Source organism: Excalfactoria chinensis, chromosome 6 (assembly GCF_039878825.1).
Source record: "Excalfactoria chinensis isolate bCotChi1 chromosome 6, bCotChi1.hap2, whole genome shotgun sequence".
Taxonomy (NCBI): Eukaryota; Metazoa; Chordata; class Aves; order Galliformes; family Phasianidae; genus Excalfactoria; species Excalfactoria chinensis.
The window spans coordinates 30,495,303-30,606,479 of NC_092830.1; the positions used below are offsets into that span (position 1 = coordinate 30,495,303).

Sequence of the window (111,177 nt, forward strand, 5' to 3'; positions counted from 1 at the left end):
CACTCACTGCCTTTCAAAGAGCACACTGGTTCATTCCACTATGAAAACACATAGTTGGCTGTGCACATGCCTGTGTAGGACTTCTATGTAGGAAAACCAGGAGGTTATCTAACATGTCTCTCTACTAAGTCCTGCTTTTAAAACTTCTGGCTTCTTTGTAAAGACCTAAAATTGCTGGATATACAATATTGATTTGGATATTTGTTGTTCTGGAAAGAAATTAAAGTCTTCATTGACATGAAAAGAATCTTCAAGATACAAGCAAGAGAAACAGCGTAAGAGGAATTTGTGGTTTGGATATTTAGTGCTAATGAAAATGTCACTAACCACATAATCATTAATGAAACCACACACTTCTGCTTACACAGAGCGCTGTGAAACTATAGAGTGCAGCTGGAGGTGAGATGCTCACTGACAGTGGCTCTTTGTCAATAAAATATTCCTGTGATTTATTTGGTGTCAGTAATGGTACAGCCTCCAGCTAGGGCTCGTGATCCTGTTCTTCTAGGCTGTATGAATATCTTTGGAAATGAAAAGAACTTTCCAATATATTTCCTAAAATTTACTATTTTAGCACTAAAAAGACAGGCAGACCCAGGCAGTCTGTCTTGGCATACAGCATACAGTACTGTATGTACCACAGCACTACATTACACTGAGAACAGGCCATGTACCAAGGCTCTCATCTAGACAAATCTCTGTGGTGTATTTTCATAGCTGTCAATGTGTACCCTATTCCAGTTCCCAGTTTCATGCCTTATCTTTACACTTCTTACTAAATATTTACTTCAGTTTCTGGTGAGGGCTCCTTTTCCTAAACTCAAAGTATAGATTGGATATTAGAAAAGCATCTCTTCTCAGAAAGAAGGTGAGGCATTGGCACAGGCTGCCCAGGGAGGTGGGGGATCACTGTCAGGCAATGCCAGGTGTTCAGGCAATGGGGAGATGCAGTGCTGATGGTCAGTGGGCACAGTGGGGGTGGCTTGGCAGTTGGTCTGTTTGATCCAGAGGTCTTTTCCAGCCTAGATGACTCTATAGTCATGCTTTCTTAACAACCACCTTGCTCAGTAAGAAGTGGGTAACTGATGGCACTTCAGGCTCAAGCAGCCCCAGCATCCTCCTCTCCCTGCATTACATAGGGGAGTCACCTCTAACTCTTGCTGTGAGAGGGCTTGAAGGAAACACAGCATCTGTGCTGCTTTAGGGAACAGACTACTTAAATATAACAGTGCCTACAAGGCTCTAAGTTTTCCAGTGCCGCTTCTGTTACTCTAAGCAAAAAAGAAAACAGAAACCCCATGATCTGCCACTGTGGTCCCAGCAGGTCCCTTTCCATGGGTATCACCCAGCATGGAGAGCAGCAGCCTGTGCCGGAGCTCAGCATGGCCACTGAAATCCTGTAGGTCTCAGGGACTTTGCTACACTCATAATGGTTTCAATACAAATTTTTGGTTATTCCGCAGCCACTGCTACGGAGGAAATCACTCAGAGATGAACTGGCAATTTTATGTGACAGCCCCACGCTTCTCACTGGTGTTAGCCAGTTTTTAGCTAGGGGGCAGTTCTCCAAATAAGCCTTCTGCAACTTGCTCATCTCTCCTACCATAAAACTCAGCTTCCCCTCATGACTCTCTCATAAGATATCCATACAAAAAAATCATGATAATTTCATCTTATTCTAATGTGAATCTTTCATAAAGCCTCCTCCAGCTGTTAAGCCCTCTTATCTGAGCTCAGGCTGAGATTCCTCCTCTCACACCAACTTCTGCTGATTGCAGCTACCTCAATTTCCTTACATCCACTCAGAGTACATCAAAGAAGGTCCATTACTTTCCTCAGTTATACCTCACACATTGAGATGTCTCTGATTTATTTTTACTCTAAAGGAAAGGAAAAAATAAATGCCTGCCTGGGTCATTATAATGCCACTGCTGCTTGGAAAGAGCAGTGCTGTTCCATACAGCAAGGCCCATTGATTTGAATGACCTGAGTTGAGTGCTAAGCATTACTGTCATCTTTGACTAAAAAGGGAAAGGCTTCATGGTGATAACTTCCAGGTGTTCTGGAGCTTTAACTCCATCTGTCCCTCATCTACAATGAGAGATGACAGAATTTACCATTATTGTGAATGTCTCAAAAGTTTCACAAGTCCATTATTAAGAATTAGAGCAATATTCAAGAGGTGTGACTAGGAACAGAAATCATTTCCCATGTAGCTCTGACCAGTATTCAGGAGGAACACAAATCCAACTCCTTACTTGAATGGGCAACAAAACCAGGTTAATATCACTGTGGCCCTTAGAAGAGAAAGGAATCAGCATTTTGATCTCTTAGTAATATTATTAGCAGTTTGTTTGGTTTTTTTTCCTCTAAATAGTGGCAAAAGACCAACATATTCCCCACAAAAAGAAACAAAAACAATAACCGAGTCTCTGAACATGTTCACATAGCACATTTCAGAACAAGACTGCCTATTTCTGATCACCTGTCTTGCAGTCATTTCCTTAAAGATGAAGAAGAATGTAACTTAAGTGCCATTGCCATAAGTATTAAAAAGATATCAATATCATTCTTCCTGAGCCCAGTGAACATTGATCAGAATCTCTTGTGCAAAGCCACGATTACTTCTGTCCATGAGGTCTCTGCAGCCACACTCCCACCCCATGCAGGTCACTTCAGGGCAGAGATTATTTCCCAGCTGTGTATGAGCAAAAATAGTTTCTGCTCTACAAGAGAATTGCATGGCCAGCGTTCCTCTGCTTACTCATCAACTGAATTATTCCTGGCTTATTATTAGTGAAGAGTAAGGTAAGACAGAACAGCTTTGACAGCTGGAAGGCAGTGCAGGTGGACAGGTCAGTGCTAAGCAGGAACAAAAGAAGGGCAACACAACAGCAGTCGTGATACGATGCTGTAATGTTCTGACTCGTGCACAAAGCATCTTGACTATACCCTTCGCTTATGAAACTTGACAATAACAATAGCATCTTAGACACAGTAAATCACCAGATCATTAATACCTTTCACACCATGGAAGAAAAATCCAAACAGAGCTTGGAGCAAAGTTCATTAGTCTGGCAATAATTGTGGGAGCACTAGCCAGGAACTTAAGTCCACAGAGCTTAAACCCAAACTCCAGTGAATTCTGTTTATCTGTGTTACTGCCCAAAATGGTCAGAGATGGAAAACAGCAGTAGGCAGCACTGGGGGTTAAATTTCCCTCTTTTGACTTCCTACTGCGTTTGAATAAATAAACCACACAGGCCAAGTGTCCTGCAAACATAAATGGGTGCTGCTCTAAGCATGCCAGGGGAGCCTCCTCCTTTTGTATGAGTATTTGGCACCACAAGGGCATGTGTGTGCATTGCAAAATGCAAACAGTAGCAACATTTAGCTCATGTTCTGTTTCCTGCAGACACCATAGTAACCCCCCTGTGATGCCCAAGTCCTGTGTCCCCAAAGTACACTACAAGATGCTATAAACAGCTACAAAAAGCAAACAGATAATAGATAAGAAGCTAATAGTTATAAATAGCTGACATTTTTCCTCAACAAGGCAAGGAGACAGTGTTATGGAATTTTACTGTCAAGTCACAGACATCTGCTAACAGTGGCTAAATACTTTTCCCCCCCACTCAAACATCAATTTTATTAAATTCTTATAAGCACTGAGGTGATGTTTCTGTGACAAAAGTGCATCAGGTAATTTTAGTTAACTTATGTAGGAAAGTGCTTTTAAACTCAGATTGCTACAAACATGTTAAAACATACAGGACACAGAGTTGAATCCCTCCCAAGAAAACTGAAGGCATCTTGAATTCCAAGGAGAGGTGCACTAGCTACTGAAGATCTACAGCCACAGCTCTATCAGCAGGGCTCTTGGCTGCTGCTACTGGGCCACAGATAGCAACATGGGCAAGGCAGTGCCAGCTGGGGAGGGGTGGCTTGAGCAAACTGTCCTGGCAGGCAACGCACAGGAGGAACTCCTTATGGTGGACTCAGCAGAGTGTCAGGAGATCTGCCAGAAACGTAAATGTTTGGGGAATTCATCTCCGTTTTGCTTAACTGTCCATGAATAACAAACCACAATAGATGGTGAAAGCTGAATTTTTTCACGTTGGCAATTCCAGCCAGAACATTTAGTTTCCAGTTGGAAATGGCTCCTCATTTAGAAGTTTCATTCCAATTTATTGGAGAAAATAGATGTTAGAACACCGTGCAATGCTCAAATCAGAAATAAAATGTTTTCTTTGCATTGAGTTCCAGAAACCTCCGAAGTAGGGAGCTGGATAGATTTATAATATACTTCTTTTTTCTTTTTTAAATAAACAAAACTATCAATCATTCAAAAACTTTTCTTCCTGGCTCTGTCTGTGTCTACTGGTGGGATTTAGGGTCTCAGTGCTTTTACTAACCCACTGTGTTGCCAGCTTCACTTGGATCTGCATCTATCCCTGTTTGTGTTCTAGCAGTGTGACCTCAGCTGGGCTCCACTCCAACAACTACCGCAATGCTCCTGGGTAGCGGCAACACCATGCAAGAAGGTACCCTTCCCCCTTTCTGTGTCACAGCCCACAGATCCCCTTCTCACATTTTGTCCTCCCAAGGTCTCCAAACTTTGCCGGTTTCTTGGCCTCATAAAAACCATTGACAATCTACAGATAAGGGCCTGTCTGTCTTCAGACACTGCACACCTTCTGCCTCATACCTTGCTCTACTCACTGCTGCTTCTTACACAATGCTACACCAAGAGGGGGAAGGTACTTCCTGCACTGATGGATCAAGTGCTATCTCAGAACATCACAATTACAAATGAGCCAGCCCTGACAGAGCAGAGCTGCCCCCATCCACAGCTCTCATGATAACCACTGCAAGATGAGCCAGGACAGATTGTTCTCAGTGACAGACTAACTTCTGCTATTCTCCAGTGCCAGCAATTACTTTAGCCAGAGCATGACCATATTCACACACAAGATTAGCCTTTTCCATGAATACCAGTACAGTTTTCCCTGTAATCCTCTGGTTTCTTTCTCCCTAAGAGTCCTGAGAAAACTTCTGCTGGCAGAAATTATCCTGACTCTACAGAAACCAGCAGAGCTCTGACCATTTTTACTCCAAGTCAGGTTCTCCTGTCACTTGGCAAGGAGACCCACAGGGCATTAGAGTAACCCGATAGGAGAATTCAGTTCTTTGTCTCCACTCTTGAGCCTGCTTTACTAAGAGGGAAAGTAAAATTAAGGGAGGGAGAGTGAAAGGGCAGTGTGTTGTGTAGCAGGAATGAATGCCATCTTGATATCATCATCTGCAGTTGTGGTAGATCTACCTTAATGGCAGTGAGCTTGGAGTCAGGATTGCATTGACTCAGTTTTCATGACCTCAAGAAAATTCTCATCCAGCCTTCTGCTTGCTTTGAGTCAGAAAGCAAATAGAACACCACTTCATTGGGTGTTTTGGGAAAAGTGATTGATGGCCTAGAAGGACAGTGTTATGGTCTGCTCCCACAGAGAATCTCTGTGCATGATAGAGCAATGCTTTGCATTGCACAAAGCCTTGTCAGAGTAATAGTAAAAAAAATAAAAAATAAAAAATTCAAAGCCACTCTTATGAGCAAAATCAAGATCAGTACTGAGAAGGACAGACACCCTTGGAAGTTATTTCCTTAATATTTGGATATAATCTACCTTTTCCAGGAACGTCTGTCTGCACATATGAGAAACACTTCCATTCCCTGCAGCAGTATTCAAACGTGCATTACCAAGTGTTCTTACTGATCACATACAAATGGAGTTTGTATGTATGCTAAAATCATAATACCTACCCTGGAACAAAAAATGCAAACAGGAAAACAAAATGCACACACGAAAGCCTTCAGCTAACCTGTCCCTCCCCCAAGCTTCCTCAGCCTGCTCTAATACAGCTTTGCTGAAGCTTTATTTTCTGTGGACACTTGAATTCTATTGGGCACCTCTAATAGCTTTGTGTCAGGCCACAATTGTTTCTATTCCTTGATGTTAATGAAGGCTATTAAATCTCAAGCAACAGCCCTTGGGTCTGGGGAGAGGTAGACAGCCTTTGGCTCAGGGCTTAAGCCAAAACAATGGATGGAGCCATTAATTCTATGTCTTCCAGGAATTGTAGATGTCATTTATGCATGTGAGTATCAGTTTATCACATCATACTCGCTATGAATGTCTGTATTTTTCCTCATCATCTACAGGACTCTATGACACACACAGGAGGGAAGCACTTGGTGTAAATCACCCCAGTCTGACTTCAAAGGAAAGAGAGCTGAACAAGATGTGCCAAAGGGTTTAACAGCTGTGTCATTCCTACAGGGCATTGTTTTGTCCTTCATATTTAGTAGGGAGACACCCAGTAGTGTTTTCCACTTTCACTGTGAAAGCAGGAAATGTTTAATTAAAAATCAAGCCTAAACTACTTTGTTTTCTCTTCATGTAGAAGAGACATCAGTTACATAGAGGGAGGATCCACAAGTCTTGGCACCCAAACGTTCTCACCAGGTTGAGGGACAGAGCTGGACAGATTTGTGAAGTTCACATCCAAGTGCCTGGGGTACAGGAACAAATTAGGTCATGAACCAGCAAGGTAGGAACTTGAGAAATTTCAACACCGATAACCACACTAAGCCAGATTCTGCTGTCACTTATAGATAATGCCAGAAAAATACGGATAGCAAGAGATCTGGCCCACCTACCTGCAGTCTTTCTCCCTGAAGAGCCAAAGCAACTTGAGGGTATGAGAGTGAGGGCAGCCCTGGGACTGGCTGCCAGTTCTGTGCTCCAGGATCCTCCCTGAGCCCAGCACATGCTTTAAAGAATTAGATTAAGAAATTTTGCAGTGTCACTGATTTACACCCCCAGTGGATCAGGCCAGAGAAAGGAAATTCCAGCTAACGTGCTATCCAGAAATTGTGTGGCACTTCTCATTTGTTAAGAAAAGCTTTTCAGCCCCCTTTGATTAGTCATATAGTAACATAAGTCTTTGTATTATGCTTTGGTAATGCAGAAAACTCTCCTACCATGATGATTCTGGAAGGAAGTACAGATTTTTTCCATGGAAAACTTAGCTTCCAGTTACATGTTTAAACACCTTTACATCACCAAGGGTGATATGCTCAAGTGCTACTTTGCCATGACACTGCCAATACCAAGAGAGGCAATAGCTCCATTAGGAGGAAAAAAGCCTACTGTGAAAGAGGAAACTTCCACACACAGTTAGGGTTCAAATATCTTCATGGACTCTTCTTGCAGAAGATGAGTAACCATAGCCAAGTAGAAGCAAATTAACATTGGCAATTCCCCCACGTTTCTCAGCCAGGTGTTGACTTCCCTATCTGCAGTAAAGTTTTGTGGTAAGCAGCAAGTGCTGCCTAAAAGCCATTGGGATTGTCACATTTATTAACACTTTTTCCTATCATTTAGATGAGGTCTTCAGTGCTTAGAGGAGGCACAGCCAGAAAAATATAGCACTAGCTATGATCCCATTATCAGAAGACATCTTTGTCCATTGGAACATAATCTCTGGCTCAAATACATAGTAAGTTAGGCCAAAATTGTCTCCTCGGCTGCAGATGGAGAAACTGAGGTTGAGAGAGAAACAAATTACCCAGAAAATAGGATTCCCTCATCCATCAAACTGTAGCATTTTTCAGCAAGGGGACAGCTGAGAGAAGATGGATTTCCTAAACATACCATCATGTTTATGCATCCAAACTGAGAATAGGATGGGTAGATTAGCCCTGCATATCAGTGCAATTAGAAAATGAACCTGGCATAAACTGTGGAAATAACTCAGATGAGAACAAGGATGTAAGGTACTACGGCTCATGGAGCTGAACTACAGCAGTGTTATTTCCTCAGCTTTAGAGGCTATAAAATGGCAAGCAACAAAGCACAGATCTGTTGTCATGACAATGAACACAATAAAAAAAAGTGGGGGGGTTGCTCTTTATGGTTAATGCTTTGAGAGAAAGGTAACCAGGAAAGCAATAAACACTTGATAGATTTCACTGTGTTGGAGAGAAAAGCAGCATGGTATTCAAAACCTAATTAAAGCAGAAACAAGTTATTTGTTATCAATAAAAGGATTCAAATTTTCCTATTTGTATTGGGGGACACTAGTGTTCTAGTGGGCACAAGACAGATGAAATAAGTCTCAGAAAAGGCACTGTGTGGGCAGTTCTCATGGCCCAGCTTAGACCTCACAGACTAATCTAAAGTCCTCCTAAATTAGTAGAGGATCTACAGAAAGTCAAAATCTATTCTACAGGCTCAACTGTAGCCCACAGCATGTAGCATAAAGGTTATTGTGTCACTACCACACGCCCCACCCACAGATGGGATTATTGAGCTTGTAGCATCAGGAGAGGCTCTTGAATGAAAGTGCTTAATTGAAGTATTGTCTAGCTAGGCTTCAATAACACGCAGTCATGTGTCTGTCCAATGATAAGAAGAAGCTGTAACAACCAAACCCAATACCTGCAAACTGACTCTTCCACAAAACTATGGGAAGGAAAGGTACAAGAAGTCCATATATCAGTCCATACAAGTCTAATGCCTTGAAACTGGAAAAGAAGTGGAGAACTGAGAGAAGTAGAAAAACTCAAATGCTACGTGTGAGGCTCTACACAGTATTCCCTACATCTCTCATAAACTCACTACATCATTACCTGTTGAACCACGTTTTCTTTGTAACCTCTCTCCCATTAGAATGGCTATGCTGAAATTCAAGACAAAACGCTTATGTTCAACCACCCCAACATGACAAGCTTAGTTGCCAGCTACTGCAAGATTGCTGTACCTACAAAAAATTCTCAACTGATTTCCCTCTTGAACTATTTTCCTGGTTAATCAGGCCGGTGACAATGGGAACAGCAACAACACAACAATCTGTCTCCAAATATACAGCTCCCTGGATGGAAGATTGCTTTTAAAAACTTTTCTCCTGTGCCCATGAACTATTTACCTCTGAACCTAGGAAGCAGATAATGGTGCTTTTTGAACCAAGTAAAGTTGATAGTAATAGACCTCTTAGGTCAAAGGAGGGTTTCCTTTGTTTTCAAGTCAAAATCCACTTGGCTCAGACCCAAACAGCTGTCTTGAATTTCTGGAATTGGTTCTTGAGCAAGGTTTTAAAGCTACATCCAGCATTGTTTAATTGATGAAGATCATGTTTTGGAGCAGAACAGGGAAGACATACCAAACAATGAAAATTATGGAGGCCAGCTGCTATCCTTAATAAACTGAGTGGATCAACCTTTCCATGGGTCTTTCTTTTTAAACCAGAAAAATCTTACCTAGTATCCCATAATTTCAGGGCTCTTTCTCAAAAGTAGAAAGCTTGTGCTATGTTCAATTCCACAAAATAGGAATAGTCCATATTTTTTTATTATTTATTTATTTTGCCTGAGTTCGGTTCTGCTTTGTAATTATAAGAACTTCTGCTGCTTCTCTGAAACTATTTCACAGTCAACTAGATGATATTAGATATACTAAGGTGTCTCACTCAAAGCCCTTCTTTAGCATATGCCTCTTTGAATTGTAGTGGCTGCTAATGCAAACAACTACCAACAATCACAGTGTTTACCTGAAGAAATAAGGGACTATCTAATTTTGAATAAGAATCTAGGAAGCAAAGGCTGGGTTCTGGAAGGAGAAAGCAAAGCAATATGTAATAAGCATCACCCATAAATTGACCATCTCAGTTTCACTCACCACAACGTCTAAAGTAGGTAACTCTCAGATAGAAAACTATTGATTTATTCACATTTCATCTAGCAAAGATAGATGGTGTATATTCTTTGTAATGAAACTATATTGTGCCTTATCCAGCTCCTACCACCAGTTTCCTGGTATTAAGTGGAAAGAACAACAACAACAAAAACAACCCCACAATCTTGAACCTAAGACACCCCATTTATTAGCACTGCAAAGAAAAACTACTATTCCTCCCTTTGCTATCAGGAAAATGAGGAAATCTCTGAGAAGGTCTTATCTCCTCTAAGAAAATGAAACCATGTTTCCCATTAGTCCAGCTGTCTGGTAAGTACAGAGTTTTAGAAGCTCAGTATTTCCAGACAGCGGGCTGCTGCTCTCACATACAACTTCCCTGGTCAGACATGTCACACAAGAGTTAAGTGATTCAGGCAAGGCTGAGAGCATATAACCAAGTGGGAGTTGTAACTAAGGGACAACCAGGCTCCCTTCCTGTGCAGTCACACTGCTGTCTGGGCTGCAATGATTTCATTCACCAAAACATAGTCATGGACAAAGAACGGGCTCTGCAAAAACAGCCCCTTATCTGCTCCCTGCCTGCCTCTCATCCAAGTAATGTGTGATTAGTTTACTGTCACAAACACCCCTCTGGAGCCAAAGCAGCTGCAGGACCAGGCTATGCTCTGATACAGCTCATGCCTTTACAGCAGCATAGCAGCAGTAGCAATGGTCTAGCCCAGCCCAGGAGTTTCACTGTTTGTAGAGTTGGCAGAAAGAAAAAGGCAGTTTGATTATAAGGTAATAAGTAGACCTGGCTGGGCTGGTGATTAAACAAAAAGTAAACCCTGATTTGTAAAGATAACTGCTGTATGAGATAAAGATTAAGTATAGGGAACAAATGATTCACTCTGATATTGAAAATCATCATATTTAAGATCTCATCCTCTATCAACTTTGGTTGAAACTTGCCAACAGGTAGAAAGACAGATGTACACATCACAGACAGCTGAGTCTGTGTGTGAAGTCATGCTTCCCAGGCTAACAACTTCAGCCTGCTTTGCCTTCATCCTACTAGCATTTATTCCTGCCACTAGCAGGGACTGTGAAAATGCCTTTCATGTTGTTGGCTGCAGCACATGCCACCCACATCACAGCCTCCTGCTATACCACTGAAGAGTCCCACCACCCAGACAGAAGCTGTAGCAGCTTTTTCAATTCAATTTTTTCACAGTATTTTAAATTTCAAGTTCTTATTTTTCAGTCTCAGAGCCAGTGACGTCACAGCATGCCCTTATCTTCTACTTCTTTGTGAGCAAGCAAACATGCCCCAAAAGCTCCAAAAATGAATATATACACACCACCACCACAAACAATAAAGCACATTTAAAACAGACCCCAGACTTGCTACATATACACATTTTCAGGAGCTTCAGGTCAGCATGTTTCTCCTAGGAAGGAGATCTTTGCTCTGCTGCAAAACAGCGCTGTTAACTAGCATAAGACAACCCCCTAAAACTGCCTTAACATATAGTGATGGGGCAACAGACAGACTTCCCTTTAAAGTGCTACAACCCTGATCTGGTAGGACCATCAGACTATTATGATACTGCCAAGGTATTTTTTTTCTAGTTTGTTTTTTTTTTTTAAGTTTTTTTTTGTTTGTTTGTTTTTTTACTAGACTTGCTCATATGTGAAAAATATCCTTGAAAAACCGAGACTAAAGCCTAATTTTGATTTATGTGATAGTTTTAACACACTAAAATGTGACCCATCATATAAAACATTATTCCTTATCAATTGTTTTAAAACAAATTATTTAGATGATGCAGCCTTCCAAACCATGTTTGTATATATAAAGGCAATTCATGAGACAGTCTGATGCAGTAAACAAACCATTAACCTACTTGAACAACAGGAAGTATGTGTTATGCTAAGGCTGTTTGAACTTCCATTAAGCAAAGACTCACTGCTGAACACAGCAAGTAAACTGAAAAGCAACGATGAAAGCAAGAACTGGAAACCATGACACAGAACCCCTGGTTGTAATGATAAGTAACAGAGCATAGGCACAGAGGCCCAGATCTATCTACCTGTCTTTGGCTACTTACACAAACTGGCTAAAGCAGGAAGATGGGTTCCCTCACCAGTTAAAACAGATGGAAAGCACTGCCAGAACTACCAACATCCCTTACTACATGTAATAGAAACATAAACCCTAACATTCAATGATGCTTCTGAACTGAAGAGCTTGTTTAAATACTCAGATTCACTACCAGGCAATCCAGCAACATTTGCTGCAACCTAGATCTCTCTCTACAATATAATTCCATTCCTTCTTTTCCAGCTTCCAGTAGGAAACAGTTTATTCCTCTCTTCTTTACAAGAACATTTTACATAATCATCAAGTGTTCCCTTTACAGTCTCTTTGCAGTAAATAAACCCAGTTCTTTCAGTCTTTCCACTCAGGCCACAGTGTCAGTGCCCCCAGCCATTCTCAATATTTGCTTTTGGCATCACTCCACTGTACTCACATATTTTTAAAAGTCGGCACCCAAATCTGGACACAAGCATCACCAATGCAGTAACAGCCTGCACTTATTTTATGACCTGCTTGTGCTTCAATGGTTACCACTCCTCACTGACCTTAAAGCACACCAGGCTGATTGGACTTTTTCACCTAGAGAGAAGCAAAGTTACCACCCCCTAAGCTCTACTCCCACAGAAAAGTCTTTTCATGATACAGTAAATGGCACCAAGAACAACAAGTGCTGTAAGTAGAAAGTTTTTGGAATCAGCAGGCAATACTCAACATACTATGCTAGATAATCCTTAAGGGCCTTCCCAAGCTAAGCGTATGACAAAAGGAGGCAATGACAGTGCCTTCTAATGGGATACAAACATTACAGAGCAATAGCAGTAAAGAAAAAGCAGCTCACCTCTTCCAGCCAGCAGCAGCTCAAGGGAAACACAGCCTGTATCCAAAAAGATACTGCTTCCTCAGCTGTTAAACCTTAAATGAGGATGAAGGGGGGTGGATCCTGGCTCCACCACTGCTGGTCACTTAGGTGCATCGCTCACACCTGAGCTCCCTGGGTTAGCTATGTTTTCTCACCTGTTGCTTAACCAATGGTTCAGGCCATGACCTGGCAGTTCCAATGCATTCAGGCACAGCTGAAGCCATGCATCTGGTCCTACCATGCACTACCTTCTGGGTGCTAATGAGAAAGCTATTTATGCTGCCCATCCCTCTCTGAACTAGCTAACTTGGTTTGGGTCTGTAGAGGGGTGCCTGTCTTACTTCTATCTCACTTGAACTGCTGACTTCCACTGCACTATAACCAACACTAGAAACTGAACTCAGATTGAGCAAGCAGTGTCACCTGTTTGTTAAATATAGTTTCATTGAATCACTGAGGTTGGAAAAGACCACCAAGATCATCCAGTCTACTTGTCTACCTTCCACCAGTATTTCCCCACTAAACCATGTCCCTTAATACAGAATCTAAACATTTACTGAATACTATGTGATAATGAATCTGTGATGTCAGAACCAGGTGAATGAGAGCTGCAGAGACCTGGAAAATAGGAAGGTACCCAGATGTTCACGTCAGAAGTCTTCCTGTGCCTTCCAGAAATGCCTCCCCTGGGTATGAGCCCCATCAACCGGAGAGCAGTTCCAGCTGATAGAGCCTGCAGAGACCCTTCAGTTCTGTAGGCAGTGCATGAAGAGCAGCAAATACACAAAGCAATTAGAAAGGCAAAGAGATTACAGGGAGCATGTGGCCTGAGAGATGTGTGCATAAACAAACTCCATGAATTATTATGAAATATTGATGTGCAAAAAAGAACCAAAAACTCATTTATGGATAGACATCAGAAAAAAGAGATAGATAAATCATAAGGAACAAGGTGTTTACTGAGTGAGAATACCTAAGCTAACTGTGAGTTTAGCAGCTTCAGATTCTGAGGCTGTGATCAGCAGCATGTGGTTACTCTGAAGAACAGGTAGAACACAGAGAACTCTGAGTACCAGTGCTGCTATGTAAAGTAGTAATATTATTCAGTGTATCGAAGGCCATTCAGATGAGGATTACAAAGTGGTTCACAGCTATTCAGCTTCACAAAAGCCCTGTGAGGAAAGAGACAATATTTATTAGATGCAATTATGGCATTGTCACAAACACCTTACACAATAATTGGCAGATGTAATTTTCTGCCGCTCAGATGTGAGAGAGTTATATGCATTAAGTATAATAGATAACAGAGAAAACTTAGCAAAAAAAGATAAATCTCTTATTGCCCAGAGGCATTGTATACAAACATCAGGTGCACCAAGAGTTTCCTGTGGGCATCTCTTCTGTCACTTGATCATAAATGAATGTAGCTTGAAGCCGCAGTGAGGAATCTGTAGATTATTGATTTAAGAAGAGGAAGAAACGGGAGGTCTAGTTAAGCTGAGTTTAAAATTAGACCCTTACAATGAAAATGGAGATAGAACTCAGGAATGACTCCAGAATGTTTAATCAGGCTGAACAAAACTAGACTGGTTAAGGAGGAAACTGCAGAACTCTGTTGCCAAAGAGAATGCAATCTCTAGAGAAATACATTTTATGCTACTCGGGATGTCTCCATGAAGAGGCGTTGTGTTGAGGAGGTTACTAACAATAACGCTGGATGTTGTTTCCTCCTCTTTCATAACATAAACTAATTTCAGCTTGAGGAGTTCGACAAGAAGACTTTGTAATTTTCAAGGTGGCTGTTCATTGATGGTTTCATCATGCCAGGGGCTATATACACTTCACCACCTGCCAAATTGGGATTATCTGACTGCCAGGCCAGGTCAGAACCTCTCTTCTGCCATCCCTTCAGTTTCAAAACCTTAAAATCACTTCACTGGGGCTGTGACTGGATGTAGGTACTGGTGAGGAAGAACAAGTCTGGGAGGGGCTCCAGACCCATCTCCACCATCAATGGAGAAGCCTTGAAGTCCCCAGCTATGACACCACTTTGTCAGGAAAGGTGGAAATGTGTAGGGATGGAAAGGAGCTGCCAGCACAGGGCTGACATCAGGGTCGTGCTCTGCTGCTCAGGATTTTATGGAGCCTATCACAGAGAGAAAATCAGATCCAGTCTCACAGCAGTCATATTCCAATGCCAACTCAACGCAGAATTTTGAACACTTGACTGTAATTTGGCTCAGAACAGACTTTGGGCCAAGTTATGATGAAAAGAGAAACACTGAGACTAAAGCCAGACCTAGGATTCCTTTAGCTCTATTTCTACTTATATCACTTCATCAAAACATTTAGTTATATAGCTTTAAATTTTGGCCAAATTTTCAGAAGATGTGCATATTTATCCACTTTCTCTCCAGGAAACAGAAATGCTGAGGACTTCAACTTACCATGCCAGGTATCTGCTGTTGGATGCAGACTGAAGAGATGCTTCCCAATGGGTAACACCCAACAGAAGATTTGCCATCATGAACAAGCCACTACCTGCAGAGCCTAGTTATCATAATATAAGTTGCTATTCCAAATAAACAAGCAACCTGGTGAACGGTGAAATAATTTTCACTGTATCAGCATGATTTTATGATAGAGAGAAGAAAAATATTCACTTGTGACAAACAGCATAATCCAAACCAACAGAATCAAGGCCACCTAGAAATGGTCAGCAGAGGTGTCTCAAGCCAATGAGAAGAGTGGCTAGGAGAGGCAGGAGCATTACTTTCATCATTGGCTCTGACCCTTTTCCCAGAGCAGAAGTCAACAATGTGTTTGCAGAAATATTCTGTCTATTTTAATGGCCACTTCAAAGGAGCATTTTGACAAACTGATTTGTCAGTGATGCTCTAACAGCTAATTTTTGACTCTCTTTGTATCCCTGTGAACTAAGACTTTATTAGGCTCTTATTAGTTGATTGAGGTGAAACTTCAAGATGTCTCATCCTTCAGCTTTGGGCCAACACCCGGAGAATGGAATTTTAGTGTCTTCTAGAAATCTGGTGGTTTACTTGGTCACTGGTACAGGCAGGGAGGATACAGACACACTGAGGTCTGCAACTGGTCACAGCTCTCATGAACATGACCAGTCCTGGTGCTCTACCAAAGAGTCCAACCTGTGCTTCAATGTCTAGAGCTTAGCTGAACAGACTTGGCAGTGTGGGGCTTTGATTTTTCACTTAATCCTTGAAGGAGCTAATGCCAGACCTCTTCACAAAAGTAAACACCACTCCAAGTTTACATGAGTCTGCATGGGCCAGACAGAGACAAAGTGCTTGCATTACAGCTGCGTTTTAATGACTATAAAATGATGCTGAACTATGCAAGTCCTTCCCCTCACTTCACATTCAGTTCATTATCACTTGTGTATCTTGTCTGGTTGGATATGAAGCTGGCAGCTGCCGTCTTAATTTTATGGCTCTTTAAACAAAGATAAGGGAAATAACAGCACAAGTCTTCTCCTGTGTGTGTTTGGTAGCAACACAATAAACTAATTTGGGGAAACTGGTGAGCAACAAGCTAAACATGGGAACTGAGAGAATGGCAGTGGTTCAAATGTCTTAATACACAGAACCTATACTTGACCCCCAGGGATGCTGCACACTAAAATCCAACCTGGAGAAGCCTGCATCCCATGAGTGCTCTGCACCCCTCAGAAATGTGAATGTTGGAAGCCTCATTTACACCTAACATCTGCCTTCTGCTCTCACACCTACTGGAGGACTCCAGCATTCTACAAAGCAGCCAGTGCCCTGCATCACTTGGGCACAGGGTACCGTACCTACATCTGAGGTAGGAACCAGCCAGCAGTTTATTCTGTGGCAAGTGGCCTGCAGGAGATTTCACTCTATGCTGTGAATTGACTACATCTAAGATTAATATTAATGATGTCTAAACTTACATAGAAGTTTCCAGAACTAGGTATCTAACACATTTATCAGTGGTCCAAAGCAATGGGTTAGGAATAAGACAGCACAGAATAAGATCAAAGTTGTTCCATAGGTTTCTATACATTTATTTTTCAGCTTTCGGGTTGCCTGGTGTAACATAACATCAACCTCACATAGCTCTGCACGTCGGCCCCCTCACATCGATGCATCCTACTGTTTTCTTTCTCTTTCAGCTAATCCTGTGATTACCTGCACCAAATAAAAGCAGTTGGAGTCCCCACGCTTTTTGGAGGGGTGCATCCCTCATTGCTTTAAAACAGTTTTGATCTATGCAAGGAGAAGTAAAGATAGCATCCACTTGAGCATGTGGCAGGGTGAGTCAATATGTTCTTAAGGGCTTGCTGAGAGGATGCACAGAACTACAAATGGATGCTAACAGGGAGCAATTACTGTTTGAAAAATAAAATCTGCAACTCAGCATCCCCCAAAAGCTTCAAAATGCACCCTTAATGCCACTAAAAGGGAATAACCCTTTCTCAAATGTTACAACACAGTATCAGCTATTCAGAGCTCTTTCCCAGGGCACTGCCTTAAGTTAGCATGAACTGCAATTGACTTTTTCTTTTTTTCTTTTTTTTTGCTTAAAAAAATATTCCAGAGTATATTTTCTCCCAGTGGGAGCTCTAATCCATTTCCCTACAGGATCTAAAGCCTTGGTCCTACATCTAGAGATATTCAGTCAGCAACACGGGGCCGTCCAACTTGAAAGTTGCTCTGAGCCACGGCTGTGCTGCTATATTCAGTCTTCTGCTATCTGGAACACATGCAAATTTTCCAAACATCTGAAAATGCTGGTTCCACCTCACACATCTTTTTGCATGCCCCAGCCACTAGCCTGCATGCTGTAGTCCTCCATGACTAGAAAAAGAAGGAAAAGTTTTCTTAGTGCACACATTTCACCAACTGTGCACTGAAACCATTGTCATGCCTTTCTGTTCCACCTCACATCCACACCTCAACAGGTGCTGGTAAGGATTCGCTTCATGTTCCATTGTCAATGTGAGATGGTATTTCCTAAAGCTTTCATTCTACAGGTGGGTAAGCTCTGATATGTGGAAGTAAATTATCTCCTGAGAATCACAGCCCATTGTGTATTACTTGGAGGTAATTAGTGACTCGGCACTCTTGTAAGTGCTCGGCAAGGCTGGGTTACTGCAGTGGGCTCTCTCCATATCTGCATGTGTTCAGACTAGTTTAGATCTCTTCTCAGTGCTGTACACACTAACCAACCTGGGCACACCAAGACTCAACAGGATCCCCCAAGGCATCCCAATATGCTCTCAGTAACCCAATTCACCCTGCCACACGCGTACCTCATGTCCCCATGGTGTCACACCAATGGAATGGGGCTGGAAAGTACGTCTTCTAGTATTAAATCCACTTGGATTACATTTTCATGGCATTGTTCAACTAAAAGCAATTCTATACTGTGCTTGGAGCACTGTCACATGCAATCAAGAGATAATGCCAATGGAATTGCATGTTGTCACAGGAAAACAGTCTCCTGCTGCCACAGAAATGCCAAATTAAAGCTGAGGCATTTATGGAAAATAAACGTCAAGTCAAAGCCAAGATGTTTATTTTAAAAACAAGAGACATGGATCTCATGGCAATGTTCCATCGTGTCTCTGTTCCTCCAATAACAAATGTCCAATGTGAATGCAGCCAAATGACAGCTTCTTCCTGGGACGGAGCAGCGCGGGCGAAGCCTGATTGCTTCATGTGACGGCCTGCGGAGCTGTGTCTCATTTGCTTGTCTTCAACTCAGGTTTTAGGGAAGCTGTCTGGATAACCAATACAAAACAGTTTCTCTGATGTATGTTAAGTTTACAAAGGGATTTAGGAGGATAGAGAGAAGAAAACATGACAGCGAATGCATTCTTCCTTTGCCTTTACATGGTTCTCCAGAGAAGGAGGAAGGACAGTAACGTGTAACTCACTGAGATCGATGGGAGTCCTTCCAGGCATTTCCGTGGGCTTTGCTTAATGCCTTAAAAGAACAAACAGCTGATATTTAAGCTGATATTATGTTATTAATGACAGTGCAGTAATTCAATTGCAGTGAGGGTGTGACCGGACCAACACAAGGAAGATGCTGTCTGATCCAAAACTGAGATTTTTGAGCTTTATCAAATCTAACCATAAGGGCCTAAGTGGTAAGAGTGGTAAAACTCGAGGTAACCTAATGAGGCTGACATCCTTTCAGTCACTTTTATCATTTTTGCCCTTTCATCATATTACCACTCACTAAATCTCCCTGTATTCACCCATTCCTCTCCTTCCCTAACAATTTTCTCTTCCTCCAGCTACATTATGTCTTCAACAAGCTGAAGTGGTCTCTTCACTCCGCTCCTTTGCCAGCCCCATCATCCTTCACTAAGCTCTCCCCAGACCTCTGCCAGCTCCTCTCTCACCCACCAGCCACCCAGGCCGTACTGTTTGCAACATCAAACCGAGCTGTCCTAATTACTACCAATGCTTTGAGTGGTTTTTTAAAATGACTTCCAAGGGAAAAATAAATTAGGTGTTCATTAAAAACCGTGATCTGGACAGCAAGTACAAACAATTCATTTCAGTTTTTTGAAGTCCCTCTCCTGCGCTGACATCCTTAAGTAATATGCAAACAAAGGTCTGTGTTAAAATCGTACTGAGGAGCAGTGTGAAATTCAAAAAAGCAAGGAAAATTTGACTTCAAGGAGATTTGCAAAAGTAATGCTCTGAAAGGGGTTAAGCCTACAGTCAGTATTTGGCTGCAGGCTGGCAGTAAGGGCCAGAGGGATGTTCTGTACAGAAATCATAAATTTGCTTATTTTTCCCTTTGGAGATGCATTGCTTCCCAAAGACTTTCTGGCTCCAGCTCTGATCTGGCGTTCCACATTGACACTTGTTGAACCAACAGAGATACTGGGAAGCAAGGCGAGATTAGGCTGCTTCTGCTTCGTGGCATCCTCGCTGGCAATTTCCTTTACTCCTGCAGACCTGAAGCTAATCTGCCTGTAGGGCGGGACAGGGTCTGCAGGTGGCTGTCTGACAGGACAGTGCGATGGCAGAGCCGGCATTGTTGGGTGGTGGCTTGTTAACTATGTAAGGATAGTACAGCAATAAGGGATCCGAGCGGATGACAGATGATGCTCCAGGATTAGCACTTCAAACAGCTGCATGGTACCCTCACACTGCTCCCCACTGCCTGTGTGAGCTTGGGAAGTGCAAGACCTTGGAAGTTTATAATCTGTCTGATTTTGTACTAAAACAGAGTATTTGCATTCACAAAACCCATCCAAGCTTCTCAGCTCTCAGAAACACCGCAGAGCTCATCATTGCTTTAGAAATCCCAGCTAGACGGAGGGAAAAATAAATAAATTACGTGTTCCATCCTAAATCTCTACTGCCTTAAACTGATTTCAGATGGCTTTTTGTACATCGGTGTTACAGCTACCGGCGGTGGGCGAACATCCCCAGCCGCTCCAGCGCAAGGTCTCCCGTTGTTCTGCGTAACGCCGTGCGCTGCCCACCGCAGCGGGCTGCACTCCGGGACACGGCACGGCGAGCCACGAAGCGCCACGCGCGGGGCACAACCGCTACGCGCCACCCGAGCGGCGCGGGCAGCGGGCGCGAAACCACGCCCCTCGGCGCCGATTGGCTGCGGGGCGGGGCGGGGCGGGGCGGGCCGGCGGCGCGGCGCGGGGCCATGCGGATCCCGGGCGGCGGCGGCAGCGGCGGCAGCGGCGGCGGCGCCGCCTTCCTGCCTGCCCGCGGCGCGGCGCGGCCGGAGCGCCCCGCAGCCATGGGCGATGGGTGGCTGCCGCCCGACTGCGGCCCCCACAACCGCTCCGGAGGCGGCGGGGCGACGGCGGCGCCGACCGGGAGCCGTCAGGTGTCCGCCGAGCTGCTGTCGCAGCAGTGGGAGGCGGGCATGAGCCTGCTGATGGCCCTGGTGGTGCTGCTCATCGTGGCCGGCAACGTGCTGGTGATCGCGGCCATCGGGCGCACGCAGCGGCTGCAGACGCTCACCAACCTCTTCATCACCTCGCTGGCCTGTGCCGACCTGGTGATGGGGCTGCTGGTGGTGCCCTTCGGGGCCACGCTGGTGGTGCGGGGCACCTGGCTGTGGGGCTCCTTCCTCTGCGAGTGCTGGACATCGATAGATGTGCTCTGCGTGACGGCCAGCATCGAGACCTTGTGCGTCATCGCCATCGACCGCTACCTGGCCATCACCTCGCCTTTCCGCTACCAGAGCCTGATGACCAGGGCTCGGGCCAAGGGCATCATCTGCACCGTCTGGGCCATCTCCGCCCTGGTCTCTTTCCTACCCATCATGATGCACTGGTGGCGGGACGAGGACCCTCAGGCACTCAAGTGCTACCAGGACCCAGGCTGCTGCGACTTCGTCACCAACCGGGCTTATGCCATCGCCTCATCCATTATCTCCTTCTACATCCCCCTCCTCATCATGATCTTTGTGTACCTGCGCGTGTACCGGGAGGCCAAGGAGCAGATCAGGAAGATCGACCGCTGCGAAGGCCGGTTCTATGGCAGCCAGGAGCAGCCGCAGCCACCCCCTCTCCCTCACCACCAACCCATCCTCGGCAACGGCCGCGCCAGCAAGAGGAAGACGTCTCGTGTTATGGCCATGAGGGAGCACAAAGCTCTGAAGACATTGGGTATCATCATGGGGGTGTTCACCCTCTGCTGGCTCCCTTTCTTCTTGGTGAACATTGTCAATGTCTTCAACAGAGACCTGGTGCCAGACTGGCTCTTCGTTTTCTTCAATTGGTTGGGCTACGCCAACTCTGCTTTCAATCCCATCATCTACTGCCGCAGCCCAGACTTCCGTAAGGCCTTCAAGAGGCTGCTCTGCTTCCCCCGTAAAGCCGACAGGCGGCTGCATGCCGGCGGCCAACCCGCCCCGCTGCCTGGGGGCTTCATCAGCACCCTGGGCTCCCCTGAGCACAGCCCAGGGGGAACGTGGTCCGACTGCAACGGGGGCACGCGGGGCGGCAGTGAGTCAAGCCTGGAGGAGAGACATAGCAAAACATCCCGCTCGGAGTCCAAGGTATAGGGGGGTGGGTTTGTGGGGCCGGCCACGGCTGGGGAAACGCAGGCAGTGGATGAGCGGGGAGAGAGCCCGTGTTTACTGATGAATAAAAAAACAGGTGACTTGTATCTGACATACCTCATCTGAACCAAAAGCAAACAGGAAGCCCACTGAGCAGAGAACAGAGCAAATAAACAGCCTGTCCCAAAGCTAACCAGGTTATATTTGGGTCGGAGGGAGGCTTAGCTGCGGCTGGGCTAGAGAAAAGCTTTCACAAGTCCACGAGTTTTCCCCGGACAGTGCCGGTAGCTGCTGGAGCGGTGGGAGCAGCCCTGTGATGCTGTGATTCCATGAGGCTGGGCAGTGGCTGGGGCTGCATCCCGAGGGCAGCAGCAGCTCGAGCTGTGACCCCGAGGGCTCCGGCAGCGGTCCTGCACACACACGGCAACACAGCCGATCCCAGCCGTGAGGCTGGAGCTGCAGGTGCTCTGCGCCTCAGCAGCCTCGAGAGCGGTCCAAAACCCGTGGTCGCTGTGTGTGCTCCCCTCTACTGCCGAGCAGAAGTGATGACAAAGTTAAGAAGCAGGAACACAGATCTGTTTTGAAAGGGAAAAAAAACAAACAAACCCCGAACAACCCGAACTCTTCTGCTTGTTTTTTTTTTTCCCCTCTGCATCAGCAACCAGTGAATTGTTGTGCTTATCTCTTTGGCCAGACAATAGCGGTCAGGCTGGGAAACTTCTACCTCAAACTGTGCATATTGTACAGGGGAATAAATGGGCCGTGTTTATATTAAACAGCGCATTTGCCTACCATTAGGAGTATTTTAAGGGAAAGGGGAGGAGGGGGAGAGGGGAGAGTTAATGAGCCTTCTGCAGCTTGTTTGTTGTAATTACGGATGGACAGGGGGAAAAAAAAAACCCACCCTGGCAACAACAAGATTTTACTGCACATTTTTGGGAAACGGCAACAAAGCTGGGGTTTTTTTTGCACAGTATTAAGGATTGCAAAGTTATTTGAAGATGCTACTTGCACATGTCCACACACGCAAATTAAAGATGAAATGGAGGTTTCGACAACACCGAGCCTGCAAGTGATTTCTGGTTTTGTCTGATCTGTTGTGGTTTTACTGAGAGAGTGACTTTTTATATTATTTTATGAAGGTACTGTAAATAGATCCGTGTTATAAATTAAAATATCAGAAGGGACTTCTATTATTTTTATTTCCAAGTGCCCGCGTGAATCTGCTGTTATTTTAGCACTTGTGTGTCGTTTCCATTCTCCTCTGTGTGTGTGTTTTATAACCTATTTATACTCTGGTGCAATTTACTACTGTGTAAGTAATTAGTCGATGTGCAATAAATGCCATTGCAGCACAAGCAAGCGTGTCTCTATAGGTTTCAAAACAATACCTGCCTATAATGGGAAGAGCAGCGTTTGTTTTTCCCCAGAGATGGCTCAGATTACCAACACAACTTATCTAATGGCTTTCCCTGACACGGGATTGTAAAACTGTGTTTGAAACCCAACTGGCTTGCGTTCCTGTTGCACCAAAGTCTGCCGACTTCCCTTAAAACCAGTGGCTGACGACAAGGTGTTTCCAGCCTGATAATGAGGACGCTCGCTTTCCGTAACTGTGCAGTTTGTGGTTGTACTCGTGGTTTGTTAGGGGTGGGGAGTTGGGGGACTGCAATGCTGTGGGCTCTGTAAGCGAGAGGGGTGTGCGTCTGGGTCCTTGGTGCAGACTGAGAGCAGCGTGGCTGCTCACAGTGCTTTTGTGAAGGGACGCTGCATCAGTGTTTCATTACTGCAATGAATGCAGAATGCACTACTGCAGACAGAGCAACAGAAAGGCAGTGTAGAACACCTCGCGTCAGTGCAGAATGCCGTTTTTTAGCTTTATTAGACTCTGAAGCAGAGTTAAGTTAGAAATCAGCTTCTAGGAAGAGTGCTTCCCAAGGTGAGATCTGTAGGACAGCAGCCAACAGTTTGTTTTGGAAATCATTTGTTCCTTTTTTTTCTTTTGAAGTCAAAGAGTTTGTCTTCAGCAATTCCTAGGGATGTATTTTAAAGAGTAAAAACAATAGGAGAAGTTGTATATTTAATGCAAGAGCAAAATAACAGCACTGGGGAGAAATAATCCTTTTGAGCTGATTTAGCTGGAGTCTGACTGTAAGCTGCAGTTAGTGGTTTCTCCCTTGATAACAGTGGAAAGGGGTCTTTAAAACACTGCAGTGGCAGGTCAGGTGCTGGGTGAGATCTGCTCTGCTACCACAGGTTGGTTTTTTACCCTGCAGACCTGGTTCAGTCTGTGATTCCAGCAAAGTCAGCAGGGTGCTGCAGGTGCAGGGGACAGTGGCATAGAAAAGTGGTGGCTGCGTGCACAGGAGATGGGGCAAGATGGGATGGGATGGGATGGCAGCACCAACCCTTCCTCCCCATTGCTGGGTTTGACAGGGCAGGATCTGGCCCCAGCACACATGTCCTCAGACTTCAGCTGGCAATGAGTGTTTTGGGTCACTGGGGTCTCTAGGTGGGAAATTTAGGGCCAGAACATACTCAGCTCATCCTGCTGAATAGCTGCATTGGGTCATCTCTTGAGAGAGCATAACAGCAGTAAGAAGGATGAAGACAAGGTGAGTGTTGCCCACTGACCACAGTTAGGCCAACTGTGTGAGCACAGCGGTCAGGAGGTTTTCCCAGTGAGGTCTGACCAGTCAAAGACCTGCTGGGAAAGCCTGGAGCCTTCACATTGGACTGGTAATAGCCAGTGAGGAGGACTCAACTGGCAGCAGATGGGTTGTGGGTCTGTCTTGTGGGGGCACCAGGGTGGTTGCATGGTGACCCTGTAGGCACAGAGGGACACATGGCTGGCATGTGTGTAAGCATGGGAAGCTGCTGTTGAGCTCATAGCACAGATTGTGCTTGGGACAGGCTGTGCTTCATGGCTGGAGAAGGAGCAAAACCCACAAAGACTAACAGGATTGCTGAAATGATCTGGAGAAAATGAGTCAAACACTGACAGTGTGTTGGGTTTTTTGAAGAAAGCCAGACATGGATTAACAACTGGAGCTGCGTGTTGGAAAGTATAGGTGGCAGCACACGGCTGCACGTGTATGTGTGCAGAAAAGTCACCACCAGGAGCACAGGCCTGCAGGGAATGGAGAAAGGCAAAACAAATCCCTTCTGGGAAGGCGGTGGGTGTCTATCAAGACCCAAATCATTTGATGTGAGTGCCTGAGATGTGTGTGTGTCAGGGCTGGATCAAAGGCACCAGTGGCTTTCTGGCAGTGTTTGCACAGCAGGATGGAGCAGCAGGCTGCAGCCCTCCAGGTGCCTGGGTGGGAATATGAGGTAGGAAGCCTGGCTTTGCTTCTTGCTGTGCGCAGGGATTGAGGAAGAGTGGAGATGGATGTTTCCAAAGTCTGAATGTACTGAAGTGCCTTTTGAAAACTCACTGCACTTCAAAACTGTGACTCCAGCCATCAACTGACTGTAGATTCACACCAAGCAATAACTGATGAACCAATGAAACTGTGCCCAAAAAATATGACTTAAAATTATGGTCTGAGCAGCACCCACAGTACACACAGGGTTTGACAGCATCAGCCATTGGCTGGTGATGCAGCACGCTCTGCTGCTTCTGCGAGCAGCTGCTTTCCCTTCTGAGCAGGCATGTGTTTTCAAGTAAAGGGACAACTTTTCAGCAGCTCGTTATTTTTTTCTTTGCTAAACCCTATCTGAAGTTGACTTTTATTAATAACTTTTAAGTGGCTATTTTGCAAACCTTCCTTGTGGTGCACGCTTTCCTCATTTATTCTGATTTCCTGTCTACTGGAGTGCGCTTAACTTCCTTTATGTAATATATCAATTGCAGGGTTGGAAACTGTGCAGCTATGAACTACAGGAGCAGGCTTTCTTGAGGCCAAATGCGGTCAGGCATCATTGCCACCGGCAGCAGAATTTGACCTGATAATCTAATCTTCTTGGAGAGACCATCTCCATGAGAGTATTGTTACCAGCAGTAAGTGACCTCTGTTAATGAAGCTGGAGCAATTAGTCCCATTCAGAGCTGTCAAGAAAATGTTAACCGCTAACCAACAGTTAACGCTGCTGGATAGCTTGAATAATAAGTGTTTTGTTTGTCGGTGTGTGTTAGGTGATGTGTTGGGAAATAATTATCCTTTGACTAGCAGCCAGCTTTGTGCTAATCAGAAAGGAGAAGTCATGTTCTGTTTGAAGGATTATACCTAAAAATAGTTCTGCTACAGCCCCATCAACGAGTGAAGTGAAGCAAATTCACCGAGGCGCACACACCTTCCTAATATTTCACCCTGAGTCCTCAAAACCTTTTGTTCAGCTGGAACTTTCTGTTTGATCGTGTCAGGAGCACTAATGTGATCTCCTGGGATCGCTCTCAGCACGCTCTCCCTGAGGAGCATTCCCCTATGCACCACTGACTCGCTTTCACAGCCTGCCAAATTCCTCAACGCCCAGGGAGGAAGCGAGGAGTCCTCCTCTTTGGGTAAACAACCATGCGTAATGTAAGATCAACGCTATTTGTAATCATCGGCTCACGGAAGGAATCAATATGCTTTTTGTTTGCCTGCCTGCTTGGGAGGAACGGCTGCAGTGGGTAGTTTGCCCTCACCAGGGGCTGTCAGACAGGGCTGGGAAAAGCCACAAGATGGGAAAAGGATGATAGAGGTGGTGATGGCAAGAAAACCTGTTTGCAAATGGCAAAACTGGGGGCTATGGAACCATGCTGGAGGTGTTTCCTTCCTCTAGGAAAGCCTCACAACTTCTTAAAGGGGGGCATCGAGCCGACACACACAGCAGAAACGTGATCGAAGAGGTGCCACCTGCTGCCTGGCAGCTGAAATGTGCCCCAGGCACTCCTAAACGTTTTTGACACTTCTTGGGCAGCAGCTGTAAATCAGGCCAAGTCTGAGCAGCCCCCAACAGAACAGACATGCCATGCTGATCCTGGGGAGACTGCATCTCCCCCAGCAGCTGTCCTTCTGCCAAAGCCACCACTGCACACCGAGCTTTGTGACCCAGAGTCCTCCCTGGCCCGGCCTCACACCACATCTGTGGTACCAACAAGGGACAGAAAACGAAAGAGTTTGGGATCATTACATAAACTGGCCTCAGCTTGCAGCGAGCTTGAATTCCCTCCCCATCCCACCGCCATCTTGCCTTGCTGGCAGCTGGCTGCATGCTCCTTCTTGTTGTTGGCTGCTCGCTTTGCCCTGGCACCTAGCAGGGCTCTGCCCAGACAGGAGCTGTGCCCTGTCCTGATGGGCATTGTGCTCAGTGCTGTTAGTGCCAGCTGCAGACACACCGAACAAACAGAAAATACCCTGACCTCAAGGCCAGTAACCTGAAAGGGAAAGCAGAAGTGCACCGAGGATTCTGCCACTGCTGCAGGTAGCGGTGTGTGGTGGGCATGGTGGTGTGCCTTTCCTCTCTGATCCTGTGTAATGCACCGAATCCTGTTACCCTTAATGAGATTAAATGGGGATTTTCTCTTGGTTTGATGCTCCAGCTATCAGCCACTCTTCTACACCTCCAGGCAATGATGCACCTCTCCTTGCCCCATGTCTCTGGAAGCCATGCTATTCAGACTTCTCACCAAAATGGTTTTGATAATTGGTCCTAAACTTGTTGGCACAGGGCTCTGAAAGGCCTTAAGGGAATACAGCAAAGAGGCACTAAGGGGATCAGTATCTCAGCAGCTGCTGGTTGGATAAATACTGAAGCCAGAAGCAATCCATTTTTAAGGGCAAGGTGAATGCTGCGTACGCTTTAAAGGGCTGGCAGTTGTGTTTCCTTCAGGTGGGATTTCAGAATACCCTCAGGTTTCAATGAGAAATTTCCAGGACAACAGAGCAGCTCATGACAAACAATTTTCAATGTGCTGAAAACTTTTAAAGTACTTTGTGGTCAAAATTTCTGGAGTGCTTTTCAAGAGCGAGGGGTTCAGGGAAGCCCCCGACATACTTTCTTAGCAGGGAGTGGAGCAACATTCTGGCTGAAAGTTCCTAAGTGCTCCTCCAATGCCATCCTGCTCTGTGCTGGTCTTTTCCATGCAGCCTGAGGGCTTGAGACTGCTGTTCTCTCCAGGTTCCCCTCATTGCTGCATTCAGTGGGGTGCTCTGCCCATGGTGGAAGTGGGACCTTGGATGTTCCTTCCTTGCCCTGCTCCAGGAAGGCGAGCATGGTGACACATGTGCCAACCTACGCCCCTGCTCAGGATTACCAAACCGACCATTGTGCTGGGGAGGGAGGGGTGCTTCCTCTTGGACAGGAGCAGGTAAATTGGGAGACGTCCATAAAGCCACCATTGTTTAGTGTCCCGGTTGCTGTCTGAGCCCAGCTTTCAAGGAGGGATGTGATGTTTGTCTGCTCTTCCCCTAACTACTCGCTTGGGAGCCTTCAAATAAAGCCTCAATTAGCTCGCTTACGCCACTGAAAGCAGCATGGGATGAGCTGCCTGGCAGGCAGTGCCCTCACAGCTGGGTAGCAGGGAGACCTCATCACAGCCCAGGCTAAAGCATCATGTGTAACCCAACTGGGACAGCCAGAAACCTTGACACAGGGCATTGATCAGCCTGTATGGTGGCTGTTGAACAAGCCAGGCAGCCCACCTGGCTCCAGGGAGGTGGCTGCAGCACATAGAGCTAAGATGGCCACACCAAGGGTCCACTTGCAGCCACTCCTCACTCTTTTCCATGGTCACCACAAAGAGGTGATTGAAAGCAGCACTCTCTAGCTTACAGGAGGTAGGATAATGAAGTGCATTAAAGAGTTCTCAGCACCAACAGACCAATAGGACTGCATAAAATATTCAGGCTTTTTGGAACTTTAACGTAATACTCAGAGTAAGACAGCTGCAGATGCAATAATTGCCAGTAACAACAGGTATTGAAACAGCACTTCATATCATCCCGAGAGCATCCACACGAGAGCTTTTCTTTCTTTTTTGCTGATGGCTGATTGCCAGTGAGCTGGGATCTGGCTGAGCACATCTGCAGTTTTCAGTGCCACTCCAGCCCTATGGCATATCCCTGCCAGCAGAGCCTATGAAGCCATGTGAGCATCAGGCTCATGGGAGGAGAATAGGCCTTCCAGGAAAGGCTTATTTCAGCTGGTCTGCATGGGTTGCAAGAACATGGGCAGCGGCACGAGGGAAATGGGAAGGTGCAGAGTGACAAGGCTGAGATCATCTGTTTTGGTTGCAGCCCAGATTTCAATCTATTGAATGAGATCACAAGCTTTGTGTCTGGTGATGCTGCAGAAGCTGAGATCCATACAAGCACCCTTAGAACTGCTATTTTGCCTTCTCAGGGTATAGTTACATCCCAGGGAAGATCAAGGGACTGACTTGTCAGCCCTTGGCGGAGCCTTGGACTGAGGGCTTTGGATGAGCAGCTCAGGTAGCTGGTGGCAGCACTAATTGGGAACTAAGCTGTCTTCAGCTTCAAGGGGGTGGCATGGCACCAAGCCACAGCCAGTGGATAAATAATTCTCCAGGAGGAGCAGCTCTGTTTGCACAGGGTTCTGACACCGATGGGCACTGTTAGTGACTTAGAGCAATTCACACCATGTGTGTCTTCTGGTGGAAGAAACGTCACTGCTTTTATTCCTGCGCACTCCACTCATGCAGGAGCAAGGAATGCAATGAAAAAAAAAAAAAAAGGCTGGAATAATGTCATGGATGGATTGTTTTCATTAATATATCTCATTATATAATGCTTTCATCACTCTAGAACATCTCAGGTGCCTTTTAGAAACATCTGTATATCACCATAATAAAGAAAGTAACTTCACAGAGCACGCTGGGCATTGATGAGATACTTTTGAATTGCACTGGATGTGCTTATGCTTTTGTATGGTATGGATTTCTTTTCCTTTATGTTACGAGACACTTTATAAATTAAACAGTTGAGGTTGTCAAATGCATGCCATTAACAGCAGGAGCAGATAATGCAGGGTCTGTACTGCGCCTGTCTCCAGATAAAGTCCCTGGAAGGAGAACAATGGCGCACTGAATTCCTTCTGACCTCCACTCTTTAGTGCTGCATCTCAGAAGAGAAAAATTATCATCATTGGCATGGCTCAACCTCTCTTTGAAATGTAGTTATTTTCTACTCATACATTCCAAGTATTTTTTGTATGATATCAGTGAGAAACATGAAACCCCCTTTGAGGAGCAAAAGATTTCCTGCAGCACTACTGTTAAAGAAAATGGATGGATCAAGTAGTAAAGTTCAATGACTTACTTAGCATTAAATAAGAAAGAGAATAATGAATAGGATTTTGTGTGCGTGTTTTTCCTCTGCAGGGAGCAGTCAAGGTAATGGGTTTGTATTGCCTTCTGCTGCTATTCACCCATTTAGGTGAGTTTAAAACACTGTTGCCTTTTAATTTTGCTCTCATTTCCCTACAAACCTGGTACAACTTTTAGTACACAGAGCCTTGCACACAGATGGGTTTGTCACCATTCCAGCCGGTGAGGAAAACACCCCTACATCCCATGAGGGCTCGTGGCCTGCTGCATGGACATCTGTATTTTACACTAGGTAGCTGTAAGTAGGCAATTCGTCGCTTAGGGTGGACAGTTATTTCCTACTATTATAAGTTCAGTCTTTAGCGTCCTTCAGGAGAGACGTTATTTCCTACTGGGTTCACCAATAAGTGTCTGGGTTTCCAATCCCCCACCTTTATTTATGGGCCTTGCCAAGCATGCCGTTTTGATTTTATTGGGGAAGGAAGGGAGGGGGGTGTAGGAGGAAACTATCACAAAGCTATATAACATAAACAACTTTCTAATGTAAACTCCAAGCACTGCTTAGCAAGGAAGAAGTTAACACTTGGGGGAGGATGGGGGAACTCATTAGGACAAAGATATAAATAGCAACCCAGGAAGCTTGGGGAGGGACACAGGGAAGCAATGAGCACTGAACCCAGAGGGTGAGGGTCTCCCTGAAAGCCCTCTGCTGCACTACCCTTGGGGCTGGGATCTGGTCCTTCTTGCAGCATCGCAAGACTAGGGATGCTCCAACAGGATCCCCACATAACTGACTGGTTGGTTAATGGTTAACCCAAAATGCATTTAGGTCACCCAAAGACTTCCTATGGAGACATAAGTCTCGCTGCCCCTGCCTACCCCTGCCTACCCCAAACCTTCCTGAGTCCCACTTGGGAGTTGCTCCGTGTCTGCTCCAATGTTTGGAGCAGGATTTCCATTTTCCCACCAGCCTTCAAGACTCAGGCCTTTTGGATTGTTTTTCATCTGAATGGGAAATGCATAATGAGAAACTTTTTAAACAACTTATAGTACAAGGAAATCTGCTGGGGTAGAACATATTTCATTTCCAAGGAAATGATGCACTCTCCAAAAGCGCTCCTCTCAAGCACTGCAATTTAAAGTTGCAGGATACCTACTGGTCCCTTCAGAGCTTCCTGCAGCCCTGGACCACAGTGACAAAGTGCAGAGTGCCCAAGCACACGCTGCCCTGACCCACAGTTACTTGCACGGGTGGGTCCAAGCATCCTGATGCTGGTGAAGGAAAGCCTTTGAACCATGAAGTGCCAGAGGAAATATCTTGTGCTATTTCCAGCCCTGCATTTTTACATACAAAGAGTTTCAGGTCAGATGCATTTCTGAGGCTTATCTGTGTGAATATTTGACTGCTTGGATATCCAAGCAGAACAAAAGCCTTCAAACCTTCTGAGGTCCATCCATCATGAGCCTTATCTCCCCATGTCGCCACATGGCTCCCGGCCACTAAAAGCCTCCTGCTACCAGTGTTCTCCCACCGTCTCTTCTCTCTGAGTGGATTCACAACATTATTCATGTCTCCTGCTTGGCTTCCTGCCACTCCAGTGACAAGCTCTGTGTGCAGCCAGCCAGCATCCCATCCAGATGCATCCACGATGCTCCATTGCTGCCTATTGCTTCCTTCCCCAACATACATCCTGATGGAGCCAGCAGGTGGGATGCTTAAGATCTTCACACCCCAAAACATCCTGGTACCATTCAGTAGCTAAGCTCAGTGCCTGAGCCTCCAGGATGCACAATGAGGGCTGAGAGAGTACTTGGGGATGATGTTGGTGTTAGTGGCCCCATGGGTGTTCCTGGCCATGTAAGACAGCAGAGTAGATGGTGTTAGGCTGAACTTACACCCTGCATTATTCAGCCTGGTCAGAAGAACCTCACAGTTTGTCATATTGCACTCACAGAGCATTTCTTACTTTGAAGTTGAGCTGGCACAAGAATTCGTCTGCAGTCTGCATTCCTATCAAAGCCATGGCCAAGAACAACAGAGTGAAGAGACTGAAAAGAGCCACCCGTCCACAGCGTATCCCAGCAGGCTGGCTCAGGGCAGAGAGCAACATCTGAGCAGGTTGTAGCTTCAAAGCTGGTATTCAGCAGCAGGGATCAGAAGTCTCTGCTGCTTGGCATCGTTTGGTGCTGGCCAGCTTCTACACAACCTTCGGTGTCAAGGTGGCCTCTTCTGATGGGCACTGCTTTCTCATGCCCCTCTTCACAACACAATCTGTCCTCTGGGCTGCTGTTGCTCTCCTCTCTATGGTTTTAATTTTTTTTCTCTGTTTTGTTGGCAAGGAAGGTAAAACTAATTCCCTCTCATATATGACAATGGCAAGAATATTGTTGACTCAATATTGACTCAATAGTATGAGGATAAATGTATTTTTATACTGTGGTGTATGTTAAGCTATTTATAAATATTGTATCACTTTTGGGTCATCTTCAGGGTTTAAAATAAAGTCCTAATTTAAACATAATTTTTTCAGTGTTGACAGATGTGATAAATACATTTTTGTTCCAGTAAAACCTAATTTCAACAATGTTTTGCAAAATTCATTGCAAGCTAAGGATTATTCCCTGATTTTTTTGTTTTGTTTTGTATTCATCTCCAGTGTTTAGTTTAATGCCACATTCCATCATAGAAAAACCATTTGTGACTGCAGTAATTTGTTCACCAAATCTCTGTTTAAGCAATGGGAGGAGGCTCATGAGAAGAACTGGAGAGAGGAGTTAGCTCATTCCATGGGGATTTGGGGGGCAGTTACAGCATTTTTCTGCACCACAGAAGACTAAAAGACAGTTGCCACCCTTCCTTGAAGGGGCCCAGGACACTTGGCCTTCTGCTAGCACAAATGGAACGCATGTGCTCAGTCACAGCCTGAGACATGGCAGTACTTCATTAATACTGCTTTAGGAAATTGTACATTTGTGCAATGGCTGAAGAAAGAAGACCTGTCCCTGGAGCCCCAGTGGCACACAGGACTTACACACTCAAAGCTCCCCACTTAAATCATTCTCCCCAGTATTAAGATGGTGGCCACTTCCTACACTCCAGAGCAGACTTCTTCTTCCAAAGGCTTCTTCTCAGGCTTTGCAACTAGTCACAGAACCAGCCCTCAGGGAACTGCAACAATACTCAGGAGGCAAATTTTTGGCTGTTGAGCTAACCTTGATATTCAATGTGATGCCAAAAGAAAGACAAAAAAGTGGGAAGAATGGGAGACATTCCCCATCCGAAAGGTGAGGTCAAACAAGTCTATGGGAGGGTTGCATTTCTGTTGCTGAGCTTTCCACCAAAGTCCTAAGTCTCTCCAAAATTTCTCTGGACCTTCTCTGCTTTCCTGTGTAAACAGCTCTGAGGAAATCTCTTTTTCTGGAAAGAAACACTTTTATTCTCCAGTAAAATATCATGCTCTTGCATCAGTTACTATTGATTGTGGATGTAATTGCAGCAAAACAGAGCCTCTACATGTTGTGAAGCGAGCGAGGCAGATCTTGTACTTATACAGCAAAAGTACAAGGAACAATGAGCAGGAAAAACAATTTGTTCTGAAGTACTTTGGTGCTGTTGTCTATCTTCTGAGCCCTGCATCATTCAACCCACACTGCCCACAAGAGACAGTGCTATTTGGAGAGCAGCCATGTATGCTGGAGATGTGCAAGTACTAACACTTGTGTCCGCATGGAATGCCCTCCATCTGCTCAGAGCCTCCAGGTGCCAAGCTGAAATTACCTGGGAAAGGGGCATGCAGAAAGGGAGAGATGTCATCTGGTGGGTTGCCAAGGAGGTTGCTCAGGATGCTTTCATGGAGACACCCAAAGGACAGCATCCTGTGTGACCTGCTATGATAATCTTTTCAATGGGAACATGTACTGGAGGGTAATCTTTCTTTTTCTTTGTTTCTTGGTTGTGGTTCACTTCAGCTATTGAGATGGAGCAAAGAGGATTATTAAAGCAGCAACTTGGGAGGTGAGGTTACTGGAGCTGTGTCCATAGTTCTGTAGGTGTTGGTTCTAAAGGAAGACACCAGCCTTGCTGAGCAGCCAGCCCCAACCAAGGCAGTGGCTGAAGTGCCTGCACCAGAAGATTTCAATGGCGAAATCCTTCCTGACATCCCCTGGGGATGGAGGCTGGATCAAAGATGCAATGCCCTGCTCACATGGAGAGATGCCTCCTACAGCCACTGCCCTTCCGATGTGGGAATAGGTAGGGCAGGTTTGTGGGAACCAGCTCTGTGAAAACACATTGTCTGTCCCTGGGTGCACGAGGCTCATGCCTAGAGCAGGCGGCAATATATCATTGGATTTGGTTTGGCTTTAAATCCCCAAGGTGCTGCACTCGTTGGCTCCCTGCCAGTCCTCTTCCACTGCCCTCAGTGACCAGCATGCACTTTGGTGACCCCTCAGTTCTTGCTTTGCCCTCTTGATTCTGCTGATATCCTTGGGTCCCCAGCCAGCCTTTTTTCCACCAGCGAAAGAGGAAGCATAAGGTTTGCAACACCAGCTTTTGTGCCGTCCCTGGGTACTCCTTTGCTCCAGGACCCATTTGACACCTAATTTCAGAAACAGCAAAACTACTGAGCTTGGCTTCCTACGTACTGCAAAATAAGCATATGTTGCAGAGCTGTAGGAATAGGAACAAACGACACACAGCTCAGCAAGGCTTGGAGCCGTGCTGATAAGACAATTTCCAAGAAAACGCCCAACCCTTAAATTCTACAAACTCTCTCTTCCCAGGTCAACAACCTTTTATGGGCTGAATCTTGCTGTCATCCTATATAAAAACACAGTCAAGGCTGAACTTTCTGCAAGTGATAGCAGAGGAAGGAGAACCTGTGTTCCAAAAAGGGCTTTGAAAACTTTTTAGCATAGAAAACCCAAACACATAAGGAAAGGCAGGTTTGGTAAGAGCTCCCCTGCTCTTCAGCCAGTTTTCTCCTTGCTGGGACGATGTAGCCAGGGCTTGGAGCCCCTCCAGGAACTCACCCCACACCTCCGCCTCTTTCCAACCCCAAACTCAGAGAGAGCCTGGACTTCTTGCAGAGGTTTTGCATAACATCCTGCAGTTCTGCTAGAGAAAATGTTGTGTGGTTCTAGTCAAGGCACCGAGAGGGGGCTGGTTAGACTCACTCAATTGCTTGGCTCCCTTGTTTCATAGGGATTTTTTAAACATATCACATGCAGGTGTAGGAGTTGACACAACACAGCATGCAGCACTTATGAGTCCAGCCAGCGTGAGTGTAAACAATTTTAGTCCCTTTTTAAAACTCTTAGGAGATGTTTCATAAACATCAAACGTGTTCAGTTGCTAAGCTGTGAGCTGTTGGCCTGCTAATCACACTGCAATTGGACAATCCTGATATTCACTGGAGCCTGAAGACTGAGGGACTTAGCATCTGCTCCAGGTGGGTTAACTCAGGGATCTTGCAGGGCTGAAGCCAAGTGCTGCAGCTTGCCCAGGGGAGGCTGGTCATGCTTTAGGTGTAATTTCCCAATCCAGGACTTGGTGGTGGACCCAGCACTCCTGAGCTGCCTTGAGCCTTGCAGGTCTTGCTAGCTCTGAACATCAGACCTCGGCTGCCCCATGAGCCAGGTCCCAGGGAGGTCACTGGAAGGACTCCAGTGGCCTGAAATAGGAGTTGACTCATGCCCCAAGAGCTCAAAATAAAGTGTGTCTGAATATTAAAAAATATTATGGAAACTGTATCATTCATGCACAAAAGCCACGCTACAAACTTTATCATATAAAATACATAATATTATAAATGGAAAGGAAAATTGCATAAGGCCTGGTGTGTGTTAACATTGTTGGCCTGTGAAAACCTCCCTTCCCATAAACACAGCTGTGACCGGGAGTCCAGCACATGTAGGCATCTGAGGCTGGAAAACTGAGCCCCTGTCTGCATGCCCCCAAAGTGCCCATTTTTCTGTTGCAGCTGTTCCTTCCCAAGGCTCATCCCTTGTCTTGTCAGGAACAATCCTGAGCAAATGATTTCAACAGAGCTGTAACCATATCCTATGCTGTATGGCCTTTTCAAACACTGCAGCAGTGCCTGGTGCTTCAAGGATGAGGCTTGGAACATCAGCCTGCAGGCAGTAGTGCTTTACTTGGCCTTTGTGTGAGCTTTGAGGTCAAATCCTGCCTCGCAGATGCTGGCTAGGATTTGGCTGTGGTGCTCAGCAGTGCAGCAGAAACTGGCTGGGGCAATAATGAAACATGGGTCTGGCACCTTGCAGCACCGCTTGGCAGGCTGAACCCAAAGCCCTTTCCATTTCTCCCTCTGTTTTGCCTCCCTGACTCCAGCCCAGGACACTGTGTGGCACTGCGCATCCACCAGCAAAACGAAAACTGGGTGCAAACATGTTCCAGCTTCCAGCAAAGCAGAAACAAATGAAAAAGCCGCTATTGCCATCAGATTATTTCATCCTTCTCCCAAAACGTTCAGTTCATTGGTCTGAGGGCTCAGGCTTGTTGATGATGCTGTGCAGGCTTTGCACAAACATGGAACACGGTAGTTGTATCTAATGACAGGAGGCCCTCCTGCACCAGTGTTATGGCTTAGGATGTGGCTCAGCTAACTGGGCTATACTGGTTCCTGCTGGAGAGAGTTCTCCCAACCGGCACCACGAGACACCCATCTGCAATGAATGAACTCCTTCTATTTTGGAAATTTAGCAAATAAGTAACTCTTCAAAATAAACTGGTGTTTTTTGGTGGGAGAAACAAGAGTGAACCATCAGCCTGGGTGATTTTGTGTATGGGGCAGAGCTCCATCTCGCCTGCCTCTCCTCCTGTGACAGGCTTGGATTGAATGCAGGGGTCTGACTGCGGAGAGTAATAGGGTGCGAACGCTCACTTTCATTTTTCACTCTACTTTTTTGGAAGGTGGAACATTTTACAGTTGACAGCACCATGCTAAACCCATATGAGGCAAGCAACTATTTTTAACCAGACAGAGACTATCTGGGAGTCTATTGCTGAATCATTTTAAACAAGGAAGAAATCATGGGATCCAAAAGTGGAGTGGGTAGGAGGGGGTAGGAAAGCTATCATGCGCTTGTTCCAGCAACTGCTGAGCTACTTCAAGAACATGATGACGACAATCTTGAAGATGCAGTGCCTGCGGGGTCATCTCCAGTAGCGGCTGCCTTTTATGAAAAGCCTGTGCTTCCAGAGAGAGATGGGTGTTCAAGTTATTGCAGCATCAGCTCACTAAACCCTTTTGCAGCCAGGTACACCTTCAGATCTGGGGAAAGATGGGATTTGTGTAGTAAATCCTAGGCAAGGTTTGGGTTATACCAGGATACAGCAGCAGCCAGAACCCTGAGGATATCTGGCAGCCTGGGATTTTTCACCAGGCTCTGCTTTGATCTCACCCAAAGACAACTAACAGCACCTTCAATTTGTTAATTATGGGGCTTTGCAAGGGGACATTCCTGTTGCTATTCACCTTCCTTGAACAACAGAAGACAGGAGAACTCCTGCAGGGTTTGGTGCTCCTGCACAGAGCTGACCCCTTCTTTTTGCTGGAGGAAAGGCACTCTCCAGCATGCTCACAGGCAGGCCACACATGGCTTGTTTTGTCCCCTGTTCGGTTGCCCTGAGCGATGGGACCTGACACGTGTGTTTTTCCAGAACACAACCGCTTCAGATCAAACGAATACTGTGATTTCCATCTGCTTCCTCCTCAACACAAACGATGAAGACTTCCTGCAGGTAACAGCCAAACTTGCTCAAAGCTAGGACATTAAAATCAATCTTTTGTTCTTGAGCACCTTCTGTAGCCTGATTACTGTAAGTACCAGTTCTCCCTTCTGACCTACGGATCTGCAGTCCCAAAGCAGAAGAAAGGGGCAAACCAAGGCAGGCAGGGATGAAGTGGCTCCTCTGTGGGTCTGGAGGCTCATGCGGAGAGGCTCTTACCTCTGCGCCTCCCATTGCTTGTAGGATGATGATACTTTAGAGGCCCCAGATCATGGCCCAAAGCCTGGGGTCACCACACACCAACCCCAGCCCTGCATCCCCGCCTTGTGGTCTCCCAGGCATCTCTGAAGTGGCAGCTGAGGTCTGTGGTTACACCACCAGACAAACTGCCTTCCCCATTTGAGGGGGTGCATAAGAAGAGAAGATTAATAGTTGAGCTCTAGTCACTCTGTCCCATAGGTTCTCCTTGTGCTAAGAGGAACTGAGACTTTGATGGGAACATCTTGCATCATGCATGCTTTTCCCTTGTCCCGCTTATCAGGGCTTACATCCTGTTGCTTATACTAAGGCCAAAGTTACACATGAAGCTGTGAAGCATGAATAATTGTCATGACAATAATAAATACTGCTCATCAGTAGACACCCCTGAAGCACAACCTGTTAACAAAGGATGTTGGGTGAATAGAATGCCTTTTACTCAACATCAAGACATTGTTGTTCCCTGCTTTTTAACAAAGTATAACATTGAGACTGAGCCAGGATGTTCCTATCTTTGTGCAGTTCTACATTTGCATTTAGTCACATCTAGCTCTATTACCTGAGTGCACTGCAAGCATAAAGCGGTGCTGGCATGTCGAAACAGGCGCAGCCTTTGGAAAGCAGGGAGCAGACATCTGGAGAACATAAAATCACATCTCACTCCCGAATGCACTGCAACCGCAGGTACTTACCTTACAAGTGTGACCTCCCCTGGTCAGAGATCTCGAAGTCTGCACAAAGCGTATTCCTTCTTTTCTTAGAAGGAAAAAGTGCAGTTAACTGCATCCTTACAGAGTGTCTTGGTTGCTCAAGATGCAGTCTGCTGCATCCTTGCCTTACTCTGATCACCTGGTGTGTCAGCTCTAGTAGGAGCTTCAGGTGTGGTGGATTTCAATCTAACTAGTAAAAAATTCACAAACCTGAGCATGCAGCCCTCATGCTTATGTCTGTATCGCCATTAGGAGAAAGGCTGGCTGATGTTTTCAGCAGGGTCCAAGTCCCTCACCCATTCAGGGGGAGCGCTGCTGTGACTTGGGTCTGCTCCTGTGTCTGCAGCTCTGCAGGTTCCCCCTTTGCCTGTGGGTTGTAAAGTCTACATCCCTGTTACATTAACTGATGCTGTCGGTGTTTTCCTTCTTGTTTGTTCAGCATATAATTGCAACTCTACTAACAGCAGACGGGCTATGTCATTGTATCATTATAACCATGTTTTTCTTGGCTGCAGTTTTGGTTTTTCTTGGCACTGCAAATAGGGCATCTTTGCAGATGTGCACACTTGCTAGCTGCACACTCCATTTCCCTTTTCGTGCACCTTGCACTTGCCTCCAAATATCCAAACTTTGCAAAGCACTTATTTTGCAATTCTTCCCTTGCTTGTGCACAAAGGCTAATGCAACTTCTGTTCCCCTGTAATTTTCACACGTCATTACTTATCTTGGATTAAAGTTGTCCTTAATTACATACATCTTTAAACTTTCCTTTTTGATAGCAGTTCTGAGCTGATCCCGGCAAGGATCAGGAACAATTCGTGCTGGTTCTGCACAGGCACACGCAGCCCTCCCAGCCCCCAAGTGCCGCTGATCTAACCTTCACACAGGACAACAGATGGATACGGGCAGGAAAACAGGAGCACCAGGAAACGATGATGCAGCACTACCCAGCATGATAGGTGTACGTGCTTGGCATGCAAACCATCTTCAGACCTTTGTCAGTGGCAGTGCAAATGGATTTCACAACTGAAAAGGGCAAATAGGTACATTTGAGGCAATCTCTCTGTTGCTTTTTTCTTTGTTGCATCTGCAGTGTCATGATTTGCTTTTCCTGCCCTGGATGTGCACCTTCCCAACAGGCAGTTTGGGGTTGTGTTGTTCCCTCAGCAATTCAGTAAAGTCCAGTCCCTGCTTGTGGCAGTGGTGCCTCCAGCTTCCCACAGCACTACTGTGGGCTCTTGCTGGATTCACATCCAAATCCTCCAGCCTTCCATCCCCAATGCAATTGCAGCACAACCCAGCCTTTCTTGTAAGAGCCGATGTATAGTTTGTCAGTATGGAGTTGTCCATTTTCTTCTATTACCAATTATATTTCTTAACAGTGCCTTTTGTAAAGCTAAAACATAACCAAAACATGCACACACTCCAGTACTTTTTCCTGCTTTAAACTCATCACAAACAGTGTGCCACACTGCCAAAAGCAAGTCAGGCCCTTCTGTTTCTTTTTCGTACATATCCACCTAGTCGTGGATGTTTGGGATGCCCGGGGTTCAGTGGCTCAGATGGTGCTGCTGACTGCATGCCAGGCGTGGGCAGGCAAAGCCCCTGCCGTTGTGCTGGGTCTGCCTTTGTGAAAAATAGGCCAAGAGATAGGGAAAAACAGAGTTTTCTCCAGTGAACCTCATACCAGTCCCTTGCTCTGCCCTGTGCTTTGCTGTTAAGCCTTTCTCTGCTTATCCAAGATGAGCAGCTTCCCCTCACCCAGTACAGATGCAAAGCCCGGTTTGGGGGCAGCTTGCACAATTTCTGGTCAGTGCTCCTGCACATCTGACCAGCCAGTTTTGCAGAAACCACAAGTAATGGGGCCTAATCCAGGCTTGTTGCCCCCCAAAACATTTTAAAGGCACAAAGATAAGCTGAAGCAAGGAATTTTGTTGGGAAGTATGAGGCACCAAGTCTTTGTTGAGGCCTAGCTTCCACATGTCACAGCCGGGCCTAACTCCTCTCACAGGCAGGCCCCACAGACAGAGGCCCTGCCCCATCACCACAGTGCAAGATGGGATTTTGCACTTCCCAAGGAGACCTACAAGGCTGGATCTGTGTGGCCTGGGCCTGATTTTGCTCTTCTGAAGCCCGGTAGATCTGGAAGCCTGTGGCTCAGGTGACTCAGAGCTGGTGGAAGCACCTCACTTCCTCACCCACCAGCCCCAGCCTTGCCTGCCAGAAACTTCTCCCGGTGCTTGGTGCTCAGCTCACTGCTTCCCTGTGGGAGGGTTGTTTTGTGAGTTTTTTTCCATTGTTTACTCTGGGACACAATTAAACAAAACTCCCTCCTTTTTTTTTGTTAAATTGTCCTCTGGAGAAACTGTGCTGGCATGCATGCCTCAGCCATTGGGGGTGATTCTATTGTTTTAGCTACTGTCAAAGTCAAGGAAAAATTAATCACACTTTCCTTCAGTGCAGTGGAAGTGAGCTTGCTTGCCAACGTGCCGCAGTACAGCTCAGTTGCCCAAAGCTTTTCTTTAGTGAGATACGCACTGCAATGGGTTTTGGCATTACAAGGTGACCACTGCCAGCACAGTATTGGCTCTGTCACCAACCTGAGTAAGGTCAAATCAGTTTGAAGTAGTTGTATAGTCTTTCACTGTCAACAAGTAGCCTTGGAAGGCTGCAAGGAAAGTCCAGAAGAAGGAAGTTGTTTGACGTAATTCAAGTAACAAAACAAAAAGTAAACTGGCAGCCTCATGCTACAGGATTATTGCCAAATTCATGATCTCATTTCCAAGGGCTTCACCTGCCCCAGAAGCAAAAACTTTGCCAGGCTCTGGTGCAGAGGTGTACCTGCTTTTCTGAAGTGCCAATGCAGTTAGCCATTCATGGCCAGCAGCTTGCCTCAATGCATTTTTGGTGTCAGGATTGCAAGGTCTGAGCTGCATGACTTCAGGATGACCACAGGGGCTTCAGAGCATCCCCATGAACATGGACATCCAGACCAATTGCTGCTCACTTCACCAGCTTGGTTTATGAAGCTCAGGCTTCCTTCTGCCTGTTCTTGATGAAGCCCACCTGCTTAGCTCCAGCTGAGTCTGTTTGAGCATCCAGTAATGCCTGAATAAAGCCAAGGGAAACATGGGGCTTCAGGGTGGGTGTTACCTCGAGCCATACAATGGATCTGCTGCCAGCTGTCCTGCCTTGATGAGCTCCTATCTCTGCAGGATGAGGACCAGGACTGTGTGAGTGACCCAATAGGCTGCATAGCACAGGGTTGTTCAGTTCTCAATTTGACACTAAACACTGAGCAGTGACCTGCAGCAGGTAGGAGACGTTTCAGCAGGTAGAGAACTGCAGGTAGTATCCTCATTGCTTTCTGCATGAGCCCTGGGCCCATCCTGTCTCTGTCCCAAAGCAGTGGAGTCCAGTCCTCTTGTAAGCATTTTCCAGAGTCCATCTAATCAATATTTCTCTTATAACCTAATGACTACAGTGAAACCAGACTAGCCAATTAGTTCAAGTCACTTACAACACTGGTAGGCTACAACTCAGAGCACAAAGTCAGTGCTTTCACTTCTGACTTGCTGAAGTTTCCAGGGGATTTGCAGACCCACAAAACAGGTTTGGGCTGGCCAGTACTAGGCTTGCTCTTCTCCACCCATAACTCGGCCATATGCTGCTTCCGCTCACAAGTGTTGATGTGAGAGATTCTCACTGCCTTCCTCTCCCGTGTGCCAGGCACTGACTGGAGTTAAAGCAACTTCAGACTTAGTAATTTCCTTGGAGAGTATTTTTAACCAGCTGCTTTTACAGTACAGCTTCACAAACACTGCTGCCGCAGTGTAGGCTGCTCCTTCCAGCAGCGAGGCAAGAACCATCAGCAGCCAGGCATGAAGCCACTCTGAAATCAGATGCAGCTACCTCTTAGACATCACAGCTTGAAAAACATTGCCCTAAATTCACACCTTGCTTCAAGCCATCTCCATCTTCAAAGGCAGCACCTGTTCCTGAACACCTGCTGTTAAGACAGCCCAGGGCAGTGCTGAAGGAAGTACCAGCGAACCCCAAAGGGAAAGGCTGTGCTCACCTATCTTGTGTCAAAACACCAGCATTTTGTTAGAGCTCACACACTTCTCAGGGCTTTCATGTGCTGCTTTTCCTTATTCCACACCCAGTGGATTATTTTTTAAGTAGAAACTTCCTAGGTAGCCCACAGGCATTCAGATCAGCATTAGTTCAGCCTGTCAGACAAAGCAGTGCTTCACTTGAGGCATTACAACAGCCCTGAGGTCAGTGGGTAGCTGCGTTCAGTGTGCAGCCCTGCAACACCTGAAGGCCAGAGTTTTCCTGACCACAGAGCATCCACCAAGAGCAGAACAGCCATAAACACACCCAATTTACACACAGCAGTTGAGAACTTGTTCATCAGTGCTCACTCTAATAGAAGTTACTTTACGCATGCAAAAATCTTGCAAAATCTGGCACAGATCCACTGTGGTTTAATGCAAAATAGCCTAAAAACATCCACAACAAAACCCCAACCATGTCTTTATTAAGAAAAAACTTAAAATAGGGCAGAGAGAAAAAAAGAGAAGTGCTGATTTCCTCTTTCACAGTTGGCTAGAGAAGCAGATTGCCAGCATGGGGTTATGTATTTATTACTCAGTAGCCCCAGTATCAAACTGTCATCCTTGAGGGCTCAGTACTTAAGGTGGCTGCGCCATGGGAACCCTTCTGCAAATACAGTTGTGCTGGTCTGAAATAGAACGAGAAGATTGTTTGCCAAATGGCTACTTACAAATACCACCAAGCCCAAAACTTGTATAGGAGGAGGTTTTGCTTCAGGCTGATGCTTCCAAATAGCACTGCTAAGTATTTGGGAGCACAAATCAATCCTGACTTTTGGTCCCATCTGTCAGCTAGAGTTGTTCCCAATGAAAAAGGCTGGAAAATGAGACAGAAAACCACAAAATAATTCCAGCAAAGGGCAATACAAATAAGAGCAACCAGAAATTATAAGGGAATCCTCAGTTTGCTCCTGAGAAGCCAGCAGTAATTTGTCATTAAATCTCAACTGAAAATACCACTTCCTTCACTTAATGTTCCATATGAGGTATTAGAATAAACTCTGTAAACTATCCTCTGCTTGGTCTTCTTTTTTCTCAGTCTCCATGCAACCAGTTTGCAAAGGCAGGACAGGCTATAGGCTATACAAAACTGATTCCTGAACTTGTATTTTAATATAAGCATGGCTACAATGAACAGCCCCCAGTCTCAAAGTATATATATATTTTTTTAAACAGTAATATGATGAATATGGTGACTAAACTGCAGATGATGTTCCATCTGCGTAACTGAATGAATAAAGCAGCAGCAAACGTGATACCTCAGATGTAGAGCTGTTACAAAGGGAACTGTCCCTCGATGCTAAGACTATGGCATTGTCAAATTTGCATTATACAAGAAAAAAAGTGGACTCCAGCAATAAGACCAGTTACTGGAACTGATAACTCACAGCAGTATAGCTACAGCACGCCCATCACCTGCCTTCAGCATGGAGAAGTCCCAGTTCAGTTTCCCAGAGACGAAATATGATGCGTGAGAGGTGTGCAGCTCTACTTCTGGCTTCACTGTTAGACAGGCTGAGATATACAGAGGCGCTGCCATCTCTTCTTCAGGCAGTGCAATAGAGAAGACCATCAGGTACCTGCACAAGATGGAGCTGGGCAGCAACTCATAAGCAACGGCACAAACCACAGACCCAAAGTCAACCTTCACTCGTTTGTATGTTTATTATTTCAAAGTACAATATATACAGAATGTATAGTGATATTTTCAAAAACTTTATACAGAAACAAGTATCTACAAAATTTAATCAATAGACACTCTGTATACTCAGACAACATACATGTATATATAGGAAGATTTAACATAGTTTCAAGTTAGAACATGAAAATGGGAAAGAAACGCCATCCATCTTAGAGAAAAGCTTTAAATGCCACCCAACTCCCTCCTCTACAGCTCAGCTGTCTGCCCCCTGAAAGGTTCCAGGTGGCTGCAGAGACGCGGTAACTCTAGGATTTCTAGTGCCACCTACCGTTAGCATTTCCCATCACAGTTGTTTATACTCGAGGATCCAAATCCACTGGACTTCCTATAGAACGTGCCATGCTCTGAATCGCTCCCTGGATTACTGCAGGTTCCCTGCAGCACACGGGCTCATCTTTACACTCAATTCAGTGGAAGCCAGAAGTCTGCTATTGTTTAATTTTTAGCTGAGGTCTAAAACCTTGTAATGAAAACTATTTCAAAAGTGTAGATTGCAGTTTTAGTAGCTGGAGATAGCACAGGTGTTGCCAGCAAGTGAAGATGATGAGAGTTTACTTCAGGAAGAAATGAAGACTGAAATGATTTCTACAGCACAAAATGGTGTTCTCCAGTACATCGGATATAGCTTTAGACAACAGCATGGGATTTTACAGAGCATAGAAAAGCATCAGCAGCCTTCCTGTAGGGCCTCTAAGAACATCTGGATGTGTGATGTTTCAATTAAAGGAGCACCCTGAGTATTTAGGAAACAGCTGTTTCAGCCGGTAGGATACAATGAGCTACCAGCTTGGAACCTTCAGATGAAGCCTGTGGCTATCACACATCTAACGGACACTGAATTTCAGTGACAGATATGTAAGCTAATTGCTCCAGGCTGTCTTCAAAATTAGCTTACTGACTCATCAGCACAATTAATTTAATATGAGGACAGTTTTCTATCTCTGACTCATGATATAAATAATATCCACAAAAGTGCACGTGAAATGTATTGAAACAAGCCTTGCACCTGTTGCTGCTCACCTGTGTGAACCATTCCACAGAAACAGAGCTTTTCAGAAATGTTCTTGTGATGTACATTGAGCAATATTAACAAAATAAAAGGCATCTGGCCTGGCAACATCTATATGGATAATATACTACCCGCTCTAAGGAATGAGCAACATCATTAAGCAACTTTGCTGGCCAACTCCATCATGTATTTATCATATTCTGGGCTTACTGTATATAGAATCATTTGCCAATGTGTGAACTACAATGAAATTTCCATCTCTAACAGGTATGTTTAAAATAAAGCTACTAGAAAATGACTTTGGTCCATGTGAATACTGCACGCAACACAGTAAGTGGACTGAAACTTAGGCTGCTTTGTGTCTCCTCAACCAAGGGAAAAGAGTCTGGAAAGATACTAGCGCTACAGAAAGCAAGCAGCATTTAAGAGGACAACTAGCCAGGTTTCTTAAATAAGTTAAAAGGAGAAACAACCATGCCAAAAAGAAATAAAAATCTCCACAATGTCATTGCACTTGTTCCATCTGCACCACGCCTTTCCTTCATTCACATTTTACATCTGAAGAACATACATTAAATGATTACAGTATTAACATGGTATCTAAAACACTGGAGTCATTCAGCTGAACACCTGAAGATATCCAGAGATCTGGTACATTAGAGCACAACAATGCAAACACACAAGAGCTAAGCTATGTCTTGACACGCAGATTGTTCTTTCAAGATCCTTTCCTTCAGCAGAAGGTCTAGTTCAGCCCAGACCAACTGCCTGTTTGCTCAGGATTAGGTGTCAGCATCCCAGAAGTTGGTGACAAGTCTGTTCCAGCAGAGACAGGAATTTTCCGCTCCCCATCACTTAAGCGACAGTAAAGCAGAGATAGTCCCATGACTGTGCTGGTAAAAATTCCCTAATATTTTGTACAACCATTGCAATCAGGAGTTTAAAAAAATATATATGTATACATAAAAACCCACCCAGATTAAAGGGTCCACAGTTTCTCCAAAGCTCATGAGAATCTAAATCATTGGTTTCCACTCCCTCATTTCTAAACATAATCCATTGACAGTGAAGGGACCAGATATCCAAAGACCCCGAAGCTCTCTGGACCACTAAATAGGTCTTGAACCTGCAAGCACTTTCAGAAATGACCATCTTTGAAGTAAACAGGAAGTCTCACTGTCCCGTACCATCTACCCACACTAAACAAATTAGGCTCAATTTGGTTCATTACAACACTCAAGTGATTCAGTGGCACGTGACAAGCTTTCATAAACTCCCCTTCCTGTATGCTGCAGGACTCAAGCCCTTGTTTTGTATATGATGTAAACTATACATGGAGTAAGACAGATTCCCCCCCCCTCCAAAGTGCCCTAATTCAAATAGCTAGAGCATGTGGATGCTGTAGCACACAAATGCACACAACCTTTTTTCCATAATACAAAGTTCAAGTAATTAAGAAAAAAAAACAAAATATGTATTTATAGTGTGAACTGGTCAATACATTTTGGTCAAAAGGCAATAAATGCACCAATAATGCATCTACTGCTGGAATAGACACTTCAGATACTGTAAATTACTAATCCTGGAATTAAAATGTGAACATTATGTTGTGAAACCAGAACCTTGCCACCTTGATCCTCTTCTACTGTCACCATCTCAGACACAAGGAATTAAACCATTCTCAGTTCACGCCACAATGACCACCTAATTCATCACAACAGTAAAATTAAGGAGTCACATAATTTCTACGCCATTTTTCTAGTCCAGTCAACAGACTGAAATCCCACAAGGTGTACGTTCCACTTCTTACCATCACTTTCACTGGCTGCTCTATCCACATCTAATGAGAAAACTCAGTAAGCTTCTATTTAAAAAGCTTTTTTTCTTCATCTGAGAACAGATGCAATCACAATGTAACAGTGGGCAGCTGAAGTCTTTTAAATGCTGTTAAATACACAGAATGCTGGAGAACTTTTAACAATTATCTGAGATTAGATCTATATGTCTAAAGATCGGGGGGGTTACAGGATTTGTTGAATTGATGCTTATGTTATACATACTCAACAACTGTATCAGAAAGTCTCTTAAACCCTTAATTTTACTGTTGTTTCAACTCTTTTCAATAACGAAATTGATTAGCTGGATGTTAATCCAATACAGAAACTAAACAATAGCATCACTCAAAACAAAGTTTTGTGACAAAGCATTTTTCCATGCATTTGTCAAAAATGCTTAATCAACCTAAACATTAGAATTAGTATGCAAGAAAAGAAATAATGTCTGAAAGCCCTTAAAGCTCAGTAACATTGGATATGTTCAACAGCATTTAAAACATAATTGGTTTATTTTTTCAAGCTCCATCATTAAGAGACTGATTAATTACACAGCGCAGAAATGAAAGTCTCTCACTGCAACTCACTCTCAAAACACAGTATGCACTGCAAAGCATCTGTATGTCATTTCAAATAGAAGTTTTAGATCAATGTAGTGTGTAGTAAAATTCAGCAACGCTTCAGGCTGGTATTGAGTAGACAGGACTACACAGATGCCAAACCCCGCAGATCTCTCAAAGTAAGGACAGCCGGCATTGACTGAAGGCTGTGGACACAAAATACTGTGTGCGCTGGCAGGCAATTAAATTTCAGGAAAAAAGTTAAAAATAGTGGTCTGTAGCACCTGCCTTTGCTGTATCCTCATGCCAGTTATTCCACAGAAGTTTTAGTTATGTCTGCTTGATTTTCTGTTCCAGTTCATGCTTGTGTTTAATAAGCCGCTCTATTTCTGTTCCTAAGGTTTGAAGGTTTTCCTTTGGGGGGAAAAAAAAAGGATTGGTTAAGTCAGGGAGAAAACAAGTAAAATCAGCACAATATACACCAGTAAGTGAAAATAATTATGTCAGCAGATTGATACTTGCAAGTACCCAGAACAAATGCAAATGATTACAGAGGCAGAGAAAACCAAGCTCGTTTCAATAGAAGATGTAAACCTCTGAGCAAGTCTTAGCAACTTGTGGTTACTAAGATTCTACAGGCTGCCTCTAGAAAGTACAGTGCTCAAGAATGATAATTGATAAAAGACATCTCCAGCTTCTACAGAACACTTCAGTTTACCTGGCAGGCTATGCAACTCTTCCCAGCCTCCCACCTCTTCACAGCAGAAGTGCTGCCCCAGCAGCTCAGTATGGTGCTCAGTGACTGGCACGTGGCCTGGCAGGTGGAGCCCATGCCACAAGCTCCACAAAGCTGAGGAAAACACGCAAAAGCCTTCCTCCGCAGAAAGCACATGCAGCCAACTACTGAGAACCAGCCCACCAATGCAGTGTATTTAAGGGGCTGCAGGGAGGTAGCAGTCCAAGTTACAGCACTCTTTGATTAACCCAATGCTGTGAGTGTCACTATTCACACCAATCTGACTTCTAAAAAGCCTCCTCCTTCAATACATGCATCTCTTCAAAGAGATTATTTCAGAGTCACAAGAATTCACAAAACAAAAGAAACAGATACTCACTTTTAATGTAATATTTTTCAGTAACGTATCTTCTAACACAGCTTGCAGCTTTCTGTTTATCTCCAAGGAAAGTTCTAAGGTGAGACCACTATCTGCAGGATGAGATGTATACAGAGATGCCATAATCCCTCCCCTCCTACTCAAGTGTACTTTGTTGAAGTCAGAGGCCTCTGAGGACAGTGCGCCAGCTTCCTCCCGCAAAATGTAACTCTGAATAATTCTGGGCAAAAAGTAAAAAAAGACATCATAGCATTAGAAGGTAGAAAAAAGGCAGACACTGAACTAACTTCCGAATCCTGACACGCAATCATTTTCAAGCAGTGCTGTATTACTGAAAAGGCAGTAAAGTCAACTCCTGCAACACCTATGACAGCAGAAAATCTTATCACCTGTGGTATACAGGTGACACAAGGCAACAAAGGAAAGTCATGTCTCTACAGTGACAAGTTAAACATACTTAGAAGTACTTTGAGAAAATAATATTGCTACTGCAACCAAAGAAAGAAAAAGACTAAAAGATGCCCCTATCCACTTTTCTTTGCTGAAAGATAGAAAGACCTGTTAGAAAATGCCACTTATCCCAAAAGATCAAGTACTGTGCAATCTGAAGTTGTCACATGAAACATGACAAGTCTTCAATTTTAAGATGATTTCATTATCCCACATAAACCATCTCCCTCAGCACACAGGAAAGATATATTACATTAGTGTAGCAACACATGCTGATATTCAAATCAAGTAAGCCATGAGAGCTAGAGGGAGGACAGTAGGACTATGACCTGTACACCTAGATACTAAACTGCTCAGAGATCTCATGAGTGAAAGTGTTGCTTAAACCAACTTTTCTAGCAACAACTTTATTCTCTGCCTGACTCAAGTTTCTGGAGAAGGATTTGCAGCACTGCTGTCAGTTCCCAGTTGCTACTGAGAGCTATGTGACATTAATCCATAAGAGCACAAAGTACAAGACAAGCGGGGAGAAATCTTTTGTTTTTTTCATTTTTCAGCCGGCACCCATAGTTGGACTCATTTATTGTTGAACAGTCATTGAAGCATCACTGCTCATTCAAGTCATAACTTCCCAAATCATTTCAACAAAAATTGTCAATACCAGAAACTACACTAAGAACTTTTAAAGAAAAAAAGTGTCTCACATATACAACAGTTTATGCATACTAAATACTGAAAACTTTATGAACCAAACTCAGAACATACTTTGTTTTTTTCCTGATTTCCTCCACTAGGTGTTTAATGTGATCCTCCATAAACTCCATCTTTTCATTTTTTCGAGCATGTGCTTTCTGTAGCCTTAGAATTCTTTCGACCAAGACAGACTTGTCCACCTCTGGGAAGCTATCCACAGCCACTGAAGATCCAGTATTCTCTGGAGACCGATCCTCATTGCCACTGCGTGCATTAAGGGACCCTGCCAACACATTCCAATTTTAAAAGCTCTCATCTAGGTAAAATAGAACTTCACCAGAGCAATGCATTCATTACATTTCAATAGCCTATTTTCTTCAGAATGTTTGTTTCCCTTATATGTGAGGTTTTTATATATGCAGTATTTATACCATTTAAATGCCAGCAGTGTAGTCCCCTAGTATAAGCACAATCCTATTAGCATAACTAATTTTATTTTGTTAATACTTTTGCAGAAGTACCTTCATATTCATTAATACTACTTTATACAAGACTGAACTGATGTTAAACAGATCTGTTCTAGAGTCCACTAAAATTACAACCACAAGAACTGTGTACAGACTCACCAGCGACCTACATTACAAACAGTCTGCAGCACTGATCGCTTAGAGACTGAAATATTTTTTGCTTTCTGTTTACCTCTCTAAGTATTTCTCTCTTATACAGAAAGAAGACACAATAATTTGGCAGACCTAACTCAACACCCCAATCTATGGAGGAAGAAAACAGATGCTGTTTTCAGCATTAAAGGTAATTGTTTTACTGCTAACTGGATAGAAAGTAATGAATTTTACACAAATGCACTGATTCTTATAAACACGCTAACTGATTTTATCATTCACACAGGGCAGTTAAACACTGCTGAAAGCTGCTGCTAATTTTTGTTTTGTCCCTGGCTGCACTTAAGAGAGCCCTCTATAAATTGGAGAGCTCTGAGCTTCCTCCAAACATAAAAGCAACAAAGTCAGGTGTTTAAGAAGATCCAAAACACATAAACATTAAACTCCAGCCTTGAAATAAGAACCCATAACATGCATTTTGGTGTCTGAAGGCTATTTTGTCAGCTTTAATGGGAGACTGCCCACACACTGCATATGCAAAAAGCACAAAAAGTACAAAAGCTCATGTACTATGGCAACCTTATTAACATGAAAGGATTGCTGTGCCAGCCCTATTATTTGTTGTATTACCTGATGAACTGGAACGGCTCCCCATGCTGCTGACTTCTTTGTCATAATTACCATTTTCAATCTGATCCAATTTCCTCCGTGCTAAAAGTATAATAAAATTATGGTTACCAACAGGAGATTAAAAATCAAGAATCATAGTGTGATACACAACAAACACTCTAATCCTCTATAACCTGCAATAATTTAACATGGCTTGACTACTTAAGGTAGCAACTAAAAGCTGTGTGGGGGCAGGGGAGAACAGCCACCTGAAAACAACTACCCTCCTTCTCTCCCTTCCCCTAGACATGAAGTACCTGGATGCAACATCCACTAAGATCCCTAATACACCACAGCAGTTTCTACACAAAGGGGAACGTCACAGAGAATTAATTCGAAACAAGATGACTTAGGTTTGATTTTACCTCTTTCATAACCACTGAATGACAGAATGGCAGCTCTGTTCTAGGATCTCATGACTATCACTACTGGGAGCTGGAAGTAGTACTTGTGCCAGAAGCACCACTCATTCAATAGGGATGAAAAGGGAAAGTGCACAGCTGTTCATATTTATACAAAAAAGAGACAAATAACTTCTCTTGCAAAACACCAGTAGGAGTTTTTTCCCTTTCAAATGCATTTCAAACAGATTTGAATGTATTCAAACCTATCTGCATTCAGAGCTTACAAACTACTGAGTAATTATTTCTATTTATTGTCAAAATCGGTCTTTCTACATCCATCTTTATAAACTGAAGTGCTCTGTTTAATACGCTACAGATTACCTCTCAGCAGTAACTCCTGGTACAGCCAGGAGAAGAAAAACTTCCAGGAACTTTTGAATATGCTCATACAATGATGAGAATCTTTATGCACCCCACAGTGACATTCAGGTAGTGACACACAGGGTAATGAAGAGCAAACTCTCTTGAGATAAAACTTTCATTTTATGAATAGGCCCATTTCAAAAGTTATCAGTCTTAACCACTAAGACCAACAATTGTCATAAGGGCTGTTTACTGCAACTGCAGTTTCTCCCAAATCTAACTTGCTCACTTACTCTCATTCTCTTTAGGGACAGGAATATCTTAAGGGAGTGCACTCAAACAATACAAATACACAGACATGACTCTAGTCTCTACGAGACCCTGCGAAGGGGCTTACAGACCAGGCTGGCTCATTGTATCTGAAAATAATGTCAACCTAGCTGAAGCTGTTTCGTGAGATCTTTCAGGTTTGCTGCATGCTTGCGCTTCTGTGTAGTCAGTTCATCTTTCAGCTCATCCACGTGGGTCTTCAGTGCTGTCAGTTCTTTTTGCTCTGAAGCTAGCTGAGCCTGTAGCATCTCAACCTCTAGCTTTCGTTGATCCTCCTCCTTCTGCAACTTGGTGGCCTGAAATTATAATTTTAAGTGTTAAGCAAACAGGAAAAAAAAAAAAAAAGGCACTTCTTACCTGATAATCTCTTGCATTTAGAATTTACTAAACAGTAACTCTGCAAATGAATACACAACACAGCGCAGTGCTGCAGTGAGAGACTCATAAACTCTAAAGCATCTATACAGTGCAGCACAGATATACATAGAGCTGTGCAGTGCAGCCACATGAACTTATTTTTGACAACACATTAAAAATGATGCTTATCTTGCACTTTTCAAAGATAACCTAAGAAAGTTTACAGTAATAATTTCACACACACACTACAAGCTTTTGATTGCTTCAACGACAGCTGTACAGACAAATCTGCCCTCAAAGACAAAATGAGCAACATGGTAACAACTCATTTCAGGCCAGTGTACTTTGGAATTTCTTTCACCTCCAGGCTAGCAAACTCAAGAGCTTGAGTTTGGGAAAGGGAAGGTGGAATTCATGTCCTCCAGACATATTAGTAGTGCAAGAAACAAGCTGCATGCAACACTCACCAGATCATCTTTAGCCTGTTGAACACACTCCAGCTGATTCTGCAGCTCTCTTTCGCTGTAAGAAAGCTTATCCAATTGGCTCTGTAAGGAATTGTTTTCAGACTGAAGCTGTGCATTCTTACTGGTTAATTTTTCAGTGAATATCAATAGCTCAGATTCTCTTTTCCGACTACCTTCAATGTCTTTCTGGAGATCAGCAATAAGAGAATTGAGACCATCTACTTCTTCCTTTAGAGCACCGATATCTTGTTCATCTCTGTCAAAACAATTGCATTTTATTAGGGAAAACCTGAGCTTGAAGTCATCAGATATGAAACCTTACTGAAATAAAAGCATTTGAGACTGAATAAGGGAAAAGAACAATCAATGACCATGGCATATCACTGGGTGCTTTTAAGTACTAAAATTGTTTGCAGATTCCACATCATGACACAACGCAATGCTGAAGTAACTCAGAAAACTGTACCCTATGTTAGGGCTAAAGCCATTGGCATCCTCAAGGAAGGCAACCTCTGTTCACTGTGCACGGCTGTACAGGATGTCTAAACAAAACTCTCAGAAGCAGTACTGCAGGTAAGAGAAAGGCCTGCAAACCTAATATTCTCATGTTTCCCTTTTCAAAATACGTTATTTCATTATGATGAGAGACATTTCTATACCTTACAGTCAAGGCTGAAGTAGAAAGTTAAATATTTATGTATCTCAGGATGGTCTAAGGGACCCTTAAAACTATCCAATAAAGGAAACCCTGAAACACTGAAGGTAAACAGCATCCAGCTTAAGTGGTTCCTAGCATACAACCTGAAACAATCTTTCCTACAAAACTCCATATATTTTAATATTTCCTCCAATGCAAAAAAATAGCTGAACATCCACTTCATGATATCTTTTCACACAAGTCTCCTTTCAGTTTTCTCTAAAAGAAAGAAATTTGCTCTTATAATCCTTTTCTCATCAGAAAAAAGAGAGGAGATTTTACAAGAATTAAGACAAAGCTCCTGCAGAGAAGAAGACAGTTATTTATTCTAAGCAACGGTAGGAAAAAACAGAGTTCCAGATTCCAGGATTTCTGTTTCAGAAATAACAGGCATTTACTGACTGAAGTTTTCAATCTCTTGTTGAGATTCCACAACTTTATTAAACATTCTAGACAGCAATGAAAACATGTTTAGATCATTTTGAGAGAGAAATAAAAAACTATATAAAAAATGGCCTAGCAGTAATGAGCACTGAAGACATAAGATATTTAAAAACAAACTTTTGATCCAAACATAATAGAAAAATAGAGTCATTTACAAGGACATCACTATTACTGAGAAAAGATAACTGGAAAAATACACATTTGCAGTTTTCTCACTGGTCACCAAGCTCATTTTAATTCTTTCTGCAAGATTCCATGAGAAAAAAAACAACAAAACAAATAAACTGTTACTGATTGAAGTGTAAGGTTCAGTTTTCTCCAATGGAATGCATTTTACCTTAGAAAGGCTGATGAGAGTGCTTATACAGCTGACCAACACAGAGCAAATGGAAAATGCTTCATTCTCTAAAGCCCGAGGACAACATATATCGCTGAAGGACTTTTCAATGACAAACAAGAACTCCTAAGAAGTACTGGAGGGACATGTGAGTGGTTCTGTTTATCCAACAGCTATTTTATTTACTGAGAATCAATGAAGCAGAAAGCATTTCCGCATTCTAGTTAATACGTGTCATACAGAAACTCACACACACAGAAACTCCTCAACTGTCCATGAACTCTTCCAAGATATTGTTCCTTACACTTTTAAGTGAGCAAACTTCCACACAACACAGCTAATACCAACCTACCATAAACACAAATGTTCCTCACTGTCTGCACAAAGTATCTGCCAGAAATGGAGCTGCTAAATACTTTAATTCACCCATCACATTTTTGAAGCAATGGATCTATCCAGTTTAGCTCTCACTTTCCCCAGTCTTCCAAAAAAGCAAGCACTAAGCAGACTCCTACATGACAGAACTGAAACAAACACTTCCATTAGATGAGCCTAAACCCACCTGTCTCCTAAGAGTTGACAGATGTTATCTCCATTACTAGCAATACTGATGTACAATAACCATTTAAGATAACAATATTCCACATTATGGATGTTTTAAAATGCATAATCATTTCAATAAGTAACTTCCCATTTCCCAAAAAATCAGTCACATCATTCCTAGAAGTGCATATCTGTACCTCTGATGTTGATCCTGCAGACGATCTACAGTTTTGACTCTGTCCAGTAAACTCTGAATTTCAGTTTTCTGTCTATTAATGATTTCTTTATACTTGGATAATTCATCTTCTGTTCTTAAACGCTCATCCTCTAAACACTTTACCTAAACAGAAACAAACAAACTTTATTTTCCCGAGCTTTGAAGCTGAACTATTTTAATCAGATGCCTGAATTTTTGTACAAAACACTTGCATTATTTCTTCATGATTCCAGTAGCCACCAACAAAGGCCACACACACAGTCACAGTTATGTACTTCTGGTTTCATGCCAGTCAGTACCTAATCAAATTATTTATTCAAAGAACTAAAAATACAATTAACAGATTGAACAAAGTCTTGTTTCAAAAGCCAGCACTTTTGCTCCCCTGTGATCCCACACACTACCTTTGTTCTCAGTGTCCGAAGCTCATCCATGCCTTCTTTAAATGTTCTCTTCAAGTCTTCCAGTTCTTTTATTTTTGCATGAGGCACCTTTTAAAAAAAAAAAAGAGTGAAAAGTTCCCTAAGAAATCTCAACTGACAACGACGTCTTCTGGGATGTCAAAGAAAATCTGTCTCAATGCAGGTCAACACACCAGCTCAGAGAGTTTAAGAAAGAACAGGTACCCTAAAGGTTTTCTTTTTCTTAGGGAGAACCGAGAACAAAAATAAGATTTCACAATTTAGTTTTAGCTGTACAAAATCAACACCACAACAGAAAGACATCTGGGGCAATAACTAAAAACATCCTCCAAAAGTCAGGGATGGAGATAGGCACCTGAGATAGAAGACTAGGCCAAAAATAGAATGCCTGGCAAGAAGCTTAGAAGAAAATATCCTCAAATTAGAAACTTGCAGCATTCTTAACTACCAAGTTAACAACTGTCCTACCTCCACATCTGTCTCCACAAATCACATATTTACCTCCAAGTGCTCGGATTTCTCCTGCATTTGTTTCTCTAGTTCTCCTTTAGTTACTTTGAATTTTGCATCCAACTCACTTGATTTAATTTCTTCTGATTCCTAAAAAGATAGAAGATATAAGGACAGTTTTACAGTTATACATTCCCCTTTCCTGCTCTACAAGCAGAGACAGCACTTCACATCACTGAACGTGCTTCCATAGCTAGGTATCTAACAATTCTGAACATGCGAAGGAATGCCTTCACACAGACTGGATACCAAACATGTCAAACTTTTTCCCTTTGTTTTACTTGGAACATTGATAAATATACCAGTAATTGGTCACCTCAGCACTGCAGCTCACACAGAATGGTTCTTCCCTGCTATAGCTTAAGGCAGAGATGGAAGAACAAACCAAACAGATCCTAAACATTAATTTCAATTCCTAAAGAAAGGTGCCTACTTGATAGGTTTTTATCATTTCTTGACAATTTTTCCTTATTTGGTCTGCTTCTTCTTTTGCTTGAGTCAACTTTGTTGTTGCATCTTTGAGGCGCTCTTTAGATTCCTATGGAAACAGGAATGAAAAATGGTTAAGCTTATTATCCATCTTAATTTAGAAAAAGCATTTCTCATAATAAAAGTTATCTACTTCAGTTTGAAATGAACCAAAACAGGGGGTCCAGCTCCCCTCAGCTCACCAACACACTTACGCCCCCCTTGCTTTTATTCAGGTATTACTTCATCTAATTTTGTCTGTTCCAGCATTGAAAACACACAAAAATGGCCTGCACACATCTTTTGATGTGACACATCAAATCTATCACATGACTAATAAAGCAAAAAGAGTTAAATCTATCATACAAATTCCAAATTAAAAAATGATCCTTTGAAAAAATAGGATCAGACTGAGCTCATTCCCCTCAGCACAAACACCACACACCCTTCCAACATTTCTGCTTCAATACCAACAAATTTAAGAGCACCACCCCAATTTGTTGCAGGTGTTCAAAAAGCAAATGTTCTAAAGCAGATTTGAGTACTACTTAAAGAGTAAACCATATAGTAACTACACTGCTCTGACTGCAGTTTCCTGTCATGACAGGACGCCACCAACCTTGTGAGAATCCATTTCTGTTTTTAATTTGTTCTGAGCCCATTTTACTTTGATAACATGAGAATTGATTTCTTCTTTCAATTTTTCAATTTCTTTGTTGAGTCGAGTGGCTTCAGCTTCCTAAAAAAAAAAAAAATCATCAATTTTATTTTATGGATTTCAATCATCCAGTGCTTCTACAAGACTCCTGCTGAAGTGTAAAACGCACAGTTAATGTCTGGACTTCGTAAAGCCATGCAGAGAATAAAATATGCTCATGATACCTTAGTGTACAAAAAAAACCCCAACACATCAGTGTTCTAGTCAGAGCAGTAAAATACAAATGAATCTTTAAACTGAATTCTGACATTAAGCACAAAATAACATCTCCTTAGAATCACAGAATCACCAAGGTTGGAAAAGACCTAAAAGATCATCCAGTCCAACCGTTCACCTATTACTAATAGCTCCCACTAAACCATGTCCTCAACACAACATCCAATTGCTCTTTTTGGCAACAGGATGAAGAAACAGGCAAAGTGGTAAAGTTATATATTTCACAAGGCCACAGATATAAAATAGTATGACATTACAGCTATCAAGGTGCAGAGCAGTGTGAGCACTGTATGTATATGCAGGTCAAACCATCAACATCTATGTCAGTGTCAAGTAAGACCTTAACAGAAGCACATCGCTGGCCTACACTACTACTAAGTAGTTATCCACAGATCTGCAATTAAGCCAAACTTTCAAACTGTTTCTGAAGTGATAAAATCACCTTCCAAAAAAAGGTTTACAGAAGCACCATGTGAGGGCAGTACAATTCCTGTAAGGCTCCAATATAATTATGAGGTATTATCAGCATTCTTATATGAGTAGGAGGTGAGTTTACACTTCAGAAATGTATTTTTTATGACATTTCTTACACTGCGTTTTTCAGATCCTTCTTTTCTCAGCAATTGTGCTTCATAAAATTGCTCAGAAAGGATCCAAATCAGCATGAATGCTACTGATTTATCAGTGTGAGGGAAGATAGTTGTGAAACCAAATAGAAAAAGATCTGGGTAATTTAGAAGGCTGATGTGAATCTTACTGGCTTCTAAAAAAGGAATGGAAATATTCTGGACTGAGAATTCCTACTGCTGTATCACCTGTTTTTAGTTTTATGAAATACCATGGGGCCCAGACAGAAAAACTTCAATAACGACTGCAACAATTTAAAGTCATTACAGTCTTTAAAAAGATCCAACCAAGCAAGAAGATGGCAGTAAGAAATCAGTTACTTCCTCCCTTTCCTACAGCAGAAAGTGGTTTTCACAGTAAAATCAAATGAAACCAGGCTTATTTTATCAGGCATAATAGCAAACTAGTGTTGATAAGGTTGTTTGATAGTACTTTTAATCATTCACTCAAGTCACACAGCAACACTTGGAGCACCTTATTTTCATAGAGCTGGTGCAATCTTCCTTTTTCCTGAGAAAGCTGCTTAATTTTATTAGTGTGCTTTTCAATTTCTTTGTTTGCATCTCTCACTCTTCTCTCAAGTATCTCCTTTTCCTTTCGAAGGTCAAGTGACTCCTTTTCCCCTCGGACATATTTCATCACCATTGTTTCCTTCTCATGGCGTGCTTCTTCACATTTCTTATTTGCCTTGAAAAATAGTTAAATATGAAACAAAAGGTTGATTCATTCTACTTTGCTTTTAGAAGACACTACTGCAATACCTAAAATACCAAATAGAATAGCATAACAAAATAGGACCCAACAACTCCAATTTTGCAAAGACTAACATTAAATCCCTACTTAAATATGACAAGAATTCAAACGATGCAATTGGAATTGAATCAGTCAATACTTACCCTGAGCAGCTGCAGCTTCATAAGTGAACATCTCAAGCAAATTACCACTATTTTAGTAATTTTGAATTCAGTTGGTTATTCCAGAAGTAGTATATCTGACAAGTTTAGTAATAAAAACAATACTTCTGTAAAAACACTGTTTCAGTCTTCTGTCTTCTTGTCAGATGTCAACAGTTCAGCAGCTTATTTTTCAGATGGATTCTGAATTACATAGACCTAATGATGTGTATTTGTAAGAAAGCATCGGTCACTCCAGAATGCTAACAGCTATTTAGAAATTCATTAGTGATAGTTACCAAAAATATATATGTAACTACATGGTATTAGTTCCCATTTTAGAAACTTTTGACTTAACCAGTTGATCTAACAACCAAGGCTGCAAGTTTCCTACAAAGATCAAGGTCATTCATGAGATGTTCAGTAATTAAAAGTTATTACCTGTTCCATTCGAAAGGCCATTTCTTTATGCAACTGTTGAATAGTATTTTTGGCAGCTGCATCTTGAGCTACAAGTTTGTCTTTATTAGTTTTCACTTCTTTATTAAGCTCTTCTATTCTTGCTTCTAGCTAAAAGACAATAGTGTGATATAATTATAGGGAAAATAAGACTTTGATCATGTTTTGTACAGGCAGGAACATTTCACAGAAAATTATAAGCTACAACAGATCTTTACCAGTGGTTTAAGCTGCAACTAACCATACAAACATCTAGCTTTGTACTGAAGTACAAGCATGAAAATTGTATATTTTCATCTTATGGGAGACATTGATATCAAATGAAGTAAAACAAGAGGCACAGTGATTTACTACAGAAAAAAAAAAGATTGACAGCAAATGCAACAGTGATGGCTGCCATACGAAGTTACTTTGTCTTCCATTCTTTGGTTGATATCCCAGAGCCAGCAAAGACGTCATGCATTCAAACTGAACCAGCAATTAAATCACTGAAAAATAACTCAGCAAATACAAAGATGGCACTTAGTCATTGTGCTGGCACATATTTTTAGCCACCCAGCAAACTAGATCAGAGTCCTGATCCAGCTGAAAAATAATTACTGACAGCCAACTGGAACACTTCCCAAAGCACATCCACTGCACAGCCACACAAGCGTGGTACGACAGGAAATAGTGTAGCACAGGAACAGGGGTGGTGGCTACATAAACTGTAATGCTGTCCAAAGGTTGTTCTAATTTTCCTTAATGATTACCCTCTTGTTCCAAGGAGGACCAATTCACTGAGGTTCTTATTTCTTTGTGGGGGAAAGGTGTGTAAAAACATAAAGATGTCAGGGCTAGTACTGCATTTTTGTGCAATTCCAAGCTACGACAAAAGGCAAGAACAAACTACAATATTTTTAACCACGCAACAAATGTGACCACATGCTCTACAATTTTGCAGCTGCATCATTCCCTAGCACAAGAAAAATCTCACATCTACAAGCATACACATTTTGCTTGCAGTTGTGAGTGCAGACAAACTTTCATTTACTTGAAAGCTACTCCAGTGTATCACAACTTTTACCATTCTGCCAAAATGCACAAGATGCCTTTAATGAACATACACTGACTTCAGCAGAAAGCCAAAGTATACATGTGTCACTTAATAAGGCAACTTATGAAACTGCAACTCTCCTGACTCTACAAGACTTTCAGATACTGAACACATAAACTTTTGAGTTTCTGGACTCAGATCATTCAACTAAAGATATAAAGCATTTTGAGCCAGTAGATACTTGGTGGAAGAATGGCTTTATCCTTGTAAAACATTCAGGATGCCTGAGCACAGACATCCCACCCTCCTCCCTGTGCTACCAAGTGCATCCTATTAAATGCTGGCACCAAATACAGGTAAGATACAATCTGCCACTTCTCTTTTGTTATCTGTACCTGCTTAATAATGTTAAGGTGCTGCTTTTCTGTTTCTGTCCGTTTTTTCAGCTCGTCTTTCAAGTTGTCCTTTTCCGAGCAGATTTCCAAAATCAGTTCTTGATGTTTTTTGTTTTCTTTAATCAATCTGTAGAGAAAAAAAAAAAAAAAAGAAATAAAATATGCTACATTGATTGTTTTGTTTGATTGTTTTTAATTGAGGTGCATGCTTTTTCTTCCTGATTTGCAAATGTATTGCAATTACTGCCAGAAACATCAATTAAATCCACCAAACCCTTACAAAAATAAAAGTCTAAAGTAAGACTAAGAGCTTAAGAGATTGAAATCTAAACCAGCACCTTGTGAGAAAACTGCTTGCTTCCAGCATTTTGGGGCTGCTAATGTCCATGATGAAGCAAGACATTTCATGCCTCCATGCAGCTAACAGAACCAGCAGCAAGTTCTGTAAAAAGGTTAATACTTTAAGGTACTCATTGACACCAACTTCCAACCACACAGCTTTCCCCAGTCAAAGGTCTGAAAACACAAGTGTTGTATTCCTTTATGAACTGGCATGAACTGTCCAGAACGAAGCTGAGAAGCTGGTAAGAAATGGAACCCCGATTTTCTAAGTCCTATACAACAGTGACAGTGTCTATGCTCATTCTCCTAAAAAGTTCTTTTTTAAGCTATGATTTGTTTCTTTTGCAGCTGTCTGAAGCCTCAGTTTAAGCTAACAGCTCAACAACAAAATGCTTGCTTGATCTTCTAGCACTGCAATATAAGGCAGTCACACACAAAACTCAAAAGTAGTATTGTCAGAACTGCTGAATAAGAAGTCTCTAACAAATTAAATGTTTAAAGATGCAGGTAAATATCAGATATTTTCAAAAGCACCTAAGCAAATTAGGACCCTAATTGCATGAATTTGTGAGGCGTACATTTACCCAAACAAGATATTTAAACACCCCTTTAGATGCATACTTTCATCTTCAGCTTCCCTTTCAGGAAAAATCTTTAAACAAACAAGGCCCTCAGCATTACAAAGACTTCAAAACCACCAGCAGTGAAAGAAAACTCAGATTAAAGAACAGTTCAGAAGTACTGACTATTCCAAGATTACAGATCCTAAAAGCAGACTGAGATTCATACAACTGTTGCTTGCTTATGTATCCTATTTCTGGTCAGAAAAGACAGCTGGGGTATTTCCAGAACAATGTTACAGGAAATACTGCTGATCATAAGTGAAGGGACAAAAATCAACCACTCACTGTCCTCTGAACTAAACATAGAGTGCTCCACAGCAGCTTTGCACTCTGGAGGTGAGTCCCCAAAAGTCACTACTCCAGGGATACCAGCTGGCAAATAAACAGAAACTGAAGATTCATTTCAGTTTACATTAAAAAAAAAACTGTGTACATACACAGTAAATACATGTACCTACATGTGAATTTGTCTGTAAGTAGATGACCCACTGCTGTGCAAAATTCTGGCCTGCCTTTGAGTTTACTGTAAACAAACACACAAAACCTAACTAACTCGTTCCCATCTTCTGCAGTTAGAACCATCTACACACCCAACAGCAGTTCAGCTTCCCACTCCCCCTTAACAATTACTGACTGCCCAACCATATGTATCCTAGCTACCCTGTCATTGACTTTCCTCACCCACATTCTATGGCAGAGGTTAACTGGCAATGTACAAGACAACACCGTCTGTACTTTTTGGCAGTCTCTGCCTGTCCTTTACTCCCTTTGATGTCCTCCCCTACCATGTTACAAGAATGTCTCTTCTGAAGAACCTCACAATCATTTCCAGTTCTGTAAACAGGAATCAAAGTTTAAGCACATATTTTCCTTACAAGTACATACACACTAGGTAAAAATAATTTCTCATTTAAAGAAAATTCTTAAAAGCCATTAACTGTACTTCAAACAACTCACAAAATACTAGTTGTTTTCTAACAAAAAGCCATATTCACACAGCTGAAACTGTTTGGTATATACCTCAATATTTCTGACGGGAATACTGAAACACTCACTTTTTTATAGTTTGCTCCTGCTGCAGGTATTTATCTTGCACGCATTTATCAAACACAGCCAAGGCATGCTCACCCTTCTTCACACCATTTGGGCATTTGCATTCTTTGGAAAAATCTGTAGATAAGAGTTCAGATTCTATTTCCTTCAGCAAATCCTCCTGCGAAGAAGTCTGTTGTATTGTGGAAATAAGCTTCTTTGTGCAGTCTGTGTCATAAGGGCTTTCAGAATAGATTTTATCACTAGATTTTCTCACAAAGTCCGATTCCTCCCTCAGCTCCTGAAGTAGTTCTATCAATGATTGCTCTGTCTGATTAGTTTTTGGATCTCCTCCAAATTCTTCACTAGATAAACACCCTGTTTCCATGGAGCCTTCTATCCTTCTTTCAGAGCAGGTATTGGCACCACAGTCCTGACCTTCACTGCGGTCAAGAGTAGCACACTGCTGCTCCTGCCTTTCCGTCAGGCCTCCACCACCACTCATGTCAGCAGCTGTTGAATCCTGGTCTGAGGATAACAACCTCGGTTCTGCTTCCAAAACACCAGCATCACCTCCAGCGCAACTGATGCTTGAACAGTCCTTCATTCCCGATGTTTCACCCGACTTCTTGCTGTCTGAGGACTGGTAAGAGGCCTCCTCTGACAGACCGACTGGCTCCAGAGCGCTCTGCATTCCTGGTGAATATTCCTCCATCATATTCCTTCAGAAATCTAGAACAACAACTCATATTAGACAATATATTACAATCCAAACCAAAACAGAAATTGAGAAAGGAGGAAGAAAGGCTACTGGAAGGTAAAATTCAACAGGCAAAAATATTTAGACATGTATTTTTAGAATTAATGATTATATTAAAACCAGAAAGAGTTCTAGTAATCACTCCTGGAAAAATAAATAAATAAATGAAATCAGACAGTGAAAAAAGACTCTAGAAACATAGCTTTCATTTTCTATGTGTGATTTGAAAACAGCAATATGCTCTCAACTCAGTCTTTGTTTTAAACAAAGCAGGGTGACTCCTGCATCCAGGCCAGGAGAATACATTTCCTTATTGCCACATCCTCACCTACTTAGTCATACAGTCAAATGTATCTGTACCCAACAACTCAGAAGGAACAGGCTCAGGGTGAGATTCTCTTTTCCCCATCACTTGCAAGCTACTGAAATCCCTCTGGATGAGGGCAGATGGTCTGCAGCAGATTTGCACTCTCAAAAGTAGCTTGCAGAGCAAAAACTTTAGGAGTTGAAAAGCTATGTAGGAAGTGCTTTTTTTAGAAGGACACCATACCGTGATCCAGATAACCAGAACGTTTATGGAAGAGCCTGAGTATAATGCTGCATCTTTTTCAGTATCCCAGATGGTCAGGTGTCTGGAAAGACTGCTGGCATTTTTAGCAAGCACATGAAGCTCTTAACACACTATTTCCATCAGCAGAAATTCATTATAGCACTCATAAGTTTCAGATGCAATCCTGTCCTGCTAATACTGGATAAATTAGTCTATGTATAAACAGAAGCATTTTTTCTTTAATTTACAAATTCAACATTGCTTTTCTAACAATTACATCAAAGGCAACTTTGCCACCTTGCAACATGAGGCATATTTTCATACTTGCTTTCTCTCTCATGTTTCACAAAGCTGTTGAGCTGCATGCCGTGCTTGGACTCAATCTGAAAGGAAACCCTTTGTACTGCTTGTCTTCTCCAGAGCCTTATTAACCAACACTAAGTACTGCGCCTTATACCATTAGGACAGAGGGATACACAAATTTCATTATATCTGTGACTTATTGCTACCACTGTCACCTTCTACTATTTTGGAAGAAAATCAGATAAGGAAAAAAGCTACAGTCTCAGCTGAGCTGTTTCTACCAGAAAGTCCTAGCAAACAAGCCCCACTGCTAGTACCCAAACCAGGCACCTGCTCATCAACAAGAAGGTGTAAATTGAATGCAGGGCTGAGAGTATGACAGGGAACATGCTGTGGTAACAGTCACAAATCATCAGAAGACAATTCTACACCTTACAGTAATAAGCAGACAACATCTCCTTTTTGGTTTAAAAACAAATCTGAATGATACATCCCTCTAGAACAGGCCAAATCGATAGAAACAACAAGTGAAAATAGAGGTGAGAATGCAGGTGTTTTTACACAATAATCCATGTGAAACTTGTGAAAATTGCACAAGGTTTACAAGGAAATCTCCCCTGATACTAGTAAAATCCATGACCCCTCTCCTCTGCTTCCAAATATTTACACTTCAGCCAGTCCTGGAGCCAACAAATCCATCCACTTTGTTTGCTCAGCCAAAACAACTGCTCTTTGGGTATCTAGCTACTTTTTGATAACTTCTCCCAGTAATGAAATCACAGTGTGCTGCTGTTGTCCTAAAAACAAACAAAACCCACAGACAGCCGGTATCAGCAAAGAAAATGAACACAGCTAGAGGAAAAATTATTCAGCTTGACAGCAGCAGAACAGAACTAGCTCCTACTTAATTAAAAAGCTGTTAAAAATAATGATTTGAGCCCGGCGGATTTAACAGTCAATAACCATGAAATAATGTGCAAATGATGCAGTTGTTCACACTCCTGTCATAGACAGCTTGCAGCCCCACACTCAGCAGGCCTGGCCACAGAAAGTCACTGAGGTAGCATAAAGCCAAGGTGCAGGTTCTTTTCCTACCACAGTCACTGTAGTCTAAGTTCTTGCTGGCACTTCCCCTGGAATGATCAGAGAGAACCTATGGCTTATTTTAAGCCTTTCTGAAGTACTTTCTAAAGCGTTATCAAATCCCCCAAATGTAGAGCTGTTAGATGTATTACTGCCTCAAAGCTGCTCACTGCTGCCCAGCTGCTCAGTTAACTCCCACAGGAAAAGAAGAGGTAAAATGAGGCATGGGAACTTCCACAATGCTCGTCATGCCTAAAACGTCCAGTCAGCAAACCAGATGGTATTTATCTTCATAAGACAGCAACAGGTGAAAAATAGAAACCATACATTAGCAAGAACACTAATTTTTCATCTTATTATTTCCTTCAGCAAATATGACTGTGAATTAATATTAGAGACTAAGCCCAATCTCTCTGGAAGCAGAAATAAAATTATTTACATAATTCAAGTAATCACAAAGCAATAAAACACCACTGACTCCATCTATGATGAGCTATTATCAACTGTGAAAAAAGCGTAGGTTATGAATTAACTTGTGGGGAATTCAAACAGACACTAAGCTAATCTGTTATAGCATGAAGAGTAAACTATGAGCATACAGTATTTCCAGACTTATTCTACATTTCAGTGCTGCTTTTAATATAGTAACTTGTATTCTGGGCATTCCCAGCCTTTCCTATGCCAAAATACTGGACTTCAATCACAGGATCAAAATTTATCTTCATATTGGAGTAACTACCAATGCCAATCCTGACCTTGACCATCAAATAGGTCTCCTGCATACTCAGGTTTGTCACATTCACCTCAGGCACCAAAATATAGTAGATAAGACCGGACAGAAAGCTGCAGTAATGATTGTCAAGAAAAGGCGCCTGCTTTGTACACAGAATTCTTCATGCTAAAGTAACAACAATGCCATTAGCCTAACTGCAGCCAGCTGAAATGAAATGCTGCCGATTCACATCAACATGCAAGTGTAGCAGACCTCAAGCCACTTACCTAATTAGCCAGTAGCTGGTGGCTTTTCTATGTTTTGCATCCACCTTCTACTATCTTACAAATGACTCTTCCAAAATTAAGAGAAATAATAAAGTTGTGGTTTCACTTTCTTACCCAATACTGCATGAAGAAAAGAAGGCATCTTGGTGATCTCAGCATACTTTACACTATCTTCAGAAGGTGTCATAAACAATGAAAAATGCAAATCAACTGCTTCACTTAGCACTATGTTATTTATGCATGAAGGCAGGCCTGCACTAGAAATCAGTGAAAGCACTGCCAGGTGCACACTGCATTCTCTGGCTTCAACCGGTTGCTCTGTTCCTTCCTTGGTGACTGAACACCTGAGCAGCACAGCAGAAGTACCCTGCTCTTCCATCACTGCCTTATGAGATCTGACAGAAGCACACCACTCCTCTGCTGCCTGCACCATAGCAGGATGTAACCACCACCAAGTCTCAATGAAATGCCCAGGGCAGAAACTTCTCCAATTACCATTTCAAGATTGACCCAGCCCCAGCGTGCCTGCCTACATGCCTGGAATACCCAGTCATCTCTGGGGAGTGCTGCACGTTCAGTGCAACACGTGCTATGTTGCGCTGGCTGTGAGGTTCCCTCCCTGGCCTAGCACTCACAAAGAGGACCTGAGCAGCCCTTCTCCCAGCTGTTCTCACACCTCCTTACCTGCACACAACTGTAGCAGGTTCCTGCTTCACTGCACAAAGCCAAGAAGGCAGCTGTCTGCGTCATCCTACAGATCAGAAACAGAAAGCGAAGCGAGAGGTAATGCCTGATTCTAAACTTGGTGATATGAAGAGGAATGCCCACCTAGCCAACCTCCCCTGCGGCCCCATTGGGCCCAGGAACTGAGCACAACTCACCCGAGTGCCTCACTGCATTTTTACACTATGATACTGTCACGTTCACAAAAAGTAAAACTTAGGTTGGTTGTTTTTCTTCTTTTGTAGAGACTGCTTTGATCCTCGCTGATGTGTTCTTCAAAGCACGCAGTCCTCCTCCGTTATCTCACAGGATTTGCAATAATTAAGTTTAAATCTGGATCAGCACATTATATCCACTTTAAATATTACATTAGTACTTGGAGAAGTATTTTAACTTCTGCCACAGCCCACAGAACATTAATGGCTATCGCTGCAAGGCTTGCAACCTTTTCTCGTACTACTGCAACTGTGATGTGCTTGTCTGCCAAATTGCTGATAGCAAAATTGACTGGGATTAAAATCAGGAAGATTTTGATAGCCTGCAGATACAATGAATGAACAAGACAGTGACATGTCTCACATTCATATGTGAAAGCAAGAATTACTCAGGAAATGAGCAGCATTTTTTTCATTCACTGACTTTAGAACAGAGAAACATCCTCTATACAATGCTAATCAAGTGATAAAAAACCGTGATGTGACAGACATTCAAGCTCTTCAGTTAAGCACCTGCTACAGGACAGGTATTTGATGATCGATGGTGAACATCAAACAACTTGACACACTATTCTGTAAAGTGACAAAAAAAAGAAAAGTTCTTCTAGGTCCCTTCAGTAGCAGGCACTGTAAGAGACTGTTAAGCCCTGGCCTCAGGGGCTACTCATAGATAAGGTCTGATTATACAAAAATGTTTGCAAAACTACTGCATGTAAGAAGTCAAAACTTACAGTCTACTGGAATTCATTTGGATTATGTCCATTTACATTCCACTGTCTGCAAGTAATCTACCTCAAGGTTTAAAATGACTTAAAAATCAAGTCAAATAACGTTTAATATTTAGCTACTTTAACAGTACAGACCTGATCTGTAAACTACCAGCTTGTAAGATAAAGGTCTTAACCTGTCCCATTAAATCCAGCTGCTAAGCAGATAAGTCCAGCAGCTCTTTTTCTTAGACAAGATTTGCTCTCACTTCTGCAACCTGAACACACAACGTGCTACACCATGTTAGTCTGACCTCTGAAATAACGCGCATCTATAATCACAGTACAATATCCTTGCTATGATGATGTATTATGCCAGTTAGGTACTTGTTTTTAATTCTGTTTTTACAGGGAAGTAGAAAAAAAATTATATCTCTGAACATTTGACTGTTTACTAACCCAAGATTTATTAGTATTTCTATATATAAGACAAGTGTGTAACAAATGATTTGACATTCCTATGAATAAATGCATAGCTATCCGCACACATGTTAGCAATGGAGAGCTTCTACAGGTACAACTCTATTAACAAGGTCATGAATCAAAAACATTCCAAACAATAGCTACATTGAGCCACCATTCTAATCCCTCTATTCAACTTAACTAGAAGAAAATCATCTGAAAATTTAAGAATTTTGTATTTTCTCTGCATTAACAGTAAGTTAAGATCCGTCTTTTTAACTTCACAGCTAAAGCATTTTCTCCTTCCTGCTCTCCTCTTCTGCTTCCTTCTGCCTATTATCAATCATAAAGCGAAAACAAATTCTCAATTCAGAGTCCATTCACTGATCATGGAAAAGAAGTTGTTTCTATAACATGCAATCCTCCCTTTTCCTCCACTGACAAGTACATACAACCTACCCATTAAAGATGTTCTGAACACATTCTGCCTTGGGCTGTCCATCATGTAATCCACTATATCATTAGAAATCTTCACTCTGCTACATAATTCCCAGCCACCTAAAGGTAACACACAATGAAAGTAATTCTCCCTCCATGTGCCGCCCATTGTCTGCACAACCCCCCAAGGGGGAAACACAGCCTTCTACAGGCTGCTGGCCTAATATTACAAACATGCACTAACAACTTAGTACACATTAATAAAATACCATGCCATTTCAAACTGCCTGTCTTTTTGGTCGAAACACAAACATAACTCTTTTAAATCCCAAACCACAAAGAACTTCCTAAGCAGATGTGCTATTAACGCTACATTTTATAAAACACATAGTTTGGGCCAAGCCCCACCATTCTTACCTTCTAAATAATGGAGAATAAAGAGGCTTTATCTTCAGCCAATTTCGAAACACTTCTAAAGGAAACTAAATGACAGAACTAAAGGAAATATTTTCAAAGTTGGGCTGTAGAGATTTACTGACAATAAGGGAAAAAGGGAACTTTGTCTTGTCACCTAGGAACTGTCACATTTGGACTTCTACCAGAAATAGAGCAAAGAAGGACAGAAGTGTGTGCCGAGGGTGGTACTGCAAGGCAAACAGACCGGCTGTTAAGGTCCCATGAGATAAAAATCACTGCTGGAACAGAAAAAGAACATATTTAGGCTGCAAAGTGTAGCTACACAGTTGAGAAAGGGGAACAAGAAAGGGAGGGAGGGAGTAATGCTCCTGGAGCGCACACATTTAACAAAGACTTGTTCAAAGTAGAGTGGGTTTTAACAGAGTGAAGAGTATTGAGATAAGTGACTCTGAGGCACATAAGCTTCTGAAAGAGGAGTAAACATTCTCTTAACAAGTTAATATGATAAATGTAGTTTACTGAACACCAGACATACCCAACCACCCATTAGACAATACAGTGGTCAGCTGCAATCAATTACATCAGTTCCTTTCAACAATGAAGGGTTTGCATCATGGTCAGATAGATGCTTTCCCCCATAGCTGTGCTGTGAGGCCCTGTAGCAGATCCACTGGCAAAGGCAGCATCACCTCCTCTCTCCCAAATGAGCCCACACAGTTTAAAAAAAGAAAAAAACACCACAAAACCACAGTTCTCACATCATTAGCCATGACCACATGTGCTCTCCGCTTCTGGAAATGTGAAAAGCATCTAAAGTTTCATAGCATTAGAAAAAAGGTTATTTTTAAGCAGAAGTATAACCTAAATTTACAAAGCCATCTTCATTTCATATCTGTCACAACAGAGTACTCAAACTTCCTTTAAGCGATGGACTGAAGTCCAATGATCCCAAGCAGCAACGACACATTTCAGAGCGTAGGTGGGGAGCAAGGGGAGAAGTGATTAAGCATCCCATGGCTCATGAGCAGATGATGCCAAGAGTCAGCAGGGTATGAAGAACCACTATTAGACCAGACAAATGGATAAGCAACAGAAAAATCTGGTGCTGCTGACACAAGAAGCCCACATTTCCAGAGGTAGGGATCTCAGGATGGATGTCACCTCAACAAATTATATAATATATATATATAATATATATACACACACACATATATATATAGTCACAGTGCCACTGTAGCTTGTACTATAAACCAAGTAAACACCACACACCTTTAAACAAAATCAGTATATTTAAAGGAAAACACCTACCTACAGAACTGCCCCCTCCAACTTGCTTCACAGCACTTATCTCTACATTGTAATTTGAAATCATTATTTCTCATGCATTTCTCCTTTCACAAGCACTGTACTGAACCAACGGCTGCTGTTATTTATTTTGCTTTTCTAGATGGCATCACATCAAAGCAATCTCCACTGGAGATTCATCATAAAAATCTGAGTAAATACCCTTAAGCAGCAGTCTCTTCAGACAGCCTGTAAAACTCACTAACCTTCCCTATCTGAATTAGTTCCTGAACTCACGGCAAACTAAAGTAAGAGAAACTCATCTCCTTCACTGTGCAATTCAGCTAAATCAAAAGGGACAGGGATAAAAAAGCTGCACAAAGCCAGATACTTCGCATAAGCTAAAAATTGACATATAAACTCAAAGACAAAAAAAAAAAAGCTACCTGTTCTCTTGGTTACATAAGCACAGCAGCATGCTACCCTGTTTTAGAAGTGATGAAACAACAAAATAAGGAACGGAGTTGAAAAAGCATCAAAATATTTAAAAGAAAGACAGAAACTGAGCAGCTTCTGAAGAGATGATGTTCACCAACACTGCCTGCTTACCACACAAAACTGGAAGAGGATGGCCATGAGATCTTGTGCAACTGAAATACAGGAAGGTCACCAGTGTACCACGCAGGAAACAGAAGTAAACCACTAGAGTCTCATACCTGTGCTGTACTCTCTCACCATTAATTTACATTCACCTTAAACCAAATACAAGATCCCGGTTCTAAATTACGCAAAATACGCAGGACTTAATGAGATACTAGCCAGTAGTGCTGAGAGGGAAGATCTAACAAGAGTCCCATCTACACAGAAAATCTAGAGGACTCCAGTGCAGACAGGATTTGTGTGATTCACTGTAGCAGCAGTAAAGGAGACTGTGTGCTGGGACACCAAGTTCTCCAGACCAGGCATAACTTGACACAGCTCCCTGCTGCAGCTCACACAAAGACTCGCTTTGATTTAAAATTCTGAAGAGAGAGAAGCAGATGTGTTGCGCATACACAGTGAATACTCTCCAGATTTCCTTGCTTCTATCAGTTTAATACTTAAGCTCAATTATTTTTCTTCAAACCTTTATATAAACGGTGACCTTGTGGCCCCACGGCAGTGTCAAGGTACAAAGCTCAGTATCACCGCCAATTCTTTTTGCATGAGTCAAGTCCTTTAGAAGATGAGAATTACTCATATTTCAACTCTGCTTAAGTCACAAGTTAAGTAGTCGAGCATTGAATGAATTCCCTCAAGGTATCACTAGGTTTCTCCTGATCTCTTTCCAGTGGTTAATAACATGGTTATATTAACTCCACATACAGAGCCAAGTAACAGCACAACTCCAAAAAAGTTTATCTGTTAAGGTTTAACAAGTGGGATTGGGCTTCTTCCCCATTATAACACAAGTCACTGGGTATGCTGAAATGCTGAGGTTTTCGTTTGTTTTGCATACTAGACACAGAATTAGTTTCCCATGTCAGGGAAAAATGATTTACTAACAGGGTCCTTTCACCTTAAGCTACAAACAAAACTTCAATGTTTAAGGGATTATGCACAGACTCATAGTCTTCTGGCACTAGTATCTTCAGCAAATAACTCTTCCAACACAACTGGTCTCACCTCCAACACTGCAGCAACCAGAAACAGCACCACTATAACCTCATAGGAGGTTTAGCATCACACCACCAACTCTGTTCAGACCAAGGCTAAATTAGGAGCCAGCTAGCTATTGCCACTATCATGTCTGCATTCGCATTCTGACACTGATATGTGCAAAACAGTGTATTAAGAGAAGGAAAGGAATGCAAATTATGACTGAGATCAAAACAGACAAAACACACGTTCTATGACAGGTCTTCTCCTTTGTTAACTGAGTAATAAGTCTTGTCTGTAAGGTACAAATTAGAGCACTGACAGACCTTACAAAACTGTAGTGTCATGCAAGATACTCGTTTTAGCTTGATGGGCATTGAAAATGCCAGCATATTTGCAATACATGGCTACTTTCAAAGGGCATTTCCAGAACACACAACCAATCACAGCACTGTCACCTGCCTGACCTCTGCTTACTGAAACACACCACTCCTGAGGATGGTAAGGCACTACTGTTTCCAAATCTGATCTCCTTGCAGAGTTTCTCCAGCATCCCTGAGGGAAAAATAAACAGGCAGAAACAAAAAAGTCTTTAAAGATCCAAATGAATCAACTGTATGCTCTAAAGAGAATGAACTTCTGCTGATTAATATGAGTGGAACTACTATCTACAGTATTTCAAGCACTTCTTGAAGGCAGGATCATGATTTTCTCCTGCATTTCTTCTCTTCAGAGGCTGATTTGTTTCCAGGGAGACTTTTTTTTGCTTTCATTTGAGGCAGCAGAGTCTCAGTCTCTAGTTTGAAGATAAAGTTATCCAGAGGACTTTCCAAAATTAGTTTTTGCAGAGAAAAATACATTCAGAACATGCTAAAACAGAGTATAGGCATCACCAACTACTGGAGCCCAGAGATTAACAAAAATTGCAGACTAGTCATTCAGTGTATTGCTTTTTGCCTGACAGCAATTGGGTATCCATCAGAAAGTTTGCTATTTTTTCACAGCTCATTACAAAGCCAACTTCAGGAAGTTCAATATTAGCCTAGGGTAGTGATAAGCAACATAGCTATTAGGACCAAAGAAACCATTCTCTGTGTTCTTTGATTTCTCAGTCCTCTTCTTGAAGCTCTGAAAGAGCAAATCTCACCATACCAATAAATATCTGTCAACAATACCAAATCAAGTAAGCCCTTTAAAACAATAGGAAATATTGTTTTAAAGCCAAGACAAGAAAGGACAGCTGAAGGATTACAGAAAGGGAAGGACTCAAGTTTACTTTTTTTTTTTTTTTAATGAAATGGATGCTATTATAAATGGGCTGAACTGCCTCTTGAAGCACCCTCAGAATTCCAGTTTTTTATGCTTTTAGAGCTCTGCCATCTCTAAAGTAAACAGCAGCATAAGCATTCCCAGGAGTTGGCAATTAGAGTGATTACCTTTCCATTTCAATATAAAAATACAGCTGTCCTTCATGCTGCTGTAACTTTATACAGCAAACCACAGTGGTCAGATGTGGGTTTTTCTGATTGTCACCTTTTAGCTGCTGAATACCAAGTTTACAACACACAGCAAACCAACAACAGAGGAAGACTATTCCATTTCCCATCTTACCTATTGATTTCAGTCCCACATGAGATCCTCACCAGCTCTGCACAACCTCCTTGCAAGTACACCTGTATCAGACCCACCCTGGCAGGCTGCTTCCCAAGACGAAAGCCCAAACCCACATTCCAACACCATATCCATCTCGCTGAAGTCGCAGTAAAGCCTCCAGCTTCCAAACCCAGAAGGAAAAGCAGCTCCTGAAAATGCCATCTGCAGAAACAAGGACATTACCGCAGCACTGCAGCAGGCTCCGGAACGTAACCTTCCTATTAAAACACCAGTTGCTAATCTTCGTAACCACACAACGAAATCAAAGCACACCACAGACCAGACGGTTCGACCTAATTACCAGCACCAAGAAAGCTGTCAAGAGACAAAGCGGCTCCCGGCCCGCGCAGCAGGCAGATAGGGAAGTCCCGGCTCAGCAGCATAGAGCTAACCGCCCCGCACCGGTGTCACCTCCCCGCTCGCTGAGCTGCGGCCTCCCTCAGTGCCCCCGACTGCTCCCGGGAAGCCGGCCCGGCCAGCCGCGGAACTCGCGGACACCGGCGGCCCCCGAGAGCCCTGAGTCGAGCCACCTCACCCCGGCCCTCTCGACCGCCGCCTCCGTCTCAGAACCCAGCGGGGCCGAGAACCGGCAGCACACGAGCACCCGCGCTCCCACTCACCCTCCTCCGGCCACGGCCCGCCCCGCGCAGGGCGCTCAGCGTTCGCTACGAGGCGAGAGGAGAAGACGCCAGCCACCCCATGGCCGCGCAGCCTGACCGCCTGACACATCAACAAAGATGGCGGCGGCGGCGGGCGGCGCGACGGAGGGACCTGCGGGAGGCGGGGCCTCGGGGGGGCGGGGCCTCGGGGGCGAGAGCGCGCAGGGAGCGCGGGGGCGCGCAGGTGGCAGGTGAGGGTGGGGTGGGAGTCGTAGAAGTAAGGGCGGTCCAGCGTGAAAAGTAAGTTAAAATGAACGTAGATTTGCCTGCAGCCCCACCAGCGTTCCTTATGTGGCTCCTCAGCAGAGCTTTCCCTCAGGTAGACGAGAAAGGCTCTTCCCCTCGGCTCTCCGCAGCCCCAGCTCTGTGCCTCAGGCGGTTCTGCCTCTCTCAGAACACCAGACTTGTGCCAAATTTCCGTCTGAACGCTGCCATAACCCCGGGAGGCAGCTGCAGATACACAGGGAAAGATAACGCCGGCAGCACGGTGAGCCCCTCCCTGAAGTGCTGCAAATGAAATGGGAATGATTGCATTACCTTTGCTCTTGGCGAGCCAGCAGCAGCTCCTGTTCAGCATGCACAGATGGGATAGAAGGCGATTTCTGAGAGAAGGAACTCGCCTAAAGCACTGTCATATGCTTCAGCCTGCCCTGCAGGCATCGACTCTGCATTGCAGAGGCAGCAGCAGAATGTGCCCTGGTTTTCTGAAAGGTCGCAGTTGGGTTTTTGGGCTCTTTTGTCTAAGAAAATAAAAGCGTTGATGTGATTTCTTGGTTTCTAGCTGGAACTTGTTAAACTATACACAGCATCTTCATAGCTCTGTCTACCACAGGGGCTTGCAGTCCTTCCTATATTCTCAGCTTCAGGTGTGGGAAGTGGCAGCATCCCTATTTTTGAGGGGCTACACGAACAAACGGGTGATAATAAAACGTGCTGCAGGCTCAGCTGGCACCGCCGCGGCTGGAGGGATGGGGCTGGGAGCAGGGGCAGCACTGCCTGACTCCCCTCTGCTGCATCTATCAGCAGGACAGCCTGTTGTAATGTCATTACTTCAAGCTGATGCGATTCCACATAATGACAAGGTTACATAAAGAGTTATTATTTTGTTCATTAAGATTCCCTTTCATTAAGTAACTATTTTATTGTCAGGCTTGCTGCGAGTCTTCAGGGTGCACCAGGAAGTGGGTACGGTGCTGGTGCTGCAGTCTGGCCCCTCCTGGTGTGTCTGATTTACACAGGGTATGGTTCACTCCTGAGCGTGACTGTAATTACACAACTGCTCTGAGTAACTCGTACCAGGAAAATGCTATTTTCATGACATGTTATTTAGACTGTCCTTTGTTCAGCCTGCGGCACGGCAGTGCACCAGCTAGTTCCAAAGCACTTGGATACTATAAATTAGAGCTAATTACACCTGCTACCGTATTACGAAACCTTCACACAGGCCCTGACGAGTTGTAGGCAAAGCTGCATTGACCTCCTGCAGCTCCCAATCAACTTCTGTTAACAGTGTTCCCCCAGTGACCGCAGCACTCCTTCCCATTTATCTTTTCCCACTGCAGAAGCCAGGCCTGATGTTTCTCCATTTAGAAATAGTTTCTACTGCTGTCCATTCCTGTCCTTTCTGCTCTGCTGTGGCTCATGCTGGTGAAGTTCTGTTCTCAGCAGGATACTCCATTCTCTTTCTGTTGCACCTTTTCTTGTCAATACTCTATAGCATCAAGTAGTGTCATTCCCAAAGGTTAGATGTGGCTCTGGGCAGCTTGGTGCGGTGGTTGATGACCCTGCACATAGCAGGAGGGTTGAAACTAGATGATCATTACAGTCCTTTTCAACCCAGGCCATCCTATGATTCTAGGCTGTGATCACATCCAATGGATTCTAGGCTGTGCACACCGGTAGAGGTATTTTCGGTGAGCCCCAAATTCAAACACCTGATAATATATATTTATTGACCCCATGTACCGAGTTTCACGTTTCTTCGCACACTTCGCAGCCACCTTCCGAACACACGGGTCCGACCCCGACTCCGGCCCGGGCCTGGCGGGCAGCGCGCGTCCCGCCCCGCGGAGCGCCCTTCCTTCCGGGGCGGGGTGCTGAGTGGAGGTGAGGCGCGGATTGCGAGGCCTTGGGAGCGGCTGATTTATAGCGGCTGTGGCTGACTGCAGTGAGTTCCTCCAGAGGGAGCTTCCCACAGTTCCGTCGGCTTAACCTTCAGGTTCTCTTTTCCAAAGCGGTATTAAGTCGTAACTTTAAAATATGGCTTAAATACGTGCCTGCGTTCATCTATTTCTTTATTTAAATCTGTGCTCCTGCAGCTGCCTGACATACAACCTGTTTGTCCTGTGTTGGGAGGACGATCGGCAGCATGGCCAAAGCATCGCCTGTGAAGGATGCAGGTAATGAGGTGCTGGTGAGGATGGAGGAGAGTGTCAGCCTTCTGAGGAGCTCCTCTCTCAGCTGGGAGGCTGATGCTGTGAAATATCTAACAAAAATCAGTATTTTGTGAGTGAATAATACTTCTTTTTTCCACTATCAGCAATCATAGAATCACAAGGGATGGAATGGACCTTGAGATCATCAACTCCCCTGCTAAAGTAGGTTCCCTACTTTAGGTTTAGCAGGAAAGTGACCAGGGCGATCATGAATATCTCCAGAGAAAGAGACTTCACAACCCCTTTGAGCTTGTTGTGTCACCCTTGCAGTAAAGAAATTCTTTTGAATGTTCATATTGAACTTGACGTGTTCCAAGTTTTTTCCCATTGCACTTTGTTCTATCGCTGTACATCACTGCAAAGAGCCCAGCTCCATCCATTTGACTTCCACACTTGAGATATGTGTTGATGAGATCCCCTCTGAGCCTTCTCCAGGCTGAACAGGTCTTCCAGCCTTTCCTCATGGGAGATGCTCCAGGCCCTTAATCATCTTTGTTGCCTTATGTTGCAGCACGGGAATGGCTAACTGCAATAAAAGAATAGATTTTATCTGTATGTATTTTAGTTTTGTTCTTCTGTACTTGTATATAGGCTTGGTTGTAATGCAGATTACCAGTATCAATGTGGCTTGTAAGCACAGCTAACTCCTAAGTTACTGTGAGGATGACAGAGCACTGGAACAAGGTGCCCAGAGGGGTTGTTGAGTCTTGATCTCCAGAGATGTTTGAGACCTGGCTGAATGCCTTCCTGCCCTACCATCTGTAGAGAACCTGCTTTGGTAAGAGGGGTTGCACTCTTATCATCTCTAGAGGTTCCTTCCAACCCCTACAATTCTGTGATTGGTGTGGCAACAAGAAAAATGACTTTAGATTGGGTAATATTCCTGTAGTATCTCTGATTGCTGAAATGCACTAGCAGAATGGTAAGAACAGAGAATGGTTTTGTTTCCCTTTAAATACTCCATAACACAAGCATGCATTTATGTTGTCAGATCACTTTGCAAATGCTTCTGTTCCTAGGAGGCTTCATGGGAAGCACAGCCAGTAGAAGAAGGTTGCCACTGATGGATGCAACTGATAATGGAGAAATAGTGAGTTATTGATCTGATCAGTACAAGTGATTGTCTCTTTCTGAAACTCTGAAATCTTTTTCTTTTGTCAAATGTTGATATGTTAGAATACATACATCCGACTGGGCTGCTTTTTCTGGTAAGAATCACTTGAGATTTATTTGTTTATCTGTTTTGGTAGGTATCACACTCTGATTCAATTGGAAAGCCAAAGAAGTCGCAATATTCTTCTAAGAATGTTTTTTCTGTTGGCTATGATAAGAGTCTCTTTAGCATGCTGACACCACCTCCTCAGATAAGAACTTGCCATCGCTGTGGTCTGTCTGGTAAGCTCTGCTATTCTCTACTCCGTGATGCACAGTGTATTTGCCAGTGGAACTGGATCAGAAGGATTATTCAGAAATGCCTTAAAATTGATGTGTATTTTGTGTCAGATGCAAGTGTAGTGACTATTCACAAAGCAGTTAGGGTTATTGAACTGAAAGAAACTGAAGACTGCATCTCTTTCTTAATCAAAAATGTTTCTTCTTAAGTACAGAAGGAATCTGGGGCTATGGGCTGCAGTGTCTGATAGCTAGCTACAGGGGAATAACAACTATTTGTATCTGATTAAACTGTAAAGTTCATAAAGCAGTTACTAAGTGGTGTATGGAGTTTGCATATAACAGCATTTATCTCTTCCTGTGTAGGTGTTTCTCTGTGACTTAATTTTTCTTTTTTTTCCAGGGTCTCTCAGATGTTCACAATGTAAGCAAATATACTATTGCTCTGTGGATTGCCAGAAGAGAGACTGGTCAGTACACAGTGTTGTGTGTGAGCCAGTTAAGCAGAAGTAAGTTTCTTATAACTCTGCTTAATGCTCTTTAAAGTATGACAAGTTCACTCTTAGTGCCCTTGCATGGTAAATTAAGTTTTGTTATTACTGAAAAATACGTTGCTTCTTTTTAGTCTAGTATTGTATTATCTCAGGAAGATTTGAAAGCTGAAATGTTTTGCTTTGTGTTAGTACTGGAATTATATGAGCTTGCAGTAAGAATACCAGCTCTTATTGCCTGTCTGTCATCACTGCTGATGAGGTAGGGAAGGGAGGAGAAACAACTGTGCCACTGTATTTGGCAGCAGTGGCACAATTGCATGGATTGTATTTCTCAGACTCTGTAGAGGCACCCTTTAAATATTTAAACTGTAGCTTCAGTGAACTTAATTGGTATGTTATTTCTGATGAGCCCAGTTGTGACTAAAAGTTGTTTCAGCCAGACCGTTCTCTGTTAGCTCATTATCTCTTTGACTTGCCAACTAAGATGCTCAAGAGATGGTCGATCTATTTCATCTAAAGTAAACTCCATTAGGTTATGACACTGTACAAATGAGTTGGATTTGGAAAAGTTTAGGGGAGTGATCTGAGCATTTAAGCTGGCATGAAGGTCTAATGATAGCAACTGATCACTGCAATCAAATATCCATCATCAAAGTTTATGAAGGATGTGATTTTTTTTTTTTTTTTTTTTTTTTTTCCACACACTTTTCTATGCTGAGTGAATTGGGATTGTAGGAAGAGCCTGTCTGGCATGTTATTGGAATTCTACCTAACTGCTCAGCTGAAACACCAACACTTATCTTTTTCTCTTATTTTACCATTTTTGATGTTTGGGATTACAGTGTTAGCAACATGCTACAACGCTGAGATTTCTTCTCCTATTCAAACAGAATGTAATAGTTTTCATTGACACTGATGGCATAAATTCAGCGTTTTCTTGGGGGAGGCACAAGGAAGGTTTGACACAAATCATGCATTATGAACACAGTTTCCTGTTTTATTTGCAAGTGAGTGTTACAAGCATTATTTGTCTGGTTCTTCAAAATTAACCTTTTTTTTTCTGATTACAGTTTAAGTTATAGCAGTGGAGGCAAGTTACCTGCTAAAAAGACGGGATTTTACCTTAAGGTATTTGTTTTTTACCGTGTCTTGAATAGGCTTAGTGTGAGCTAGTTACGATATCTGTAACTTCTTCTGTACGGGAGACGAGCAAATACCAAAGATAATCATTGTTTATTTTGGAAAGATCGGTGCTTCTAAACACCAGTTACTGGAGAAGCATTCAGAAATATGCTACTTCTAGAGCTAATAGCAAGACTGTCAGTAAATTTGATTTTTTGTTAGGAAAAGAACACCACGCTTTTGTGATAAATTAAAAAGACTAAGAAATACGATGTTGCCAGAGAAATATGTTAGGAAGGACACAGATGTAGCTTGTCAAGTTTAAAAGGAAGTCTGGTGGTTTTTTTTCTTCCTATAGCAATACTGGGAACCTTGTAACTTACTTGAGAAATGCATTTAGTGTAGCATTTTATATTAACAGATGCATATCTTGCTTCCGTGCTGTAGCAGGAATTAAACGTGATGCAGTTCTCCTTTGCAGCATTTTGATTCTCGTTTTACTCATATGTTTCTCCTTGTAGACTTCCTATGAACAGTTCTACTGGAGATGGTTTTGCTATGTTCTTGGTTTCTTATATGTATAAAAATGAGTCAATATGCTTACCTCCAGTTAGATTCATATTTGCACAATACAAGAGAACTACCTTGTCTTACACTTCTTAGAAGTAGTTAATTCATCTGTTTAACTCCATGAGGCAATTTAGAAAGGTTTCCCTTTTGGTCGTGAGATTTCCTATTCGTTCAGATAGCTTTCTGTTACGTGTGCTTGTGAGTATCCTGGTAAAGCTGGTCAACTGATAGCGAGGGACCTAAACCAAGAGGTGGGAACCATTTCTAAAAGCTTATTTTGAAATAATGAAGACTTTATATTTCCTGGTTCAACTTAGAAAGCTCTGGTGAACACAGAGAGATCACGTTCAAAGATTATTCAGTATGTAATGTATTGTGTTCAGTACTATTGTACTGTGAAATGTGCTTTTAGGGGAAATGTTCTTAAATATCTTTGGTGCTGTAGAAGCGGATGTGAAAGGAACAGGCCATCCTGTGGCTGCTGCCATGCACTAAGACTGCTTAGGTGCTTCTTTTTTCGTTGTCTGTTCATTCCATCTCTGAATGAGATCTGTTATTTTCAAGGGTAATAAAAAATCTTTAATCTTAATCATTGCGGCTCTTTTAATTAGGATAATTTAACAACTGAGGATTCCTTCAAGACCGAAGAACATATCAAGAAGATAATGTTTTCAGATCTCCAGACTCTAAGACTCAAAAAATCTATGGAAGTACAGGTACTTAAGTTTAGGAATAATGCAAGTTGTTCTTTAGGTTGTATCTGAAGCTCAGTTAAGCATGTGTAGCTGCTTATTACTTCAGCTCTGTCTTGTTTTGCTTGGCTGTAAAATTTCTTTCTTTTTTTTTTTTTTTTTTTTAAAGATGAGTAAATGCAAGCTGAGGACATGGGGGATAATAGGGAAAGATTGATTTCTGTGACAGTGAACATAATGGTCTTTGTCCTCAGCAGATACCAGTGCTGGATTCAAAACAAAAGAACAGTGTCAGGTATAGGGGGAAATGCAGTTACTGGGAAGCACACTGGTACCGACTGTAGGTTGTTATGGCTTAATCCTTAACTACTGTGGCTTTTCTGTTCAGGGTACAGTAACAGAATTCAGGAGTCCGAGTGATTTTTATATACAGATGAATTCTCCTGAAGTTTTAGAGCAGATCAGCAAACTTTCTGTAAAACTGCAAGACTGTTACGCTAACGCAGTTATTCAAGAGCAGTATGTTCCAGTCAGAGGGGAAATCTGCGTGGCAAGGAATTCTGTGGATCAGGTAATGTCTCATTGGCCTCCTCTTAAAAAAAAAACAAACAACAAACATTTGCTTCTAAGCATTTATATGCACTCAAACCTGCCAGGAGCAGTTTGTCCTTCTCTTTATGGAAGGGTGTTGTAATTCATAGCAAATCTGAAGTAGTGTTGTTATTTTGGAGTGTGACTCAACTTATTTAAGTTACTGCTCATTTCTTATCTGACTTTTCTGATTGCTTTTCTGTAATCTCCCCTTGTTCCCATTTCCAATCCCATCCTTTTTGTTTCTTTGTTTAATTCCACTTTTTTTTCCCTATTTCGTTGTCAACAAATCCTTGTTTTACTGTAGGTAAGCCAATTTTGATAAGAGTTTAGCTATGTTAACAAGTCAGCACTGCACTGACTTTGATTTGCTTTAGAATTCTCAGCTGCCTTTATTTAAAAACAGACATATTAAATTAAAAGTTGAAGTGTGCGTTTTAGTGAGGAATACAATACATATAGTTGCTTATTATGGTGTGCTCTTACTAAGAAATTTATTTGTTGGATACAGACATGGAGAAGAGCACTGGTTAAAGATGTGGATGCATTGCAAAAGAAAGCACAAGTGTTCTACATAGATTGTGGAAAGGAAGAAAATATTCCACTCTCCTGGATTAAAGCTCTGCACAAAGACATTGAACTGCTTCCTCCATGTGTGAGTTCTATTCTCCTAGCAGTAGTGTGATATTTTAGACGAATAGCTCTGAAATAGATATAACTCTTATTTCAGCATAACTGCCGTTATCACAGTATTTTGTGTTCAGTGGAAGTGATGCATAAAAATGGACTTAAAGTTCACATTCTGAAATGTTCTGTAGGACCAAGGATGGCCTTCTGATTATTTTCTTAAAATTCTTGTTATCTGAAGTGGTAAAATTGAATTTATATTTCCACTTTGTGCTGGAGGGCAGCAGAGTAAGCACTCTGTTGAAGTATTTCAATATGGGTCTAATGTAATGCTGAAAAATCACTTAGCATGGATAAACTTATTGGTCTGAGTTGCAGGACTGTTCTCGTAGTTGTTCATTGTGGTCTAGCTTTAATATGTTTGTTTGACCTGACACAAAGAAGAACAGAGAAGCATTCCTTCAACCAACAACTGCTCTAAGTAGCAACTGTTGGAACAGTCTTTCAATAGTATGTTCAAGTAGTTCTGTTTGATTCCCTAGAAGACTTTGATAGCCTTGAGACCCTTGACTCAAAACCTTCAGTGTCTACTGAGAACAGATTACAATGTATACTTGTATTCAGACATGGTGTGATACAGCTACACCTTGTGTAATGCTCCTGTACACTGAACACAGCTTGGACATAATTCGATAAATTGTTTTGTAAAGATGTTAGTTGAATTGATAGTGCATCAGATCTCAACAGCAGTTTTTAACTCTTACATACCTTACATACCTGATAACAAGTAAGGTTCTCAAAAATTGACTCACTTATCCTAAAAGGCAGACAGTCCTCTATCTCCCATGTTCTGATGGTAATTCTTTCCAGGCAATTAAGTGTTCCTTTGCCAATTACGATCCTGAGCAACAAGGATACAATGAGGGCACTGCTGCCTTTTCTTCCAAACTGATGGAAAAGACCTGCTCAGTAATTATTGTTGATGTATTGCAAGAGGAAATGATGTCAAGTTTTGCTGTAGATGTTGTTCTTCCAGATTGTAAGTATATCTGGTGTGGGTATGGAAGGGAGGGAGAATGTTGGGGGAGAGGTAACAGCAAAACTGGTAAGTCTTCATGTTCACTTTCTCCACAGTCTCTTCCAAGACTCTTAGAATGCAGTTTTGTCTTTGGCTTCCTTCCTTCTCTACCTTCAGTAATTTCTTCTTATGGAATTGTCTTGTTTATTTCTGTGGAAATATTTCTGTTTTAATGGATGTGGTACCATGTTTTTAATTTCTTTTGTCCCCTTCACTTTTAGCCTAAAGGAAATGACAGCATTAGTTTCTAGTTCCACCCTAAAGATTTGACTTGTTAGGTTTAGTACGTGTTTACTAAACAAGTATCCCAAAGAAGGTGCACCAATGGATATGGCTTAGAGAACTCTAAGCTCTAGTGACAGCAGCACTTAAGTTTTTTAATAGTATAAAATGCTTGTTGTGTGATGATCAATTCCATTAATTTAATGGATGAAATGGCAGGAGCCTACAAAGTTAGAAAGGTCTGACAAAAAAAGAATGTTCAGCGTATTTAATTTTGTAGCTTAGTTTATAGTAATTTTCAGAAGTAACTCTGACTCCTGCCTGATGAAGTTGCACATTTGGAAGTCATCTGGCTTTTGCTCAGTAACCACTTTGTCTCTTTCTACTTTTCATGTACAGTGTCAGAAAACAATTCTAAGGAAAGTAAAGAAGAAATACCTGAAGATAAAGAACAACATTGCAATGGAAATATAACTGCACAGTGCGTCTCTATCTGTATTGGAGACACATTTTCTGTTGTGGTTTCACATGTTCAAAATCCAGAAGATTTTTTCTGTCAGCAGATATGCATTGGCCGTAAGTGACTTGAAAATAAGCTGTGAGCTATCATAGCACCTTATTCTTCAGTAGTGAGTATCTAGAGGGAGATATTGCTAGTTGATCTTATACTTGGAGATTATTTGTGGTGTTATGGCTGTGCCTCATTTAAAAGCCTTGATACTGTAGAGGATCTTTTTGGCATCATAATCTGCTATTGTCACTTAGTAACTTGTAAGGTTATGGCTTGTGGACATTCTGAGTAATCAGATCCACTATTTTAATATTACTTTTGACATTATGTGAAACACCTCTAATGTTGCAACAAGTTCTTTCACGTTTTGAATGTAAGATATGTGTACTTCCCTAAAACCTGTGTTTTCTAATGCCAGGTCGTCTTGCTGAGCTTCAGGGGCATCTTTGCGAATACTGCAACAAACTTCCAAGTAATCCAAATTTCCGACCAGTTTCTGGAGAGCTGTGCTGTGCCCAGTTCACAGGTAAAGGTGAACATCTATCTAAAGGAGCCATCTATAAAATAGAGCTATCTATTTTTTAAAAGACCATTAAATGGTGCCTTTATTAAGCAGACATAGAGCACTCAATTCCTTCTTATATGAAGGAGATTTTTAAGAGACAGTGAAGGAGTGGGTTTTATTTTGGCAAGCCCCATTTCCTGTGGAAACAAGTATAGGCTAAAAATTTCAAACATTTTGTGCTAGAAATTGATATTTCTTTATGAAATAAGTAACTTTTATAGTAAGAACATGAAGTCCTGCTTGCCTGAAGTAAATTTTTTTTTCTGCACATTCAGAAAAAGGTATTACTGTCAATAAGCTGTCTTAGCATTTTAAGTATTAGTTTCAGGTACTTAGCAAGGAAAAAAAACATTAAGTACATTAGTAGCTTTGATAGATTTGAGAGTAAGCTTGTATTTCTATCTGAAATCTTTAAATTGAATTAGAAAACTTAAATCATATTATACACATAATTTGAGTCAACTGAGAGCCTGTTGTTTTTTAAATATACTGAACTTAACTATGTTATGTGGGGGTAGCACTTAATTTTTTCTTGCAATATACATTTGTAGATGGGGGATTCTTTATGGAAAGAATGAGTTTTCAACACTTAACTGATAGGAGGAGTGATGCTGGTAGATGCCTTCCATAAGGTTTTGTCAAGGTTTGTGTGAGCTGTAGTACTGCTGTTTCAGCTATTATGTTGAGATTGTCAATATATTGATCTGCCCCAAAAAAATCATGCTGTTTACTGAAGCTAAAATCAGAGGTAATGAATGTGTATTTCTTCCTTTTTAGAAGATGATGTCTGGTATCGTGCTGCTGTTATAGCACATGCTTCTGAAGATAACGTTGTGGTGGGCTATATAGATTATGGCAACTTTGAAGTTCTGCAGCCAACTAGACTTCGTCCTATGATTCCAAAATTAATGGAATTGCCAGCTCAAGCCATAAGATGTACCTTGGCAGGTATGAAATAAATTGTTATTTCTCTTTGGTTAAAGAGAAAATAAGTGGGGTTGTCCAGTTACCACATGTGCAGTATCATGGATCGAAGGCTTCTTAATCTGTTACTTCAAAGAATGGAATGTTACTGTACTCTTTGATATATTGTTGGGACCTGAACTGTCTCAGAATCCTTCTATACTATTTGACCTTTTTTAGGTATCAAGCCACCATTGGGAGCCTGGACATCAGAAGCTATTTCTATCATGAAACAATTAGTAAAAGACAAAGTGTTCACAGTGAAAGTAGTGGATAGAGAGAGTTATAGATGTGTGGTGGAGCTCACAGATGCATCAGTTATTCCAGAAATAAATATATCGAGATGTCTCATAGAAAAAGGCTGTGCAGCTGAAGATTCAAGAATGGCCTTGCAAGCATTTGAAACGGGTGATGTTAAACAAGCACATAGTGAGTACAAGCACATCCTGATAGAGTGGTAGTGTTTAACCTCCTGTAATGAAGTTGCATGTTTCTAGAAGTCCATACAAGAATTTCCTCTGGTTGGAAGTCTTAACATGTCTAGTTGCAGTAGGATACGACTGGTTACCTGTCTGTTTCTGCGTTCTTGTCCTTAAGCCTATCTTTGTTGTCTATATTTTGCACCTGAAACCATTTATTCAGTCCTTCAAAAGCTGTTGAACTGTAGCAGCCTGTTTAACTTCAAGGCTTATAGGGATTTGTTGCCTAAACTGCCTTTTTTGCATTTACTGACTGAAGCTTTAGTTTGAGAATTTTATAACTCCTATGTCACATTTCTGTGTATTTCTGGGAAGATTCCTGGCTCTTACATGAAGCATGTTAGGGTGTTATTTTCCATCCTGTCTCTGGTAAAACTGTGTGTTTTATCTTAGCAGTATTATCTATCAGTGTGTAGATACAGATAGTTGGATTATTTATAATGAGAAATGGCAGTACACAAAGAATGAGTATACAGTGTGGATTTTTTTTCTCTTCCTTTCCAACACCCCTAAAAAGGATTGGATGTAATTTCTCTTCCTCTACTTCTCTCTTTCCTCTCTAGAGGACACAGCAAACAAAAAACAATACAAGTGGAGTAAATTCTCTCATGAACAAGCAGTAGATGTGGTAGTGTGTACACTGTACAGTCCTGGAGAATTCTACTGTCAGATTGCAAATAGCAATGGTAAGTTTCTTCAGCTTCTGTTTTCTAGCATAGTTTCTTTGCTTTCTGATTTATTATTGTTTCAAGTGAGTTTATAACACCAGTGAGTTCAGTCCTGCTTATATCAGTGACTTTGTTTATCATTCTTTCTCTCTTTCAGAGTTACGTGCTCTAAACTCGCTTAACAAATCATTGTTTGAATACTGCCAGAAAACTCCTCCAGATGTTTTAAAGCCTGAGAAAGGAGAACCTTGCTGTGCTTTATTCTCTGGTAAGTAACAGGCTTGAAATATTCCAGTTCTTCACAGAGAAAAAATGTAGCCAATATTTTATATTGGTAGAGGATAGCAAAGACTAATTTTATTACTAAATGTCATTTTATTTTTAAATCAGGTGATGGTAACTGGTACCGTGCTTTGGTGGAAAACATCGTTTCAGATAGAGTTGTTCAAGTTCGCTTTGTGGACTATGGGAATGTTGAAGAAGTACCAGTGGATAACATACGGCAGATTCCATCCTCATTCCTAGAGCTGCCATTCCAAGGAATTAAATGCTGGCTTTCAGGTGGATCTTCTTATGAATTCACTCCTGAAAAGTGCTGTTGCACTTAAGAACTAGAAACTTGCTGCTTGTGGGGGAGGAGATGATGATACAGTATTCTACACAGAACTAAGCTTTATAATAATGTCTGTATTGCTTCTGGACTCAAGAAATTATGGAAGCCTCTGATTTAGCCTTGCAACACTGCGTGCTGGTATTTAATAGATGTTCTTTGCTGAGTTCCTGTCCGTGTTGTAGAGCGATCTGCCTGTGGGTCACTTACTGATTTACTGGTCAAATGGAACTTGTTTTTGCTTCATCTGTAGTGCTTGCTAGCTTTTAGTTTTAGTGTAGGAATAAATGTGCTTTTGTGAAACTTAGTTATTTTTCTATATTTTTTTTTCCACAGGCCAAGGGAGCTAATGTGTTCTAATTTCAGTGGGAATGTTTCATATGATTGCTGCATAACTTGGCACTGTACTGATGTTTTGAGCAGTGTTTTTTAGAAAAGGTTTGTGTTGGATAATGTCAGTTAATGGAGGTGTTTTGAACACATCTCTTACTTCTTAGGTATAAAGCCTGCTGGTAGCAAATGGAACTCAAAAGCTACAGAAAGATTTCACAAGTGCACTGCAGGAATGAAACTTGAAGCCAGAGTAACTTCATTTTCCAGAGATGGGGCAGGTGTAGAACTTATTGACAATTCTATGGCTCATCCAAAAGTGATCAATGAGATGCTAATGTCTGAGAAATTGGCTGCAAAGGAAGATCTGCCGGAGAAAGATACTTTTCCAAGCAAGTCTGATGGAAAAGGTAACTAAATGAATGTTAGCTTTTAGGTTTGAAAAGAATTGTCAGCATCCCAGCTGTGAAACATCTTCATTTTCCATAATTATAGATTATATCAATAGTAAATATGCTTGAGAATATCATGTTGTTTCTACAACTAAACAGAAGTGCCCTGTGGGTGGCATTACTGACAAATAAAAGGAAAGTCAAAAATCATTGGATTTGTCTTAAATGTGAATATTTGACAGTGCAGAGTGGAAAGTCTGCCAAGTGGCTGAAACTTTTTCAACGTTTACTTTCCACTATCTTATTTTTAAGTGATTTTTTAGTTCTTTCTTACACTGAGAGCTACTAACTCTCACTTAGTTTGCAGTTTATCTTGTTTTATGTTTCTCTTTTGTTTTATCTCTTCTTGAAGTATAGAAATGGCCTGTAAAATTCAAAATAACAAAATATTTGTTAACAGATACTTACATCATGTATATGCTTAGAGAAAAGTATCATGCAGCATTTTTGTGCTCTTTCTAATAGCAACCTCACTTGGGCACTGGGAGTCGATAGAATTGGCAGTGGATCAAACTCTACCTGTCTGTGTGACAGAAGTTACAAGCCCAGATTTGTTTTATGTTGTACCAGCTTATTGCAAAGGTAAGAAAGAGTTCTGTTCTCTGTTCCTAATATTGATGAAGTTATTGTCGAGAGTTAGTTGATGAGTGCCTGTAGTGAACTGAACTACTTGGAAGTGTAGCTTAGATGGCAGAAAAATACAGGTTAAAAAAAAATGCCAAAGGCAAGGGTAGAGGAGATGACAACTAAGTACAATCTTCATTACTTGCCAGTATGGTTACTCATCAATTAATTTTTTTTTGCAGACAGAGATAAACTACTTAAGCAGTTGACTGAACTGCAGGACTATTGTAAATCCTGTAAGAAGCAGCCTTTCAGACCAAAGCTGGGTGAAGCCTGTTGTGCCAGGTTTTCAGGTGAGGGAATCTTTCATTCTTATACTTCTTTAACAAGTGTAAAACATGTTTTTCCCTTTCAAACGAGGAGAAAAACCTACTAAATGTTCAGTTTTCTTTGTTTGCCAAGTACAGTTTGGTTGTATCTTTAGAGCAAAGAAAGCGTGATAGTCCAGAAAAGGGTAAATATGTTGTGCACTGCAACATGCATGGAAGAGGACATATTCCGCTAGTACATAAACTCAGTACTTGAAAGGTAAAATCATAGAATCATAGAATTACCCAGGTTGGAAAAGGCCTCGAAGATCATCAAGTCCAACCGCAGCCTAACCATAGTACCCTAAAATAGTGTTGACTCATAAATATTAGATGTAGACTGCACATGCCTTGCTACAGGGGATCTAGCTGAGTGCTAATCAACCTTAAATTAGTAAATGAAAGTGCTTGTTGAGATAAGAATTATGAAAACAGGGTAGATGAATTAGAAACAATGCTAGGCGGAGCACAAGCATACGTTTCATTATTGGTTCGTTGTTTCTGTTGTCCACCAATGGCTTTTCTTCTTTACAGCAATCTGTGCTTATGAATGTGGTTTTCACGTGTGATTCTTTGTGTTTCAATCTTTTCAGGTGATGGGTGTTGGTACAGAGCTGTTGTTCTAAACATATCTCAGTCCACAGTTGAAGTACTGTACGCAGACTATGGGAACATAGAAACTGTACCGCTTTCAAATGTGCTGCCAATCACTGATTCCTTCCTAAAGTTTCCTTTTCAGACAATTTCATGCTCACTCGCAGGTAAAAACAAAACAAACAAAAAACTTGGCTTTTTAAATTGAAACTTATTATAAATCTACATCTATTCTGGTGATGGTATTCATTCCTGAGTAGTGGTAAACACGATCAATTGAAATAGCCATCACAGTATTAAGCAGTATAGGTAGATACTTTCTATCTTCTTTTTGGTTTCAGAATAGATTTCTTAATTAGCTGTAGGATCTTGGCTGTTTATAATGGAAACTTAGTGTCAGTGGTTTTGAAAACTGTGTTGATGTTATTTGTGAGATGAAGTGATAAAAAGGAACTCTTAACAAACTCGACTACTTTTCTTTTAGGAATAAAGAAAGTTGAGTGGTCTCCGCTGGTTCTTGACTCACTGAAGAAAATGTTACTGAATAAATATGTCACAATCACAGTGAAAGGAATTAATGGAAATATTAAATTGGTAGAAGTGGAGAAAGAGAGTGAAAATGGTAGTGTGAATGTAGTGGACAAATTAGTAATGGAGGGTTTGCTGAGATACTGCGAAGCTGCAGACTCCGATGTTGCACATCAAGGTACTTATCTTCAAATTATGTTTCAACTGAGAAGCCTTTGAAGAACTGTGAGTGCTGCAGGAAATTCCACATAGAATCACAAGGTTGGAAAGGACCTATAAGATCATCTAGTCCAACCGTCTTCCCTTTACCATACCTACAGCAAACCACTAAACCATATCTCATAGCTCCTTATCCAGACGCCTCTTGAACACTGCCAGGGATGGCGATTTCACACCTCCCTGGGCAGCCATTGCAGTGCCTGACCACTCTCTGAGAGAAAAAGTTCCTTCTTGTGTCTAGTCTAAACCTCATCTGATACAATGTGAACACTGCGTCCCTACTTTACCTAACTCCTTCATTTCCTTTGTGTGTCTTGTTTGTTTTGTAGGCAGTAGAAGTGAGACCAAATGCTGCTGTGCAGAATTAAAAATGCAGGTAGGTCAGAAATAGACCTAACATTCCTCACTGTGAGTGTTTCCAGAATTTATGAAACCTTAAGTGGGAACCATATGGGGGTAGGGAGGTATTAGGTAACTGAAACACTGAAGATAAGAGAAAGGAATATGCCCATTCTTTTGTCCTTTTTTTCTAAGGGATAACAGCTATATTAGAACAGCCTCAAACTTGAGAAGACATCATATTATATACCACACAGATTCCATTAGCGTTTCATTCCATTCCATCAGCGTTTGGCCACACAGCCAACTCTGGATTTGTTTGCTTGTTTTGGGAGGGAGGCTGTAAGGTTTTGTTTAGTTTTCCCCTCCTAGAGTATAAGGGCTCGGGCTGTTGCCTTTTATGTATGCTGTGTATGGGGGGGCGGCAGTGTTTGCATAAACTGCAGCATGTAGGCAGTGGCAACTGGATATTCTTTCAGTAAGAAAGCTGTGTTTTGCTGTGGATGCAGCTTGACAGCTGTATGTGTAAGTTAGTTAACTTATTATATAGCATTATATAGTATTCCATCTATTTTGGTCATGGAATTATCTTTAAAAGGTAAGAATCAGAATTCTGGTATGTTATTTGAAGGTCTCTTTATAGAAAGGAACTGCGTATTCAATGAGCTGATGGGGAATGTGGCTGAATTGGTGGTTTCAGGATCTGCCTTAATCTGAAGTTTTATTGCTATTCTAATACTTTGTTTCTCTCACAGCTTAAAAAACATGAACAGGTTCTCCTCTTCCTTTTAAACAAGCACCACAGTCCAGACAGATACGAAGAAATGAGGAAAGTGTTGAAAAGCTGAGTCTGAAGCTCTGTTCCATTTATATAGAATCACAGAATCACAAGGTTGGAACAGACCTACAAGATCATCTATTGTTGGAAGAGCAGTTTTATTCATCGTGCCAACAATGAGAGTTGCTTCCTCTGTTGTTTATATAACCATATCAGTCTGTATATTTGGACTGTTATCAGATGTATTGCGTTAATGATTTCAGAGCTGCAAGCTGAATTTTCTGTTCTGTTTTTGTTTGGTAGCTCAATGTTGGTAAGCTTTTTTGTTTTTATTTTGCTGTTGAATCCATGTAAGTTTATGGAATTGTTGCAGCACCTTGAGAATACCCTGTTAAATTTAAGACGATTGTAATCATAAAGTTCAACTTTGGTATGGTTGAAACTCAACTCTTGGAAAGAGTAGATAAAACCATTTCCCCTTGTCCTGCTGTTAAGTTGAGGAAGGGAAAATTTGGGTTGGATGTCAGGGGGAAGTTGTTTAATATGAGAGCATGGAGGTGCTGGAACAGCTGCTCAGAGAGGCTGTGGATGCCCCATCCATCCCTGGAGGTGTTTGAGGCCAGGTTGGTTGGGCCCTGGGCAGCCTGGCCTAGTATTAAATGTGGAGGCTGGTGGCCCTGCCTGTGGTGGGGGGGTTGGAGCTCCAAGATCCTTGAGGTCCCTTCCAACCCCGGCCATTCTGTCATTCTGTTTGATTTTACTGAACTCTATCATAGCCTTACTAGTCTTTCAACTTAATTTTTTTTCCTGTGTGAAGTTAGACAGAAAGTTTTCTTCATAAACCTGTTTTCAGCATCGCTAAATGCTGTCTTCTCAGTTTCTACCTTGTCAGTTTTTTCATGCTAATAGAGAAGTCCTCTTCTGGGATATGACAATCCATGACTAGTTTGATTCAATGTTTCTCTCTTGCAGCTGCTCCCTTGCTATTCTGCTGCTACTTCTGTGCTTTCCATTGCGTTACACACCTCTGCATGCTATAAATGCAGTGACAGAAACTACTCTCGAGGTACTCAATTTAGAAGAGCAGCACTTGCACTGTGTGCATCAGTGGCAGCGCAGAGCAGCCCCCAGCCTGGCTCTGTGTGCAGGAGCTGCCCGCTCTGCTCGGGCTGTTGGCTGACCGATACAGCAGCACGAGTCGGAAGCTGAACTTAACAGCACTGCTGCTTTCTTCTCTTTTCTTCCAAATCCCAGAGCTCGTCTCTCAAATTTGTGGGAGGAGCGTGAAAGGGGCCGGCCCTAAGCCAGCAAGGTGTGCCCTTACCGTGCAATATGTACGTGCACGGTGCTCCTCAATCCCCGCTTTTTAGATTACATCCTCAGAGCACCTAAAGATCGCCTTTCTCCCTGCTCTAAAAGACGGCTGCGAGCACAGCGCCGATCCATCACACAGCTCTGCCCCACCGCGACCTGCGGGGCGGTCCGGGCACAAGCAGGGCTCCGTCCCCGGCTCCTCCTCCTCCCCGCGGAGCCGCCGAGGGTCGCGCAGAGTCCGGCGTGGGAGCGCCGCCGGTGAGCCCCGGCCTGGGAAGGGGGTACAGAGGGGGTCGGGGTGGAGCCGCGGGGCCGCACACGGGCAGCGCTGGGGCGCCGTATCCCGTAAGGGGATGAGGGAGGGGGGGAATCGTCCCGAAGCCCCGGGTTTATGGAGCAGCAGCCGGACGTTGCCCTGCTTTGCTGCTCTCGGGTGAGCCGTTTCTGCGGGGTGCGGCAGGGGAGAGGTGCTGAGCGTGCCGGGGCAGCTCCCAGACGGGCTGTGCCTGGCGTCTTGAGTTCAGACTGGCTGCGGAAGACACAAAGAAGACTTTATTGAGGCTCCAAGGAGGCTGGAGGACCTGAAGCGGTGTCTGTAGTGTGCTAGAGGCGAGAGTGCTTTCAGCCTTCGGGTGTGTGCAATGGGGGCTTTTCTTCTAGCGATGGCTACAGGTGCAAGTGGGTGAAATAAATAAAGAAAAAGAAATCCCCTGTTCCAATCTATAGAAAAAATAACAGTGGAAGATTCTCGCATTGTGAAGCTCCTTTAGGAAGGCTCTGCCCCCAGGTGCGTGCAGGTAGCTCCATCAGAGGGCTTGGACAGGGAGTGACAGCATCTGGGTATGGCGTGCTGAGGCGGGGACGGCCCGTTTTATAGCCGTGGGACAAGAGGGAATGGCTTCAGTGGCAGCAGGGGAGGTTCAGGTTGGATATTAGGGAAAAATTACTCTCAGAAAGAGCGTTGAGACAGAGTAACAGAGATGGCAAACAACAGTCCAGCCTGTGCAGTAGGTACTCAATACGATTTAAGGCTTTAAGTGCTACAGTTCCTCTCCTTCAGTTCTGGGTGTGTGGGGAAGGACAAGGCAGAGCTCTTTCCTCAAGAGGAAGGTTTGCTGAGGTGCTGGGTGCTGATCCTCACCCACCTGCTTAGGTGCAGGTCCATCAGTCACTCATCTGCCTCAGCTATGGCTGCTCCTGGCTGGGATGTGCAGAACTGGCACCAGTTGCAGCTGTTCAGAGCTGCAGAGGAAGATTATAGGATTCATACCTGCACCCATTGCCTTGAATAAGCTCACAACCTGGTATGCCACCAAGTCCCCTGTATTTTTTTCATGACCTCAGTGCAATTACATTTGTGTCTTTCTTTACCTTACTTTATGAGTGCACAGAAGGAACTTTCTTTTCTATCATTCCTTCTGTTTGGATGTTTTCCCCGCATTTCCTACTATTTTCCCCATTGCTTTTGCCCTGAGCACATGTTTCAGAACTCCTCACATGAGACACCCAGCAAAGAGATGTTAGCTGTTGGCAAAGAAGTCTGCTTTAGGAATTGGGTCAATATTCCTTTCCTTTATTTCAGATTTGCCACCATGAACCTCTTGCCATTTGAGTCCCTCTGTGTTTTCCTGCTTCCCCAAGGTATTGTAAGTCATCCTTTTGCATCAGGGGTTTCTGTGCCAGATGTTTCCCTGTCTCTAGATGGAGTTCTTTGTGGGAGGGATGAGATGAACCAATGCCTCCTCAGGAAAACATGGGTGAAGCCCTGGAATGAGGGAAAAAGCGATACCTGGATAAATAGCTTTTCAAATGTGTGACAGATGGATACGTGAAGAGTCTATTCCAGACAAAAGGTGATTATTTTGATGCTCAGAGTTCACATATGTCTCCAGTTGCAGCTGCTTGGTGTGTCTGTGCCTCTGATTGTGATCTCCAGAGCCAAACCTTCCCCAGCTCTCATTCTTGCAGTTCTCTCATTATTTTTTTAAAGGCGGTTTCTAGTGTTGATGGATGATTACCTGATTTGTCCCACAGTTTGGTTGGCATCGGGCATGCAGGAAATCCATGCTGACCAAGAAACGATTGGCAAGATCTCAGCTGCTGGCCAATGTAAGTTTGCTTTCATAAAGCATGACTTTTACCTTCTAAATTCTATGCCAGTGCCTTGAAAAGGTCTCTACAGAGTAGGCAGGCTGTCAGCGAGCTCTGTCAGAGATGCTGGGAGCTGGCGTGTTTCTGCAAGCAGGGGTGACACAAGGTTAAGTCCCTGAAGGTGGGATAATGGGCAGATCTTTGGGAGGCAACTCTGTCAGTGGCTTGCAACTGCTCAGATTTTGTGTTTAGAAAAACCAGGATGTGCTTTGGAAAGCGTGCTGTGGATGGAGCACATCTGGCTCAGCGGGATGTGATGCACCCTGTGAATGCCTCACAATTCCCTCCTGTGCCTCAGGCTGGGAATGGGGCTCACTCTGTGCTTGTGTTCTCTCTACACCCACTTGTCGGAGCTGCTGGCTCTGTTGCTTTGCTTGGACTCATGGAGCCATCCTTGGAACCTGAAATCTGAAATCTCAGGAAAGTCTTGTGAACTGTGAGCACTGAACAGAGCAGGAAGGGGGGAGCATGCAGGGCTTGGGCTGGGAGAGCTGCTCCAGTGTGTGCTCTGCAAGACCAGCTGTCTGTGTTTTTCCCATTTGCTCCTAGAAGGTGAGATGAATAAATTCAGGTAATTTTATTTCTTTTCCATTTTCTTCTTTTTAATCATTTTCTACATCTGTCCATCCACCTTTGGCAGTCACCTGTGACCCAAGCATGTATCTTGTTCTCTCCTAGTGATGTGGTGCTCAGCTTCTATTGATATCCTTTTCCTCTTGGATGGCTCCTACAGCATTGGCAGGGGCAGCTTTGAAAGATCGAAGCACTTTGCAAGCAAGCTCTGTGATGTCCTGGACATCCATCCAGGCAGGGTGAGTGTTGGGAATGAATCCTTTTGGTTTCAAGCAGCTTGATGAAGTGTGAGAAGGCCAGTGGAAACTTACTGAGTGATACAGCAAAACTCAGCCTAGCAGCTGCATGGGTAAGAGCAGGTCTTGGCTGGATGCCCTGTTGTTTCATCCCTGCAATATTTGCAGATTCGGGGGGCTGTTTTCTTAAATACTTTTCCTAGTCTCTGTTAATCCTTAAATAGAACTGAAAATTAGTAGCCTTTTCAGCTTTGAAGATGTCACATTCCACTAAACTCCTTCCAAAGCTTCAGTGCAATATTCTGGGCAATATGAATGATTTTGCCTGTTTACATTTTCAACTACGGGGCATGGTTTTAGGGCTGGCAATGGAAAAATAGTTGCCTGCTGTGCTTAATGCAAGAAGGAGCTGCTGTTAGTAATGGAGAGACTGCCCCCACAGTGTCTAATTGGTTTGGTATAGAAGGTGTTACTCATAAACTTGCCATGTTTTTGAGGCTCTAAGCTGCTCTGGGAGGATAAGTACAGATCTTAAGCTTCCTGCAGCTCCCATGTTGTTTACAGCTGAGCTTTTTTTGCCTTGTTTGTGATCCGTATAGATATTACTGTGCCCTCTTCCGAAGTTTATTTAGAGTGCCAGGAGCTGGACATGCAAGTAGTGTTTGTTGTGATAAGATTTAGTGTTCTCCAACCTGTAAATTACTTGTAAGAATGACACCTGCACAGACACCTTTTGTTCACGTCTAACCTTTCCTTTTAGGTCCGTGTAGGAATGCTACAGTTTGGTTCAGCTCCCCACCTTGAGTTCTCACTGGATTCCTATGTAACCAAACAAGAAGTGAAAGACAGGATCAAGAGGACAGTGTTCAGGTCAGCTTATTCTACAGGTTTTCTCTTTTTTCTGGGCTGTGAATGATTTCTGGACTGAGAATTTACTGAAGTGTAGACATTGGCACCTCAGCTGTGTGTATACCAGCATGCTGCACTCAGGAAAGGGGATGAATGACTGGTGTCTGTGATGTGTAATGCTTAGTCTGTCTTTGCCAGTGCGGGCTGATAGAGAAGAAGGCTTTCAGCATCCCTCTGTAAGGTGGTCATCAGAGGAGTGTTTCTGTGTGGGCAGTGGGTTATGTCCTTCCTCAGGCAGGAGGTACTGGGTTGGGGCACCCTGCTGTCGTTTGCAGGGCTGCTACAGGGATGTGCTCATATATCCACAGCTACAGCTTATAGAGGCAGCAGCAAGCATTGTCTTCCCATCCATCTAAGCACTGGCAGGACAGTGTGCAGCTTGCATTTCTGGTGATTACAATGTCCTTTGTCCTCAGAGGTAGTGATGAATTGCTAGTCCCTTGAAATCTGTGCAAATGTGCCTGCTGAATTCAAGAGGATCTGGTTTTCAGACAGAAGCCTTTTTCTTCCTGAATGTTAAGACTTGGATGTGTTCCCATGACCTTGGAAAATGGAGCCAGAAGTCCAGAAACTCTCAGGGGCTCTCAAAATCCAAACTTCTGATCTCTGAGAAATATTTTTGGATCTAGAAAGGATCTGACATCTACCCCAAATAACTATTGTTCTGATGACAAGAGTGTCGATACAGCCTGCAGGTGCCTGCTCCTTCATTTGTTGATCTGCACTAGTGCTGCAGGTTGGCTGGGCATTTCTCAGGGATGTCCGCTGCTCTCAGCAAACTGATCAGTTCTGATCTTCCAGACAAGATCCGATGGCTGGGTTTTGTTGCACTACTTTTGATAAGCTTATCAAATGGAGAAAACCTCTTGTATAACGTTATGGAGAAAGCTTAGCAGAAATCAAGACACATTTATTTCTCTTCCTTGGCTGTGGCTTAAAGGTCTGTGAGAGCAGAGAAAGAGCAGCAGTGTTCAGTGTCTGGCAATGAAATTCCTTGGTGACAACAGATGGATGTTGACAGATCAAACAGAAATAATGGCCTTGTGCTTGGCCATTTCATCTAGTTTAAATGAAAACCTGACATTTCAAAGTAGATAAAATAGTTACAGATGGATTCCAGTTGGCTTCTGATAAAGCAGGGTGTTTGGTTCTTGGCTGAGAACCTCCCTGATGTGCTCCCAGTGAACCTTTGGCCAGCAATGCATTTCCCAGCCTCATCCCCTGCTCCTGGTGCAGCGCTGGGAGAGGCAGCCCCAGGCAGTGGAGAGGCAGTTGTTGGTTTATTCCAAGACAGATGGTCTTTTTCTGTGAATTTTATCCAAGTAGCTTTTGAATGCATTGGCCCATGTCAACTAAATTTGGCAGTGATCTCAGAAGCAAAATCTCTTATAAATTTGTTTCATGCATGTTCAGTCACAGTCGAGAAATGCTAGTGCTCCTTCTGAGGAAAGGATGCGGACTTCACCTGCTACAACTTCGGTTTCAAAACATCCTTCTTGGATGTGTATTTAAGGCCATCATCCACTGTGCCAATAGCTGGTGAAACTAAATGCACATCAAAAAGAAAACGATGGACAGAGCTTTGGTGCACAGAGACTCTATTAACTTTTCCTAATCTTTGGTGCTTCTGCAGGCACAGTTTACTGTGTCCATCAAGATGTTGTCACCAAACTGTGCACGATGTATTTTCCCCCATGCGTAGCATTTCTCAGTGAAGCATCTGACAGCTGATGACATCCAGTCAGGAAAAGGCTGATGTGGACATACCATGAGCACACAGTCACTGAGCGTGCTTTGAAGTGGTGGTGGAGAGCAGAACGAAGTTTGAAGTGAAAGGATCTGGCAGGTACTGAGTTAGAAAGTCTCAGTGAAAATCAGGGAGTAGACAGAAAAGCATGAACTTGGGAAACTGGAGCTTGGTGATTCTTGAGGTCCCTTCCAACCCAAGCCATTCTATGAGCATGGGCGTGAGCATGTGCTTTTCTAGAACAAGCAAATTAGGTAGTAAAGCAAAAGAAGGATGTTCAGAAAGGAAATGGGATTGTGAGTGCCTCAGCACAGCTGGAGGAGGTGCCTCCAGGAGGCTGGTGACACTTTTATTTTGGCTCCCCTTGCTTGCTCTGGCTGGAGATAAAAGCAACCCTTAAAGGCTGTCACAGGAAGAGATTTATAGCACAGCTTCTTGGGCAGAATTAGATGACAGCTGGAAATGTCTCCTCTCATCTAGCGGCTTAGTTATCAGCAGGTCTGGAGCGTGTTCCTAGAGAGATGGGCTCTGTCTGATATTGCAAGTCCAGACGGGCAGCATACTACAGAACTCTTATGTTGTGCCAGCAGAGAACTACCAAGAAAGGATGAGACTTTCTCCTGCCTGTCTTTGCCCAGAGAGGTTGTGGATGCCCCATCCCTGGAGACATTCAAGGTCAGGCTGGATCAGGTTCTAAGCACTTGATCAAGCTGTAGGTGCCCCTGTTCATGCCTCCATGTTCTGCCTCCTCTTCAGGGTCCCTGTTAGGTTACCCATGGCTTTTGCTGAAGTAAGTCTTGGTTGTTTTGATTGTGTATATTCCTGTCATTTCACATGTCATTTTTGGTGACGTTTAGTGGTGTGTGGAACATGGAGCCCACCCTTGAGTAGGCATCTGAAACAGTCTTTTCAAGTTAAGTCTTGTAAGCAAAGAATAGTCTGTGCCCCACAGAGCTCACTATCAAGTACTACTAGTGTAAAAGTGCTCCCTATAGAGACAGCCACATCTTGTATTCTCTCTTGTGTATTCATAGCAGTCCCCTTTTTATTGTCCTGTATAGCAGCAGAGCACAGTAACAAATAGCACCTTGGGGAATAGGGGGGAAGGATTGTTTGGTAAGCTGTACCTTGTTTTCTGAAGTGGCATTTAAGGTTGCTTTGCTTGGGAGTTACTATCAAGCTGCAAGGCTTAAGGTCTGCTGTTCCCTAACACTTAGTGACAGCTCATTTTACCAGGTTGATTCGTGTCACTGCTGGAATGTTGTCCCTTGGCACCTGAGTCTTGGTGCTTTGTTACTGTGAGGATCAACAAGCACTGAGCTAATTACTTCCTAACCAGAAACATTCCCTTCCCCAGGGCTGAATTCAAGGGCTGCCAAAATATTGAGGTGGCTGGCATGCATCCACAAACTGCTTTTGTGGGGCCAGGCAAGAGGGAGAAAATGGTTTATCACAGAAAGACACAAGTGAGTTAAAGAGGATAACTCACTGTATTTAAAATGGCCTCATGCCTGTTTCACATGATCCCATCTCCAGAATGAGAAGTGCTGGCTGCAACCTGTATGAATGCCAATGGCTGGTGCAGCTTCTCTGTCACACCAGTGCTGCTGGCATACAACAAGGTGAAGGTATTGCTTTCAGTTGAGTTTAGTGGTGGTGTAGACAGCTGGAGCATCAGGTGGCTTTTCTTTATGCTTATTTTGCTAAGGGGGTACTGGCAAAGCCCTGAAGAAAGCATGCCTTGTGTTTGTTCCTTCTGAGTTTCTGGGGACATGCTAAGAAGCTTTCAGCATTTGTATTTCAGAAGCTTTCCTACAGGATGGATAAGTTAACCCTTAGGTTAGCAAAGGAGAAAAAGGCACAGACTTCCTGCACGCTGCTGGACTGCAGGCTCTTAGTCCCGGTCTGCAGTGCATAGCGCTCCTGCTGTAGGTCTTGGTCTCAGAACTGCAGAAGATCCTCTGGAGGGAAAGGGATGACATATGACAGGAGAGTAGAGCACTCCTGTGCATCAGGAGAAAACAAACACCAGCATCTCAGAAGTTTTCTGCGTTCTGCCCCCCTGTGCTATGTTTCTGACTGGAATATAAAAGGTTATTGTTAAACAGTGTTTCCAAATGACTCTTTAAAGAATTTCAGTTGGAAAAACAGAAGCAACTGAGACATCTATCACAGCTGGAAGTAGTGTAAGTATCCCATAGGTCTGGTTCCTGCTCTGATTGCAGAAGTGCTCTGCTGTGCTAAGTCTTCTGGAGACAGCTCTGGGTTGAATGGGAGAGAGGCAAAGACAGATGGGTAGGGTCTATGGAAAGGTGACAAGAATGACAGGATTGGACACCTCTCTGGACGCTCTGTGAGGCAACATACAAAAATATGCAAAGTTCCTCACTACTAGAGAATGGAAATTTGAAAATCAAAAGATAAATTCAGTAGCAATAGGAGAGGTTTGATTTCTGCTTTTGCAATGTTATCTCCTTTGTCTCTAGAGGCGGCAGCACAGAAACTGGTCGGGCTCTGAAATACGTTCTCCGTAAGGGATTCCCTGGTGGCAGGAACTTGACTGTCCCCAAGATCCTGATCATCATTTCGGATGGCAAGTCCCAGGGCAATACCGCAATGCCTGCCATGCAGGTAAAGGACAGAGGGACCACAATTTTTGCAGCGGGAATCAAGTTTCCAAGGTAGGAAGCCTTCCATGTATTTGGAAATGAGGGCCCAGTTCCCCAGATGCCAAGTGTGGGGTTTGTTCTGTACTCAGTTTTTTGGGGGTGATGTAGGACCTGCTTATACCAGTGGCTGAATTCCTTCCTCTGCAGGTGGGAGGAGCTGCATGCTCTGGCCAGTGAGCCCACCGAGCAACACGTGCTCTTTGCCGGCGATGCCAGTGATGCAGCCAATGGTCTGTACAGTGCCCTGAGTAGCTCCATCTGCAGTGTCACCACACCAGGTAACCCCAGTCCTGACCCTCCTTACACCTCTGCTTATGTGGACTCTGTATTTTTGGGCAGTTGGCACCAATTTGGTTTGCTCTTTGCTACAGGCTGCAAAGTTGAATCCTTCCCTTGTGAACGCAGAACTCTGGAGACTGAGAAGGAACTGGCTGGAAGCTACGTCTGCTGGAAAGGCTCAAAGCAGCAGAATATACTGCATGCTTCACTGTGCCCTTTTTACAGGTGAGTCTGACACCCACATCTCACCAGGGCTTTCTGGGATGAAGACAACGCCTTCTTCAATATGACAAATGCACGCTTGTGCCCAAGGCTTTTATTTCATAGAATCATCTAGGTTGAAATGACCTCTAAGATCATTGAGTCCAAAAGTCATGTCTTCTTAGATTAAGGAAACAATGGAGGGAGTTGAAAAATCCTGCAGAGAGGCATAGTTGAGGGTTGAGGTTTCCCAGTCTGAACCTTGTTTTTCTGGTTCCTGTTAGAGCTGGATAAGCTAGATGCCTGAATTAATGTTGAATAAGAAATGGGCACTGCTGTACAATTTTCATTCCAATTTAGAGCAAAAAAAGTTAACATCTTCTGTAGCAATTTAAAAAAAAAACAAACATTTGAAGGCTTAAAACTATGTCTGTAGTCCTCAATACTGAAACAGTGGAAGCATAACATACCATAAATTGGATGGAACTTTAAAGGATCATCAAGTCCAAATTCTGGCTCCACACAGGACCACCCATAAATCTAACCGTATGTTTGAGAGCATTGTCCAAAAGCTTTTTGAACTCTAGCAATGTTATGGTAGAGTTCAAAAACGAAAGAGCAGACTTGATAAAATTAAGTGTTCTAGTTTTGCTGCTCCACTTAGAATAGATGTTTTCCTTCAAAATATTTGTTTTGAAAAATTGCCTTTTCAAAGGAAAATATGTTCCATTAAAAACGAAGTAATATTAGCCTTGAAGTTGCCTTGTGTTAATCTTTAAAGCCACAATGGGTTTTTATTCTCCTGTTAATAATAGTAAACTTCCCATTTCAGATTGAAAAGAGTCTCAGTGAAACACCCATCCAGATGCTTTCGAACCATATGTACAGGTAGGACTATTATCTTTTTTGAATTTTATTTACAAAGCAGAAAAGGTAATAAAAAATAGGCAGTTTTTACCCTTAGTTCTCAAACTATTGTTCTGAGTGAGAGTTTGAGGCACTGAGTCTGTCTGGAGGCCTGTAGCTAATGGTGTCCCCCAGGGCTCTATACTGACTCTGGTCTCATTTAGCATACTCATCAGTGACCTGGTTGAAGGCACAGAGTGCACTCAGAAGTTTATTGATAACAAATAGGGTGGACACTTGAGAACTGCACTACCATTCAGAGAGACCTTGACAGATTGGAGGTGTGGGCAGAGAAGAACGTAACGAAGAACGTATTTACACAGATGTAAGTTCACTGGAATTACTGCAAAGCAAAAGCAGTGAGGTTCCAGTCTGCTTTGCTGTCTTCACTACTGGCAGCTGTTCCACCTGTGTGGAGATGTATGTGGTCCCGCATCAGTTCATGCTGCAGGAAGATGGGCTGACGTTTGAAGTTTTCCACAGTAATGGTTGTGTTTGTGTTGTCACAGGATGGGAAAGTGCACGTTCCCTGCTGACTTTACATCTTCTCCTTCTTTGGTTCCATTTAGACCCTTGTGACTCCCAGCCATGCCAGAATGGGGGTACGTGTGTCCCAGAGGGACTGGACAAGTACCACTGCCTGTGCCCAGTAGGATATGGAGGAGGCATACACTGTGGTAGGTGTCAACCTATCTTCTCTCTCCTTCTTTCTCAACCATGTCTTGCTTTGGTAAGTGTCCATGGTGTGGCCATGGGAATGGCTGGGCCATTTAGGTTACTGGACACAACACGCCTTTCCACACCACTAACCTTCCAGCAGGTACCAGCAGAGGTGCTCAGCATGCTTGTTTCTGCCATGCATACAACAAACTCTGTCTCTCTTTTCAGCACCAAAGCTGAGCCTTGAGTGTGGTGTGGATCTCCTTTTCCTGATGGACAGCTCGGCAGGGGTCACACTGGAGGGATTCCTGCGCTACAAGGCATTCCTCAAGAGGTTCCTTCAAGCAGTGATGGGCCGGGACTCGCCTGTAAATGTGGGGGTGGCCCAGTATGATACCAATGTCAGGATACCCATTGAAGTAGGACAACACAAGGATGTGTTTGGTCTCATGAAGAGCATTGACGCTTTGAATTTCAGTGGAGGAGGAACCCTGACAGGCAGAGCCCTGTGTTACATTGCACAGCATGGTTTTAGGAGCACCCCAGTCTTTGCAGATGTGCTGGATAACCTCCCACGCGTGGTTGTCTTGCTCACTGACTCCAGGTCCCAAGACCCAGTGGCAGAAGCTGCCAAGTATGCAAGGGACAGAAATCTCTTGTTGATTGGTGTAGGCAGCAGCTTTGTGAGGGCAGAGCTGGCTGAAGTGACTGGCAACCCAAAGCAGACCATTGTCTACTCAGACCCCCAGGATTTGTTCAACAGAATCCCAGAGCTGCAGAGGAGAATTTGCACTGTGAACAATCCTGAAGGTAAGAGAGTGATGTAGGGGATGCAGGAGAAGTTTGTCAAACCAAAAGATCTTCTGAGCTCCATTGGGGTGTAGTGGACAGAATGAATGTCCTTGGTTTCCTTGTATCGGTCACAGGTTGAGGCACTAAGCTTCCATCATTGCTGTTATGATGGAGCTGTATCTGTTGATGTTAAAAGGCCTTGTATCTCCCTTCACAGTCAGTGGTCGGCAGTAATGAGTTTGGCCCACAATTTGTTCCCGCTGCTTTTTTTTTTTTGGAATACATCTATATACTGAAAAGTATTATTTGCACTCTTTTATCCAGGCTGCCAGGTGCAGTCTCTTGATTTGGTGTTTGCGGTGGATGCCTCACCTGGAGTTGGCCTGGCAAATTTTCTGCTGCTGAGGGACTTTGTCAGGAGCAGCTCTTGGCACTTCACCATCAACTGGGATGTCACCCAAATTGCCCTTGTGGCCTATGGCAGCAGAGCTCACACTGTGTTCATTTTGGACACCCACACAAACAATTCAGCTCTCCTCTAAGCCATCAACCAGGTGCCTTTCCTTGGGGACGTGGCCTCTGCTGGCAGTGCCTTACTCCACATTCACAGTGATGTGATGACGGTGCAGAAAGGAGCAAGGCCTGATGTCAGCAAGGTGGTGGTGGTGCTCACAAGTGGAGATGGCATGGAGGATGGAGCTGTCCCAGATCAGTAGCTGAGACACAACGGTGTCATGGTGTTTGTGGTTGTCACTGGGGAAGCAGAGAGGGACACATTGCTGAGGGCTGCTGGGTCTCCCAGTTACCTGGTGTGTATCTCTTCCTATGAAGACCTGCAGTGCTACCAAGATCTCATCACTGAAAGAATCTGTGAAGGTGAGAACATCCTAAACTTGCTATTTATGCTGCTGCCAGCTGCTTGTGGTAAACTGTAAAACAAGCACAGAGGGGATTTTCTTCTGTATCCCTTGTTATTGAAGGCTTTATGATGTGTTAATGATTGATCTTGTTGTTACTTCCACTTAACTGGTGGGGAGACTATGATGTTGAGATCTGGTGGTTGTCCGAAGCAATCCTAATGGGAATAGGAGGCAGCTTTCCCAAGGTTCGGTGTGGGTGGTGAGATCACGCTTCATGTGACTGTGCTTTCCATCCCTGTCATGTCTATGTGCTGCCTTCACTGAAAGGTGTAGTTGAGGAGACTTTCTTCACAATTTCACATCTCAAAGACCAGTCCCCAGCTGGGAAAAACTGAACTCTGAAATCAAGTTTGAAACACTGATATACTGAGTGTGAGTGCTTCTGTTTGATTGAATTGAGCTTTTCAGAAAGGGAAGCAACCTGGATTTTTAGGCATTAGTGGTGGAGAAATGCTTCTAGTTCCTTGCTGCTCCAGCTGATCCACCTCGTCTCACATTCAGAATAGTCTAACATCTATCTTTGTGGTCTGGTATGTGATGTGAGATCAAATGAAGAACCAATTAGAGCAGTGCTGTGATCAACAGCACAGTCAAAGGTTGTCTTAATGTATTGGCATGCTGTGGCTTTTTGGGGGTTAGAAAAGATAGCAGAGCTGTCTCGGTGGGCTGAGCAGCCTGTCTCCTGGCAGGCTTCTGCAGGCAGTTTCTACCTGGAGCTTTTCAGTCTGCATCTCCTGCGATGGTATTCTCAGCTGTGTTATTATCAAAACAATCTACTGTACCATGAAATTAACCACAAGGCCACGGGTGAAGGGGAAGAGTCTGCAAGGTTCAGTGCTTCTGGGTAATAACATATCATTTTCTGAGACTGAATTATTGCTTTCATTTTGTGTGCAGGTAATCACTGTTTGTACATATAGGCTGGGGCCAAGGTTGATGGAAAGATAAGCCCTTCATTCAGTCTTTTGCTTCAAGTTCAAGGCTTAATAACAGAAGCCTTTCACTGTCTGTGAAAGGTCTAAAAAAAATATAAAATATGACTCGTGATAAAAGCATGTGAAAAACAGCCCCTGCCTCTGCACACCTGGAGCCTTGTGTTTGTTCTGAGGCACGGCTGAAAAGGGGCCAGAAAAAATGTCTTTGGTTCTAGGAGAAAAGATCCAGAGCAATAATTATATGTAATGACTGCCTCATGAAAATACAGCCTCCAGGGGTCATTGTGGGGTGAAGTGAAAGATGCTTATATAGGGTGATGCAGTGTTAACGGTAGGCTTGAGTGCAGGGTGATGGTGTCTGGGCAGAACAGCATGCTTCCCCCAGCAGGGACCCCTACGTTACACATAGTGAGCATGTGATCTGCAGAGCAGAGACCAGGAAGGCTCTCTGTGCAGCAGGAGGGGCATGGAAGATGTGCGTGGCTCTGAGGTTCCTTTGTGCTGCTGGTGGCTTTGCCTCCAGTGCTAAATGCGAAGGTGTTCCCTTGGGGGTGCATTGTGGGGCAGAACCCCGTCTGGGATCTGTGACAAAAAGGTTGTTAGAGTCCACCTAATGTCAGCAGGAACTGAAGACTGAAATTGTTCAGATCTCAGTAGGTATCAGTAGATAACTGCCAATCTTAAGTATGTGTTGGTGTATTGGTCAGCACACCTATATGGGGAGAATGGCTATTGTGCTATGATGAATGTAAGCATTCTGGTGGATAGGGGGTGGAGTTTATATTCTTTCCTTCTCCCTCCTTTCCTATTCCCATTGTGTTTTTTCCTACTGTGGAGCTAAGGGCAAGGCTGCAGGGCCAGACTACACCACGCAGTGGTTCAGTGAAGGAATTTCACACCCTTCCAAGCTCTGCTGCAGAGGTGCCAGAAGGCTGGAAGCAAATTCCTCTGGGATGCTGCTACTTAACCCAGTGCATTCACAGCATGGAACCCTGCCAGCCCTGCTGACAGCTGAGCTCTGCTCTCTTAAGGGGGCTGGGAAATCTGTCACATACTTCAAAAGAATAGAGCTAATAACAGCTTAGGCTGTGGTTGTGTGGTTTTTTTTTTCTCTAATCTCCAAGAAAGAAAGAAAAAAAAAAACAAAAAAAACCCCTGAAATATTTCTTTTGTTTTCCACTCATTTGTGGATGATTTCTTGTTCTTGCTTCTCTCACGTATAAATTCAGCTTCTCTCTGGAGAACAGTGGGGTTTCAACTTTGGTGGTATTTGGGGTTGTGAACTGCTTGAGGCATGTGTCTTGCTCTGCATTGGCTATGTTTGGGCCTGGAGGCTTAGAGGTCTTGAGTGTTCAGCACACAGCTCTGAAGATGTTCCATTTTTGGATCAGAACGTGAGGCAAAGCCAGCCTTTCTCTTCCACAAATTAAACGCAGAAGTGTTTGTTGCCTCTTCTGCCATGTTTGTGTGTTCTGCTATCCCCAGAGGACATTTTCTGGGGTTTGGGTTATTAAGTTGTTGTCGTTGTTCTTTGAAGCATTGCTGATGGATATGCATTTAACAATTAATACTCTGTCAATGTGCCTGACCCCACTGTTCTGCCTACGTTTGTTGCAGAAGCAAAAAGCCCTGTGAACCTGTGTAAACCCAACCCATGCATGAACCAGGGTGTGTGCATCCTCAGGCCAGGACGCTACTGGTGTGAATGCCATGGCTGGGAAGGACCCCACTGCGAGAGCAGTAAGGATCAGGGGATGACAGCTGCAGCCCCTGCCCAGCCCCCCCAAACCCATCCCAAATCTCTTCCTTAGCAGAGAGCTGGCTGTAGTTCCCTGAGCTGGCAGTTGTTTGGTGGCTGGGTCTTAGTGTTGAGGGGACGTGAGTCACATGGAGAGCAGAGAGGTTTAGGATGCTGAGCTGCACCGTTTTACACATTTAATAAGTGAGTTAAAGATTGAGAAGGTCTAATAAATTTGGTAGTCCTCCCCTTCATTCTGTTTCCCTTTCCCTGGGCCTTGCTTGAAGAAACCCTTCTCATGGCTTCTAATGTCTGTGAGATGTTAGATGTCAGGCCGAGCAAGTGTTTGCTTCTAACATCTGTGAGCTAAGGCTCAGAAGGTGTTTGCTGGGCTGTAAGGGACTGTGCGTGTTCCTAGAGTGCTTATCCCACATTCGTTTCTCTTCTTCTACAACAGGAGTTCCCCGAGGTGATTCTCCAAGATCCCCAGTCCTCCCTACCGGCTCCCATGTGCAGCAGATTCCAAGCAGTTTTCAGCACTTCTCCAGAGCCCACCTGCACCCAAAAAGGTCCTGAGATGCTGACCCAGATGTGCAGAGCTCCAGTTCTCCTTCCATGGGCATTTACTGCTGCTCACAGGCATGACCCAGCAAGCCACTGCTACCTTTGGTTGAGTGACTGGGCCATTCCCAGTTCCTGCACTGCACAAACTGGGCTTTCCAGTGATCTCTTTCTTTTGGAATCAAGTAAATGTTTGATATTAAGTATTTATTTTTGGCATTTTTATGTGTAATTGTTATATTTTTAATAGACTTCTTGAGAGGTCTTTGAGTTAGTCTGAAAACATGTAGACATCTGAACAATTCTGGAGCTCCCACTGATGGTGGATTATGGAGATGGCAGCTCTGGTTCCCAGAGCACAGGGGTTTTTAAGGATATGTTGAAGCAATAGGCTGGGTCAGACTCTGAGCCAGCTGCCATCTTGATGTTAGCTTTTGCATCGTCCTGAAGATTTCATTGTCTTTCTAAGTTGATACTTGATCTTGGTCAGAAGTGATACTTTCTGTGCTAAAACTGCAGAAGGAAATCAAATATAGTCCCTGATGAGCAGGTTAGGCAGCAAGTGAAGGAGTGAATGGTGTGCTACACACAGGTGGACAGGTAAGCATGGGATGGTTGCTGTGAGATTCTGCCTCCCCTTGGAGTTTCAAGCTGACCTGCTCCCCAGCACAGCAGCAGCCTCTGCAGCCACAGCTCAGCCTCTCCTGGGCTCTGATAATATTTGTGTCTCCAGAGACAGTTTGGCCTCTTGCTTGTATCCTCAGAACAGCACTGGATCACCAGGTCAGTTTGCCCATGAAGCTATGAACTGTGCTCCCCAGAGCAGCGATTCACACTGTCATGTTGTTCTCTGTTGCTTTTCCCATGGCATCCATCCCCTGGGTGCAGCCAGGGCAGCCCTAAGCAGGGATACAAGCAGTGGCTGCCAGTCCCAGTGAGAATAGCACCTGTTGTTCAGAGGAGGAGAAAAACCCCTTTGCTCAGATGTCCTGGTCTGAATAGTAACATCAGATGTATAAAAAGAGAGACAAATTACTCTGCAGGTTCATTGTCAGGAGGACAATTGTACGAGGCTTTCCTAAGACTGAAAGCTGGCGCCAAGACAAAATAATGCTATTGCTTCTTGTGGGAGAAGCAGGCTGGGAGAAGCATGAATTTCCTCTTTTTAGTACACGGTCTGTGTCCTCTGGTGCCTATGGCACAGCAAAACAGGCTCAGCTGCAGGAAGGGCTGATGTTTCCATAGAAGGATGTGACTCTACCAAGATCATTCATATAGGCAGCGCTGCATAAGCATCGTCTCTGCTGTAGAAGTGTAATCTGAGGGGAGAATGGGTGATAGCAGGTTCACAGCTAACCTCAGAAGCCATGGTTTGTGTTTGTGGTGCTGGCTGGATTCCATCTGACCTGCACAGGGGACACTTCCCAATCTCTCTGTGCCTCCCCTGCTGTGTGGTGGCTTCAGGATCATGAATTCTTCCCCTCATTGCCTCATTTGCAGTCCTCCCTTTCTGCAGAGCTTTACCAAAGAAGAGCACAGCCCAATGGCCCTGCTGGTAGGGCATGAAGCACTCTGCAAGGTAAGGAGGCGTCAGAGCAGCGGGAGGAGAGGGAACAGCCAACCTGGTAACATGGGTTGGGGAATGATGGTTGTGCACTGATCCCACAGCACAGCAGGACATGGCTGAGCAGTTGTTGGAATTGTTCCTGGCTAATTTCTTGGCCCTTCCTCCTGCAAATCGTAATTAAAAAAGGGTAAGTGGCTCAGAGCTCTGCCATAAATCCTTATTAAATTCATCCCTGCAGACTTGCTTTGAATTCCATCAGAAATGTTTAATGAGAATGTGTCTGAAGGGAACTCATGTCCTGAAGGCTGGGTGATGCTTGAGCCTGGAAAGCTATGCAGGGTCCCTGTGATCCAGCACTAATCCTGTCTGGCTTAGCAGGGCACAGAGCCCATGGGCAAGGCCAGTGTGTCACTGGGTGTCTGGGCAGCTGCTGACAGAGCTGTGAATTCCTCTTACTCTGTAGGATTCCTGTGGGAGCCTTCACTAGTCTTGGGCCAGATGCTGACTGCAGGGAGGAGTGCTTGTTTCTCCTGAAAGGAACTGGGATTCAGGCAAGTGCTGTGAATCTCACTCCCTTAGGTCTTACCTTCTTTC

At 43.2% G+C, this 111,177-nt stretch overlaps 4 protein-coding genes across 4 annotated transcripts; 3 read left to right on the forward strand and 1 right to left on the reverse strand.

Annotated features, from left to right (window-relative positions):
* Window positions 1-20,458: 20,458 nt before the first annotated feature.
* On the forward strand, window positions 20,459-51,789 carry ADRB1 (adrenoceptor beta 1). Its single transcript, XM_072339818.1, has 3 exons — window positions 20,459-21,742; window positions 50,941-51,024; window positions 51,750-51,789. Exons 1-2 carry the CDS (start codon window positions 20,474-20,476, stop codon window positions 50,968-50,970), a joined length of 1,299 nt encoding a protein of 432 aa, XP_072195919.1. The 5' UTR covers window positions 20,459-20,473; the 3' UTR covers window positions 50,971-51,024; window positions 51,750-51,789.
* CCDC186 (coiled-coil domain containing 186) lies at window positions 44,495-75,334 on the reverse strand. Its single transcript, XM_072339817.1, has 16 exons — window positions 75,196-75,334; window positions 63,367-64,075; window positions 61,347-61,473; window positions 59,898-60,026; window positions 59,038-59,250; window positions 57,622-57,741; window positions 56,968-57,072; window positions 56,526-56,624; window positions 56,007-56,093; window positions 55,583-55,725; window positions 53,365-53,620; window positions 52,647-52,836; window positions 51,465-51,545; window positions 50,287-50,497; window positions 49,072-49,291; window positions 44,495-48,370 (listed from the first exon to the last, which is right to left on the reverse strand). Exons 2-16 carry the CDS (start codon window positions 64,059-64,061, stop codon window positions 48,287-48,289), a joined length of 2,760 nt encoding a protein of 919 aa, XP_072195918.1. The 5' UTR covers window positions 64,062-64,075; window positions 75,196-75,334; the 3' UTR covers window positions 44,495-48,286.
* A 1,995-nt stretch (window positions 75,335-77,329) lies between these two features.
* On the forward strand, window positions 77,330-93,054 carry TDRD1 (tudor domain containing 1). Its single transcript, XM_072340270.1, has 24 exons — window positions 77,330-77,452; window positions 77,553-77,633; window positions 78,689-78,759; window positions 78,920-79,064; window positions 79,465-79,570; window positions 80,626-80,683; window positions 81,859-81,963; window positions 82,328-82,510; window positions 83,042-83,185; window positions 84,028-84,247; window positions 84,857-85,033; window positions 85,387-85,494; window positions 86,311-86,481; window positions 86,677-86,925; window positions 87,539-87,661; window positions 87,801-87,911; window positions 88,034-88,204; window positions 88,751-88,993; window positions 89,501-89,617; window positions 89,842-89,952; window positions 90,561-90,728; window positions 91,046-91,267; window positions 91,638-91,684; window positions 92,403-93,054. Exons 2-24 carry the CDS (start codon window positions 77,603-77,605, stop codon window positions 92,493-92,495), a joined length of 3,174 nt encoding a protein of 1,057 aa, XP_072196371.1. The 5' UTR covers window positions 77,330-77,452; window positions 77,553-77,602; the 3' UTR covers window positions 92,496-93,054.
* A 694-nt stretch (window positions 93,055-93,748) lies between these two features.
* Window positions 93,749-109,161, forward strand: VWA2 (von Willebrand factor A domain containing 2). Its single transcript, XM_072340544.1, is given in 14 exon segments — window positions 93,749-93,997; window positions 95,322-95,380; window positions 95,774-95,848; window positions 96,569-96,702; window positions 97,460-97,569; window positions 101,842-102,036; window positions 102,172-102,302; window positions 102,396-102,528; window positions 103,337-103,392; window positions 103,980-104,087; window positions 104,299-104,880; window positions 105,187-105,738; window positions 108,335-108,457; window positions 108,913-109,161. Coding segments are annotated over 13 exon segments (2,367 nt in total). The 5' UTR covers window positions 93,749-93,997; window positions 95,322-95,331; the 3' UTR covers window positions 109,032-109,161.
* Window positions 109,162-111,177: the final 2,016 nt, after the last annotated feature.

Bases quoted from the DNA above. Each gene is read 5' to 3' on its own strand.
- ADRB1 (XM_072339818.1), top strand. From the start codon at position 20,474: ATGGGCGATGGGTGGCTGCCGCCCGACTGCGGCCCCCACAACCGCTCC. The intron at 21,743-50,940 runs GTATAGGGGGGT...TCTCTTATACAG, and splicing joins CATCCCGCTCGGAGTCCAAG to AAAGAAGACACAATAATTTG.
- CCDC186 (XM_072339817.1), bottom strand. From the start codon at position 64,061: ATGATGGAGGAATATTCACCAGGAATGCAGAGCGCTCTGGAGCCAGTC. The intron at 56,094-56,525 runs GTAAATATGTGA...TTTTTTTAAAAG, and splicing joins AGAAATCCGAGCACTTGGAG to GTGCCTCATGCAAAAATAAA. The intron at 53,621-55,582 runs GTACAGATATGC...TTGTTTTGACAG, and splicing joins CTGCAGGATCAACATCAGAG to AGATGAACAAGATATCGGTG.
- TDRD1 (XM_072340270.1), top strand. From the start codon at position 77,603: ATGGCCAAAGCATCGCCTGTGAAGGATGCAG. The intron at 82,511-83,041 runs GTAATGTCTCAT...TGTTGGATACAG, and splicing joins CAAGGAATTCTGTGGATCAG to ACATGGAGAAGAGCACTGGT. The intron at 90,729-91,045 runs GTAAAAACAAAA...CTTTTCTTTTAG, and splicing joins AATTTCATGCTCACTCGCAG to GAATAAAGAAAGTTGAGTGG.